Below are 144179 nucleotides of genomic sequence, written 5' to 3'. Positions count from 1 at the left end.
GTCAATTAATGTGCCAATAATGCTTACTCTGTTTTTCAACTGACATCTAAATCAGTAGAGGCTTTTATACTTCTGAACCAGTCTCTGGCTGCCATAATGAGGTGGAAGAAACTCAGTAAGTTAAGAGTGAAACCTGACCAAGCAAAGAGTATGTGGATGGGTTTGTTTAGCTTCTAAAATTGGGAAGAGTTGAATGGGTACTGCCATTTGTAAGGCAGTTTATATATAAATCACATTTACAAAGAACATTGGCAGGATGCTCATATCATGTTAACCCCAAAACAAGCAAATTACATTCTGGCTGTACAAACCCAGTCAATTATTTCTACTTCAAATTATGATTTGTTTATGCGAATCAGCAATCACTGTACATAAATGAAATACTCCAGACATTTATTTTAAACATAACAAAAGCTATCCTGACAATCAGGTGAGCAACAAATTATATGATCCACTTGAAATTATGGTTTTAATAATATTCTGTCATTCATACGATTATAGAATTACAACTTTACAGAGTAATTTCCCAAATTTGGACTTGCACACCACTGAGATGTTTTGGGATACATAACTTTTTTCTCTCAATCACTGTTATGCTGCAGTGGGTGTTCCTGGGAGGGATGAGCAAAGAATACCAGAATGCATATCAAGAATATACTATACATTTTTAGAAGATGTGAAGTTCATCCCAGCAGCCCAGCTAAAGGATGCAGACACCTATTGACAGCAACAGTATAGGAAGATGCTGAAGATGGAAGTTTAGTGTCAACAGCAAAGGCATAATCTCATCCTGAGTGGGATAAGACAGTGATAAATCACTCCTGTATTTTATTATGAAAAAAGACATAGATTGTCAAGATATAGTGACAAAGCTTTTCAGATCTAAATACTGATGTGACTATGCTGGAAAAGAAATTGAAGGAGAACATGGTAGTATGAACAGGAGAAAGCTCTACATAATGAAAGGTGAAACTATTTGACTACATATTGACATTGTACAAATTGAATTGAAATGGACTAGAATTGGAAACTTTCAGTAAAAAGATTACTGAAAAGCAAAGAAGAAATGACTTGTGTACAATGAATCAATGATATAATAATATCAATTTTGGAGGTGGACACTATAGTTGAAATATAAGGACTAGGAATCCAAGCTGAAATAGGAAAGTTACATTAATTTCTGCCAATTCAATGTTTTATTAATTACAAACGTCTTCAAACAACCAAAAGATTTCACAACACACACAGATAAGACACAGAAATCAAATTGGTTATAATATTGGTACAAGGAGGTAGAAATCAGAAATAATTTTGGAATCCTAAACCTTATTGATAAGGAACCAGAGGAACTGTGAAATGATACTAAGGAAGTTAGCAAGGATGAATACAAAAAGACACTGTCAAGGACTAAGAAATGGAAAAAAGCAAACTGGAAGAGATTATGGAAATTCCTAAGAACAAAAGCCAAAGTCATGACAGACAAAGATCTTGGGAAGATACTTAACAAAGAAAACAGAAAACTGTTAGAAGAGACAAGAAGCAATGTTTCAACAATTTCTGTAAAGATATTCAAAATAAAAAGAGATGAAAAAAACAAAGCATAGTTCCCAAAAGAGTTCCAAATTCAGAAGGTGATTCCAACCTTGAGCTGGAATGTTAAAAATTACACTGGACAGATAGTAATTGATGCAAAGAAGATCAAACAAAGAAAATCTATATAATAGATATTTCAATACTGAAAATATTTTAGAAGATATTTCCTACTTACAATTAATTCTAGTACGAAAAGAAGAAGATAAAGTTAGATAATTATCCCAGTCATCATCAAGTCACTATGTTAAAGGAATTGATGAAATACTGCTTCTACAAAAATTTGGCAAACAACAAAAGTATTAATAAAAGTTCTAACTAAGCTCTGTCAGCATCTATAGGAAACAATATATACCAAATAAAGAATTAACACAGTATGAAAACTATCATATTTATTTTACTTTACGTAATACCAAAATAACACTTCAGGATCATCTAAGGCAAATTAGAGCCCCACCTAGAAATGAGAAGCCACCAAATGTTCAAGATGGCTTTAGAAAAAGCTGAAGTATAAGAGACACTATTGTTGAAGTGCTTCACTGATTATAAAAAGATCTAATAAAGAAGAATATTTGTAGCTCAGGGTTGAAATGAGGGGTTTTTGGTGCTCTCTGAGCTTGCTTGTTTTCTTGCAGACATTTCATTACCCAAACTAGATAACATCATCAGTGCTAGTAAGGAGTGTGGTCTGCTGTCAGTTTATGTTCTAGTAGCTCTCCCTGTCAGTGTTGGGGGGAGAGGGTAGTCTTAGAGATCTTAAAAAGATCTTCAGATAAAGATCCTAAAAAGATCTTCAATAAAGATTTTAAAAAGATCTTCAGATAAAGATCTTAAAAAGATCTTCCGTTATGTCAGCTATGTTAGGATATTAGGATATTTTTATCAAAATGGAAATCTCAGAACATCTCATTGTCCCCATGAGAATCCTATATACAGGATAAGACTCCACAATCTGAATGGAATATAATGAGACAGATTGTCTGCAGGCTAGCAAAAGAGCAAGACAAGGTTACATATTGATTTATTCAACGTACTGTATATTCTGAGCATGCATTAAGAGAATCTGGAGGGGAAGAAGATGCATGTGCTTTAAAATGGGAGGAACAAACATAAAATCTATATTACAATCATGACACTCTCCAGTAATGAGAGCTTGCATATAAAGAATATAAAAAAGTGTTAGTTTAATTTTCTTTGTATGAAAAAAAATCCAACTAATGATAGAAGATAAAGCAAGAGAATAGTCCATGAAGTTATTGAAGTGGTGGATATTTTCTACCTCATAGTATTGACTATCAAATGGTCTTGGTCATTCACTGGGGCATCATTCCATTATAAAACTGTGAATAATGAAATTTCAATACTGAGAACCTGAGGCTATGGGAATTGGGGCATGATGTAGATTATGGCGTGTACAGTCATCTCCTTCCTCCCATAGCAGTCATGTGCTCCATATATTTTCTCCTCCTTTTTACTCTGACAATCAGTTTGGCTGTGAGGCTCCTTGTGACTTTCCCCACTTTTGCTTAGGGTTCACAAAGGCTTATCCGCCCCACTTATTTCTCTCAGAACCTCTGTGGAGGGATTACTCAATCCTGCCTTTGGACACTAATGCTGCTTGTAGCTCACTTGTGATTGATCAATTTTATTTCCTGTGGACATGCAAACTTACAGACAATGAGGACCACTTGCGTTTGGCACTGGTCTTTCTTTAAAATGCTGTTTCCATGCAGTGCAATGATGAAATTAACCCAGGCCATTTTTCTACATAATACAGGAATGTGTTAAAAAGGGCCTTTATTCCATTGGCATCCTATCCTTTCTCAAAAGAGCACTTTTATCCCAAGAGTTCTATTTCTAATCTTTAAAAGATGAATTAACCTGATAAAAAAGAGTTGATGTAATGATGTAGCTTTTTATATGATTGAATGTTTATGCATGGGGGTATGGCTAATGGCATCCTGTTTAATAATGCAGCAGCTACATTGCTGAGGGGACAGTGCTTGATTTGAAAACAGAATATGGTGCACTCTAAATTCTCTTCCCTAAGGAAGGCTGACTAACTGATAAGTGCCAAGAGCTAGCATGGGGACTGATTCTGTCAAATCAAGCTCAAAGGGAAAGCACAATGTAGAACCTTCTCAAACTTTCATGAGTTAATGCAAACAGACACAACTGACATTAGACAGTACATCAGCTCTGGAATGTGTAAAAGTTCACTGTCTTATTACAAGGTGGTCTTTAGATGACAGGATAAGGAAATCAGTGCAAATTTGTAAATGTAACAAGTTGGAAAAGCATGCTAAAAATGACACTCTTTTGGGATATGGATAAAACCTATAGGGATATAAGTGCCATTTGGAACAAAGTTATTGAAAGGACATGTATTGCTTGGGCAAAAACCAGACATTTTTGTGTTAAAACTGACACACATTCACACTAAGGATTATATCTCTGATACAGTAAGATGAACTGTAAGGTTCCAATCTTTAGCTTTTGAAAGCCTTCAATTGCTCCAAATTGTCAACAATTCATTTATTGTGAAATTTTTTAATGGGAAGCAATAAGGATAAGTTAAATGATAAGATTACATGTATTTTAAGCAGATATTTTTCTTTTCTTTTTGAGTTCAATATTTTTTATTATTTTTAATCTTTTTTATATATCCTAATTTCTATCCAACCAAAGCTTACAACATCAGGAAACTAAATAAACATAATTAAAATAGATAATTTAATAATGAAATAGACATTCCCTTAATCAGTGCTTACTTATCACTTCCTCAACCTCAGCAGCTTCAGTTCCCAGAATTCTAGGTTCTCAGAGTTCCGAGAGTTGAAGTTAACATGTCTTAAAGTTGCTGAAGTTGATAATCTAGCTCTAGGCCATTTAGAGTTTTAAAAATTAAAACCAATCTTTGAGTTTTGCTCAGAAAACAATTAGCTACAGGTTTCAATACGGTTATCATATGGCCCAGAATCATGAACCTTGCTGCTACATTCTGCAGTGACACTTCTGCGTTGACACTTGCTGCTACATTCTGCACTGATACGCTTCAAAGGAAATCCTGTATAGGGTACATTGCAACAACCAGCTTAAAGAAAAACCCTAAGACGTGAATAACTGTTGGGAATTCCGGCCAGCTCATAACTGATTGCAGAATGAAAGCTTCTGACAAGCAAAGTCAATTGGGGAAGCTGGATTTGCTTAACAACTATATGATTCACTTAAAGACCATATGATTCACTTAATGACTATGGTGAAAATGGCCACAAAATTGGGTTTGGCCAAGTGTTGACTTGAATAATAACTGCATTGCTTCTCAGTCATGGTCATAAATTGAGAACTACCTGTAATCAGGAAGAACAGCTCATCCAAAATAAGTTCAACTACATTCCTAGGACTATACTGGTCACATAATCTGGATTACATTTAAGTGAATAAATCTCACACAACCCATTACTGAACTTGCCAGTTTTATAGCAAAGTGACCAAGTCTATAGTCTGAAGGATTTGCAGCTTGTTCAGCAGATGCATTAAAAATTGCTCACCACTGATTTATTGAGTAAGTCCTCAGGGCTTTGTCCTCATTCTTATATCCTAGAGGATGGAATAGAAAAGATTATTACCAGATTTGCAAATGATTCCAAGGAGAATGGTTAGTACTTTAGAAGATAAAATCACAATTATATCCATCCAAGAGATATTTGTAAGGCTCTGCTCTTGGGCAGGAGAAAAAACAAATCCTATGGACAGTATTGGAGAAAATTGGTTTGGCAGCAGAATGCCTGAGAACAATTTAGGAGTAGTTAGTTAGCAGATGATCATGAACAAGCAATGTGATAATGAAAAAAATAGCAGCATCTCTTGGATTGTACAGAAGAACTGAATCCAGGTCATGGGAGATAACCATGCTATTGTTTTTTGCACTGGTCATATTGTACTTGGGGTAATTTCATCTTGAAACTTGGGACATGGAGAAACTAGGTACAGGTAGTCCCCGACTTATAACAGTTCATTTAGTGACTATTCGAAATTACAACGGCACTGAAAAAAGTGACTTATGACCATTTTTCACACTTATGACCATTGTAGCATCCCCATGGTCACTTGATTCATATTTGTATGCTTGACAACTGGTTCATCTTTATGATGTTTGTGGTGTCATGTGATCATTTTTTGCAACTTTCTGATAAGCAAACTGAATGGGGAAGCCAGCTTCACTTAACAACCATGTTAATAATAGTAGTAATAACAATAACAATAATAAATGGAAGGGACCTTGGAGATCATCTCGTCTCAGGCAGGAAAACCGTATACCATTTCAGACAAGTGGCTATCCAGTCTCTTCTTAAAAACTTCCAGTATTGGAGCATTCACAGCTTCTGGAGGCAGGTTGTTCTACTGATTAGATTGTTCTAACTGTCAGAAAATTATTCCTTAGTTCTAGGTTGCTTCTCTCCTTGATTAGTTTCCATCCGTTGCTTCTTGTCCTGCCATCAGGCACTTTGGAGAATAGCTTGACTCCCTCTTCTTTGTGGCAACCCCTGAAATATTGGAACATCACCCCTCATCCTTTTCTTCATTAGACTAGACACACCCAATTCTAGCAACCGTTCCTTATATATGTTTTAGCCTCCAGTCCCCTGATCATCTTTGTTGCTCTTCTCTGTACTCTTTCTAGAGTCTCAACATCTTTTTTACCTCGTAGTGACCCAACTGGATGCAATATTCAAAGTGTGGCCTTACTAAGGCATTAAGTGGTATTAACACTTCAGGGCTAATCACTGCAGTAATTCACTTAACAAATGGGGCAATTAGTAAAATGGGGCAATTTCTCATTTAGCAACATAAATTCTGGACTCAGCTGTGGTCGTAAGTCAAGGATTACCTGTACAGAGAAGAGCTCCAGAATCAGGATGGGAAAGAATTAAATAAGTTGAGCATGTTCGAATTGCAGAACAGAAGATTAAGGAGAGATATTGTAGTGAAGTGTAGTTGGAAGGAACCACCAAGTTCCCTTCCAGCTCTCTTATTCTGTTATTCTGATCCACAGATATATAGAAGGCTCCAATATAAAAGAAACAGCAGATAGTTTCACTGGAAACTGAAGGGGAACAAGGTCTACTAGAATAAAACTAAAAGAAAGGATATGCAGGAGGAATGTCCTGAGTATAAAAACCATTAACTAGCCTGAACAGAGCTCTTATGGAGTCCCCCTCACAGCAGTTTGCAAATGGGGGCTAGATGGCTACTTATTTGGGATTTCTGCACTAAGCAGGGAGTTGGATTAGATATCCTATAAGATATTAATATTTACTCGATGATGGGTGATAAGAAGTTTCATCAGTGTACCAGAAGCACTTCAATTCAAAGCTCCAGCTTATCTCCCTACTACATAGAGCAGTGGTTCTCAACCTTTTTAATGCCGCGACCCCCAACCGGTCATAAGTCGAGGACTACTCAACCGGTCGTAAGTCAAGGACTACTCAACTGGTGCAGCACCGTTTGCAGAACGGGACTTTTGGCGGGCTCAGCAGGGCAGAGGCAGCCTGGACAATTCCTATTGGCTTTGGAAAGCCAATAGAATTAGACTCTATTCAAGAGAGTCTATTCTATTGGCTTTCAAAAGCCAATAGAATAAAAGGGAATAGCACAGCTAAGGAAAAGGGGAAAAAAATGGTAGACTGTGTTGTTTGGCGACCCCCATGAAATGGTCGTTCGACCCCAAATGGGGTCCCGACCCACAGGTTGAGAACCACTGACATAGAGGACGAGATGAAATCCTATAAGATATCAGGAGCAATGCAATGTTTCAAATGAAAATTTATATTTATTTATAGGACAATTGTTTTTCATTTCTGGGGCAACTAGATAAAATAAAGCAATATGATCATAAAAATAAAAGCATTATAAAGCAACACAAACAAGTAACATGTCTCCAACATGATCAAGTTAATCAATTTTCTAAAGCAATATAAACATATTACTTATTGGTGAAAAATAATGAAAAAGCAGGTTGAATTCTGAGTTTAAATCCCGCCTTAGCCATGAAAGCCAGCTACATGACTTTGGGCCAATCACTCTCTCTCAGCCCAATCTACCTCACAGGGTTGTTGTTGTGGAGAAAATAGAAGTTGTGTTGGATATGATACATATTTGTGTGTGTGTGTGTGTGTGTGTGTGTGTGTGTGTGTGTGTGTGTGTTATATAGAGAGCCATGGTAACCCAGTGGTTAGAATGTAGTATTGCAGGCTGACTGCTCACATATCAATTCAGACTTTCATCCTTCTGAAATCAGTAAAATGAGGACCCAGATTGTGGGGGACAATATGCTGACTCTGTAAACTGCTTAGAGAGGGCTGTAAAATACTATGAAGTAGTATATAATTCTAAGTGCTATTGCTATGTTCTCTGTCTTGAATTATTTGTAAAACTAATAAAGGCGGGATACAAATTAAATACATAAATAAAATCCAAAATCTAGGAGCAGTCTCTAAAAAGGCCTTCTAGTGTTCTCACCAGATGTACTTGTGCATCTGTTGAAAATCTTAATACCTGGATAGGCTTCTATGAGAAGATTAAGATTTTCAGAAAATGGTATTTTTGTTTAGCTAGGTGGGGTTTTTTACAGATTATAATCATCCGACCCAGTTTGTGTTCAGAAACAGATAGGTAGCCAATAGAATATCCATGAATCTTCTGCCTTTGTTGCAGTGCTTTGCTCTGTTTCTCAGAGATTTATTCACAGACCTTTACACAGAAGAAAGTAAATCCCCAACTCTAGATTGAAACCAATTTAATTTTCATTTAATAATTTGTGAACGCTATATTTTTTATAGGTCGAGGATAAAGTTTTCCACATGATTTGAGAGTACAGGTAATTTTAAATTCACTGTCTTCCAAATGGGTAAAACCATCTTTAAACAGATTCTATCCATCTGCTAGAAATGGGGCGAAAATGGAACTATTTAGGGAATGAATTTTTCAAAAGCCCCAGTTCAATCTACAGGCTGAATAACTTCAAGATATATGTAGAAATTCTTCAGGATTGGGATGATTATTTACCTTCTAAGTAAATATATAAATAAATGTCAACCCAAACAGATGTGCATTTGGCATCAAAGTCATATGAAATATACAAAGAATGGCATAATTTATGACTAACCAAACAAATTACATTTTGGCTTCACACAATATGGAAAGGCAGACTCACCTCCCTGGTACAATAAATTATCTACACTGATAGTTCAAGGAATTACAAATGTAATTTTGTAGAAACCACTATAAATAAATATTATTATTTGAATTCAAGATAAAGATACATATTCTGGATGATTTAAAGCATGAGCAGTAGCTTTTTTTTCTAAGAGGGCAGTTGCTCTCACCTGAGGCTGACCAGGACATGATAAAACAGAACACTGACATATATATAGAGAGAGTTTGATTCCATCTGCAAATAGAATTGTTGTACGATAAATAAGTTATTTAGCTACTAGCTAGTTACTTTAACTGAAATGAACTCTTTATCTGAAGTATTGTAGTTCTTGCTAAATTTCATATCTTCTTTTTTATTTATGAAATAGATAGCAAATTTAGCTTCTTGTTGTATAATTTCAGATTAAATTGTGTCATATTATTGATCAAAGTTTGTAATATGGTGTAAGGTTATTTTCTACTTTATTTTGCATCCTTTTCTTATAATTTCATTGAGTTTCTCAGATCAATGGTTCCCCTCAGCACAGAGCTGATATTGTGAATCATGTAAGCTCAGTGGATGATTTTGACATCAACCTTGCATTTAATCATATATAGCACAAATACTAAATATATCTACTCATACAGAATGAAAAGAATGGACCTAAGTTGGCTTAGCTGTAAACAGAGACTAATTCATTGTCTCTTTTGAAACTGATTGCTTTTAAGCAAATCATAACTAGGTGTTGATGTTATAAGAAGGTCAATGTTAACACAGAAGTTTAGAATAAATGTGACATTTAAGATGTTTCAGAATATACAGCTATCATTAAAAAGCTGCTACGTCGACAGAGAGATGCTAAAATGATGTACAACTTACTATTTTCTGTTACACATGAAAATGTGTGAGAACTCACAATTTAAAATAGGACCGCAAAATTGCTAACATGGCCTTGCTGTTTCTTCCCAAATGAAAAGTGGGTATCAAATGCGTGCACAATTACAACAAATGACTGCAGAAACAATATATATAAAAACAGTAGAATAAACACTTGAAATGAAATTGCAAACCATTCATTTGAAACAACATTCATTACACCATTAGTCAAGACACATAAGATCAAATACAGGTAACAAATAGCTATCAAAGATTATTTATACAGTTATGAAGTTCTAGGAGTTTTCACTCATTCTTCCTTTGGAAATATATTGCTTTCAAACAACAGCAAGATGTTGATGTTAAATCTGACATTTAAAGTAGGGATTGATTCAGAACGCACAGCTATCATTAAACAAGCTGCTGTAGTACCAGACAATTGCAGAAAAAATGGATATCAAAGGTTTTTAAATAGTTAGGAGGTTCTAGGAAACAATAAGGGTGATTTGGAAGCTGAGATTGACAAAAATTAGAAGTTCCTAAGTCCCTTATCTTATTTCATGTCTCTGTCAAGCCCTACACAAGGTCAGGGAGGGTGCTTGGCCTGTTAGCTCACCTGCCCAGCTAGACAGACCAGGACTTTTACTTAATGGTGCCTGACCTACCAGCCCGTCTGGTGGACACAATAGACCAGGACTTTGATGCCCATATGTAAAAGGTGACCCCTATTGCGGCAGGCTGGCTGAGTCATCTGGACTCTGGCCAGATTCCCTTGGAGGGGAAAAAATCCCCAAGCCCAATGGTGGAGCGGAGGTCTCCCCTTACACCATGGACTGCTCCTGGGAACTTAGTCACTCAAGCCCGCAACCAGTCTCGGACATGACCTGTGTTGCAGCTGTGCCCCAATAGTTCCAGTCCCCCGCGTAGGTGACCGAGGTGCCAGAATCAGGAGCTGCCTCTATGGCAACCCCCCTCTCTGGAGAATTTCTGTTTGGCGCTCTTGCTGATGCGCAAGCCACCCCTCCGGGTAACTCTCTGTTCGGAGCAATAGCTGAATCATGAGGATGCCCTTGCTCCTCCACTGGGGCATCAACAGCCACCTGCGGAAGCCCCCAGGCACAGGAAGACTGGTTCCCAGGATTTTGACCTGAAGTGTGACCTTGTTCCTGGGCCCCCTCCCCCCCCGGAGAGCAGAGCCAGGAGCGGAAACGTCAGGGGACAACCACCAGTGCAGTTGGTCAATATGATGCCGAAGGACGCGGCCATCTCCCAAGGTCACTTCGTATGATAACCGCTCCGAGATTTTGCAGACAACAGCTGTGACCCAGAGATGTCCTGGACCATAGTTCCTTGCCCAGACCGGATCGCCCACCTGCAGTCTCCTAGGTGCCCGCAGCTATGATACCTGTGAAGTCACTCGATCTGGGTGCAGTCTGTCCAACTTCATGATGAGGCAGCGACCCAGCGGAGTTCAGCTGGGCTCTTTCCAGTGGCAGTGCATGGTGCAGTGCGGTGTGCAAGAAGAAAATCTGCTAACCTGTGATGCCAGCTACTGTGTGCAATTCTTTTGAGTGCATCTTTGGTGGTGCACACCATCCATTCAGCTTACCCTCTGGTGGAAGTGTGGAAAGGAGCTGACATTGCGTGCCAGATCAAGTTGACCTGAAGGAAAACCTGGAACTCAAAAGAAGTAAATTGAGGACCGTTGTCAGAAAAGAGGACATCAGGGAGTCCATGGGTAGTGAAGTTTCCTCTCAACACCTGGATGGTCCTGGCAGTAGTAGTGGAGGAGACAGGTACAACCTCTAGCCACTTGGAATGGCTATCCACCAGGATAAGGAAGAATTGCCTCTGAAAGGGCCCAGCATAATCTAAATGTACCTTTGACCAGGGGTTTGTGTCTCCCACCTGTGTACAGGGGCCTGAGGCATTTCAGGCTGTGATTGTTGGCACACCTGGCACCCGTGCACCTGGGCCTCAATAGCTTTATCAAGCCCTGGCCACCAAAGATGGCTGCGTGCAAGCGTTTTCATGCATACAATGCCTGGATGTCCCTCATGCATAGAGGACAAGACTCTAGACCTCAGAGAGGCTGGGATAACTACTCTACTACCCTATAACAGGCACCCCTTAAATGTAGACAGTTCATGCCTTCTTTGCCAGAAGCTTTGAAACGCAGCCTTTGGACTTGTGTTAGGCCATCCTGACAAGACCCATGTCAGCACGCATGTGAGCGTGTGATCTGTGGCAGTTTCTGCAGCCATGTCCCTAGCATTGAGGGGAGATTCAGGCAACTCCTGAATGGAAAGAATATTAATAGCAGGAGCAGGATCTGCCTCTATTTGTTAGAGAGGTAATCTGCTGAGGCTGTCTACGTGACCCATCTCTTTTCCCGGTTTGTGTATGAGTGTGTAATCATATGCTGACAAGAAAATTGACCATTTCAGCATACGCGAGGAAATAATGTGTGGTGTCTGTCAACAGGTAGTTGTTGGTAGGCCCCCCTTTGAGGGAGACCAGAATATGGTTCATCACAGGCACTGGGTATGCGTGCTGTTGCAATGCTTTATTCAGTGTATACTTATAGTCTGCGCATATGCAGACTTCTCCATTAGCCTTTAAAGGCATCACCACAGGCTCTAAAATGCCCTGCTGGAGCAGCTTGTCCAACTCTGCATCTATCTTGCTTTTGAGTGTAAAAGGCACCCTTCTGGGCTTGATCCTGATGGGCGTAATAGTTGGGTCTAAACATAATGTAATGGGAGGCCCCTTGTAGGAACCAAAGTCTGAGTTAAACACATCAACAAACTCCTTGCAGACTTCTGCAAGGTCCAACATTTGCACACTGTGCAGCCCAGTCACTTGAATTCCAAGGGCCTCGAACCAATCGAGTCCAATAAGACTTGTGCATTCACCCCCAACTACCACCACATCTAGGAAACCCTCAAAAGCCTTACGCTGTACTTTGAGCATAGCCTCCCCTTTCACACTGACTTTGGAATTTTGGAAGTCAGTGAGGATTAAATTTGAGGGCCTGATTTTGACTTGAAGGCCACTACTGCTGCAAATCCTTCTGAAAGTGTCAAGTGAAATGATTGATAGAGCGGACCCTGTGTCCAACTCCATTGATAAGGGAACCCCTTGCAACTTCACGTCAATACGAAGTTTTTTCTTAAGGGACTTGTGTGTCCCTGTCCTCAGAATACTCCTGTGCAATGCACAGAAACCCACCCTGTGTTGGCTGGGGACCCTGGTACCTTTCTGAAGCAATTCTTCCCGAGGTTGGACCTTCTGGCGACCCAAACAGACGGAGGCAATGTGGCCTTGCCTTCCATGTGCTCTGCAGATAGTGGAGCGGAATCTGCAGTCAGCTCGCTTGTGGCATCCTCCACACCCGAGACACTGAAGAAATGCTGGGGCCTTGTCCAGATGCCCTTTCGGCCTTTTTTCTGCTGGCTGGTGAAGTCTGTCCACTTCCTCTTCAGGATTCTCTTCTAAATCTTTTTGAGTGTCCTTGTGATGACTCAAGGCCCCAAATGGAGGCAAAGCAATTAACTGGTCAGAATAATTGTCTTTGTAAGCACTGCCAACGTTCACCCAACAGCCCCCACATATGCTGGCACAAGTTCAATAAAACAGTCAATGGAGTTCAACAGTTCTTTAAAGTAAAACAGATAACAAACAAAGTATGATCTTTTCAACACCCAACTTGCCTGTAATCTGCAAACTGCAAAACTGAAGACAGCAAGGAAAACTCAGCAGGAAACAAACTTGATCCAAAAATACAAAGAGTCCAGGTACAAGAGCTCACATCACAAAAGTTCACGTTTGTTCCCGGCAAATGCCCCACTCCACAGCATCTCCTTAAATCCCTATTCCCCAGATGTGCCTTGTGAAGTGGGGCATGACACTCTCCTCCCGAGCAAGCGAGCCTGCCTCCATTGTTCCCTCCTCCTCTTTGCTCTCCTTGCTCTGGGATCTGGTGGGGAGGGGCCTTGCTCCTCGCCTGAGCTCTGCCTTCCCTATTCCAAACTTGAGGGGCCCTGGCCTGTTTCAGCCTGTTCCTCCCCATAGTCCTCCGAAGCCACATACACCCCCTCCTGGACCTCAACAGGGAACTCCATGTCGTTCTCAGAGTCAGGCTCAGATGGAGGCATGGCAGTCCTCTTGATGGATGGATGCGACTGTGGTAGTGCTTTTGGTGAATCGCAAGGCCTTCACAGTGCCGCCTGCTGCCTCTTCAGCTGCAACTGACATCTTGGCAAATATTTAGCAAATATTTTAGCAATTTTTTTTGTTGCAGCTCTCTGCTTCTAAGGCCATAGACAAAACGGTCTCATAAGTGTTCTTCCAGGTCCTTGAACTCGCAAGGCCTGGCTGCTTGTCTCAAGGCAGCAATGAAATCTGCAGCAGACTCACCAGGCTTCTGGTCTCTCTGTTCAAAAGTGTGCCTCCACGTGATTACAGATAGCTTTGGATGAAAATGTTCCTTTAACATATTTTTCAAGTCTGTATACATTACAGACTCAAGCGACGCAGGAGCTACTAAGTTTTCGGCTACGTCGAAAGTGTCCTGACTGCAGACACACAGCAAGGTCGCTGCCTTTAAGCTGTCTTCTCTAACCTGATTAACTCGCAGTTTTCCACCCGGACCACGTAAGAGTTCCAACGCTCTGGGTGAGACACGTTGAATTTGGTCAGCCAGCCGATCTTTGACATTGCTAGCTTCTCTCAGCCTCGCTGCAACTTCAGAGGGGAAGAGACCCATTTGCTAAGCTGACTTACAGCATTTGTGTACTGGCAGGTGAGTGCCGATCTGGCCGCCGACTTCCCAGCTTTCAGCTCTTTTTAGAGACTAGATTCTTTGGTTGTCTTCTTCATTGCAGCGATCCCACCTTCGTCGCCACTTTTATGTCTTTGGGTTCACGGCATTGAAGCAACACACACACACTCATGTTATAACCAAGTTCTTCTTTATTTGATCCATGTTACCACTCACTAACCAACAGGCTCACAGGCCTTTTAAAGTTTATACAAACTTTATTGTCATTGTATGTGTATACACAGTGTACACATACAACGAAATTTACTTGACACCCAAAGACCAGGTCCCACACACATAATCCCCAAACACACTCCCACCCACCACAATTCCCCACCCCAAAAACCAACCAAACATCCACACAACAGACCGAGTAATACTGTCCAACAGTTCACTGATAGTGGTCCTTTAGTTCATTGTTGAGTGTAATTATAGCTCTGGGATAAAAACTATTCAGAAAACGTGTGGCCCGAGTTTTAATCATTCTGTATCTTCTGCCCAAATAGCCTATCATAAATCTCCTTTGTTCGCGCCTTGCACCTGTGTGCAAGGCCAGCGCCAACCAGTCTGGTCCGGGGCAGCTTTTGGTTTGCCCGGGACCATTTGCAACATTTCTGGGTCTGCTGAGCTGCCTCATCAGGCCCAGGACACAACAGAGTCAATAAACATAGGAAAAGTGTATTGTAAGCTTAAATATATATTTACTTTGATGTTATGTGTACTCTCTCACTACCAAAAAGTAGGTTTAACTTAAAATATAAAGGAATTGCTGGTCTTTTTTGGAAACTTTTTGGTTATTTCAGGAAACACCCTTTTCTAGGGGCATCCTGGGGGGAGGGGGCATCAAAAAAAATAAGATGAAGGCTATGACTTTCTGACATATTTAAAAAAGGAGTAGCCTTTGGACTTTGATTGTGGGCACTTTCTTCATTCTGCTGAACCTCCCCTGCAGATAATTCCACCTTTTTAAAAGTTTGCTCTCCCTTCCTGCAATAGTTTCCTTCTGGAATGTTCTTCCATTACAATCATGACTAGTCTGCACATTCTTATTATTTTGGAAAGGATTGTGACATAATCATAAAACCCAACTAGTTTAATATAGTGGTCATATGGTTTTTAATCCAGTTTTGCTATGTTTATCCCTGAATTATAAACAGTCCTCCTGGAAAAAAGGAAGATTAAATGGAAGATCATAAATAAGGCCAAAAGCCTTGTCTGCAGTGGCATTTTTCCCTGTTTGCTAGGATTTACCAGTTTCAACTAAAACCAAACCTGGGCCTTTTTCCTCACAGCATGAATGCATATGCTTCTGGTTCTGCATGCCGACCAGAGGCCAGTGTTTTAAAGTGGGTAGTGTAGTGCATTACATTACATTAATGTTAATTAAAATAATAACTATGCATTAAAACGTTGCTGTATTTCCAAAACATTTTCACTGTTACGGTATATTTTAATATCACTGTGGCTATATTAGTCATTTCTCTGCATAATTTACACATCAACACAATTTATGAGATTGCAACAGGAATAAAGTGAGTAAGTAAATAAGGAATCTGTCTGTAAGAAAGCACAACAATTGATCCTCTATGTATATACATAGAAATTACTCTCATGCATGTTCACAAAAAGAGAAACTATCACTATCACCTATGATGCAGAAAGCTTTGGATGGCAAAGAGGTGGAACAGCAGTCTGAAGAAGTAGTATTGATGGATATTGGAAAGTCACAGGCGGAGTGGTTGCAACAAGCAGAGATTAAAGAGCAAAGAATGACTCGTGCAGCACATAGATGTAAGGAAAAGGAACAACAGAAGAAAGAAGTTAAAGTTCTTCAAGAAGTTGCTTCGGTGCCTGTGGGAGGAGCAAGACCCAAGAGCTCTGCCGCACATTCTTCAATGGCAGATCTTCAAGCAGTCTTCTCCAGGCTTCTGGTTAAGGGAGATGGTAAAGCTCCTGACATGGAATGCTAATGGCCTCAACTCCCCTCAAAAGAGAAAGAAAATCTTTCATTACTTAAAGCAACATAATAATGATATTATTTGCTTGCAGGAAACACATATTATATCTAAAGATCAAAAATATTTAGTTAATGCTCGTTTGGGATCTCATTTTGTATCTTCTGCTCCTGGGAAAAAAGGGGGAGTAGTTATTTATGTTAAGCAAAACTTATCAGCCTGTTTGGTAGAATCTGATCTTCAAGGGAGATATGTTTTGATTGAAGTGAGTTTGTATGGTAAGAAAGTACTTATAGTGGGTCTGTATGCACCAAATCAACAACAGGAACAATTTTACAGACTGTTACATCAAAAATTAACTTTGTTGGATTACAGATCTGTTATATTAATGGGAGACTGGAATGGTGCGTTAGACACACAAAGAGATAAAAAAGGATCCTCTATTTCTTTTAAACAGGCTAAATTACCTAAAGCTTTTTTTGATTTGAAAGAGGACTGGGAGCTGCGAGATTATTGGCGCGAACATAATTTGGAGGAGAGAGACTTCACTTTTTTTCGGATAGGCATCAATCTTTTTCAAGAATTGACTTTTTTTTATTACGACGGATTTATATTTTAGGGTAAAGAATGTTAAAATTTTTCCCAGGACATTGACGGACCACAGTCCAGTTTGGATGGAATTGGCTGATGAAAAAGAGGAGAGGAGATCATGGAGGATGAATGAAAATTTATTTAGACAAGAAAAGAACGTTCAAAAGTTAAAGGAGCAATTAAAGGATTATTTTGCTTTAAATATGTATAAGGGATCTTCAATGTCAATGGTCTGGAATGCTGGTAAAGCCTATATGCGTGGGGTTTTGATACAAATGAATAATGTTTATAGACAGAAGCAGATGCAGAAACGTAAGGAGTTGGAAAATGAAATTAAATTAAAAGAAAAAGCTTTGATTTTAAATCCTACAGATGAGAAGGTTAAGGAATCTATAAAATTGCTTAAATCACAATTCAATATGTTGATGGCTGATCAAACTGCAACTAATTTACTGTATATGAAACAAAATACATTTTGTAATGCTAATAAACCAGGGAGATGGTTGGCTTATCAATTGAGAAAGAAGCAGAGACAGAGAACTATAGATAAAATAAATTATAATGGTAAATTGGTGTATCAGAAGGAGTTGATTAAGAAATCCTTTTTAGATTATTATCAAAAATTATATATGAGTACTAAAGTACAGGTTTTAGATATAGATAATTATTTAAATGAAGCCAACTTTCCTAAATTAACAGAAGATCAGAAACAAGAAATTAATGGTTTGATTACTAGTGAGGAGATTGAGACAGTAATTAAAGAATTAAAATTAGGTAAAGCACCGGGTACGAATGGTTTGACATCTGTTTATTACAAAACATTGGTACAAGAGATGATTCAACCTTTAAGTGAGCTTTTTAATGATATATTACAGGGTTCAGAGATTCCCCCGTCATGGGGTAGAGCTTTTATATCTTTGATTCCAAAAGAAGATCAAGACCTCACTTTACCAAAGAATTATAGACCCATATCTCTTTTAAATGTAGATTATAAGATCTTTTCAAAAATTTTAGCTAACAGGCTTATGAGGGTTTTGCATCATGTAATACATATAGATCAAACGGGTTTTATAACTGGCAGGTACATGAAGAATAATGTCAGACAGATTATTAATTTATTAGAATATTTAGATAAAAACAATCAAGTTTCTGCAGGATTGATATTTTTAGATGCTGAAAAAGCTTTTGATCAGCTGAATTGGCAATTCATGTTAAGATTAATTGAGAAAATGAATTTTGGAGAAAAAATTTTACAAGCTTTTGGTGCTATCTATCAAAAGCAAACGGCACAATTTATAGTTAATGGGGGTTTGTCAGAGGTGTTTGCAATAGAGAAGGGGACTAGACAGGGTTGTCCATTGTCACCATTGCTGTTTGTTTTAACTTTGGAAATATTGTTGATTAAAATTCGAGAATCACAGCAAATAAAAGGAATAGAAGTTAATAAAAAAGAATATAAATTAAGGGCTTTTGCAGATGACTTGGTGGTTACCTTATCTCAACCTACTCATTCTGTAATAGAGTTATTACAATTAATACATCAGTATGGAAAGGTTTCGGGTTTTAAAATTAATAACAATAAGACTAAAATATTGCCTAAAAATATGACTAATTTGGACAAGCAGACTTTGGTTAAGTTGACAGATTTTGAGGTTGTTAATAAGGTAAAATATTTGGAGGTTATTTTATCTGTTTCTAATGCAAAATTGTATAAAAACAATTATGAAAGGCTGTGGGTCAATATACGAAGAGATTTGGAAAATTGGGAGAAGTTGCAATTATCTCTTTTGGGAAGAATTGCGGCAATCAAAATGAATGTTTTGCCAAAGTTTCTTTTTTTATTTCAAATGATACCTATCTTAAAGAATGAGGTTAACTTAAATGAATGGCAGAAAGGTATTAATAAATTTATCTGGGCAGGGAAAAAACCAAGAGTAAAACTTAAAATTATACAGGATATTCGTGAGAGAGGTGGACTCAAGGTACCGAATTTGAAATTGTATTATGATGCTGTGGCTTTAACATCAATAAGTGATTGGGTTAATTTAACAAATGTAGAAATACTCCTCTTGGAGGGCTGGGATTTACTTTTTGGATGGCATGCCTATTTAATTTTTAATAAAAAGGTTGATAGGGTCTTTAAATCTCATATTATAAGGATTTCCTTACTTCGAGTTTGGAGGAAATATTATAGAAGTGATTTTAAAATTCCGTTATGGGCTATACCGGGGCATGCGATAGAAGGGATAAGGAGAGGAGTCAAGATGGATAGTGTTTCTTATGCACAACTACTTAGATGGGATGGTAAAAATTGGCAATTAAAATCTTTGGAAGATTTAATACAAGAAAATATTACTTATTCATGGTTTCATTATCGACAAATAGTGGAGAGGTGGAAGATAGATCGTAATGTGGGCTTACTTAGAGAAGATGAGAATTTACTAAAACAAATAAAAGATCAAAGACGAACCCATATTAAGAGAATCTATGGGGTGTTAGTAGAATTGGATTCAGAAGCAGAATTAGTTAAAGAATGTATGGTCAAATGGGCACAAAATTTTGAAGAACCGGTTCTATTAGATACCTGGGAAATTATTTGGGTGAGGAATGTTAAATTTACACAAGCCCAAAATTTAAGGGAAAATTTTTATAAAATGTTTTATAGATGGCACCTTGATCCACAAAAAATGTCTCGTATGTATCCTGACTTACAGCCTAAATGTTGGAGATGTGGATGTTTGGATGCTACTTATTATCATATCTGGTGGTCATGTAAAAATATAAAAGCTTTTTGGATTAAGATATGGTGGAATATCCAAAGAATTTTTAGAAGAAGGGTAAAATTTACCCCACAATTGTTTTTGTTAGGTATTGTTTCTGATTGTGATACTAAAGAGATTACATTGATGTTAAATTTAATCACAGCGGCAAGGTTGTTAGTAGGGCAATGTTGGAAGAAGGAATCTTTGCCTACTTTGCAAGAGTGGTTTTTTAAAGTTTCTTATCTGGCAGAAATGGCAAAGATTTCGGCTTTCTTGAAAGACCATTCGCAAGAGAAGTATTTTTTGGTATGGAAAAAATGGATAGACTTTATACAATATAAGTTGGATATAAAAAAATATTATTTAGCTTTTCGATAACTTATATTTAAAACTTAAGATATTTCATAGACTTTATAGACTTTTTAGATTTTTTTTCTTCTTTTCTTTTTCTTTCTTTCTATTTTTTTGTAATTCCTTGTATTTTCGTCTTTTTATATATATATTATTGTTAACTATTTTACAATTTGTTTAATTAATGTACCTAGACTTGTTTATGGTTTATATCTGTTTTAAGACTTTTTGAAAATTTTTTAATTAAGCCTGTATTCAGCTCTGGTTGGGGGAGGGTAGGGGAGGGTTGGGGGGGTTCGGGGAAGGGATTTGTATTGTTTTGAAAAATCTAAAAATTTTCAATTAAAAAAAAAAAGAGAGAAACTGGGAATCTGGGCTTAACTTCCAGTTTGGCAAGTATAGCTACTGATATGCTGTTTGGAGGAGGTTACTCAATGTAAGCTGAGGAGAAATCTAATCTTGAGGGCTTTGTGTTGCTTTTTCATTCATTTTGTAGCAAGGACATTGACTAGAAAAGCTTTTATGATTAGTTGCAAGCACAAGGAAGTATGTACATGCTTACTTTACACTAAATCAAAGGTTAAGTTGTGTTTGCTTCTGGTTTGTGCCCTTTTCACTCTGTAACCTAGCTGTATTCTCCCTTTCTTTCCCCAGATATATAGACTAAGTGACTCTCTTTCCATGGAGGCTCTCTAGTAAGAATATTGACTTTCCTCAGATCCTCATTGGCTCTCCACAGCAGATATATGCCATTTACACTTGGAGGACAGGGCTAGTATGCTTGTTCTCCCTTCTCCATGAAGCGATCACTGCTGCTTAACTCTATTTCCTGCAATGGCAGTAGTGGCAACCACACAACCACACCAACCACTTAATTGGCTTGGTATCAACCTGAGGGTCCATTGACAGAACTATGTCTTCACGGTCTTCTGGAGAAGTATTAAGGTGGAAGCCACTCTCATCTCCAGAGAAATGGGATTCCAAAGGGATGGAGTCACCACAGAGAAGAGCCTTTTCTCTATTTTTCCGTAATAAATGGGACCAACAACATACTTGTCTTCTGCTCTGGTGGGTTGAGTAGATGTAACTGGGGAAAGGGTAGTCCTTCAAATAGTCTTGGCTCCATGGTTCAGTGTTCTGATGGAGGGGACAGTAATGTAATTAGGTATGTTTGCTGCTCAGTCTGCTGTGCTGTTTAGGACTTACTGTTGGGAAAATTAAAGGCCACAGAGGTCTTTCTTTTTTAGAGCTATTTAAAGAAGACCAGAAAAGCCAGAGCATACCTGCCAGAAGAGGATTGCTTTTTGTAAAGAAGAACATCTGGCCATCTCATACAAGTATGAAACTGTCTACTGAAAGCATTATCCAGGTATGTAGAAACAGTATTGTTTTTCTTTTGGACAAATCTATTTCTCACATATGAGGATGCATAGTGCTATGTGGAAGAGGAGAAGTAGGTATCTAAGGTTAACAACAGCTATTACTAATGTAGTTAGGAGATACTATTACAGTGTGTTTGTTTGTTTGTGTGTACACATACAGATAGATGCTTACACACACATACCTAGGAATTGTGAATTATGAGAAAGATTTCAGGCATATTTTGAATTGCTGTTGTTTGGACACAGAACTGCATGTCTGCAAATTCTGTTTTATTCCACAAATGATACAAACATGAAGAGCTTCAGGGTGGAAGGTTCTAAAGGACTGTGCAGCTCATCCATTTCTTTCTTCTTCAAGGATAGTTTTGGGGGCAATATAGAGTTAGTGGGAGGGTATTCCAAGGGGGGGGGGAACAATACAGCTTTCACTATTTACATCAAACCACAGTACAAAAAGACCTTGGCAACTTTTTTATTATGATATTTATCATGACATTGTCATCTAATCTTCAACCATGAAGAAGCCAGTCGGTTTTGGATTTCAAGAAGTATTTTCTCTCTTAAACTGAACCGAGCACTACCATTGACAAGCAAGCCAGAATAAGGGCCCTAGAGGGATCATCGGGGGGGGGGGACAGCACTTTGTTGGTTCAGGGTCAAGTGGTCAATCACTTTAACTTGGAGAAAAGGCTGAACATCTGGGTCTGCCAAGAAAGGGCAATGACACAGCTTATAAGAATCTTGTCTGGAAGCAGCTTGGCATGCTTATTATTATTTCAACAGAGCCATTATAGTGTCTTCAAAATCATCTCAGCCTTTTCTGTTTCCTGGGCCATGATATGTGCAGAAAGCAAACATTTCACTGCCTAAAGTATGGAGAAGTGTTTTTTTTTTTAAAAAAAAAAAAAAACATTCCTGTGGAACAAAGTAACCTTTGAGTGAATCATTTCTTTTATTCAAGCAAACTATATTCACGCAGAGTATAATATTGGGGGGGGGGGAAAGCACTCTTCCACACTAATTGTAAATTCATGTGATTTGCAAGTATAAAAAGCTGGTGTGCTCCCTGCAGGTGCTCTGAGCTGCTTGCCCCTTTGGCAAAGATGCCACTCACAGAATTGCAAGCTTGGTTGCAATTTGCCTCCTAGGTTTCCTCTCCGCTGGAGAGATGGTGGAAGGGGGGGGGGTAAGTGGAAGAGAATGGCCATTATGCTTGCAAATGAACCTTGAAACAAAAATAAAACAAGCTTTTGTAACCATTGCACTGGAAATTTCATATTATTTTGCAAGATGACTTAGTTGAAGACTTTGAATGGGAGAGAGTCTGAGGCCAGATGACACCATGAAAGACACAATACCCCAAAAGACAGCAACAATTGTCTAATAACTTTTGACTACAGAGTACTTGCAGCATTCTCATGCTCAGTGATCACATCACATTTCTGCTTTTATAAATAGATAATATTCTACCACAGATCTTGAGGCAATCATTTTCTAGATCAAATCTCATTGTGGGACCTTAGTGTTCTTAGAATTCTGAAAAGCATGAGATTATTTTAAATGAAAACATCAAAAATATTCAGCTGCATACAAATAAGTATGAACAGTTTACAGTCTTAGCCCAAGTTGTCTTGGATGGTCAGCCCAAATTAAATGGAGCCAAAGACAGACTTGAGAAAGGGAAACAAATTGTAAATTTACACGTTGTAAATTCATCAGTAAGGAAATGCATTCTTCTCCCCATTTTCAAATTAAAACAATAATCTAAAACCCTTCAACAGGCAACTTGATGCTTAAGTTGCGCGTAAAGCAAATTAAATCTTATCTTAGACCAGGAGTCCCCCAACCCTTGGGCTGGGCCCCACTAACTGGGCCATGCAAGCGGTGGGCAGCTCCATTTGTGTGAATGGTGGACACTTATGCGTACAGCTCCGTTTACACGAGTGGCAGGCATTTGCATGAGCAGCGGGCATTTAAACTTGCATGTGAAGCTCCATTTGTGCACATATGGAATTATATGCGCTTACTCAGGCACCTATTGCTTGTACAGAACCATTCCTTCTCCCCCCCCCCCCCGGTCCACCAAATCAGAAAGGTTAGGAACCACTGCCTTAGATTATCTAGCTTAGAATAAGAACAGGACTGCCCACAAATACAATTTTTAAAGCATGCTATTGTATTTGTGCCTCAGTTTTCAAAGCAGTTTAAATGTATAATCCATTAAAAAGTACAGTAGGGTTTATGTAGTTTATGGTTGTCTTTTCAACCCTGTTAGATAAACATGCATTCCAGGTTCCTCTGGATACAAAGAGTTGCTCAATTTTCATAAGACTGATCGTTGAACTGTTGATCACACAGAAAAAGCTCCTCCTATCCAAACAGCCTTCTGATCTAAATCAGAACAGAAAACTAGACTTTAGACTCTGTACAGTTGTACTTCCTTCTGTCAACGCTGCAAATATTGTATATTCTTGCTTTTGACAATATGCAGAACTGTTTGGTATTTTTAGAGTTAATTCAGAAGCCAAAAAAAGAGGAACGGAAGTGAATCTCTGCCCTCTGGGCTAATTGGAAGATGTGACTTGTGACTGCATGATAAGGGAAGGGTTTAGCAAGAAAAGTTAGATGCCAGCAAGAGGAATTCAGATTCTGGCAAAAAAACCTCCGTTGTTCCTGTGCCGACATTTTGTAACAATGCAAGACTTTTAGGAAAATAAATGCCTGGAAGTTCTTTGGAATGTTTCATTAGTCGGAACCATGACAGCAATATTGTATATTCTTGCATTTGACACCTTCCATGTATACATATGTGAACACAACCATGCAATTGAATTCCTGTCCCTTTTTTACATGGATTGCTTCAACTGCATGGTCACAGCCAAGTATACTTTTTGGCACCCTTCCTATATCCACTCCCATTGGATATAGAAGTGAGATCAGAATAGAGCAGCGGTTCTCAACCTATGGGTCGCGACCCCATTTGGGGTCGATCGACCATTTTACGGGGGTCACCAAACAATGCGATCCGCCATTTTCCCCCCTCAGGGGGCGCTGCCGCGCATGCGCACTGCGCATGGGGGCGCCGCCGCGCATGTGCGGCATGTTCGTGTGACGGGGTCGCCGTCCCACAAACGTTGAGAAACGCTGGAATAGAGAAAGAGTGAGAATATAATTTATCCTAACCCTTCTGTTAGAATCCTAATAATAAAAGCATGGACTGGATAACTCCACAGCAGCCAAATCTATAAGTAGGAGTCAGCTATGACACCTAAACTGTTACCTTCTATCTAAGGTTTGTTCATCCCTTTGTTCCTAGACATAAAGCAAACTGGAATTTAAAGAGAACCACAGTGTAAGATGGCACAAAAGCTGGATCTAAATATAAATGTGGAACATACAATACAGAATAACAAGGTTGGAAGGGACCTTGGAGATCTTGTAGTTCAACACCCTGCTCAAGCAGGAGACCATATATCATATACTGTATATTGGAATAGGAATTAGAATTAAGGCAAAAGATTCCTGGAACTGAAAAGAGTGAGCTAAAAGACAACTGTAGACTTCAAAATCCATGTTAATGTAATACTTAGGATTGAATTAGTGGGATTATAATAAATGCTACAGGCCTTTTTGTTCATGACATCAATCCTCTATGTTGAAACAAAGGAAATTCCAGTTATGGTAATAAGCCCCAGAGATTCCTCCTTCCACCACAGCTAATATTGAACTGGAGAAAAGCGCCCATTTCAAGGAGTTAAACAAATCATTAGGTAAATGCCAGGGAGTTGGCAAAAGCCTGATTTCTCCAAGCTTAGTGTACTTCGGATATATTGTCACTATACCTCCCACTATAGTCCAAATAGGACCAAATGAAACAAATTTGAATCACAGATACTGTTCAAATTTCTACCAAGATTTTATATGCTTAACTGTTCAAGAAAAATCTGTAAGAAAGTTCCTGAATTACCATTCTGTTTCCAACTTACAAGTTTTCTCTCAAGATTAGGTTCATTTTGTCTTTCAAGCAGGACACTAGAGTACTTTAATCTCCAAAATTTACTATGGATTTACAAGCCCAAGTAAACACACATGGGCAAGACTCAAAGGAAACAGTGTATATTGTTAATAAAATAAATAAATGTTTAAAATATTCAATGTTGTATCTACTAAATGTACCTGTTAAATGTCAAACCACAGCTTCAGCTAGCTCTAAGTAAGACCAACTTACTCTTGAATCTAACCACAAATATAATATAAAAACTACTTTTATGTACCTACTTGCTTCTTGTGCTTGCTAAATATTTGCTTAAAATATTTATTAATATTTAAACTGCTTAAATTCCTTCATAAACCAATAAAAGGAAACATCATTATGACAGTTCTAATTTTTTCAGTGATAAGGACTCAGGGAAATACAAGTATTTTAATTTTCTTTGACAAAAAACTGGAGGCATATGGTGATTTCTCCCATTAATTTTCAGGGTAAGATTTTTCCTTCTAAATATGGATTTACTTGTAAGTCCCTTCCACAAAGTTGGAAACAGGAGAAGTTAGTGCAGTTCATCTTTGAATTTCATTTTGACCCTCCAAAAGCCTGGGAATATTCAGAACAAAAATATTCTGAGCATTTATTTAAGCCATTAATGTAAACAAAATTATGATACAAAACACACATAGAGCAATTATAGAATTGAGATCCATCCAGTTGGAAGATATTTAATGAGAACATCCAGATCACTTTCCTAGTTTAAATAACACTTTATGGATTACTGCCTTGTCGTGGCGAAGGGGCTTGCGTAACTCAATGAAGCTATAAGCTATGCCGTGCAGGGCCACCCAAGATGGACAGGTTATAGAAGAGAGTTCTGACAAAATGTGATCCACTGGAGAAGGAAATGGCAAACCACTCCAGTATCTTTGCCATGAAAACCCCATGGACAGTACTAAAAGGCAAAAAGATATGACGCTGGAAGATGAGCCCCTCAGGTCGGAAGGTGTCCAATATGCTACTGGGGAAGAGCAGAGGGCTAGTACTAGTAGCACCAGAAAGAATGAAGCGACTGGGCCAAAGCCGAAAGGACGCTCAGCTGTGGATATATCTGGTGGTGAAAGGAAAGTCCGATGCTGTAAAGATTTTTTCTCCATAGGAACCTGGAATGTAAGATCCATGAATCAAGGCAAGCTAGACGTAGTCAAAAAAGAGATGACAAGACTGAACATCGACATCTTAGGAATCAGCGAACTAAAATGGACAGGAATGGGTGAATTTAACTCAGATGACCATCAGGTATACCACTGTGGGCAAGAATCCCTCAGAAGAAATGGAGTAGCCTTCATAGTCAATAAAAGAATAGGAAAAGCAATACTGGGATACAATCCCCAAAATGACAGAATGATCTCAATTCGAATCCAAGGCAAACCATTCAATATCACAGTAGTCCAAATCTATGCCCCAACCACTGGTGCTGAAGAGGATGAAATTGACCGGTTCTATGAAGCCCTACAGCACCTTATAGAATTAACACCAAAAAATGATGTCCTTATCATCATGGGGGATTGGAATGCTAAGGTAGGAAGCCAAAAGATAACCGGAATAACAGGCAAGTTTGGCCTTGGAGTACAAAATGAAGCAGGGCACAGGCTAATAGAATTTTGTCAAGAGAATACGATGGTCATAACAAACACTCTTTTCCAACAACCCAAGAGACGGCTCTACACATGGACATCACCAGACGGTCAACATAGAAATCAGATTGACTATGTGCTCTGCAGCCAAAGATGGAGAAGCTCTATACAGTCAGTAAAAACAAGACCAGGAGCTGACTGTGGCTCAGATCATGAGCTTCTCGTTGCAAAATTTAGGCTTAAATTGAAAAAAGTAGGGAAAAGCACTAGGCCACTCAGGTATGAACTAAATCATATTCCTGATGAATATACAGTAGAGGTGACAAATAGATTTAAGGAACTGGATCTGATAGACAGAGTGCCTGAAGAACTATGGATGGAAGTTCGCAACATTGTACAAGAGGTAGCAACTAAAACCATCCCAAAGAAAAAGAAATGCAAGAAAGCAAAATGGCTGTCTGAGGAAGCTTTGCAAATAGCTGAGGAAAGAAGGGAAGCGAAAGGCAAAGGAGAAAGAGAAAGATACACCCAATTGAATGCAGAATTCCAGAGAGTAGCTAGAAGAGATAAGAATGCCTTCTTAAATGAACAGTGCAAAGAAATAGAAGAAAACAACAGAATAGGGAGGACCAGAGATCTCTTCAAGAAAATTGGAGATATGAAGGGAACGTTTCATGCAAAGATGGGCATGATAAAGGACCAAAATGGCAGAGACCTAACAGAGGCAGAAGAGATTAAGAAGAGATGGCAAAACTACACAGAAGAACTATACAAGAATGAGCTTAACATCCCAGATAACCACAATGAGATGGTCACTGACCTCGAACCAGACATCCTAGAATGTGAAGTGAAATGGGCCTTAGAAAATCTGAGCAACAACAAAGCTAGTGGAGGTGACAGTATTCCAGCTGAGCTATTCAAAATCTTAAAAGACGATGCAGTAAAAGTGCTACACTCAATTTGCCAGCAAATTTGGAAAACTCAACAGTGGCCACAGGATTGGAAAAGGTCAGTTTACATTCCAATTCCAAAGAAAGGCAATGCCAAAGAATGTTCAAACTATCGCACCATTGCACTCATTTCACATGCTAGTAAAGTTATGCTTAAAATCCTACAAGCTAGACTCCAGCAGTATGTGGATCGAGAACTACCAGAAGTACAGGCAGGATTTCGAAGAGGCAGAGGAACTAGAGATCAAATTGCCAACATACGCTGGATCATGGAGAAAGCTAGGGAGTTCCAGAAAAACATCTACTTCTGCTTCATTGACTATGCAAAAGCCTTTGATTGTGTGGATCACAACAAATTGTGGCAAGTTCTTAAAGAGATGGGAGTACCAGACCATCTCATTTGTCTCTTGAGAAACCTATATGCGGGTCAAGAAGCAACAGTGAGAACTGGACACGGAACCACTAATTGGTTCAAAATTGGAAAAGGAGTCCGGCAAGGCTGTATACTGTCGCCCTGCCTATTTAATTTATATGCAGAGCACATCATGAGAAAGGCAGAGCTAGATGAATCAAAAGTTGGAATTAAGATTGCCGGGAGAAATATCAACAACCTAAGATATGCAGATGATACCACTCTAATGGCAGAAAGTGAAGAGGAACTAAAGAGCCTCTTGATGCGGGTGAAGAAGGAGAGTGCAAAAGTTGGCTTGAAACTCAACATTAAGAAAACCAAAATCATGGCATCCGGCCCTCTCAATTCCTGGCAAATAGATGGGGAAGAAATGGAGGTAGTGACAGATTTTATTTTTCTGGGCTCCAAGATCACCTCAGATGGGGACTGCAGCCAAGAAATTAAAAGACGCTTGCTCCTGGGGAGGAAAGCTATGGCAAATCTAGACAGCATTCTAAAAAGCAGAGACATCACCCTGCCAACAAAAGTGCGTATAGTCCAGGCCATGGTTTTCCCAGTTGCAATGTATGGCTGTGAAAGTTGGACCATAAGAAAGGCTGAGCGCCAAAGAATTGAGGCCTTTGAATTATGGTGCTGGAGAAGACTCCTGCGAGTCCCTTGGACTGCAAGGCGTTCAAACCGGTCAGTCCTAGAAGAGATCAACCCCGACTGCTCTTTAGAAGGCCAGATCCTGAAGTTGAAACTCAAATACTTTGGCCACCTAGTGAGAAGGAAGGACTCACTGGAGAAGGGCCTAATGCTGGGAAAGATTGAGGGCAATAGAAGAAGGGGACGACAGAGAATGAGATGGCTGGATGGAGTCACTGAAGCAGTAGGTGTGAACTTAAATGGACTCCAGAAGATGGTAGAAGACAGGAAGACCTGGAGGAACGTTGTCCATGGGGTCGCGATGGGTCGGACACGACTTCGCAATTAACAAAGGTTCCCTGCGATTACCTTGAACAAATAATCAGATGTTATCAGCTTTAGACAACATTCCCTACCTGATGATGGATATATTTAAAATTTTTAGTCAGGCAGCCTATTCATGTAGATAAACCTGGCTCACCACAGAGAGACAACATTTATTTTAAAAATAAATAACTTACTTGTGGAGGTGGGGGGATTAAATACTTGGTTTGTCTACAGAGCCAGTTCTTGGTTATCTAGTTGAGGATGATTATTATCCTGGTTAATGACAGTCTTCCTACTCCTAGCACTAGATAGGAAATTAGAATAGAATAGAGCTGGAAGGGATGTTGGAGGTCTTCTAGTTAATTAAATGCAGCAAAGCTGCAGGGAGCATGGAGACAAAGTTTGCATCAACAGCTAGAGTTTGCACTAAGCCAGAGGCGGCACTCGGAGCCCTCTCTGTGGGCACATGTGCCATTGCCCCAGCCTTGGCTCCGCTCACAACCCCCTCCTCACCAGCAGCCTCCCTGAAGGAGAGTCGCCCCTGAGCATGGCCCACATGGAACAGCGCAGCCAAGGACATGGCAGCCAGGCAGCGTAGACAAGACTCTGCCCTCATGCCCCAACGCACACAGTTGATGGTAATGCTGGGCTACCTGGGTGATCTGCGGTGGGCCCTGGAGTCGGTGAATGGCCCTGCGGGCAGGCAGGGTGGGGCCGGGATGGGGGGTGGGGCAGGGGCAGGGCAGGAGTGAAACAGGGGCAGGGCCAGTTTTTGGGCACTCAGTCTCTAAAAGGTTCACCATCACTGCACTAAGCCATGGTATGATGAACTTATATTTTTTTGTAACCAGCACAATTGACTGGATTCATACAATTTGCTATGTCATAAACTATATTTTACAAATCACTATAGGTGCTGGTTTATTTACTCAGACTTGCAGTGTTGGAAAAAAAATAATTAAAGTGACAGTCCTATACACAGACAGCTGAGCATAAATTGAAGGCAAAGAGACAAAGTGACTATTTGTTTGATTGCTATGAAAAATCTGACACTTTAGAACATATTTGTTATGGTATTCTTTATTGAATTGTTTGGCCACTTATGTAATGATTAAAACCAAACCAAAAGGCATTGTCAGATATCTGAAAACTATATCTTTTTGATTGAAAATTATTTATCCTTGATTACATTATAGTATGAGATACACCATTACTAGTTTATCTTCTCCATGATTTTCAGCTGCTGTTTTATTTAACTATACTGCCTACACTGCCTACAGCAATTCTGGGCAATGATTCCCCCAGTGGCATGCATGAGCTGCCCTGTTCTACTATAAAAATGCATTATGGCTGAATTCACCCTGACAGTTTGGAAAGATCTAAGTTCTTTGGAAACTCAGAAATGTGTTTTTTCTTTGTTTTAGCTGACAGGATGAGCTTCTGGCATTTTAAAATGCAAGTCATTAGCATCCACAAGGGTAATGTTAATCTGTCTGTGTTTCAATCTCAGGACATTTTCCATTTGCTTCTGCCACAACAATCTCTGCCATCTCAGTGCTTTCTGAGCCCCCTGAGAATTAAAGGAAGCTTTATGGTGCCAGCAGGAATCACAGAAGAATTCAGCTCAGACCAGTTGCTTGCTGATTCACTCATCCTAAAGACTGGCACTAAAGAATGATAATTCAGATCTACAAGAGAGAAAGATAGGTGGAGGGGGTGAGAGGAAAAGGTGAGTGATTAATAATGAATTATTATCTCATCATAAATGGAAGGACATGGAAGAACCTAGAGAAAATGCAGAGTTGTACTGAAATGAGTGTTGTTATACAGAAAAACACTCAGTCCTTCTGTACTCAAAGAGCAGAAATGTGATGAGAGGATAGCTTGGAGATTTTTTAGGAAGTGAATTTATTAGACATTTCAAGTGCTACAAACTAACTTGCTTGTGTCAGCAATGGCAGCAGGCCACCCATTAACAAAATTCCATATTTTTGCCCCCAATTTCTCTTTGGAAAGATGCTACAGTAGTCAATGGCAAAATATTGCTTAATGGCATATGGGGAGGGGATGATAAAAGTATCACTGCTATGTTAGCATTCATTCCCAAATTTTCTTACTGTATTTCCCCCAAATTAAGACCCGCTCTTATATATATATTTGGTGTCAATATACATATTGACACCAAAAGACGTATTAGGGCTTATCTTTGAGGAAACACAGTATCAGGGTGATCAGCCCGGCTGGGCGACCCACCCCCTGGCGGCACATGGAGGCGGCAAGTGAGAGGGGGCTGACAGTGTCTGGCAGGAGCTGCAACCTGCAGGCCCCTTGGCGCAGTGCAGGTAAGCCTGCATGCAGAGGCAGAGGCACAAGGGGAGGCAGGGATCCAGATGCGCTGCCCACTCCATCCCACCGTCTCTTGGCTTGCCCACGGCCACGCTGTGGCACATGATGTCGAGGCACTGCCCACTCCATCCCACCTCTCAGCCATGCATTGGGATTACCTGTTTCAGCACAGCCGCAGGCAGGTTGAGAGACGGTGGGATGGAGCGGGTAGCATGTCAGGATCACCTGCTCTCTCGTGCCTCTGCTTCTGCCTGCTGCTGGTGCCGTCACATGAGCCTCCCACAAGCCAGGTGGCCACACAGTGTATGCAGATCGCCTACCTCCCCCCGCCTCTGCCTCTGAGCTCGGACTTATTTATGCTGCACGGGCTGCAGCTCGCTCACCACTTCCTGTGCTGGCCATGCCCAATCCCCGGGCTTATTTTTGTGGTAGGGCTTATATTAGGCGCACCCTAAAAAAATCAGGCTAGGGATAATTTTCTAGGTGGGTCTTATTTACAAGGAAACACAGTAGTAATTTCAGCATAACATGTCAGAACAGAAGTTCTCAGTACAATATGCTCTTCACACATTGCACTATGTTACAGTTTATTTAACAAGTGTTTGTTGAATATACTAAATAGTCACACTTCACCTAAAGCAATACATTACGATTTATAAAACACGCCTGGATTCATATTGTTAGAAGTAAAGTCTTCATCCTGGTTCATCCAAGCCGGGAATAAATAAGCAAACATGGTGACTGCTTTGGGAAGAAGGTTACAGTTTATTGCAGAAAGATGGTCTTCAGGAAAGTGCAGAGGAGAGAAGAAGAGAGCAAAAGGGGGATTGAGCACATGGGCAGTAGGTTTTATACCCCCCCTAGCCTTTTGTTTGGAATAGTTTCCTGTTCCTGTGGCATGAACCTTGAGGCTGTTTCTGAGCGTTTGTCTAGGCCTTGATATCTGTGGTTTAATTCTATTATCATATCCTGCTTCCCAGGTGATGGGGCTGACTCTTAGAGTTTGGGTGGGGTATGCAGATCTTCTCTTTTGTCTTCTTGATTGCTCTGGCTTCAACTTTCTGATGGTTTTACATTTGCATTTGTATGGGCCTAGCTCTTGCTTGGGGCAGAGAGATAGATTTGGGGCCAGGTTTGGTTTTAAAAAGTCCTTTTGAGGAAAAATATATTTTTCTGCCCTTTTTTAATATTTCTTCTCTGGGCTAACTTTCATCAATATGAAACATTAAGTTTAAGTCAATTCATAACACTGTAGCTTTATACAATACATGAGATCAGCCAATTTGTAAAATACTTTTATACAAAGACATCTATTACAAGCTATAGAAAATGTCACATGTACTATGATGTTGTTATGAAAATGCCATAGATGTCATAATGTTGTCATGATATGCATGGCATTCCTTTTCTTTGTCCCACTCACAAATCCCCTTGAACAAGTCAGATAATGCTCTCCCCAAGCTAATTAAGGTTATCTCTCAAAAAAGCTTTTGTCCTACCATTGTGATGCCTTATATAATATTTACAGGAGTATGTAGTAAGGGTAAAGATTCTCTATAACATTGTTGCTTCTATTTTTTATTTTGTACACAAAAATTCAAAGAAGGCAGGACAGGTAAAATGTATTTTAAGAACTATTAATGGATGATGATCATCATCATCATGTGGCATTATTACAGTAGCCAGGAGGCCACAATGCTATTGCAGAGTTGTAATTTGGCTTGCCAAGGTACCAACCTGGGTTATAAGACATGTTCACACTTCCCAAGGTGCACCACAGGAGGGCAAGCTGGCTTTGCACCAGAGAGAAAGGTGAATGGGTCTTCTTACAGCATCACCCAAGGCCCCCTCCCTTTCCGGACCTGCCTTGAAAATGGACACTGCAAAAAGTAAGGTTCAGAGCCATCAGGAATCTTACTGCCTGCACAGAGCACCAGCTTGTCTTCCCACCAAAGTTGTACCTATCTATCTACTTGCATAGAACATGCTTTCAAACTATTAGGTGGACAGAAGCTGAGGCAGGTACCATGCAGTGCTTGGGCTCAAAGCATCAGAGCTGAGACCATCTTCAGCATCATTAAGTCACTGAGCCGCTGCGCCTCTATTTGTGGAGAAGAACCTTCAGTTAGGCTGTAAAATCTTCTTGCTTCTAGTAGTCATCCTGATTTTTCTCTTAGCCCAAGTTAATGGCTTCAAATAAGATATAGTTGCAGAGGATAAGATTAAAATATGGGATTTATTTTAACAAAGAAATGGACCGATATGAGATAGAGCTCTCAGAAATTCTGGAGAGTCTGCCCATTAGTGTAGTACAGTGTAGGGCTATCAAATCTGGATTGAAAACAAAAATTACATTAGAGGTTAACAAAGAAATACAAAAAATTATAAGTCTTTGTTTCCACTTAATGGCCAACTGGAGTATTGTAGCCCTAATTTGTAGGCAAAATGCTGTCCACAACGAAGTTCTAAATGGGCCTAATATCACATCACGCAGCAGCCTAACAATACATGTGCCACCTGTATTAGACTGCTAATACAGGTAGCAGTCTTAGGTACCAAATGATAACTCTAATGGAGTCCAGAACAGAGTGACAGAAACACAATGCCACATACGAAACAAGTATGGAAACAGTGAAGAAAAAGGAATAAGAGCTAAGGACTGAATCTTTCTTATGTTATGTAGTAGCTGATATAAATGTCTGTCTGTCTCACTACCTGTCTGTTGGGTATACTACTGTAATCATATAACAGAGTCCTGAAGGTTAATGTTCATTCTGCTTGGCCAGACTGCTGGATGCTTTAATGAAAAAAAAATCAGGTACCCCATTTCCCTCTCAAATCACATTCTGGGATTAAATATAACGTAATGTAAATTAATCAGAAAAGGTGAAAAGAAGGGAGGTTGCTATTTTGTCTTCCAAAGTAAACCTGATACAGGTAATCCTCAACTTACAACAGTTCATTTAGTGACCATTCAAAGTTACAACGGCATTGAAAAGTGCAACTTATGGCCATTTTTCAGTTACGACCTTTGCAGCATCCCCATAATCATGTGATCAAAACTGAGATGCTTGGCAGTTGGTTCATATTTATTCCCATTGCTGTGTCCTGAGCTCATGTGATCCCCTTTTGTGACCTTCTGACAAGCGAAGTCAATGGGGAAGCCAGATTCACTAACAACTGAGTTACTAACTAATCAACTGCAGTGATTCACTGAACTGTGGCAAGAAAGGTCGTAAAATGGGGCAAAACTCATTTAACAAATGTTTCACTTAGCAACAAAAATTTTGGGCTCAATTGTGGTTGTAAGTCAGGCATTACCTGTACTCAATTTCTTCTGTTCTGATATTTTGCAAGATAAGCTATTCAGAAGAGTTTTTGATTTTTTCTTAAATCACAAATTGTTTCATGTTCCATTAAACAGAAAGCACAAGGATGATGGGATAGTTTGCATGGACAAAATGAATGGTGATAAATATCTCCCCCAAATGATGATGAGGACCCGTTCTAGATATTTAAGTATTAATCTTCATGAAACAGTCTGGAATGTGTTGCTTATAATACGTAAGAAAGATTTTATCAGTGTCTATAGTGTTAACATGAAGTTATTTTGAAATTACTTATTTGAATGTATGCAATCCCATTATCCTTTTAATTGTATTAAAGACTGAAAGAGATCCCATGAAGTAGTATTAATATCTTTATTTGACAATCAGACTTGGATTCGGTATATGATCAGCTTTTCCCTGCCTATTGGTCTTCAGATAGTACTGAATTCCTACAATGAGTAACCAACATGATTGATAGTCTATGTTACTGTTACAGCAGATTTCAAGTCAGCTTTTTGTGCTGGTACAAGGCAGTTTTATATTCATACATTTGTGACAAAACTCAAAAATAGAAGGTTAAGAATCAATGCACATGAATTATCAAAGGAGGATTAAGTAGTTCACAAATACTAAAGTATCCACAAGCATTTTGAGGCACCATCCCCACAAAAGAGCTTTGGATTGTTGTGATTGGATTGTTGTGTGATTGGATTGTTCTCATAAACTATCGCCTAAAATGACTAAGTGAAGTGACTAAATTAGTGGACCAGCAAAATGCTGTGGATATACTGTAAATGCCGGCGTATAAGGCGACTTCCGTGAGCGCTGAAATCGGTGCCAAAGACGGGGGTCGTCTTATACGCCAAGTCGTCTTATATGCCGGAAATACTGGTAGTTTCCGGCGTATAAGACGACGTTCTAGGAATGCGGCCCGGCTATAAAGACGGGGGTCGTCTTATACGCTGGGTCGCCTTGTACACTGGCATTTACGGTAATTTACTTGGACTTCAGTAAGGCATTTGATACAACCCTGCTATTTGGGTTGTGCAGGGGGTTGGCCTAGATCTCCAAGGTTTCTTCTGTAACTCTGCATTCTGTAAAATGGAATTAATCAAGTAGACAATCAACCTAGATCTAAGGAGAAATTTCCTGATAGTTAGAACAATCAATGGAACAATTTGCCTTTAAAAGTTTTGAGTGGTCCAACACTGAAGGTTTTTAAGAAGAGACTGGACAACCATTTATCTGAAATGGTATAGGGCAGGAGTGTCAAAATCAATTTCACTGAGGGCCGCATCAGCATTGCAGTTGCCCTTGGGTGGCCGGGTGGGTGTGGCCAGAGTGGGTGCAGCCTACTGGGTGGGTGTGGATGGAGTCAGTGTGGCCTACTGGGTGGGCATGGTCAGTTCTACATCATTCGTGTCAAGGGGGCCTGTGGGAGCCTGTGCAGGAGTGGGAAAGATCTGAGGGTGTCTGGCAGAAGGGGGTGGGACCAGGGCAAGTGCCAAGGCATGGTCCACCGGGGCAAGTGCCAAGATGGCCACCACAAAATTGTACATTGGCTCCCGGCTGGCCTGGGCTAGGGCCAAAGCAGTGGGGCCGTTCCCTCACTGTTTCCAGGATGGCTTTGCAGGCCGCATCTGGCCCCCAGGCTTTGTGTTTGACATGTCTGCTATAGTGTGTCCAGGGGATTGGATTAGAAGAACTTCAAGGTCCCTTCCTACTCTGCTACTCTGCTATTCTGTTATATTGGAAGCTGGATTGTAGCATGATTAAAATCTTCTATCAAGCAGAATGCTTATGATGACAGTACCAGACATGCTATAATTATCTTTCTATGACATTTAAAAATGTCTGTGTGAGAAAGGTAATTATAAAGAACAATATATATTTGTATATTTGACATTAATTTCCCTCTTTATATGAAAAAATTGTATTTGCATCAAACTCAAAATTTTCTACAGCTCCCAAAATACAGAAGATACATGGCAAACATTTTATTTGCAATGTCCACTCCTCCTTTTATTGTAAAAAATCATTGTGAAGGCTTTTTCTTCAGAATCAGGATTAATTTGTCTGCACATAAACTAGACACAAGAATTTTTGTTCCTTTGGGATATACAATAGTGTCATTATGAAGCCAAAAGGCTTGAGTGTTCCTCTCTATCTTTGGTTGTAATAAATGTGGGTGGCAGCTGTTTTTTTCTTTTTTTTAAGGGTATCACTGTAAGACAATTTCTTCTTTAGTTCCTCAACTAAGCCTATGTGTTACTGAACCAATTATCTGTAGTTATATTACAGCCTGTGGATGTTTTATGTAATGTTGTAGGGTTTTTTCTTCCTACAGCAGACATGTCAAACACAAGGCCCGGGGGCTGAATTCAGCCCGCGAAGTGATTTCATGTGGCCCACGAAGCCATCCTGGAAACAGTGAGGGAACGGCCCCCGCTGCCTTGGCCCTAGCCCAGGCAGGCGGGGAGCCAATGTACAATTTTGTGGTGGTCATCTATGCTGAAATGCATTCAATCTTATCTCCACAAGGCCATCTGGAAACAGTGAGGAACCAGCCCCTGCTGCAATCAGCCCTGCCCCCTGGGTGCATGCTGGGGAAGTGTCACCCTTTGTGAGGAATGAAGAAATGCACCATCACCTGGAAGTGGCCAGCAAATGACCCTCACCTACTTCACATATCCGACTTGATGGGTCCCACTCCTTTCTGCCAGAGACCCTCAGATCTGTCCCACTCCTGCCCAGGCCCCCATAGGCACCCTTGATGCAAATGATGTAGAGCTGGCCACGGCCACCCAGTAGGCCACACTCATTCCATCCATGCCCACCCAGTAGACCGCACCCAACCTGGCCACCCCCCCACCCCCACCCCCGAGGGCAACCGCAATGCTGATGCGGCCCTCAATGAAATTGAGTTTGATACCCCTGTCCTACAGAATAGTTCTTTTGGTAGTTGAGTATACATTTAGTGAATATTTCAAATTCAGAAGCAACTTGATCTTCCTTATTTCTGATTATGTTAAACTGCATACAACCCATTAGAAATTTAATCTTTTAATACTCATCACAAGACTGAATTTCTTTATTCCATCTCTATTTGTTCTCCAAAGAATTTACCAACTGATATATTTAACAACAATCTCAAGAATATCAACACTAGACAAACATTTCCAATAATATACAGCTAGTTTTTGCCAAACATGAATCACTTATAACCATTGGCAAATATCTTAAAAGGTTGTGAGCTGTTCTTTTTATTTTTTTGAACATGGATTACTTTATTAGTTCATAATTTTGTCTTTCCTAGAAAATAATTAGCATTTTCTATTATTTCCTCCTCTTCCTTAGTTTCATGATCCTTTTTCAGTGTCCCCATCACATTCTACTAAATGATCTTCAGAATCAGTATCAATTTCATCTGTGAAAATAGGAGGCAGGAATATTAAGTATGTTTGCCACCTATGCAAAATATTTCTTTGTTAAATTTGTTTGATTTTTATGTCACCTTTATTATTTAATCTCTGATGGGTAGTTAAGAAATATAAAATATAATAAATACACATGGGAAGCAGGTGGTCAAGCTCCACCACTAGTTGGCAAACTAAGGCCAGTCCTCACAGATTGCTTGTGCCCACCCAAGCAGGTTTTAGTGCACCAGTTTGTACCACCAATACATTGTACATTAAGATTATTTTGTAGATTTGGAGCTGATGCATCTGTTTATTCCGAACTAAAGTATGGCCAGATACTAAATGAAAACTTCTCAATGCAATGTATTTTTTTCAAGCGAGAGCGCCAACAGCGGTATAGTTAAAATAGAACAGAGCTAGAAGGAACTTTGGAGGTCTTCTAGTCTAACCCCCTGCTCAGGTAGGAAACCCCCATATCATTTCAAACAACTTCCAGCGTTGCAGCATTCACAACTTTTGGAGGCAGGTTGTTCCACTGATTGTTCTAACCGTCAGGAAATTTCTTCTTAGTTCTAGGTTGGTTCTTTCCTTGATTAGTTTCCACCCGTTGCTTCTTGTCCTGCCTTCAGGCGCTTTGCAAAATAGCTTGACTCCCTCTCCTTTGTGGCAGCCCCTGAGATATTGGAACACTGCTATCATGTCCCCCCTCGTCCTTCTCTTCATTAAACTAGACATACCCAATTCCAGCAACCGTTCCTTATATGTTTTAGCCTCCCTGATCATCTTTTAGAATAGAAATCTTAGAATCGTTGTTTGCCGGAATCCTCATTTGAACACACCCCGAAAGCATTGGGACAGATAAAGCGAGATTCATTATACTGTCGATTAAGCTTCCTCTTAAGTGGGGAGGCTCACTGCGGTTCGTATTTAAATCGAAGCGCGGTTGTATTCTTTAATCCAAACAGGCGCGCCTCGCCTTCCAACAACTGCCAAGAAACTGTGTAAACCAAAGAGCTCCCTGGTTATTTTCTTCCCGCGCTCTAGGCAATTTTTTTTAATCAGAGCGCGTGTGATTACAGCGCATGCGCAAGTAGGGAGGGTCACGTGACTTCCCCTGCAAGAAGCGAAAGTAAGAGAAAGGCCGACAAATGGCTTTCCCGGAGTTAAAGGGCTCTTGAGTCATAGCTGAATCTTGAAAACCTCTTTGAATTGGTCCGTCGCTGGACTGCGCGGTTTTTATTTTTAACACAAGTCTTGCTGTGGCTTTTGAAAACGTAACTCTACCAGGGGCAATAATAAATAATTTGCAGACTAAAACTTCGGGCTCCATTCTGAATGGCCCAAGCCGCTCTTCACGCTTGCCCTTGAGTTACGTAAATCCGTTTTGGACTGTTCCATTTTTTAAAAGGGATCTATTGGAACTGTTGGGGTTTAAAAGAAAACGCGAATATGTTTTTAAAATAATCCTAACTCCTCAGGATAAATCACACAATTTCTCCAGAATCTGGGTTTCTTGTAGTGTGTTCCTCCGTTCGAGCATACCGGATCTTGCCAAAGCGCTTCCCAAGACGCTCCCCCCCGTCTTTCTCAGTGAATGCAACCTCCTACCGGTCACATGTTCCCCCTCGGCCGCTGCGTTCTTTTGCTGCACCAGCGTGCGTGAGAAGCCATGGCGGGGTTGCTCAGGTCAGCGGTGTGGCTTCGTTCACGCCTGTTGCTCTGGCGAGGGGGATGCGCCATTCCGGGGCCCCTCCCGTCGCCGATGTCCTCGGCCACCTTCCGCAGCTTTAATAGCAACCCCAGCAGAGCGTGAGTATCCCCGAGGAAAGCACGCCGCTTCTCAGGCTGGGAGTGGAGACACTTGGGAGGGTGGTGTTGTACCTCTTTGTTCCTTTCTAACGATCGTCCGAGTTTTTGCAGCCCAGATTGTTTTAGGTCTGCAACACGCTTTTGCAGGCTTCTTCGGCCGTGGCGGATTATGGGGCTTGTAATCCAGCCCAATTGATGGCGGGATGGTAGGTTGGAACAGGCCATGCCGATCTGGCCCGGGTCAGAATTATTAGCTGGAGGACCAGACCGAAGGCCCAACAAGTCCGGTGTCCTCTTTTTATTAGTTCCGCATTACTGTAGTTACAGAATAAAATACGCAGCAAAGAGTTGGTTTTCAGAGGCAAATTGTCTCTGGGTCTGAAAAGAGTATTTGGCTATTCTTTTACCTTTAACCAACCTCTGCCTAACCTAGTAATCGTTGCTACGGATTGAGTCAGTGATTTTCCACCATTAAATATGTGGTGTTCTGAAAAAAAAAACCCCCTCCTTTTATCTGGCTTGAATATTCCACCGTTCAAGCATAGCCAGCATCCTTGGATTCTAATACTATGGAAAGGAAGATGCATTTTTATTATCTACTCCTTGTTTAAGTGAACCATGCTTTACTGAATTAATCCAACTACCTCTTTATGCATTACTGTAAACTAGTGTTTCTCCACCCCAGCAACAATTTGAATTAAACACAACACATCTAAAGTTGTTGAGGGTGAGAAATATTGCTCCAAACAATAAATCAACTAGTTAGATTGACACAATTAGTCATTTTAGTTTAGTGTGTGGAGGGAATCTGGCTGGAGAGTTTTCCTTTATCTGTGCTTTCCATATCTTGCTTAAATTTATAACTATGACATTTTATCCTTTGCTTTCCCCCCCTAAAGTTAAATTTCTAAATATTGCAGCAATTACAAGGTTGCTCTGTTCAGCACATTGTTCTGCCTGCCATTTTCTAGAGCAGTGGTTCTCAACCTTTTTGATGCCGTGACCCCCAACTGGTCGTAAGTCGAGGACTACTCAACTGGTGCAGCACCGTTTGCAGAATGGGACTTTTGGCGGGCTCAGCAGGGCAGAGACAGCCTGGACAATTCCTATTGGCTTTTGAAAGCCAATAGAATTAGACTCTGTTCAAGAGAGTCTATTGTATTGACTTTCAAAAGCCAATAGAATAAAATGGAATAGCACAGCTAAGGAAAAGGGGGAAAAATGGCAGACTGTGTTGTTTGGCGACCCCTGTGAAATGGTTGTTCGACCCCAAATGGGGTCCCAACCCACAGGTTGAGAACCACTGTCCTAGAGCTAACTTTTCAATATCCTTACAGAGACCAGAACTGTATACAGGTAGTCCTTGTTTACTGATGATAATTGGGACTGGGTACTCTGCTCTGTTGGTAAGTGACGTGATCATAAGACAACATCATGCTTTGACTTACAATGGGAGTTTCAGCAGTCCCAGTTGCTGTTGTTAGGTGAAACCTGTTCAGTATCAGTGTCCCAGAGTCATGTGACTACCATTGACAATCATCTGCTGGCTTCCCCATTGACTTTGCTGGCCAAAAGCTGGCAGTGAAGATTGCAATAGCGATTGCATGGCCATGGGAAGCTACAACACCATAATTGTGAGCTGATTACTGAGTGTCCAAATTGCAGAACTGCAGGGATGTGATGGCCACATCTATAAGGACCTTTCATTCAGCTGAAAAAACTTATGTTAAATAAGGACTACCTGTACACTAGTTAAAAACATTTCAAAACAAGATTTAAGTCATTTAGTCACTAAGGCACAGATGTAAAACTTGATCGTGTCATGTGATGTATTGTGACGTATCGTGATGTTTTTTGCCTTTGGAGCCGGGGTGGGTGTGGCCTGCGTGTGACACATTCAGCCCGCGGGCTGCCATTTTGACTCCCCTGCACTAAGGCTTTGAGTGCTGCCATTACGTTACACTGGTAGTATTTTTTTATTATCAAGATGGCGTGTTTTGTAGGGGTATTTAACCATGCAGTCCTGTGTCTATAATTCAGTGGTAGAAAACTGAATCATGTAATTATTGACTGATGCCTATGAAGGTATAATCCAGCATCATTTGGAAAATCACTAATCCAGCTTGGAATGACCTCGCCACATTTATCACCTGATTTCAACATTAATGTAATTCCAGTTGCTTAAATATGGCTGTTCTTCCTAGCCTTTTGTTAATATTATGTTCCTGTTAGCCTGGCTATGTTTACTATACATTGTGCTTTATGGCACCAGATCCTTTTTGACATATAGAGCAAATTCTCCCCAGTACACCTTTCCATAGAGGTCAGAAACAACTTCATTGATTATATACCACTCCATTAGATTTCTTCAAGGTCTGTATTTTTTTCTGATACTAGGTACTCTACTGTTTTGTCTTGGAGGGGTCTGGCATTTGCATATAAGGACCTATGAACCGTCTTATTACACCTGGAGTTTATTTGGCAAGCACCTTTGCCTTTGTGACCTTATGACTTGATTAACTACATTTATTTCCTATTCTTCCACTGCCCCCCTAGGAATGGTTATTAAGATGTATATAAAAATTCTCTAGGAATTTTTTCCCCCCTGAACTTTCATTTTGTTGGCTTTTCTCAAGAATTAGAATAAAAGTTGTTTACAATTATTTTCAATATTATTTGCCATCATTCTAGTGTCCTCTTCGCTTAGGCATTGTATATTCTTTTTGTACAGATCTGTTTTGTCCTGAAAGGTACTGTTTTGTCCTGAAAGGTAAATTATTCTTTCGGGTATCATCACCTCATCCAAGGACTGAGACTGCTCTCATATCCAATTAGTTCTGCGCTTGGAACAGGTAAAGCCGCTGTGGCCATCCAAGCAGGAATGTTGCCATGTGGTTGACATACCTCTTATGCATCAACTTGAATGCCGTGGTTTCCTCACCATGCTGCCAGATAGACATAGCTCCTTAACTTGGAAGTCCACTTATCTGTAAATTATCAAAGGTATTAACTGATCCACATAACAAACTTGTTCTAGCACAGTGGTTCTCAACCTTTTTAATGCCGCGACCCCCAACCGGTCGTAAGTCGAAGACTACTCAACTGGTCGTAAGTCGAGGACTACTCAACTGGTGCAGCACCGTTTGCAGAATGGGACTTTTGGCAGGCTCAGCAGGGCAGAGACAGCCTGGACAATTCCTATTGGCTTTTGAAAGCCAATAGAATTAGACTCTATTCAAGAGAGTCTATTCTATTGGCTTTCAAAAGCCAATAGAATAAAAGGGAGTAGCACAGCTAAGGAAAAGGGGGAAAAAATGGCGGACTGCGTTATTTGGCGACCCCGTGAAATGGTCATCGACCCCAAATGGGGTCCCGACCCACAGGTTGAGAACCACTGTTCTAGCACAAGTATGGATTATTGGCACTTCTTGAGCATAGTTATGCATCTCTGGAAACCTGTCCTCTATTGTTTACCTTTTTATTTGTTTAAATACAATTCTAGGCTGAAGTTCATAAACAAAGACCTAGAACTGGATTTTGCAGAATGAAATTAGGGCTAATGCTTGATGTTCTACCATACTGTAAACTTTATGAATTATAAAGTAGACTGTGGACAAGAGTTTGCTCTCTTGTTTTCTTTAAAATGCTTTGATTTAAACCACTTTTAATTTAAATTTAGAATAAATTATGCTGTTGTCCCTGGGGACCCATTTTGACATTAAGAATTGCAACATTTTGCAGGGTTTCTTCTCCTGGAGTACATGCCTATCATATATTTTTAAAGGAATTATTCTCCTAGGAATCAGTATGGGAATGACATTTTTCTTTCCTTTACATGGGTGTTTAACATTCATTCTGCTTCACTGCAGTTTATAAAGAAATATAGATGCTTCCTAGGCAGGATTCTCTTGTGCTCAGAAAAAAAGTTGCTTTGGTACAGCTATCTAGTGATGCTTAAAAGTTTGTGAACTCTCTTGAGTTTTCAAAATTTCTGTGTAAATATAACCTAAAATGTGATCTGTTCTTCACATAGATCCTAAAACTAGATAAGGAGAATCCAATTTAAAAAATAAGTCAAAAACAAACATATGGTGGTTGTTCATTTATTTATTAAGGTAATAAATGAAGGCTTAACACAGTGAATAAACCTAGCTTTTATGATTTGTGGCCTAATGCAATGGATACCTCAGTTCTTTCTTACTTTAGTAGGCTATCGTTAATCAAGCCATTGTTTAGTACATTGTATAAACCTATTCATAGGCTGGGTTCTCACACTGCACTAAAGCTCTATTGTGGTTTGTTTAGTTTTGGCTTAGTATGATTGTGTGGACCTGAAACATTTATTTGGTAAAGCAGAGTCCATGGTTGAAAATGCTTTATGAATCCAGCTAATTATACATTATTAAATAAATAATAGCACCATATGTAAATAATAGCACCATAGGCAAAAAAAATTAACACCCAGGTGGAAAGACTATAGAAAGCCTAAAGCACGGGTCGGCAACCCGCAGCTCCGGAGCCTGCTCCGCCATTTGCAGAGAGAGAGACAGACAGAGAGACAGAGAGGCACTTGCACTTCCCTTCTTTCTCTCTCTCTCATGCGACTTGCCCCCTCGCAGGGCTCCTCATTGGCCCTGCGCCTAGGTGCCCCGCCCCCTGAGAGAAGGTTGGCCAGGAAACTCCTTTCTCAGGCTGGCTCAGTCCGAGGTGCACATGGCTGGGGAGCTGCGCAGGGAAGTCCTGGGATACCCCCAGGGAGCGGCCCACCGAAGCCTCTGCTAGCATGGGAGGCTCCAGCGTCGCTGGTGGACAGAGCTGACCGGTTGGCGGGCCGTTGCAGTGGTTCCGACCCAAAGATGCCGGCAGTGCAGAAGGTGGCCAGCTCGGTGGCCTGGGGACGGCCCAGGAAACAATGCCGTCGCTGGCCACTGCCCCAGCTGGGACTCCATGCAGCCCAGGCTCGCCCTCTGCCCATGGGATGTTAGCCACAGCGCCGCTGGGGGGGAGCTAGTGCCATGACAGGCCGTCCCATGGTGGCAGTGGCAAGCACTGCTCCGGGGTGCCCAGGCGGCGTAGCAGAGGAGGGCGCAGGTCGGTGGCGGCAGGCAGGACACGCAGCGTGTTGGATAAAAGGCTCTCCAGGCTCTTGTTGGCCTGCTGGCGGTGCAGCCCCACCTGGGTGGCAATGACGCGCTGCCACTCTTGTGGCTCTTCAGCCGTGAGAGCACGCCGTGGTTGCAGCAGCACGTGCAATTGGGCGTCCGCTGCAAGGATGCCCAGGCCGGCTGAGCCAATGGGCCGCCCATGTACAGGTACAGGTACGGGAAGCCGTTCATGGCGCCCTCTCACCACAGCCGCTAGATCCACCTCACTCGCGCCAGGGCCATGTTTGGCCAAACGTGGCGGCGCTGAACTCGTCTTTGGCTGATGGCTCCCTCGCCCACCTTCCCCACCTCTCAGGCTGGTCTGCGGTGCCCTGTGCGCCTTTCAACACCTTCTGGTGCCTCCTGCCCCCCTCCGGCGCCGGCCGCCCACTCCCCCCCCGGCTCGAGAGCGGAGGCCCTGACCGTCTTTTACGCTGGCAAGCCCAGCATTCACACGACGATGTGGGGTGCGGCTGGTGAGAGAGATGCACCTTCCCGGCCCGGCGCAAACGCCTGCAGTCCAGGTGGGCCTCGAGGTCGGGAGGGGGAGAGGCCGGCTGGACGCTCTTGCGGGGTCTCACCTGGCTCTGGTACCGCCTGCGCTATGCCAGCTGTCCCCAGTGCTGCCCAGATGAGCACCCGCAGGGTCCAGATCAGGCCGGGCAGAGGGACTCAGACAGGGCAGGGGGGAAAGCGCAGAGGAGCTGCCCCCAAGTGCTAGGGCGGAGGAGGGGACCCTAGTCATTCGCCAAAGTCCCAGTATGTCTTGCTGGGCATGGACCTGATAGGTTTGTTCACCAGGGTCCTGGCTGGAAGAGAGGAGGACCCGGGCCGTGCTCTCTCTCTCTCTCTCTCTCTCTTTCTCTCTCTCAGTGTGATTGCAAGCTTGCTGCCTGCCCAGGGAGGGGAGAGCTTAATGGGCGCGGGGGGGGGGGGCGCTCAGCCACCATTCTGGCTGCTGCGCCTGGGCTCCAGGGCTGCTGCCCTCTTCGTGGCAGCAGCATCGTCTTCCATGCTGGTCCCATAGCAAGCTAGGCACGCCCCCGCACGCTCACGGGAAGGGTGGGGAAGGGTGGGCAGTGCTGGTATTGGGGTGGGGGGAGGGAGTGTGGGAGGAAGAAGGGATCCGTGGGGGTGTGGAGTGTGGGAGGAAGAGTCGGAATCCAAGATGCTCAAATCTGGGTGGACTCCTAGCAAACATGCGCCGAAGAAGTGAGGGGAGAAGGAAGAGAGGAAGAGAAACTGCGGGTGGGGGGAAGCACCATGTTTCTTCTTCTTCTGGTGCAAACTCTGCTAAAGCCAGAATGGGGGAGGGATGAGGAGGAGGAAGAGTTGCGATTGACAAACTGTGCCAGCCAGTCTCTATGGGGGAGGGGGCGCAGGATGGAGAGGAGGGCAGCTTGCCTTGGAGAGGGAGAGGGGAGAGAGAGAGAGACAGACCCTTTTGACATCTAAAATGAAGATAACACTGCATATATCCTTTTTTACCTTTATTACATGTGTGTGTGTCTGTGTGTGTGTGTGTAAAAAAGGATATATGCAGTGTTATCTTCATTTTAGATATCAAAAGGGTTTTGTGGCTCCCAGCGTTTTGTTTTCGATGGGAAACGGGTCCAAGTGGCTCTTTGAGTGTTTTGGGGTGCCTATCCCTGGCCTAAAGGAAGCATTAAAGCTGACCATGGAAGATCCAAATGCGGAATAGTGTTTCAATTACTTGAATAAATATAATTTAAATTCATACACTGAGCAAGGGGATGAATGAATAATCTCTTTCAGCATTATTCTGTACAGCACATAATGAAGATAATTTACCTTTTAGTTGATGATACGGTGTTTATTAACAAGAGACCAAGCTATTATTGATACTGATAAAGTATCTGATTTTGGCTTCTGGGACTGGCATGCCAGAAAAATACAAAGTTTTTGATGAAAATATGCGTTTCTATAAGTGTGTTTATTTTTATTTGTATACCACCTTGGTTATTTTTACAAATAATGCAAGGTGGCAAACACTGGAAGTTTTTAAGAAGAGACTGGACAGCCATTTGTCTGAAATGGTGTAGGGTTTCCTGCCTGAGCAGGGGGTTGGACTAGATGACCTCCAAGGTCCCTTCCAACTTTACTACTACTATTATTATTATTATTACTATTATTATTATTATTATTATTATATCCAACACATCTTCCTCCTTGTATTTTCCCCACAACAGCAACCCTGCGAGGTAGGTTGGTCTGAGAGAGAATGACTAGCCCAAAATTACCCAGCTGGCTTTCAAGGCTAAGGCAGCACTTGAATTCATGCTCTCCCACTTTCTAAGTGGGACCACTTTCTAAGTGGGCCTTAACCACTGGACCAGTTCTTTACCAGCCAATTCTGTCATTATTACTCAACACATTTATGTTAAATTGGACACTATAGAGCAGTGGTTCTCAATCTTTTGAATGCTGCGACCCCCCCCCACCGGTCGTAAGTCGAGGACTACTCAACCGGTCGTAAGTTGAGGACTACTCAACTGTGCAGCACCGTTTGCAGAATGGACTTTTGGCGGGCTCAGCAGGGCAGAGACAGCCTGGACAATTCCTATTGGCTTTTGAAAGCGAATAGAATTAGACTGTATTCAAGAGAGTCTATTCTATTGGCTTTCAAAAGCCAATAGAATAAAAGGAAGTAGCACAGCTAAGGAAAAGGGGGAAAAAATGGCGGACTGCGTTGTTTGGCGACCCCTGTGAAATGGTCGTTTGACCCCAAATGGGGTCCCGACCCACAGGTTGAGAACCACTGCTATAGAGCTATTCAGCCAATGGTTCCACCATAAGTGTTGAGGCGCTAGACCTGTATTTTTTACGATATTTCCCAAAATTTTCAATTACAGATAATCCTTGACTTACAATCAAAATTGGTATTGGAATTTCCATTGTAAATCGTTGCAGATCTAAGTTGAATTGGATCCAATTTTTTTTTTATAAATACATTTTTATTGAAATTTTTTTAAAATTTTACAAAAACAAAACAACCCTTCCCCAAATCTCCCCAACCCTCCCATTCCCTCCCCCGACCTTCCCAGAGCTGAATATAGGCTTAATTAAAATTTCTTCAAAAAATCTTTAAAAAGATATAAACCATGAATAAATCTAAATACATTAATTAAACAAATTATAAAATAATTAACAATAATATATATATAGAAAAACATAAATACCAAAAGAAAAATGCTTAAAAGGAAAAAAAATAAAGAAGAAGAAAAAAGAAAAAGATAAAAGAAAGTATAATAAAAGTAAAATTGGATCCAATTTTATGACAGTGTTTATTGCAGTCGTTAAGTAAATCACATAATTGTTAAGCAAATCAAGCTTCCCCAATGGGATTTTTGCCAGAAATCAACACAAATGGTTGATGGTTAAATTGTGATCATGTAACTGCAGGACACTGCAACCAGTTGTAAATGTAAATCAGTTGCTAAACATCCAAATTACAATCAAGTGACAACGGGGGTCACTTTTTCCATGGCCATCGTAATTTTGAACCTTTGTTAAATGAATGGTCATAAGTCAAGGACTATATATAGGGACTTCCTTTTTCCCAAAGCATGATTACAAACCTATAGTATTGCAAAGGAGAACTATAGTCAAATCATTTTAGATAATAATTTCTATAATTGCAAAACTAGGATCACCTGAATCTTGAATTATGCCTTAAAAGCTTAATTATGCCTTAACAGCAAATGTTTTTAATAGGACAACAGACATTTTTTGCAAGATTAAAGAGCTTTTCAGTTATTTTCAGTTATTACAGATACATTTTTTGTTTTGCACAAGTATTACCATTGTTTGATATGAATAATTTATTATTGACATTCTTTATGAATAATTTCTGATTTCTACCTCAAATCCAATATTCTCCTATTTTTATTTATACTGCATATACATAGGTCTTGCTCACAGAACAAGCCATATTATATTTATGCATACTTTTTAATAAATTGTAGTTGGCTGGATTTGTACAACACACTAAGCCATAAAACAGGCTGGACTCCTCATACAGTACACAAAGCCAAAAAGTAAACCAACATATTACAGCTTAATGTGTTATGTCAGGGGTATCAAACTCAATTTCCTTTAGGGTCGCATCAGCATTGCGGTTGCCCTCGGGGGGGCGGGTAGGTGCGGTCTACTGGGTGGGTATGGATGGAGTGGGTGTGGCTTACTGGGTGGGCATGGGCAGCTCTATATCATTCACATCAAGAGTGCCTGTGGGGGCCTGGGCAGGAGTGGGACAGATCTGAGGGTCTCTGGCAGAAAGGGGTGGGACCAGGCCAGAGCCCATCAAGCCGGATATGTGAAGTAAGCGAGGGCCATTTGCTGGCCACTTCCAGGTGATGGTGCATTTTTTCATTCCTCATGAAGGGTGACACCTCCCCAGCATGCACCCAGGGGGTGGGGCCGTTGCGGCAGGAGCTGGTTCCTCGCTGTTTTCAGACAGCCTTGTGGAGCTAAGACTGAATGCATTTCAGCATAGATGGCCACCACAAGGCAGCGGGGGCCGTTCCCTCACTGTTTCCAGGATGGCTTCGCGGGCCACATGAAACCACTTTGCGGGTCGCATCCAGCCCCCAGCCTTGTGTTTGACATGTCTGTGTTATATGAACCCAGCCTTAATATTCTTGAATTGAGAAGAAATGCTACCAGGAAGGTGATGAATAGAATAGAGCTGGAAGGCACCTTGGAGGCCTTCTAGTCCAGCCCCCTGCTCAAGCAGGAGAACCTGTACCATCTCAGACAAGTGACTGTCTGCCTCTTTTTAAAAATCTCCAGTGACGGAGCACCCATGATTTTGGGGGGCAAGCTATTCCACTGGTTAATTGTCCTCACTGTCTGGAAGTTTCTCCTTAATTCCAGGTTGCTTCTCTCTTTGATCAATCTCCAACCATTGTTTCTTGTCCTGCCCTCTGGTGCTTTGGTGAATAACATGACCCCCCTCTTCTTTGTGGCAGCCCCTCAAATACTGGAACACTGCTGTCATGTCTCCCCTATTTCTTCTGTTCTTTAGACTAGCCAAACCCAAGTCCTGCAGCCGTTCTTCGTATGTTTAGTCTCCAGGCCTTTGATCATCTTAGTTGCTCTTCTCTGCATTTTTTCCAAACTCTCAACATTTTTTTTGTGATAAGGTAACCAAAATTGGCTGCAGTATTCCAGGTGTGGTCTTACTAGGGTTTTATAAAGTGGTACTAATACCTTGTGTGATCTTGATTCTATGCCTCTGTTTATACAACCAGGAGTATATCAGTTTTTTTGGCTGCTGCTGCACACTGCTGGATCATGGTTAAGTGATTGTCCATTAGGACTCCAAGGTCCCTCTCACAGTTATTGTTTTTAAGCCAGTTCTTGCCCAATCTGTACTTGTACCTTTGATTTTTCCTGCCTAAATGTAAAACTTTGCTTTTCTCCACATTGACACTCATTTTGTTGGATAGGGCCCATTGTTCAAGTTTATCAAGATCTTTTGGGATCCTTAGTTGGTTTTCTGGAGTGATGGCTACTCCTGTCAGTTTAGTGTCATCTGCAAATTTGATGAGTTCCCCTTCAATTCCCTCATCTAAGTCAAGTTAGGTTCAAGGAGTAACAAATCCCCTTGCAAGAGGGGATGATGTCATTAGACATGAAAAAGGCAGTGGTATAGTATTAGCCCCCATCCCACCCTAAAGAAGCCATTCCTCAAGTTGTTTTGTATAACTCTTGGACTATCTCTTACTTTCCAACTCCAGAGAGCTTATCCTGGTCCTTTCAGTTCAAATTCAATCATGGATATAGACAGGAAATGGCAGTGGTCACTCTTTTGTGTTTGGGATAGTGGGAGGTTGACTCTCTTAGTCTTGTGGAATCTCAACTATTTTTGATACCTTCTTGATCATGATATCCTTCTAAAATAGCTGTAAAAGTTGGAAACAGAGAGTATTGTGTGGCAATGGTTCTCCTCCATCATGAGTGGTTGGTTCCTATCACGGGGGCAATGTTTGGGTATGAATCAAGACACATATAGAATCCCATCCTCTACCAATCTGAACCTTCCTAAATCCAAGTGATCTGTGTTATGTGAATCTAGTGGGGCTACTACTTTTGGTTAAGAAAAAATGGAATTTATTGCAAAGATTTGTTGGTTTTAAATTCTGGTTAGGGATGAAAGGTGGAAGGATATGATAGCACATACTGGCATGGCACCCTTGATTATATTAATATGTGAAACAGCCTTAATCTGTGCATAATGTGGAAATATTGCTGTAGTGATAATGCCCATTGATTTGATAACTAGCACTGGTGTTAACTTTGGGTTCTTTTATTTTGTTAAAATTTTAGATATAAAATTAAGTAGCTATTTTTACTTAACAGGAAAGTAATGTGGTGCCTCATAGACTTTGTTTTGATTTGCAGATTCCTAATATACCCAACAAGGCTCTTTACAGTTGCAGTCCAAGAAAACAGAGATGTTCAAGAGCAGTTTCCTATTCAACAAAAGCAGACACAGTTTTTTGACTGGGCATTTAACAAAATGGACAATTCTATCAGAAGAAATGGGTGCATTACTAAATCCCTGTTAGAACACATATTTCATGATGCCTGCAAAACAGGTAAAGAGTTGTGTTCTTCATGTTAATTCTTATTGAACATTACCAGTGCAAATGTTGTATTAATATATTAATTATTGATATTGTTTTTTAACAAATGTAACATTTTTATTTCTTTTGGAGTCTTGTTTTAGAGGGCCTACAACAGGCGTGTCAAACTCATGATGTCACGTGATGTATCGCGACTTTTTCCCCATTGCCGGCAATGGGGTGGGTGCAGTTTCGGCGTGATGTATCCAGCCTGTGGGCCGGCAGTTTGACATGCCTGGCCTACAATAAGAATTTTAATTCTATGTATGTGAGCAGTAGATGTGATGCATAAAAATGTTGCAAGTGCGATGTCATAGAAGTTAGAAGCCCCTTCTACATATCTCCTCTGCCCAAGAGGCTAAAGCAATGATGGTGAACCTTTTAGAGACTGAGTGCGCAAACTGCAACCCAAAACCCACTTATGCATCGTCGAGTGCCGGGTGGGTGTGGCCCATTGGGTGAGCGTGGCTGTAGTGGTAATGGCAGACTGGATAGGATTAAAAAGTTCAATCAATCAATTCCAACTTTGCAAGATCTTTTTTTTCCCGTGAGCAGTTGAAATTGACTGACTGAACCTTTTTTTTTTTTTTTTTTTTTGTACACGGCGGCGGTGGCCTAAAGCGAAAAGGTTTATAAAACCCAGCTGAAGGGCTAGGACTGAGGCGCTAAGTGCCACTTCTGGCATGCATGCCTTAGGTTCGCCACCACTGGGCTAAAGTATCAAACCAAGGAAAAACCATTGTTGTTTTAGTTATCTAGATATCTTTAATAGAAAATTCAGTTTACCCTTCTTCCCTTCAACCTGCAAATCCATATAGTGGTTCTTTATAGCTATAAACTATTTTGAATTTCAGTATCCATACTATATATTTAAGTATTTAAAATCTTATTTAAAATTGAATAGTTTGTAGATGTCATTTCCCCTAAGATTTGGCAAAATGGGCTTTCTTCTGGTCTTGTATGTTTTTACTTTGTAGTGGATTTCTTTTTTTCTCCAGAATTGTAATTTTTATTCCATACTTTTCCTAATATTCTGTGTTCAGTGTTTTCTTTTTCTTCATGGAGCCATTTTGTAAATTGACTTGCTCCATTTTGTGATGGCTTCCACAAAAGTTGCTCATGATTCCAAATGGGCCAGCAGGATTCCAGACAATTTGGAGAAGTCCAATGAGGGTCTATAATAATAGCTAGATGCATAATGCAACATACATAATAATTAAACAAGTAGTCTTCAAGCTATGACCAGTCATTTACCGTTCAAAGTTATAACTGACCCATAAAAGGAGCCTTAAGTCCTTGATTTGAAATGTTGACGATTGGTTCTCCATTGGTTAACTTAACAATTGCTGCAAAAACCATCACAAAAATAGGGTTGGTCATGTGACTGACCTATTTTACCACTGTCACAACATATGATTATAAGGGGCAGGCTCCATTATAGTTGTGTGCCAAAGACTAACTGTTCATGTATATCTTTAATTCAGTGTATCTCTAGCCAGATATGCATGGGCATACTAAACCTTCCTGTCTTTAAGACTTTCCTCTTCTGTAAAGTTTTATTTGTTTTTCATTACTAATTGATACAAAGAAAGACTAGAATGTTTAAACTGTTCAAAACGTCTTATTTATGGAAAGTGGAAAGTTGTTGCATTTCCAAATTATTTTGTTCTAATTTAGGATTTCCAAATGGTAACCAGGCCTTGCTGCTGTTAAGAAGCTGTGGCTCATTGTTGCCTGAGCTACTTCCACATGAAAGAACAGCCCTTGCTCATACCATGTGGACGAAGTTGAAAGATGCTGGTATGTTCTTTAAGTAAAATAAACCGTACAGGATAGCATGTATTTTTCAAAAAAATAAATGGTTTAATAATATTCTATGTATTGACCATTCTTTAATACTGGTTGCTATGACATTTTTCAGGTTGGTTTCCATATTTTGAGAGCTACGCTGACATCTAGGGGATGATAGTAAAAGCAAACTATCTTCAGTTAAATTAGTTTTAGGTTTACTGCTTTTGAGACTTAAGTTTATTGATCTTGTGTTTTGCTTGTCAGGCTATTAGATGAAATTTTGTGCCGTTTTCCACTCGGGTTTCTTAATTGACCTAGCTGGTAGTATTTCTTAAAGTTTTTGGATAACAGCTTATGGTGTTCAGCATCAGTTTGGATACTTTAGACTTAGCTCCAAACTGCAATTTGGTGCTACAAAAGAAAAATATGAATGTTCACTTTTTTTCTTCCCCTTCTCCCCTGCCTAAATGACTTAGATTTCTTATGTTACTTCTGTGCCAACCATAAGTCATTGTTAGTCCAAACTAAAAAAATAATAATTGAAAGAAATCAAATGTCAGGAACTATTGTACAGTAGGCCATGTACTAAAGTGTATAACTTACCCTTCCTCTACTTAATGGAGAAATTTTAGATTGGATCTGCAACCAACGATAATCAGTTCCCATCATTTGTAATCAGTAGTATCCAGAGCTATCTATCTATCTATCTATCTATCTATCTATCTATCTATCTATCTATCTATCTATCTATATATATATATTTGTGTAGTAGTGGCAACCTTTAATCAACAACGGTCTTACTCTTCCTGTACAGGTTGTCATTGGATAGGAAAACAGTACCAAAAATGACCAATTTTAAGTTGAGGTTTGGGTGAGCAACCAGGACTGCCAAAATCTGATGTGTGTTAATTTTTAGTCAATTTTCTGTATATTACTGTTGTGTCAAACAATCGTATGAATATTTTATTGTACTGAATTTTATTTTTCTTTACAATTTCTTACTTAGGTGTTGTATTTGACGTAAGCCATTATAACGCTTTGCTAAAAGTTTACCTCCAGAATGAACATGATTTCTCTCCAGATGAATTCCTAACAAAAATGGAAGAGATGGATGTCCAGCCCAATCGAGTAGGTATTTCATAAAGGCATTATTTACTGTACTATTTGATAAATAACAGTTCTCATATTTAATTCTGTTTTACAGGTTACATATCAGCGACTGATTGCTGCCTATTGCAACAAGGGAGATATTGATGGATCCAGGTAACAACATAAACAAATAGCTTGAGATAAATCTTGTGGGACAATCTGTGTTTATATTGAGTATAGTATAACTTCTGTATAACTTACTCCAAATCTTTTCAAATATTTTCCTGATTAGGCCATAGTCTTAATGTATGAGTGGAAAGCCAGCAATCCACCTGTGGCTCTCAAAGAATTTCAATTAAAATATCTCCTTGAGATTAAAAAAAATGATTCTCAGGCAGAATGGTAGATAGACCTGTATTCCTTTTTGCTAATCAAATTTTAGAATATTATTCCATAGCTCTTTTAACAAAATAAATGTAGATGTCATTCCTCTGTCTGTCTATTAACTATCTGTCTATATACATTTTTCCTATTTTCAAGAGAAAATATTTCTGATTTTGTTTTCATTTGCAGCAAAATTCTTAATATTATGAAAAGCAAAGATCTTCCAATAACAGAGTTGATTTTCAGCGCCCTTGTCACTGGTCATGCAAAAGCTGGGTAATTTATGTTTTTTATTCTCCTTAAACCATTGTCTAAGCTTAATCTTAATTAGGCAATTATATTTTTAAATAGCTTGAATAATTACAATAAAGTATGCTTCATAATGAACTTCCTTACCTTATTCAGAGATCTCTGCCTATTCTGATATGAATGAGGATTTCTTGAATAAAAGCAGTTCTGCTCATTAAAATGAAGCAATATCTTTGTGTGAGTGCCTGCTAGGATTTGTGAGTTTGCTTGATTAATGTTCCAAGAAACATCCTAAGGGTCTACACACATATGAAATTACATTAAATGCTTATTTAATTTGCTAGATAGGTTTTAAAAACTCCAAACCACAGACGAGAAGCAGCATGAGTAGATAATTGACATCTTGTATATTTTTTCCCTCATGCTGCCTATAGTGGGCTGTTGGAAAGGATTTTTCTGACATAATCGTGTTTTTTCAGAGAGATATTGAATATTTATTACTGGATCAGTCCAAATCTCAAATTGCTGAAAATATCCACATCTCATATACTGTGATACTTTTTTTGCTGCAACTCTCAATCTTTTTTTTTTTAGTAATTTGCTCTCATCTTTTAACATAGTTCCTGAGCACCTTATATAAAAGAAAAATAGAATTTTAAAACTTGATGCTTTTCTTCTACAGCTGTTCTTTAATTTTGCACTCATTTTCTTTTACACAGCCATTTAATTAAATGTTAATAAATGTTGGATTCTGGATTTCTGGTTTCATGGGCTAAGGACAAATGTCAGTCATGAAATACATGTAATTTTGACACTATATATACTTAAAATAAGTGAAATACATATGTATGGTATTTTTCTCCATAATGTTTCAGAGATATGGACAATGCAATCAACATCCTTTCTGTCATGAAAGACACTAAAATTGAACCTGGTTCGGAGACTTATTTGGCACTATTGAATGCATATGCTGAAAAAGGTGACATAAACCGAATTGAAGAGGTAATGCCCTTTGTTTGTAAAGCTACAACTTTTAGAATTGCACAGGGAATACTGTATGAATACACACATAAAAATAAATACAACAATCCCATGTAAAGCCCAGTTTCCATATCCTGTCTATTTAGGATTACCAGAGTCACCTAAAGCTAATTCTGTATATCTTTTTCATCCAAGAAGTATCTGCAGTTGATACTCTTTCATATATAGACAAATAAATATAATGGCAATGCTGCAATTAGAGGTAGGTCTAGGATAAGAATGTTCCTAATTAAAATTAATTGTCTATAAAAGTATCCCCTTTTTAAAGGAATCATTGATTATGCATGCCTAAACTATTTCCTTTCACATGTACAAAAGTAGTAGGGAGTTGTGGGGCTGACAGAAAGAAATGGTATAATGACACAGAAAGAAAAGAAAGACAACTTACAAAAAGCTCAATAGGAGCTGTGCTAGCTCAGCATGTATACATAGATGAAGACTTACTCTATTTTAGTCTTTTGCGGTTATTATGAAGTCCCATTGTTTTCCAGTCCATTTGTATTGGCAAATATCTACAGTTAGATATGAAGTCCCATTGTTTTCCAGTCCATGTGTATTGGCAAATGTCTACAGTTAGATAGAAGCCATCAAACTTAGAACACTTCATTAATCTTATAGCTGTTGTTAATGATAGCCACAATAATTTTATTAGTAAGCAAAGCAATAACTGTGTTAAGCTCTGTCATGGGTTTGAATTCTGCAGTGACAATTTTATGATAAGCTGTCTAGTATTATTGTTTTAAGGCTTGCTTACATAATTAGCCAATGCAGTATATCAGTATTAAATCAGTATTTGGTATTTGTAGGCATGTTATTAATCTGAGAGTTTTGTTATAGATACTGCTCTCTTTGGAAAACTGTGTGTTCTTTTATTTGACAGACACATAACAAGATACCTGTATTGTTGAGCGTACTGGGGAAGTTAGTAGCTATTGAAGATGGCTGAATTGAGTTAAATGTTCATGATTAAATGTTCATGAAATTGCATACTTTAATAGCCAGATCATAAGCCAGTAAAATAGTCTTTTGCTTCATATTAAGCCTACTTTCTTCCATTGTTTTAATTAGGGCTACATTTCTCAAAAGTCTATAATTGACAGCTAGATTCATTTTTGTCTTACCCACAAAATTAAATAAAAGAACAGCAATTGTGATATTTATAACAACACTAACAGATGACATTTTTCTGATATAGGAACTGAAAAATATTGAAAAGACTGAAATTTATCTTTCTGAAAGAGATTCTATGGATATCATTTTTACTCTTGCTAAGGCCGGATATCCTCAGTATGTACAAAATCTTCTGGAGAAGATAAAGTTTAGTAAAGAAAGCATACCAGGTATATTTTCCTGCAAGTATTTTGGGATATAGATTGTTATTTTATTCTGTTAATGACAAGTTGTGGGGAATATAAGGTAAATGAAATGTATTAATGTGTCCTTTTTATACAGCAGCCATAGAATCAGAATTGTAGGTAGAGTATATTTCTTGAATATATGCTTAAATGCACATCAAAATACTCTTTTACTGAGGTTATCATAAAATGCATGTTTATAAACTCTTGTCAAAATCTTACAACTTACATCTTTCCCTCTTGTTTTTATTCCAACATGTAGATGTAAAGAATCTTTGCCTGAGATTAATAACATTTAACTTAGAAGATACAGCTTTTCAAGTTCTGCAGTCAGTTTTTGTGGCATTAGGGCTCACCTATGAAAAACACAATAACCAGTGCAACTTTTTCTTACAACACTGTATAAACATGGAAATGGTATGTGAAGGCTTAAAAGTGCATTTCTGCTTATGTTCTAACAAAATATCTCAAGCTATTTTATTCTATCGTGGGTTGATTTTAAAAGAACTGTTCAAATTAATAAGTTGGGTTCTATTGATGTTTAGGGTCAGGAGCAAACAAGAATTAACTTTCTCAGTCCCTCCTTCCCCTGCCAGTCACTGGACCCTTTTAAAAATCTTTGGGGCTTTTCTAAGTGGAATGGGTTGTGCTATGCAGAACTGACCAATATCCAATCCTCTTCCATAAATTCATATTTGTAAGTGAGTCTCTCAGGGATTTATGTAGTGTGGAATTGGCAGAAAGCTTCCCATATGTCTTGCTATTTCTGTTGGCAGATTTTTAGATCTAGCTTATTTAATTTCTTAAACATTATATTCTGATCTGTTAGGGTTTCCTGATGCACTTCTTATCTTCCTCTCCCCAACTAAGTGCGTAGATTATCAATAAAATAAGTTCTTCCCATATTCCTACTTAGAGGATCACATTCTCTTGTCTCTTTATTTTTGTCTGTATTCTGGACTGAAATCCAAGGAATTCTTCCCCTTCGCATAGTTCTTAAGTGTAACATGGGTTTCTCAGTCAAAGTTTTAAAAAAACTGTTTTTCAAGATTTTATGTTTTATTGTCAATGTGATTTTGAATGATTTGTTGAAAAGCGGTGAGCTTAAAATTTCCTAAATCTTTTATTTCTTGCAGCCCTTGGTTAAGATGAAATATTTCTGCAATGAGCTAAAAGCAAGCAACTTACACCCTTCACCTCTATTATCGAGTTTATTCTTTGCATTGGAAGCAAAGAAAACTGGTATTTCTTTTTCTTGTTTAACATTGTTGAACATTTGTATATGTTGTTATACTCATTAACTTTTCTCTTTCTGGATCTTTTAAGATTTAGCTATTGATATAATGAAGATAATAAAAGAAGAAGGTTTGTGTCTCAAACCTCACTATTTTTGGCCATTGCTGGCTCAGCACCAGGAAAAGAAAAACACTGAAGGTTAGTACTTCTAATCAGATTTTGGTTATCATTAATACTAACACATAATCCCTATAGCAAGAAATATATTTGCACATGAGAACAACTCAGCAACATGCACAACTCTATCAAAACATTATTGTCTTTTTATGTAGTGGTGTACTGTATATCATAACAATTGCCTTGAAAGGTTATTATTGCATTCTTACTTTATTTTGTCACTGTTAATGTCACATTTGGAACTTTTCAAAGAGCAATTATTTTAGTTTGGTTGTAGCCAAGGTTCAATTTGTCACAGTAGCCTTGGCTGTCTTAATTCTCTGAACTTGAAAGACACAATACTGAAATCTAGGGAAGATGTTAAAACCATGTTACTTTGTGCACATTCTTCCTCTAAATATAAAAGAAACAAATCTTTTAGATTAGGTTTTCATGTTTCTTTGCAGTGATAAGTTAAATGTGAACTTAGTTACAATAATAAAAGCATAAAATCTCCATTGTTGAATGAACTATCATGATCTGACAGCATATTGATTGAAGGACTAAAATGTTCAGTTTTTGGATTCTTAAGTAGGCTTAAGCATTTAACATACACTTTCCCCTGTTACAGATGGCGGTGTCTATGAGATATGAGTAAGAATTGAACAAATATTAAATTTTAAAAGACAATATCTAATTCTTTGGTTTGCATTATTGGTTATTCAGAAAGAATGGACTGATAAAAAGATGCTTTTAAGAGAAGTACTTTCCCCTTGGGAAAATTAAAAACTGTCTTTTTCATCTTATTTCACAGTATAATGTGTTTTAGAATGAGATGCAGAGTTGTTAGTGTGACATGGATGACAAACAAAATGCAGAAACAACAAAAAAGAGCTTTTAGCAGGCAGTTCATATTGCAATTTTATTTTAAAATATACAGTCATATTCCAACTTAGGCTAAATGCTGAAACAAGTATTCCCTAATTGTTTCTGGCAATAAAAGTGCCAGCCTTTTTTAGAAAAGTCTTTATAAAACAACAGTCTCGTGTTAACTCTTTACATTCCTGAAAATGCTTAAGAGTTCTGGGGAGAATATCCTAATACAACATTTGAATTAAAAATTGTTGGCAGTATTTTGCCTCTCCTCCAACTATCCCCAAACTATATATACCACAACAAGCTCAAATTTAGCTAAGTGTAGATTTCATGATTCTTGCCAAAAAGAGAAATGAGAAGATGAATAGGCAAGCAGTTGTGAAGTTTGGAATTTTCATTGTAGAAATCCTTCAGCCTCAGATGCAGCCACTTAGTATTGTTAATAAAAATGGCATCACTTAATTTTTTATCATAAATATTGTATAGATTAAAATGTAGAAAAACTTTATATATATTGTTAAAAATTGTGGGGTGTTTCTTCAGATAGTGACTCCATGACTCTTTTAACAATGTAATTCTAAATGTTGCATTTAGAATTCAATTTACTGTGTCAGTCTTTCTTGAAAAAAGGTGTGCTATATTTTTCTCTTGTGGTGTAAGCTTGAACTGAGGAATTATATGAACTCTTAATCCCTGCAGTTTTCTTTCTTCCATTCAATTGGGTTTGTGCCTAAGGCGGTAATAGAACTCACAGTTGCCTGATTTCTAGCCTGATGTTTTAACCACTTTTATACACTAAACTGGCTTTCACTTTAAAATGTACTTGATGTAATTATATTAATTATAAGAATATAAAACTTATATTAATTAGAACATTTAAAGAAAAAAAACAGAAGAAAGGAAAGAGGAATAGTTGTAGAAAGAAGAGGAATATCACTGCATATTAAAATGATCTATTTATGCTCAGAAATTGAAATTAATGAACTTGGCAGAACTTAGTGAATTTCTTGGTAAAATTATTGATGAAACCAGGTAGTGCTGTTACTTATTGTAGAGGTGCTGTGGAAGAGCCTTCCCCCCCAAAATGTAGATCTTCTAAAAAGACATAAATTGATAGTGATGAGATAATTAATTACCCCAGCATCTTTAGAACATAGACTTTGCCAATCATGGTTCTTCCTGGAAATGCCTGGTTCTTAGTGATTGTATCTATGCAGTTTTCTCAGCAGTGTAATAGAAATGGTTTGTCATTGCCTTCCAGAATTTTTTAAAAGTTTACTACTTACTTTGACCCGTGGAGTTTTTGAGATCAGCCAAGGTTGGCTAAAGGCTCTCATCTTCAGCATGCTATCAGAAATAAAATCCTTTTCCAACTATTTAAACTTTAATTGCCTTCTACTTTCATTGTGTGTAGAAAAATTGACATCCTAGGATCAGATAACCTGTGTTAGAAGAGAATCAAGCAGAATACAGTAAAACAAAAGGCCAATGTAATTTCTGATTTCTATATAATTTTGCCAACATAAAATAAAAAAACCCCTGAAATAATCTAAACTTATAAAGCACTGTAATCTTTATTTCATACACTGAACTGAGCCATTAACAAGCTATTGTTTAACACCCGTGTTTGTTTTCTTTAGGTGTAATTGATGTCCTCAAAACTATGGATGAATTAGAGGTAAAGCCAAGTATTGACACATATTTATTATATGCTTTTACAAATTTGGATAACCTTGATCCTGTTCGCCAGATGATTCAGGTAAGTTAATCATTTGTGTTAACACTTTAGTACTTAATAACACTCACTGAAATTTCTGGGGTTTTATAGGATTGAGCTGTAAGACTTTGATTCATGATTAGGAAATATCAAGTAGTAGGATGATATATATTTGATATATCAGATAATGTAATTTTGTTAATTTTAAGATAAAAATCCATAGAATCAGATGATGCATACTGTTGTGCCTAGAACTATTGCTTTAAAGAGAGCTGTTCTGGGCCAGTCAAGTTACCAATGATGGAATTACCACCAAATGAATGATTAGGGGACTGAGGACACTCAGCTGTGAATTATCTGAGGCACATGTGAATATTAGGACATACATTGTTTTTGATAAAATACTATTAATTTTATATAGGTATGATACAAAAAGATGTATCAGGACAGTGAAGGATGGGAAACATCCTCAAAGTAAACATTGGCAGAGATAATGGTGGTATTACAAAGAAAAGAAGACAGGCTGCTCTTGGCTTCTTTTCTTTCTGGAACAAAAATAATCCAGGTTACAGTGGTAATGGTTCCTGCATTCCAGAAGAGCATTTCTTCAGTGCTAGATCAGTTACTAGTAAAGTATCCTTTATCTAGAATTTATTTTTGGATAAAAATCTTGACTTAACATGTATCATGGAGAACTGACTTGAAACCCAGGTTGCTCTATAGCAGAGGTCCTCAAACTTGGCAACTTTAAGACTTGTGGACTTCAACTCCCAGAATTCCTCAGCCAGCTTTGCTGACTGAGCAATTCTGGGAGTTGAAATCCACAAGTCTTAAAGTTGCCAAGGTTGAGGACCCCTGCTGTACAGTACAGCATGTTAGACTTGGAGGACACAGTAGAATTGCTTTGATCTATGGGAACTTTGTATTACTGACCAGACGCATTGGGCCAACAGTCTGCCAGCTCTGAATATCTGATGATGCATTTTGGTTGTAAGAACAGGAAAATAGTGTTAATGGTTTATCTGCCCCATTGTATAAAGTTCTCTCCCTAAACTCACTTTCTTCCTAAACTTTTTTCCTAAGATTTTTCAGTGTTCCCGTTGAAATTACACACTCTGGAGAGGTTCAGGTTTCATGTCCTTCATATGGTTACTAGCCTGTCCCAGCTGGTGTCTTGCTCCAAACATACGACAGAATGCCCACTGGGGTTGTCTTTTTTTTTCTTGAAATTAGTGGTCCAAAGAAAAGCTTTGTATAATTGTTCTCATATATATAGGTCACCCCTTTAGCAATTTTAAACGAGGGGATAGTGAAAGTCTCTGAAGAGATGGAGAACTAAGGTGATCTGAAAAGATATTGGTTCAGTGTTTTCCTGAATCTGTCCATGATACTATTGAAGGGCTGTCTGGTTTGTAGAATACAGAGATGAAACCAACAGTTGACACTATTTAGATATGCATGAATCTGATATTAGAACTGGGAACGAAACAGTTACCTTTGATAATAAAATATTTAATCACACTTAATGGCTTGGTGAGACACCAGATAACACTTCATAATCACATATAACTTGAACTTAATAGGAAAGCAAATTATTTAAATTTCTAGCTAAATTCCTTGCAAAGTGAGTTCTTTCTACCATAAAATGATAGCCTATAAAAAAGTATATATTTTAATCTAGGACATCATTCTTACTTACTTCCAAAAAAAGCTAATCTTAGGTAGATCTCCTTTTCTACCAAATCTAATATTGCACACATTGAAATATAAAGTTAATTTTATAAAGAACTTTGGTTCTTTTGTACAGCAATCAAAACATTTCCCACCATTGTTAATATGAAAAGCTACAGTTTGCACTGTGTTTACAATTCTAACAAATTGAAACAGATACTGTCTTTTAAAATGATTGCTTTGCAGGTCTACTGTGCACATTCTATGTGTTTAATCTTTAAATTACAATTCTAGAATTTTGCTTTGCATAAATAGTTTTCTTGAGAATTTTAATAATATCTGTAAGATAAACCATTGCACATCCTGAATTACAGAAGACAGCTTTGGTCAAGATTGGAAGGCTATTGGCCAAACCCACACCAGATCTGAAATATGAATAGAGAGCTTGATTATGATGATATACTGGGTACTACCATATTACCATCTTTCCATAGGAAAAAGGCTGTCCTTTGGAAACTAGTAGATTCTTAGCAGCAGAAATCAGGCATGAAGCTTCCCATGGAAGACTGGATAAAGTTTATCAGTTATGTAAGTGCTTTTGTTTTATATATTATCTGAGTGATCTGTTTGGAAAAGTGGTATGAGGTAATTTTAAGAATGGTAAATGTTGGTAATTTATTCAAAAATACTTGTTATTTAAGATTATTTGAAGCTGTATTTTAATATCTGTTTATGATTCAAAGCAAGTATAATATGCAAATTAGCCTTTTGTTTCATTCTAAAACGTCCATTATCCCATTGATAGAAGAAAGAGATGATATATTACCTACTCTTCTTATTCTTCTTAAAAATATTGCAGAAAATGTGTGAATACTGTGAGTAGTTTTTATAGATATACTTTAACGGTCCATTTGAATCTACTGTGCTATAAAATTAATATAAGCTTTAACAGTGTTCTTCAAAACTATACTTAAATGAAAAGAGTTATATTTAATTTGACTGGAAAATCTGAATTTATACAACAGATTCCTTCCTTTATTTAGGAATAAAGTTTGTTTAAACTTAGTCATGACTGCGACTGATTAGGATACAGGGAGAAAGACAGGGTCAATATGTCTTTATAGTGAAATATAAAGCAATGGCTCCATCAGGTATAAGTATATAACGTTAAATATTTTGTTTTCCTATATAGCATATTGGTTTTAAAATAACAGTTGTTGAATCAGTGCTGTTTAGAGAAATACAAGTCAATGCATCATACTGAATAATTTAATTTAACTTGCAGTGTCTTCCTCAAACATCTGGACAATGGAGAGGAATCATATCAGGAACAGTTTAATGGTTGGATTTAGAAGGTAAGACTTACGAAATCTTATGTTTTGAATCTCTTTGGTCCCAAATTCCAGCTTTGTTTTTCTGTTACTTAAGGCAATTTAAAAAAAAATTAGTTATTTGTAGCTAATAATATCCCACTGTCCTGATAGGATCTTTGTAGCTAGGCTTCAGTGTTGCTGAAGTTTAATATCCTGTTCTGTGAGTGGGAATGTGAAGGTTTTCATTTGGGCCTATGTACAGTAAATTGAAAACAGTTTATTTATTTCGTCTTTCATTCTTTTAGATTTATATTCCAGTTTTCCTAGGAAATCCTGGCACCTTCCAAATATTCCCCTACAATAAGCGTCTTTGTATGGGAGGCTGAGCTAAATTATCAAATCCCAAATTTCATAATGAGCTTCTATATCTGAAACTGCTCTGATAATATCACACTGACTATCAAGTTTAATCATAATATTTATATAAAATATTCACAAGTATATACATATTATGCTTTACAGATACTATCACAATAATTCTAGTCACAATTATTGTAGGTTAATCAGTAATATGTCAGTACTCTAGAGCACACAGTATAAGCTTTACATAATGCCATCCCATAAATTTATGCCTAAACTCAGATTTGAACTTAAAACTTTCTAATCTTAGTTAATTTTATTAGAGATTGGACTACACGAATGTCAGATAATATATACATATAAGAATTTTTGTTGAACTTTTTTAGTTTTTCTGTTTTCTCTTTTAAATACTAAAAATCCTGTATTGCTATTAACTCTTCACTGAATGATGCATAAGATAGAAATGTTCCATGTAAATAAATGCATTTTATCAGTAGTTATAATTTTTCTGTTGACCTATATGTTACTTGGTGCTGTCTGCATCTTTTCATTTCTCCTTTGTTCATACTGCCTTGGTTGCATAAAGTTTTACTCTTAGTAAACAAAATTATTTTTATCATGTTTATACCCTGGCACAATTTTATACAGAGTCTTGATGGCTCACAACATAAAACTGTAATGAAAAGAAATCAGACAAGAATGGTGGTAATTCAGATTTGTGGCAAAACAACAGGGAAAATTATTGTTCAAGTGACAAAAATGGAGAGTATGTTTGGTTTATAGGAGGGGTGTTACAGTTTTGTTATATAGTACTTTTTGAGCCTGACTGTAAACTATGTAGACATAATAGATCAGCGGTTCTCAACCTATGGGTCGCGACCCCATTTGGGGTCGATTGCCCATTTTTCGGGGGTCGCCAAAGGCGGCGATCCGCCATTTTTCGCAGTGCCGTGCACGTGCACCGCGCATGGGGGCGGCACCGTGCACATGCGCCGCGCATGGGGGGCGCCGCGCATGCGCGTTGCGCATGGGGGGCGCCGTGCATGCGCCGCGCGTGGGGTCGTGCATGCGCATCGCGCATGGGGCGCTGCCGCGCATGCACGCCGCGCGTGGGGGCCCCACCCCCATGCGCGCAGCCCGGCGCATGCGCAGAACGTTTGTGTGACAGGGGTCGCCGTCACACAAACGTTGAGAAGCACTGTAATAGAAAAAAGGGAAGGAAATCAGAATTAGGCTATAGGGAGACAAACAATCAGCACTAAAGTGGAGAGAGCAAGCAAAATAAGAAATGAATGGCAATTGCATGAAAATTGTGGGGAGATGAAAAAAAGTAAAATTATCTTATTTGAAAGAGAGATACAGTGACAGACAAGGAAAACAGTGACAGGTACAGGTGAGAGAAAACAGGTTATATTACCATATGTGTGTATCACTAAAGGGGTAAATCCTCCTAGCTCCTGGCAAGGTGTTTCAAAATCTGAATCACTTTGAAGTAAAAGTGATTAGGATTGTATTGTCATTTATCTAGGGAGAAAGACAAAGTAATAAAAAATAATTAGGGTAGAGGAAAGGTAGAAGTTTGGGAAGGGCCGTGTTTCACGTCTCCCTAAGCAGGACAATTTGGTACAGATTATTTCTGTAATAGAAAATAGGTGCAATCTATAGTGCCATATATTATTGAATGCAATTTTGACATTTTAAATACTCCTCCCCCCTCTCTTTGTGTATGTGTAAAATAAACTATTAAGCTCTTTACTGAAAGTACATTCTTTGTTCTCATTTTTTGAATAGTGTTACTATGGAAAGTTGACAAGTTATCTGAAAATATCTGTGAACTATTTTGATGTCATTGAATTGATAGGTTAGGATAGGGGTAGGCAACCCAAAACACTCAAAGAGCCACTTGGACTCATTTCCCACAGAAAAAAAAATACTGGGAGCTGCAAAACTTTTTTGATATCTGAAGCGTAAAATTGGAAATAGTCCCATTCATCATCTTCAGGCTGGTATTTTCGGCTTCGTGCTTCTTTGCTCCTAGAAGCACAAAGCTGAAAACACCAGCCTGAAGATGACGAATGGGAGTTCGTCAAAATGTCGCCAAGACACTTCCAATTTTACGCGGGAGAAAACCCGAATAACCAAAGATCTACATACAAACACCCGCAAAAACCTCAGAAAACATGTGTCTGTGTGTATATGTTTGGTGTATATATATAAAATAAAGGTAAAAAAGGATATATGCAGTGTTATCTTCATTTTAGATATAAAAAGGGTATCTCTCTCTTTCCTCTCTCTTTCTTCTCCCTCTTTCCTCTCTTTTTTTCCTCTCTTTTTTCTTTCCTCTCCCTCTCTCTTTCTCCCTCTTTCCTCTTTTTCTCTTTCCTCTCCTCCTCTCTTTCTTTCCCTTTCTCTCTCTCTCCCTCTTTCCTCTTTCCCTTTTCCCTTCCTCTCCCTCCCTTTCTTTCCTCTGCCACTCTTTTTCTTTCTCTCTCTCTTTCCTCTCCCTTTCTCTCTTTCCTTTTTCTCTTTCTTCTCTTCCTCTCTCTTTCCTCTTTCTCTTTCCTCTCTCTTTCTCTTTCCTCTCTCTTTCTCTTTCCTCTCTCTTTCTCTTCTCTTTCTCTTTCCTCTTTCCTCTCTCTCTTTCCTCAATGTTTTTTCTCTTTCCTCCCCCCCTTTATTTCTCTTTCCTATCTCTCTCTTTCCTCAATCTTTTTTCTCTTTCCTCTTTTTCTCTCTTTTCTCTCACCCTCTCTTTCTCTTTTCTCTCCCTTTCTCTTTCCCTCTTTCCTCTCTTTTTCTCTTTCCTCTCCCCCCTCTTTCTCTTTCCTCTCCCTTGTTCTCTCCCTTTCTCTTTCCTCTTTCTCTCTCTCTTCTTCTCTCTCTCTTCTCTTTCTCTTTCTCAATTTTCTCTTTTCTTTTCTCTCTTTCCTCTTTCTCTCTTTCCTCTTAACTTTTTCTCTCTCCCTCTCCTCTCTCTTTCTCTGTCTTTCTCTCTTTCCTCTCTTTCTCTTTCTCTTTCTCAATTTTCTCTTTTCTTTTCTCTCTTTCCTCTTTCTCTCTTTCCTCTTAACTTTTTCTCTCTCCCTCTCCTCTCTCTTTCTCTGTCTTTCTCTCTTTCCTCTCTTTCTCTTTCCTCTTTCTCGGGCGGGGAGGGGGAGGAGGATGGGAGGCAGCAGCTCCGGTGGCGGCGGCGGCAGCCACTGCTGCATCATTGGGGTTCCCCAGCCCGGCTGCCGCCCTGCCGCATCCTCAGCTGAATGGGCAAGGAGGGGGGAGCAGGACGTGAGGCAGCGGCTCCGGCTGCAGCGGCACGGCAGCATCGTCGGGGTTCCTCGCCGCCACCCCGGCCCAGCCGCCACCCCTGCCATGTCCTCAGCCAAATGGGCGTGGAGGGGGAGCAGGACAGGAGGCAGTGGCGGCGGCACAGCAGCATCGTTGGGGTTCCTCGCTGCTGCCAAGGCCCGGCCACCGCCCCCGCCGCGTCCTCAGCCGAATGGGCGGGGAAGTGGGAGCAGGACATGAGGCAGTGGCGGCGGCGGCACAGCAGCATTGTCAGGGTTCCTCGCTGCCGCCCCCACTGGGACTCTGCACTGCCCAGCCTCGCCCTCTGCCCATCGATGGAGCTGCAGTGGAGGCAGCACCTGCCTGGGGGTAGCAGGAGGAAGGAGAGGAGGAGGGCGAGGAAGCAGCCGCCCCAGCCAGGACTCCATGCTGCCCGGCCTCGTCCTCCATCCATCGATGGAGCCGCAGTGGGGGCTGGTGCCACGCGGCCCACCAGCCCCTCCACCAGCCTGGCTGCTCCCCCCCCCAGGTACCCCTCTTGCTCCGGCACTTGCCCGAGCCGCCCGGGTGGCACCAGAAGGAAGGAGAGGAGGATGGCGAGGAAACCACTGCGCTGCCTGGCCTCTCCCTCTGCCCATCCGATGGAGCCGTGGTGGGGGGCTGGTGCCATACGGCCCCTGCCAGCCTGGCTGCTCACCCCCCCCAGGCACCCCTCTTGGCCCAGAGCCCACCCGAGCCATCTTGGGAGCAGTAGAGGAAGAAGGGGAGGAGGAAGAGGAGGGCAAGGAAGCCGCCGCCAGCACTGGGCCCCAGGAGGCAGCTCTCCTACCTTTGCTGCATCTCCTTCCTTCCCGGCAGCCTGGACTCCAGTGCCTTCCCGGCCAGCGGGTCCAATGGTCGGGCTGGCTGGGGATTGCAGGGGCTGGTCTCCCTTGGGCCGTGGCTTGCGGGAGGGCTGGCCCACTCAGCAGAGCCTCCAGCGGGCCGCTCCCAGCAGGGATCCCAGGGCTTCCCCAGATGGCTCCAAGGCCACGAGGCCCTGGGCGCGCTTCTCCCAGGGGGTGGGGCATCCGGGCGCACGGCCAATCAGGAGCCCTGCAGGAGGTAAGTCCGCCTGAGAGAGAGAGAGAAGGGAAGCGAAAGTGTCTCTCTGTCTCTCTCTACAAATGGTAGAGGAGGCTCTGGAGCCGCAGGTGATGGCTCAAAGAGCCGCAGGTTGCCGACGCGTGGGTTAGGATACGTTCCTTGCCAGTTCAGAATAGAAATTACTCTGGAAAAATAATCCAGAGATAGAAGACAAATATATTTTCCCTGTGGATATAGAAGACAAATATATTTTCTCTGTGGATATAGAAGACAAATATATTTTCTCTGTGGATCAGTGGCTTGTTTATTTAAGCTAGTTTACTAGAGATGCTGAAAGTGTAGGCTGCCTGTGTCATAGAACACAGAAGCCATGCTATGAACAATTTTCCATAAGATTCTCATACATAAGATTCTCCTTGAGTTACAACCTTTCGTTTAATGATGATCGGGAATTATGGCCTCATTATAGGGTGCTTTATAGCCTGTGAAGCCCTTCTGGTTGTTGCAAAACATTGCACCGCTACCTCCTTGGTCACGCGATTGCAGTCTAAGTACTTGGCAGCCTATTTGCACTTATGACTGGTTGCCAAATGCCCCACAATCATGTAATCGCCATTTGCATTCTTCTCTGCCAGCTTCCCCAGGAAGCCAGCATGGAAGTTTGCAAACTGCCACGGCTGCCAAAAGGACTCCCTCTTGTCTCCGGAGTCTGGTTGAAAGAATGATTTGCTGAGGAGAGCTAAACTCTTTTAAAATTCTGAAGTTGTCAGCTCTGTTCCTGCTCCCTGCTGAGGGAGTTCTCTTCTGTGCACAGAGGGGAGCTGTAATCCTTCAGCAGGATTCAGACAGGTTCCTGCATCTTACCAAAAGAGTTCCCATCAATGCATGGAATGGAGCTGCAATCCTTTCGCAGGCAGCTCTTTCAACCAACCATCAGAAATGAGAGGGAGCTAAAAATAAATAGAAAATGGAGAGGTAGCATTATGTGATAAGATGCGCAGAGTGCTTCAAGTGGATGAGGGAAGCCCTGGGAGGATTGGCACAGACCATGCACTAGTGACTCTGCTTGGATTTCAGTAGGGAGGATTTTCAGCTCCTGAGTGGAGTGATCTGGCATAGGTCGCGTGTGAATGTCTCTCCACTCAAGAGGCTAAAAATCCTGCTTGGATTTTGGCAAGGTGTATTTTCAGCTCCTCAGTGGGCCCTCCCACAGTTTTTCCTGTTTCTCTCAGGCCGGAATGGGACAACTCGCTACAGCCAATTCGCCCCAGGACAACTTACCATGTTGAATTCAACAATTCAATTTAATTATTTAAAATAATTAAAACATAGTTTTCATTTTTGTCACATTTCATTTTCTCCCTCCTTTGGACAAAATTTGATTCTATTCCACCATTTCTTTGATATTAGTGTAACTCTTGTCTTGCAGCAAGTTGGCCATGGCAAGTTGGCAGTGGCGAGTTGGCCTCAGTGAGTTGTGCTAGACCACCCTGAGACACCCTGCACTCCTTTCATGGGAGTCTGTCTGCTTAATGACCCATGGGATCACTTAAGAACCATAAACAACAATGCTGTGATAGTGCTCATTAAGAGAAGGATTAATGTGGCAACTATCTGGATTGGTCCCTGCAGTTTTCTGGGCAAGGTTTCAGATGTGGTTCAGTCTCTAGGGCTGAGATAAAGTGATTTGCACAAAGCTGGCATTGTGGCTAAGGCATTACAATTTCTAGGGTAAAGCAGATAAATTTGTTGTAAACATTTAGAAAGCATATCTGAGAAAGAGGAGTATAGAAATATTTTACATTATATATTCTAATTCAGCAGTCATCAAATATGATAGTTCTGTTGAAAGAAATAAAATATTTTAATCATGGATTAAAATAAGCAATGTCTTTTTGTGGCATTGCTCAATATCCAGCAGACATTCCTGGTTACAACAGTATGCCTATTTACTTGTATAAGAGCCAGGACCATATTATCATGGACTTAGATCACAGAGGAGACAACATGTGTTCAATCGTACATGAAATGTTTTTGTTTCCAGAGATAAGTTTTATTATTTTCATGATATTGTAGGATGAGGCTTGCTCACATGATGAAGGCTCCCCGTTATATAACTTTGAATAGAATTAGTATCTTTACTGATTTTAAAAAGCAATCATTGTTCTACAAGAAAATTCCATACAGTATATTTTTGGTGATACAAAAATAAAGTCAATTTCATGATGGAAAAAAATGTATTAAATACAGGCAATGTATGGTACAAACAAGAGATTACACATATTGCATGTATTTTGAAATGCAATAAGATTATAGATTCAGATATCACAAAAACATCAGCAGTAGTTGTCTATAAATATAGTAAAATCATTTTCTAAAGAAAGATTTATGCTAAAATATATACGTCAATTATTGCTTAACTTTCTTCACTTAAGCAAATCTGAACCCATGTTGTAACCTGTTCAGTTGTATTGAGCTTTTGAAAGCAATAATACATATATATATATTTGGACTTCTAATTTATTATCTTCTGCTGCCCTCTGCAGGTGTGCTGATGTTGATCTTTGGAACAAGGTAAGTAAAGATAGCTAAGCTGCAATGGGGAGTTATTTGGGTGCGCAGTATTGGAACAATACAATAAATAGAAATGTCTATTTCAGATGTAAGTCTAACTTTTACTATATCTATATGAAGCATTTTAAATTGTTATGACTTATCTAAAGTTAAATATTTTTAATTCCTTTTGATCTCAGTGGGGAAAATTAAGCATGTAATTAATACTTTTTCCTTGTCTGTATTTGATCTTTCAAATGCCTTATACCATTTATAATCTGTTGCTCACATTGTGGAAGATAGAGTTGTGACTGAATTCATATTAATGTAGAAATAGTATTTATTAAGCACTAGTTTTATTGTTCATGATCGGGGATAAAGATTTCTTGTAGGGGCAGCAATTTTTTTCTTTATAAGAGACATCCCAAGTGCCAGTTGGAAATACTTGATGGTATAAAAACCTAGTAAGTTTTGGAAAATTTCTTTAGCAATGATTCTACAAAACAAAACCATATAAAGAGTGTTATCCATGTAAAAATGCCTATACCATTAATATTTTTCCAAAGACCAAAACCACTATTAAAGTTAAAGCAACTAGTAATAACTATTGTAGCAGCTTCCCCTTGAAAAAAATTAGGTGTAAACATAGCTGACCTTTTTTTTTAAAAAAAAATAACATTCTGTAGCTTCATTTTTAATAACTAGGAAATAAAAATGTTAAAACTATTTTTGAAAGGCCTTTTCAATACAGATAGTTCTTGGTTAATGTCAGCAAGTGTGGCTGGAAATTCCATCACTAAACAACATAAAGCACGATGCCATGTAATCTTACCAATTAGTGATGGAAATTCTGGCACTTCCAGTTGCCATCGTCAAGTGAAATGTGCCTCTTCATTAAACACAATATCACATGGATGCCATTTGTGACCTGCTAGTTTCCCCATTGACTTTTATAGTAGGAAGATTTTTTTAAAAAACATGGATTTAATGAGTTGTGTCTTCTCCTTCCTAAAAATGGACATAGTTTGCTTTTTCAAATGGTTATCCTTGCTGTAACTCTTAACCTGACATGTTTGCTTTAATATTTTAGTAACAAATTAAGGATAATAAAATATTCATTACAAAATATATTTCTTTTACTGTAGATTCAAACAACATATTGTATTTTTAGTATTACCTAAACTCATTGAGGCGCTTACTTGAATAAAACTTTTGATTTTATTATGCAGCCTTCTTGATAAAGAAATTTTTCAAACTTCGTTGTTTCTCTGCAATAAAATGATACTTCCAGTGCTCTCTCCCTTTTTATTTTTTCCCAGATCAGTGGTTTCCAAATCACTGAAATATTGGGGAAAAAATATACAAAGGAACTCAGGTCTCTGCCCATTATTTTACCCACCTTTTAAACCTGAAAGGATTTGAACCAAATTTGCGATGATGGGATAAATTGGCAAAAGAGATAGCATATCTGAAATTGGACTGGGACTTTGGAGAAAAATATTTTATGAAAAAAATATCCGTGGTGCATCCCAGTAAGAAAGGAAGTTGGGCAGGTGCTTAAAATGTTGGCAGCTACTCCATTCTAAGCTCCCTCCATTCTCCCTCTGTGAGGCCTTGAGCTTTTCAGTTCATTTCTATAAACATGGAAAGATAAACATGAGGGGGGAAATGATATCTCACACACACTTCACTAAACAGAAGAAAATGCATATGTTTTGTATGGCCAGTCTTGGTGAAAGGGTGGCTAGAAGGAATTGTAGAAGCTGTGCTTTCCCTGAGTTAGTTTGGCTTATAGTGCCTACCTTTTTTTTTTTTTTTTTGTCTATTGTAAGAAATGTGACGCCTTCTAACAAACAGAAATTTGGCCAGTCATAATGCTCTCCCATTCTTTTTATACTGGAAGGTGCCCCTAAGGGACTAGGGGAAATTGTTACTTGGAAACGTTTAAAAGGCTCTGTATACAAAAAGGACTAGGTGTTTTTTTGCCAGTATGGCTGTCTGTCAGTGTAATTGTTCTTGTTAATTATGTATAAAGAGATGAGTAGTGAGAAGAAAGCATTCCCATTTATTAGATTTATGTAGAAAAGTTATGAAGTAATTCCAATATTTTAATAACTGGAGATAAACGGCATATAAGGCAAGCAGTCAGTAAAGGCAAGTAAAATATCTTGAAATCTTTTGGTCAGAGTTGCCAGAAAATGTGCATTAAAATGGATGTTAATGGAAGTGGAAAATCTTGTTCCCTTGATAGTAATTGTGGAGAAGGGTAATCAAGTTTAAGAAAAATCTTTCAAGTTAAATAGCTGATTAAATAGCCACTACCTAGATACTTTGGTTACTATCAGCCATCAGGTTTTAAAGAATAGTTCTTTTATTTCACTCCCTCCAATTCTATTTAGCTGTTACATCAAGTACACCTGGTACTATGCTGTTGCTCAATACTTAACTGGAATAGAGTCGGTTATGCACAGTGCAACTTCCTGTTAAAATTAATTCGTAAATAACAACAGCAAATTATATAGATCCTGAATTTTAAACCTCTAAACAATAGAGTCTGATTGCTTCAAGAATTTTTTTTTCTTTATAATCACTTGTGATGATAAAATGCATGAACTAAATCATGGAGATCATATTTCTGAACTTCAGTATATCTTTGTTGTGCAGTGTTTAAAAAAATACTAAAAGCTTTTGTTTTAAAAAAATAAATTGCTATGATGTGGCACAGAATAATGCTAGTAGAGAGCTGCTTTGTTATTTGTAGAATTCAATTTCAGTTACTATTTGCTCTTGCTTGCTTTTCTTGGCTGCAATGTACGATTATTCTGTCTTACCAGATAACAGAACTGTTGTATATGGAGGAACCGAAGGCTGAACAAGAAACTGGTAGAGTTTCAATTTCTATGATTGTAACTTATCCACAAATCCGTTCTTCTGAGTAATGATAGGTTTGAGGGATTACAACTGTAAACATTGATTATTTCTTTTTGAAAGTGAAATTTGAAAACATGTTGGGTAAAAAGTTTACCCAGATGATCACAGTATATTTTGTGGAATCCATGAGATTTTATTAGTGTTTTTCCTTTTTAATGAAAAATGTACTTGAGATGCTTATATAGTAAGTAAAATGAACAGATTACAGGGATAATGTAATCAAGCATTTACAGATGGGGGTAAGATTCTTTTTTAGAAGGGCATTAATACAAATATTTTTAAGAAGCTATTAATTTAATAGCTTTTTGTAATGTTTTAATAATCAAAGTTACATTGTGACAAAAATATTTTCAGTAATAAAATTCAGTACACATCACTATGTAGTTTATTGAAATCTCATTTATTCTTCCTTGATGCTTCAGTCAAAATTAATACTGTTAACCTATATAGTATCGTTTGTTAAACTTAAATTTCATCGGCTAATAAGGAGCTCCCCACAGGATTATTGGAGCTGGTGATTAAATATCATTTAATATTCTTTATTGTCTTTCATTCACTAACTTCAGTAAAACACTGGAAATAATAAGAAATACATGGGGCTGTGCCTATAAAGCTTTAAAAAGCTCCATTTCTTTTTGAGTAAATGACAAAATATTTATGGCAACTATTTTGGGATGGTGGGCAGGAAAGTGGGGGAGGGGCCCTGGGCAGTGCTGCTTTTGTCACACAGCCATGGAAAAATAGACCGAAGAAAGATTTTGTTCTGAAAAGCTGTCATTCGGTTTGAAAATAATTAATATTCCTTTCACTCACCAGTTAGATATGTGCTCCCAAACCACATAATCTCTACGCCTCAGTGATCATTGTTGCCATTTCAGAGCCTCTCATCAGGGTGACATCTCACACCAAAATGATTTCTTATAAATTAATCTTGATAACATGACAGTGTCAGTAATTTTAGTGGAATGCTTTCTCTTGTCTTCCCCTCACCCTCCACCCCCACCTCGCAGAAAATATTGGCCGTTTTCTTTATTCCTTGATTGACAACATGACTGACTCAGAGGTACAGGACAAGGAGGAGCAGTTGAGACAATACTTCCATCAGCTGCAGAAGATGGTACTACTTTATTTTTTTGCTACATAATGCCCGTCCTTCCTGACATGTATCTATTAGATTTGAAATTGTAGCTTTTAAGTACAGCCAGACCACTTCTCAATGGCATGCAAGTGTTGGAGATTTAAATTATGTCTGAAATTTGTGTAACAGATTTTTTTTTTCAGTTGGGTTGTATTTTTAAAACTCACATGACTTTCTCCACCTCTTCCTACAGAATATAACGATTCTTCCTGCCTACTACAAAGGTATTCGCAAACTGCTGACTGAATTCAACGTTCCCAGTTTAATTAAGGTCTGTAATAGCAAATGTTATTTTATATATAATTATATAAAACATACATATATACAAACATATTCATTCCAAATGTATAGTTACCTTAAAAATTAATATGCCTGATGTATAAAATTAGTTTTATTTAATCCTTTTCTGAAATGTGGAAGCCTATTTTAGACAGAGAATGCTAAAGTTTTAGGAGACAAATAAGACAGAGCAACTCTTAAATGTTGATAGCAATCTTAATAGCAAAACAAAACCACACATTTATTGAGTTTTTAATTTATCATAAGCATATTGATGCTTATATTCAAATACGTATCAAGCCATTAATTATATTTTATGGTATAATTTTATTGACTACTGATGAGCAATTATTAAGTGTATGTACACAATTTAAATATGTTAGCATTAAATAATTTTCCTACGTAACCAGAATACATGGATTTCAATTTTAATTGTACAAAAAAAAGGACTTTCAATCCTAGCAATAGTAAAAATATGCATTAGTTGAGGACTTTCTACCTGGTATTTCTGACTTTTCCATAAATTGATTTGAAACCTTAAATGCTTGGTTGCTATGAGTTAGTTTTTTCTTAAGGATAGAGCTATTTACAGTTAAGAATTTCAGGCCATGTTTATACCATGCTGATGCAGAAGATGAAGGAATATACAAATTAGTCTGTCCTCACTTGCATTGGAATTGCACAGAGAACAAAGAAGAATGGGAGATCTGCTCCCAGTGGGAGATGCCTATTTAAGACCAGTATGAATCCTAGAGCAGTACATGACTGATACAACTCAACGTCATTTCTCACAACTGAGATAACAGAAAAACATTTTTCAAAAGTGTAACATTAGGTTTTCCTTTGTACTTTGCACATAACCCCTGCAAATATAAAAGTATTCCAGTATAAATGTCAATAACACACATTGTCACTGGGATTTGTTTTATTGTAAAACATCATTTGAATATCTTTCTATCCTTTTACCTTAGTCCTTGATTAATTCACATCATTTGGAGGAGAAACTTCAACAACTTAAAGCTGAAAACAAATCTATTGGAGATGTTCTAAAGAACTTTATAGTTGCTCTGTGTTCAGAAAAGGTAATTTTCAGCAGATTTGTTTATTAACAAAGTGTGATAAGTAAATTAAATACTTCTAACTACGTATAGCACCATCAGTATAAATGACACTTTACAGAGTAACCCAAGTAAAATACAAATCCTAGCCACAGGAGACCTCATATAGGTAGGTGGGGAGAGACTTAGGGAGAGATTATAAAAATAATTAGAGCTCAAAATGAACAAATACATTTACATGTGTTTGTTTCTTGTCAAACTACAAATTCATGTAGGTGATTAAGGAAAACTAATGTCTTCTGGATTTCAGTTTTGCTCCTTGCAAATCTAAAGTATTAAAAAATTAGGGAAAAAACTCTCAGTACTGATTTTTAGTTACCTTGTGAATGACATGTTTTGAGATTGTGGAAGTCTGTTAATGGTAATCTGCAAAATGAATGATAGTAACAGCTGTGAAAGGTTTATCATACATGCCAAGTGTCCTTTCAAGCCACGGCTCTGGTCTCTTACAACTAGATTGTCAAGCAACTGATACATGTGTAATAATTTGCAAGTCAAATATTAAAAGGTGGTTAATGTGGGGACTGAAATTCCATTATTTTCTTGAAGAAAAGCTTTCTGAGATGCAGAGGCTCTTGTCTTCATTAGCAGGCATCCATCCAACTGTAATTCATATTTTTGTATAGAACTTCAGAAATCAGTGAAAGCATATATTGCAATACAGGGTGAAAGTTTATAATGGACATATTTAAACTATTTACTAATTTATAAAAGATTCATATGCACACAAATGTAAAGCATATGAATTGCTAAGAAGCAGTGCAAAGTGTAAGTATATATAAATAAATGTAATTTCCTAGTAGAATATAAAATGTCATGTTGATTTTCTTTTTCTAGTTCATATCTTTTACTTAATGTTCCTTCTAGAATATGCAGAAAGCTCTTGAAGTAAAAGCCAAATATGAATTCGACATGAATTCTGTGGGCTATGGAGCCTTAATACGCCTATGCTGTCAAAATGATAATGTAGAGGAAGCAATGAACTTGAAAGAAGAATTGTAAGTACACTGGCACTGAAAGATGTCACAGAGATTTATGCTGATATACAGACCTTATTGAATTAAGTAGGTTGAGTATTATCACTCCCATACATTTTTAAATAGCTTATCCCACACAAAATATTTTCTGCTGAAATTCAAAATTGATTGTGTAAGCTGTCATGATTACACAATCGTTTTGTGCCAGCACTTTTGTTAGTGATTTGTGCTCATATTACTCTGTATTGTATTTTACTCTATTTCTGATGAAGTCTTAGAATCCATCTTGGTATCTAGATTTAGATTCTAGATTAGTCATACATCTACAGTACAGATTACTGCAATTCTTGTAAGTGGTATTTTAATCATTTCAAACAGCAGCAACTTGACTGTGAATCAAATCCCAGCTAAACTTGTAATAACTGAATTGTCAAGGAGCAAAGTGCTTTTCAGCACTTCATTTTCTCTTTTTAGTTTTTTTTTTTAAATGTATTCTTGAGATATTTGTTTTAAATTAAAACAAATAGGTATAATAAACTAAAATGGTTTAAGATTTTCCCTTGGTTCTTTTGGCATTAAAAGATTGTGGTTCAGTGGTGTGACTGATTTGGAATTGGGTTTACCGTAAAATCTGTATGCCTGAAGAATATTCCTTTGTTAGTGGAATATTATAATAAGATAAATAAAATTCATTAGAGGAAGTCCTTGGCTTATGTCCAGTTCATTCAGTGACTGTTCAGACTTAATAGTGGTGGTGAAAAAAAAATGATATACGAGTGATCTTGAAGTTCCAGCCATTGTAGCTCATAATGTGATCACTATCTGGGTGGGTGCTTGACTTGAAAGTATGACATTGCAAGAAGCCATGGTCATGTGATCACAATTTGTAAGCTTCCCTACCAGTCTCCCACAAACAAAGAAAATGGGGAAGCCAGCAGGGAAGATTGCAAGTCACTACAATAAATCTGTGATGACCCAGGGCATGGCACAGAGGCAATGCAGTCAGCTGGCAATTCAAACTGCCCTTTAATTGTTCCAAATTTTCCCCAAATGCTCCCACGTTTCTGGCAAGCCCCAGAACAAAGTAAGACACACACCTTCAGCAGCCTCTGACTGCAAGTAGTTTCACATACAGTTAGAATAGAAGAGTAATTTACTCAAGGCCACGTAGATAACAAGGAATGAAACGTACATCCAAAATCTAATGAGTCTGTGGAAATACAAGCTTGCCTGAGCAGTTTCAGAAGAGAAGCCAAAATTCAATCCAAGTTCTTTGAACACCAAATCAAGTTTGTCAGCCAGTCCAATGATCAGAGTTTCAGGGTTTCCAAGCAGAAATCACAACATAGAACAAGAGATCAGAGAGTTGTGCAACAGCACACAAAAACTCCCAAGAAATCAGCATTTGTTCCTGACAAATGCCCCTCCCCACAGCATCTCCTTAAGTCTCAGTCTCCAAGTGTGCTTTGTGGAGAGGAGTGAGGCTGCATTGTTTCCTCCTCCTCTCTATTCTCCGTGCTCTAGGATCAGGAGGGGGTGGCCCTTGTTCATCACCTGAGGTCTGTCTCATGTTCATCCGGTCCCAATCCTGAAATGCCCTGGCCTGCCTCAACGTGCTCTTCCCCACATCCCTCTGAAGCCACAGACACCCTGACCTCCATAGGCTCCAGTTCCAGCTCATTTTCCTCAGCAGATTCAGGCTCCAACAGAGGCTTGACAAAATCTTTCCGGGCTTTCCTGTGCTCATTCGGTCTTATGTTTTGCAGTCTTCCTGTGCTCTCATGGTGCTGAAACACCCCACTTTCTCCAACTAGCATGTAGCCTGCACCAGGGCCCCAACAGCACCCATCCACTCGTTACTTGGGACTCACACATCTTCCTGCTTAATGTCCCATACCTCTTGAGACTACAACAACACCTTGGACTGTTGGGATGGTCATCACTAAGCAATGCAATCACATGACACCATGTTTTACAACCACATCACTCAGCAGTAGCAATCCCAATCCCTACACATAAGTGTCATTAAATTCAGCTAGCATAAGCTTAGTTGTACTTGGGTCCTAGTGTAATTATAAATATAATGGACATTTGATATCAGTGGGATCTTAATTCATGTTAACTTTGATATAGCCCATTAATAGTGTTGCTTGATAATGTACCTCAACTTGCCTTCTCTTTTTGTACATATTTTATATAAATTTTAAATATACAGTATTTTCTTTCTTTAAAAAAGAGATTAAAAGCAAAGGCACTGCCCTTTTAGTCTTTTCAATACTTGGTTTCTTTTTACATTCATCTCTCAAGCTCTCCATTAATGCACCTGGATTTAATTTGATTTCTTCAAACAAATATGCTTCTGTCAGTATCTTAATGTTTCAGTAATAATATTATCATTTTATCCAGTTACTGGGACTATTTCATCCCATGTACTATTTCTAGGTGAACATGTATCAGCTTGTACATTGAGATTATTCCAATATGACATAAGAATTTATTTATTTTTTATATACTTTAGTTGCCGTAAAGATTCATCTGATATTCTTGAATTAAGCACTTACCTAGAATTGATTAAGATTTTGGTGAAACATGAAAGACTGGATGGTAAGCATGCTTTCTTTCAATGTATATTACTGTTATATAATACATATATCTTGCCACCAGAATAAAAATATTAATGGTATATCATGTCCTACAAAGTGCTTGAACATTTTACATCTAAATTTGCATGTGAATTCAACCAGAGATACTTGGACAATGTAGACCATTAGTTTTAATGGACTGGCAAGCTTGTCATTTACATTTACACAGCTCAGTGCTTTTTGCATTTCTGCCGCTAGTTTTTATTAGCACTGCTGTTAGGATTGAGTTTGAAGATCATGACTTATGGCACAAATTGTGTATATGCCTCGACTAATGGCCTTGTTTTTCCTTAAGAAGGTGTGAAGCCTGAGTATAAAGCCTGTAAACATAACCTCTTTGAAAAATGTCTAAGTGCTCTTGGAGAAAAATGATTTTTTAAAAAGAAATACATTATAGGATTAGATCTTAAAATTGTGTGTTACAAAACTTGTAATCTGTAAGTTATTGGCATAGTTAATTAGAAGAAAATACTCTGACAGCGACTATTGAATTCAAATATGAGATTCTGTTAGACAATTTATATTAAATTTCTTTATTTGAAAGAGAAAAGTGTGTGTGTGTGTGTGTGTGTAATGTAATATTGTGTATGTATGTTTTAGAGTGGTTATTTTCATAAAAGGAGTTGATATTTAGATCAGATACCTATATAATTAAAAGGTGCTATTATGTCAAGCTTTCAAAAGCCCATACCATTCTGCAGGAAATATTTCAACAGATGCTTTTATGTAAAGTAGTCAAAACATTTTGCTTGTGCAGTAATTAAGAACATTACAAAAATGCTCTTATTCCATATATGAAAATGTTTGTTTCTGCCTTTCTAATGAAGATTAATGAACCTAATGTTTTAACATGCAGTCTCTTAGAAAGCTTTCATTGGCTCTCCTTGGCTAATTAGTATCGACACAGCAAACAGGCCCTATCGGTATCAGACCATTAGTCTGGTTCTATATACAGTGTAAACACATCTTTATTATTTGGCCTCGTGACAAGCCATCTGCCGAAGAAACAATGGTGTGATTTAGCAGATGTTAGCACCAAACGATAAAAGCATCCATTTAGCAGGATCTTGTTGCTATAGGGCAGACTCTACAGGGTTATGTGGTGCAGAGTGGGCTCACAGTTCCCATCTGTAATTTGTAGTCAAAGTTGCAGCAAAATGATAAAACCATGCCTTGTGGATTCATAATTGTAGTCTCGTTTAGAAATGCAAGTAGTAATTAACTTGAAATTGGCATTATACACCAGAATTTACATCCCTGCTGGTTTTTGAAAGGCTGTTTTAATAGCAGTTTGTTTTTTTCTGTATATAAAATTACCTAACGGGGTTTTTTTTTTTTTTGCTGTGGTTTATTGTAGATGCTATTAACATTTTCAAGGAGATGAAAGAGAAGAATGTCTGTATTAAAAATTTAGCTGTCACACAGTGTTTTCATATCCTTAATAACGTAGCCTTCAAAGGTGAAGTTGAAAAGGTGAATCAGCTGCATGAGGCTATGGTAGACCTGTTGTTACCAGAGTCTTCTGTAAAATTGTGTTCGCCCCTCGTTACTGTTCACTTGAAGAGGTAAGTTGCTTGACACCGGTAGTTAACTAAAGAAGCAAAAAAACTTACTTTCGTGTTTACATTTTACACAACAATCTTTACATGCTTTCTTTATACTGCAGTTCTACAAGCCTATATTTAGAGAACCTCATTAAACCCAATAATTAACTGCAGTTGCTGCTGTTATTGTTGTTGTGTCATCATGACCATCATATCTTTTATGTTTACAGTATTGCTTCCATTTTCTGAACCTAATAATATCAAAGAAGCAAAAGATGTTTCAGATTGCTGCATTCTCTAAGAATTATCAGTGTTCCCAAAACTGCCACAAGCTAATAAAATTGGGTTTGAGTCTAGCTTACTTCCTCATGACTAACATAGATATATCTATTTAGTTTCCTTAGCGTCCTTGGTTTTCTATTGCCTTCTTCAAAGCTGTTTTTTTTTTTCAGCTTCCCAGAGTAGTCTTTAGCATGTGGCACAACTGGCCAACTTATATTCCTATTTCAGGTAAACAGTGTTTCCTGGATCTGTAAATAGCATTAGGCTAATGGTAAGACTGTGGGGCACTTTAGAAAGTGAAGTAAAATTTCCTTCTGAATCATTGCACAAGGTGTTGAGACCTGACAGCTTTTTTGAGGATAGAGTGCCAGCACTCCAAATGCTTCCCCTTATCAACTAATCAAGCACAAAATGCATTTTAATTACCACGTTCTCCTATCTTCATTTACCAAACAGGTATGCAGAAATCCTTTAAAATTACTATTTGGGACAATTATTGGAAACTGCTCTTATCTGGACATTCCCTCTATTCCTTCTAAGAGCAGATTTACAGTTCTCGGTACCAATAGCTTTCAACAGACACCTTCTTGCGAGATCATAGATATCAGTTCATCAGTTTAAACAATGGAGTCTATTCCATAAATTCTGCAAAGTTACATTGACATAATGGGGCATTTAGTGAATTTTTTTTTCTCTTTCAAGAGCAGTGCATAAGAATTTCATTTTAATATGTGCCATTGTGTATATAGGAAAATGACAATAAAGGTTATTCAATTCAATTCAATATCTTACTGAGGAGGATCAAAAAGAAAAGAAAAATACCATATGACCAAGCCTTTTCTAAGCCCAAAATACATGTGACACTGACTGTTTGGGACCTAATCGTAGAGTAGCATGCCAAGTCAAGAAATTACAAGAGGATACAGCTTGGAAAGTCTATCCTAGACAGATTTTTTTTTTTTTTGTCACACATGCAGTCACATCAGTCTCTTGCATGTTCTAGAGCATAATGATTGCTTTCTATTAGCTTCCTCTCCAGTCTCAAAGACTGACATCAACATTTGTGCAATGTTAGGATGGTTGGTAAATAGTTACAAAGCAGCTCTGGTGGAATATTCCATTTTTAATTATCACCAACAAACATTTACTGTTTTAAGAGGTTGGTATGAGCAGCAATGTCTGTGCACAACCCTATTGTGGGAGACAATATGGAAGTCTGAGAATTATACTTTGAATTCATTTCAATCTAAAACTTCATCTTGCTCCCAAATGCTAAGGTGGAGGATGCTTCCTCTTCACTGAGCATGTCCAGAAACCTCAGTAAAAAGAACCAACAATGCAGAATGTAGATTGAAAAATATAGGATATAGTAGCTTCCTTAATTCTAATTCTGTGTTTCCCAAATTGTTGAAGATATGTGTGTTAAACCATCTTCAATATTTTCTTAATTCCCATTTTTATATATCGCCATTATACTAGAAAGCGTGTTGGTCAAGCTGCAATAGTTATTCATTCATTCAATTTATACTGCTATCCATCATCTCACGTGTGTCTCTGGGCAGCTAGCATACTTAAAAACAAATTAAATAATTAAAACCATAAAATGTAATCCACGGGAGAATGCAGTCCATACGTTACGAACAGATATCTTTCAAATACAAGGTACAGTGAGGGAAACATTTTTTTGATCCCCTGCTGATTTTGTATGTTTACCCAGTGACAAAGAAATGGTCAGTCTATAATTTTAATGGTAGGTTTATTTTAACAGTGAGAGACAGAATAACAACAAAAAAAATCCAGAAAAATGCATTTCAAAAAAGTTATAAATTTATTTGCATTTTATGAGTGAAATAAGTATTTGATCCCCTATCAGCAAGATTTCTGGCTTCCGAGTGTCTTTTATACAGGTAACAAGTTGAGATTAGGAGCATTCTTTAAAGGGGGTGCTCCTAATATTAGCTTGTTACCTGTATAAAAGACACCTGTCCACAGAAGCAATCAATCAATCAGATTCCAAACTCTCCACCATGGCCAAGACCAAAGAGCTGTCCAAGGATGTCAGGGACAAGATTGTAGACCTACAGAAGGCTGGAATGGGCTACAAGACTAGGTTGGTGAGAAAGTGATAACAGTTGATGAGATTATTCGCAAATGAAAGAAACACAAAATAACTGTCAATCTCCCTTGGTCTGGGGCTCCGTGCAAGATCTCACTTTGTGGAGTTTCAATGATCAAGAGAACGGTGAGCAATCAGCCCAGAACTACACGGGAGGATCTTGTCAATGATCTCAAGGCAGCTGGGATCATAGTCACCAAGAAAGCAATTGGTAACACACTACGCTATGAAGGACTGAAATCCTGCACTGCCCGCAAGATCTCCCTGCTCAAGAAAGCACATGCACAGGTCCTTCTGAAGTTTGCCAATGGACATCTGAAGGATTCAGAGGAGAACTGGGTGAAAGTGTTGTGGTCAGATGAGACCAAAATCGAGTTCTTTGGCATCAACTCAACTTGCCGTGTTTGGAGGAGGAGGAATGCTGCTTATAACCCCAAGAACACCATGAGGTGTTCTTGGGGTTATAAGACATGGAGGTGAAACATTATGCTTTTTCTGCTGGGGACAGGACAACTTCACTGCATCAAAGGGACAATGGACAGGGCCATGTACCGTCAAATCTTGGGTGAGAACCTCCTTCCCTCAGCAAGGGCATTGAAAATGGGCCATGGATGGGTGTTCCAGCATGGCAATGTCCCAAAATACACAGCCAAGGCAACAAAGGAGTGGCTCAAGAAGAAGCACATTAAGGTCCTGGAGTGACCTAGCCAGTCTCCATAATCTCATAGAAAATCTGTGGAGGGAGCTGAAGATTTGAGCTGCCAAATCTCAGCCTTGAAACTTTAATGACTTGAAGAGGATCTGCAAAGAGGAGTGGGACAACATCCCTCCTGAGATGTGTGCAAACCTGGTGGCCAACTACAAGAAAAGTCTGACCTCTGTGATTGCCAACAAGGGTTTTGCCAACAAGTACTAAGTCACGTTTTGTGAAGGGGTCAAATACTTATTTCACTCATTAAAATGCAAAACTTGTTTGAAATGCGTTTTTCTGGATTTTTTTTTTTATCTCACTGTTAATAAACCTACCATCAGTGGGCAAACATAAAAAATCAGCACAGGATCAAATACTTTTTTCCCTCACTGTATTTGTAAACAATTTCTGTTTTCCATTCCTGGTTACTAAAGCGTCCCTCTTTTTCTTGTCTCACTGGTCAAGGGTATTTTATGACATGTTGAATGTATTTGTTTCTCTCCTCATGTCAACTTTGAGTTTGTTGTTGGTTTAATAATGTTATTAATAATGCCTTTCCTCAGAGCTCAGGGCATCCTACCTGGGTTCCCTTTTCATTTTCTCCCCTCAACAGCAACCCTGTGAAATAGTTGGGGCTGAGAGACTTAAAGATATTGAATTATTTTAAGCTGGGAGCTCCATTCTGCAAAACTCTGGTTTTAATTGTCATACCGTCAGGAATATTAGGATGGTTTAGAACCCTAAACAGTTTTGGATGCTCCAGACATAGGAAACGGTAGGATTAAGAACAAGCCCCTTATTGCCATTTCAGATTGACTGTAATATTTAAAGGCTTAGCTAAATTTATATGTAACTGTCCTGAATATTTTGTTTATGTACAGATTGGAAAGAGAATGTGAGATGACAACTCTTTATTAGTACTAGTTTTTACATGCATAACCTTTTCCCAAGCTTTTGAATGTGAGAGCTGTGTTTTCACAATGTGTACTGACGAATCGATAGAGAGTTGAGATGGCTTGCACTTCTCCAAATGGAGCTTTTGCACAGTGGGAGGTTGGGATAATGCAATGAAAAAGAATGTCATATTTAAGTACTCTCCGGTTATCTTAAATTTTTATATTTAAAAGTTAATTATTTTTTTATATTAGTAACAAAGCACAAGTAGAAATTATGACCATATGTTTTGTCTAAAGAATTTTATCTTCCTGTGTTTCATTGTGATAAGATCAGATCTACCATATTCTAATATGCAGTTGGAAAGTATGCCACAAGGGGACATAGATGCCAGACCATTATTCATTTTTATAGTAAAGTTTAACATTCTATGAACTTGAATAAGTTATTATGGGGTAAAATCTGTGGGGTTTTTTTTAAATTGGTTGCTGTTGCTTCCTTCCTAGGGTTAAGTGAGAGTGATTGGTCCAAAGTCATCCAGCTAGCTTCATGCTGAAAATGTATTAGAACTCCCAATTTCTAGTCTGTGCCTTAAGCACTACACCAAATTGGTTCTCATTCCTGTTCTTGGTGTAAAATCCAGAGACAGAGGTTCTATCAAGGGGAACATATCCACTGACATCCCCCTCCAATTTTTCCAATATATCTGCCTCTCTGAATATATGGCAAGATCTTTTTATTAGTTGTACATGTCATGTAGGTATCTGCATTCAGTTTTGTCAAGATGCCAGATAAATGGGGCAGCTTCTCAATGGCTCACACTACTCTGTGGTAGTGTGTATAATTGTCAGCCTTACCAGCTAGACCAGATACGAAATATGACCAGATAAGCTAATTCTACTTATCATAAAGCTATATTAACAGAATCTTGAAAGTTTGGTAGTACAGTTTTTCTGCCATCTCCTTTACAGCCTGAAAAACTAGTGACAATCCTTTACAAACCTCTTGCCCTGCCCATTTTGCTGTGCTGTTTCTTACCTGATTGTTTCTTAGGCAGCATTGCACACACCCCACTCCCCAATGTCTCCAAAGATCTTTTCCATATACCATTGCAATAATTTGGCTTACCACAGAGGCATGGCGAAACTTTTAAAATGTGTAAGTGAAAGTGTGTTATTCAAGCTTATTAGATCACGTTCTGATCAGATTTTTTAAAAAGTCCTACTTTCTATTCCTATATTTTCTGGAGTAAGGTTGATGATATCCAGACAGGTTTGTAGCAGTCCTGGGAAATCTCCCCTTTAGCAAAAGAATGTGTGTTTGGGGGGGGGGGTTGGATCCAGAAATAATATTTGTATTCAACCAGGACATCTGACACTCTCAGCATTATTTTGCTATTTAAATATATGTCTAAACTGCCATTTTCCAATGAGTTCTTAAATGGCAAATAAAAAGTGTAATTTTTATATAAAATATTGAAGAGTTATCCCCATATAGTGAACTGAGAGGAAGTACAACTGCAAATATATGAAACACTTTACAATGGTTGAACAGATAATCAGATGTTCAAACACAGGTGTCTTCAAACTTGGCAACTTTAAGACTTGTGGACTTCAACTCCCAGAATTCCTCAGCCAGCCCCTGTCAAAACACATTAGATTTCTTTGAGAAGAGATAACATAAGGAAAGACTTCTCTGATATGTTCATGGCCAGTTTCATCCTGCTGAAGATACTGTGGTGAGGGCTTCCCTTGAAAATATTAGTGCACGGCTATTTCATGTACTGCAGCATGGCTTACCTCAATTTTGGAAAAGGCTATAAGTTTGTAAGATCTTGAGGAAATTTCATTTATTTTTTCCCTTAATATTTCTTAAGCTTTTGGTCTTTTTAATTTTTTAAAGAATCTTTTAAAAATGATAAATAACATTTTTATTTTATTTGGGAATACTTGACATTGTGAAATTTCTTGCTACTCTCACCCTCTTTGACTGGCTATATATATAGCATTTTTTCTGAGCTCTTAATAAAGAATTTTTATGAAAGCTAATAAGGCAACAAGGTTTCTTGACATGATGGTGCTACTTAGGGAACATACAAGTCGTCTTCAACTTACGACCATTCATTCAGTGTCTGAAGTCATACGGGTGCTGAATGAAGGGGCCTACAACTTAAAGTGCCCAAAGTTACTTCCTTTGCAGTGCCCCACAGTAACGTGATCAGAATTTGGGCACTTGACTGCCCGTTCACACTTATAACCACAGAGGCACTATAACTCCCTGATAATATCTCTCTGTGTTCTTTTGGCCTTCTGCCATTGTGTGCTCTGCCACTGGAGAGGATCTAATTCTCCTTGGCTGCTTTATACTCCTCCCCCTCCCCATTTTTTATTTTTCAGCATAAATCCAGCCCTGTCCAGGAACTCTTTGCAAACAGTTGTGGTTTTTTTAATAAATGTTTTATTAATTTTCTATTTTTCACATACAAGTGCTCAATAGACAATGTGATGACTGAGTCCATTAGTACTTCTGTGGTACATATAAGCTTCTTCCAACTAAGTCCACTGTTACACCCGCCAGTACATCCTCTCTTCTTCTGGTAATAATCATTTTGCCGCATTAAGCGGATACAATTCTTATTATTGTTAGTAAACATACAACTGCATATCAACATTTGTTACATTTTTCTAATAATATCAATATCAGTTTAAAATATCTTTTCTAGCCAAAGCATATCTTAATTGCATTTGCACTCAATTTCCACTTATTTAATCCATATCCTATTTTCGCTTTTTTCAATTTTAATTTCCCATCCATGTTTTAAGTATCTCAATCATTTATAATTTTGAAACAAGTTGTATTTGGGCAACCAAAAGCACACTTATTCAAAGTTCTTAATATATTCTTATTTCTCTTTTCATACTAAGATATAATATTCTGATTACAAATCCTAACTATCTAGTTATAATAATACTATTTCTAACAATCTATTCCATATTCAAACCTCTAATTAATAATATGGCATCTTCTCTAATAGATCAAAGCTTCTGTTTCCTTCAATCTTACTCTAGCTTTCTTTCTTTGCCAACTAACTTTCCAAGTCAGTGCATTTGGATCATCAAATAATTCTTTCTCTACTTTTGTATATATTATTTGGAACAAGAGAAACAATTTGGTTAAAGTGTTTTTGGAAGAGCTAGCCCGTTGATATTCATTAAACTGCCTCCCTCCTCCTCCAGTCCCCCACAGTTCTGTTAACGACTTTATCTTCCATTCCATCAGCTCTCCTTCCTTGTCATCCAGTATGTTATGAAACCTTGGTTTATAAAATGTCTTCTCCATTTCCAGAATTATCGTTGTGTCTTCTGAGTTTTCATTTATCTGAGTCTGGTCATTGGTTTCTTCCTTTAGATAGTCAATGTTTGTATCAGCATTCTCTAGTTTTCTTTCTATTTTCTGGAGTTGCTGGTTCCTTCTTTGTAGTTGCTTTCTGAGTTTGTAGGTTTGATTTAGAAAAATGTTCTTTTATCTCCTTTGTGTTATTATTAACCTGCTCACAAGCTAAAGCAATTGATTTTTGTATTAATTTCAACATGGAGAGAATGTCTTTCTGTGTTTCATCAGTATTTTATAAGTAATCTTTATAGATTTATCCAACCAACTGTCCGTTCCTGAGTCTCCCCTAAGCAGATATAGGTAAAATTCAAATTTTTATGTCCACTAAGAAATATATCCTTTCTGTCCAGGGAGAAGAAAGAACCATTGAAGGTTCTTCAATCAAGATTTCTAATCCAAAGCGTTCCATAAGTTTCTTCTACACGAAAATAATTCCACAATACAGTTCTGAAAGTCAGTATTTATGTTCAAAATTCAGACAGGCCACATTTAGAATATTTATCATCTCTGCCACACAGATAAGCAATCCCCGAGCCTGTTTCTTTTCTTTTTTTTTTTTCAGCTAAAATTCTCAGTAGTAAAAGCTTCCAAGGCCAGCCAAAGTCTTATCTAATTCTGGGCTTCAAGCAAAGAGTTGTTTGGATGTATTGCAGCTCAGGGTCCGTCTTTAGTCTTTTTTTGTCCCCATAGTGTGAAGTCACATCCAGCCCAGCCGAAGAGCACAGCACAAAGGGGCGTTTTGGTGCACTGCACCAGAAGCCCCTTAGCCATAGTGCAGCGCAAGGCCCAACCCTGCCCCACCAGTTAGGCTCATCAGTAGTGGGAGCAAGAAGATGGCAGAGATGGGCTAGGGCACCAGAAAGCAGAACAACAGAGGATTCAGAGTACACGGTGATCAGTGAACTAGGGTGGCTGCTACTTTCTGGAGAATGGCAAGAAGCCTAGAGCCATAGGCAGGGTGCAAGGCCATCAAAAGGCCAGAGATGGGGGGGATAGGCAGGTAGGAGGAATTAGAGGCAGAGAAGGTTGGGAGGGACCATCCTGGAATGTTTAGGATCAGCTAACAAGTGGTAAAATTTGCTTAATGATAGCAAATGGGCTTGCTGGAATAGGGGTTGCTAAGTGATATAGTCACATGACATTTCACTTTACGACATTCCTTAGCAACCAAACGTTTTGTCCCAATTGTGGTTGTAACGGAAAAGTACATGTAAAGCCAATCTGAAAGTAAAATTCTATTTACCGGATCAATCATGGGAATGATCCCAATCAGCCAGTGATATTGTGAATAAGATGTCATTGTGATGCTAAATAGCCAGTAAGATTTGGCTGCATGACAGTAACACTGAACGCAAATGAAACCATTCGAGAGAGGAAGCAGTATAAATACATCAATGAACTGCTCCATAGACATTGACAAAACAGTATGGGTATATGTGTTTCAGTAGAGAAAATAGTCTTGAAATGACATTACTAATTTCAGTTCAGCTGTTCTTATGGATCATTTCCTTTGGTATAGTTAAACATAAGAAATATATCTCTCTGTGGAAATATAATCCTTAAGCTATAGGAAAAGTTTGATCTGGAAATCTGTTACCTGATGCTATAGCACAGTGGTGGCAAACCTATGGCACGCGTGCCAGAGGCGGCACTCAGAGCCCTCTCTGTGGGCACGCGCACTGTCACCCCAGCCCCACCTCCCCTTGTGGCCCCCTCCTCACCAGCAGCCCCCCTGGAGGAGAGTCACCCTGGGGTGCGGCCCGCGTGGAGCAGTGCAACCAAGGACAAGTCTCCACCCTTGCGTCCTGTCATGTGCAGTTGATGCTGCGGGGTGTGGGTGGAGGGCGTAGACGCCATAGCACTGCTGAGCTGCCTAGGCGATCTGCAGTGGGCCGTGGAGGCGGTGAGTGGCCCTGCGGGTGGGCAGGGTGGGGGGGAGAGGCGGAGCAGGTGGGACGGGGAGGGGCTGGTTTTTAGGCACTCGGTCTCTAAAAGGTTCACCCTCACTGCTATAGTATTTAATTACACTACAGCTGCCTCTCAGTCATAGTTAAATTCTTTTGACCACTCTGATAAGTAATCAAATCGTTTATGTTATGGTGCTTGAACAATGCTTGTAGCAGGGTTTTTTTTGGAACAGATTTGAACTGAGAGTAAGGAATTTATTAATAATCCTAGCCTAAACTATCTAGTCTTATTTTTAAGATAATTTCTCCATCCCTCCACACTACCGATTTTCCTAATGCTATGGAGAAATTATACATATACCGCCCTTATCAGCTTATATTATATTTATTTCAAATGTCTACATTATTTATGGATTGTTTTCTTCTCACCAACACAATTAAAAAAAAGTGAAGGAAAGGTTTGTCTCTTACTCCATTATTGCAATTAGGAATTTTACATCCTTAGTGCCAAAGGACAAAAGTGGTTCATTTGCCCTAGGGGAACAGAACAGTGATAAGATGATTTTTCGTCAAGGATCATTGGGTCGTAATTAAGTTACATTCATTGCTATTACTTTTTGAAGGCTGATTGGTAAATGACAGGCTTCATGCATTTAGTACGGACAGTGTTCACAGGAGGTTTTTTTTCTCCCTCTGTCAGAAAATCCTGTTGAGCCTGATAATGTAAATGTGGCATTTTATTCTGAACAAAAGGGTAGGGAAATGAGCTATCTTGTCTAATCATTCAGTTGTTTAACACTGACTTCCAGTTTAGACTCAATTGGCTGGAAAGCACTTGACATGTGAAGTTAGTGCTGTTCGGAATTCATGTTTGAGTAAATTTTAAAGTAAGTGACAGCTAAATTGTACCTAGGGAAATTACAAAGCCTTCAACACAGTTAATTTTTTGGGGAGGATTAGTTGTAATTGCAACATGAGTCTCCTTGAAGATTCCTCCTTAAAGCTGATGAACAAGGGGGAGGGGGACGTTTAGCTCTTTTAAGGGCTCTGTTCTCTTAACAGAATAATTTTTTAAGCTGATTGTATCTTCTTGAATTGATTTCCTTCCATGCTAACTTTTGCTTTAGATTTGCAGAGGGGTTTGTTTTTATCATTCTGTTTTTTCCCCCAAAGTCTTCCCCCCCCCCTTTCCCCTTCATTTTTCTCTAGTGATTTCTGGTTTGGGAGCATTCCAATTAGTAAAACCTTAGGTAAATTGCCACTTCACTAATAAGCTATGCAGAACATTAAAACATTTCATTCCAATTAAAATCAATATTTAGCTTCTTATTTTACTTTTTTGATCAAGCAGTCTCCTTGGTTTGTACATCCTGTACATCCATGTTTTTATATCCTGACTAGAAACTGAATTTGAGAAAATGACAAATTTTTTAGTATTAATATTTGTAATAAATTAAAAGTAGAAGAGGTAAAAAAGAATTATGCATGTAGCTGTAATTCACAAATAAATGGTTTCTAATTCGTACAGATAATTTTTAATGTTGCGATTTTTGAAAATGTTTACAGTTAATGAAATGAATTAATTTCATAATTAGATTATTTCCTGTTAAGATTCAGACAGATGAGTTCCAAAATAACATTTGCTTAATCACAAATTAATTCAGTTTTCAATTAAATGTATGAATGAAAAATTAATTCATAATCAAGTAGAGCATATCTAGACTGCATGTTTATCTAGGCAGAAGCCTTATTGCATATTGTAGAATAGATCTCTCAAAACAGTTATGACAATGTACTGCTGGGACTGAAATATATAAACTGGAAGATATGCAAGAAACAATGAAACAGCTTTGTTTAAATAAATGTAGCACTGTATCTCTGAATAGCAAAATGTTCTGACTTTTGTATAAACAATATTAAGAACAATTGTAAAATTATGCTCATGTAACAAAATGTTCAAGTAGGTTGATCTATATTAAAATTTCACCATTGGAAAATATAATTATTTATGGCACTAGGAAGAGCCATGCTAGATCAGATCTAACAATTGTCTAATCTGACATTCTCTTTTCAGAAAGGTCAGCCACATATAAATGGAGATCCCATACCTAAGAAGAATAATAGAAGTTCAGTAGCATCCTTCCAGTTAAGTTCTCTAGCAGTTGCACCTAGTAATGGTTCAAGAAATAAAATTTAGCGAAGATTATAGAAAAATATAAACTAATAATGAATGACCTATTGCAACAAGGGCTAAAATAGGGAAAGTGCCTGGACCAGGATTGAACTGTGGGGTCCTTGGTGCTCTCTGAGCCTGGTTTTTTTTTTTGCAGACATTTCATTATTCATTGCTCTCTCAGAGAATAAACCCCACTCCCTTGTAGCACTGATGAAATTACCTAGTTGGGTAATGAAATGTCTCAAGAAAACAGTCAAGTTGGGAGAGCACCAAGGATTCTAAAGATTAAATAAAAAAAATTTCCAAGATAGAAAGGGATAGGGGTAGGGAACCTTGGCTCTTTTATGACTTGTGGACTTCAACTCCCAGAATTCCTGAGTCAGCATAGCTGGTTGAGGAATTCTGGGTATTGAAATCCACAAGTCATTAAAAGGCCAAGGTTCCCTACCCCTGGACTGGGAGGACTAGGACTGCCTGATTTGAGATTGTATTTTGTAACCTGCAGCTTGGTTTGGTTGAATCAGTGGATGCTACTAAGAAATAAGAGAATCTTAGATCTAGAAGAGCATGACCTGAAGTTTGGATGACATAGCTCTCTATGGTACATTAAAGTTAAAGTAACTTTTAAAAATCACTATATTAAAAGTGCCAAATTGAGCATGTGGAATAGATGTAAACCCAAATTGTACCTAATTTAGCACAAGAAGAGTTTTATAGAAAAGAAATAGCAGGCTAAAAGAAATGGTTAACATATAGAGAGCTATTACATGAGTCTGGAGAATATAAAGTGAAATCAAGAGAACTTGATTGCAGGGGGATTTAGTTTTCAGTAGTTTTCATATGCAGAATTAAAAGGAAGATTTAAAATAGATAACAGGATATTTGGAATTAAACAGCACAAGACAGAATTTGAAATTCAACTATGTAAAATTATGAACATATAATTACTAAAATGTATAGACTGGTGAAATTTGAAATGGAAAAAGAAGTGAAAGAGTGTATGATAAAATAGGTTTAAGAACTTTGCACATAATATATTGCTTGAACAGTGGGAAAATATGTGGCTGAAAGGACTGAAATTTACACTATGCTATTATTTAAAAGAGATCTTTTATTAGATGATGTACCAGAAAAATAGTCTAGAATGTATAAAGGTACTTCAAATTTATATGTGGAAAACATGAAGGGTCATTTTATTGTGCCAGTGGACTTGCAAAAAAAAAAAAAAAAATCTAGAAACTTTTGCGTTCAAATATACAAAGAGTTTTAAAGATAAATATTCAATTGAAACCATAACTTTATTTGTTTGGACTAATGGATGGACAATTAGAAAAGAGTTATGGAACTTTATTTTTATATATAATTGTTGCAAAATTATTATATGCACAAAAATGGAAAGGCTGTGAAATACAATAGAGGAATAGAAGGTAAAGATGATAATTACGAGGGCAATTCTGAAATTAACCTCTGTTTGGTTATCAATGACAGACACTCGCAGATACAGAACTTTTATTATACACATTAGAAAACTACAACATTGCATTACTTTTCAATATAATCGCCATTCAAATTGAAGCACTTATCATAACGTCTTACAAAGTTTGAAATTCCTTAGTAGTAGTCACTTGGCACCAAATCTAGGCTATAGGGAGGGTGATCAAAAACATCCCAATGGAACTGCTTCAAAAGTTCTTGGGTGCATCTAGCAGTGTGTGGGCGAGCATTATAGTGAATCAAAACCACACCGGAAGTGGTGCCATAGAAAATCCCGCCAAATGTGAAAATGCCAAAGGAGTCCTGCTAGTGAAGTTCATGGAGCGTGGTTCGACCATCAGTTCAGAAGTCTACTGTGAAATGTGTACGAAGACTCAGACGAGCCATCCATAACAAGGGTTGGAGCATGCTGACTTCCGCTATGATGTTGGTCAATTTAAATGGTGATTATATCGAAAAGCAATGTAATATTGTAGTTTTCTAATGTGTATAATAAAAGTTCTGTATCTGCAAGTGTCACTGATAACCAAACGGAGGTTTATTTCCGAATTGGCCTTGTAGCAGATGTGGCAAAATTGACTTGCATAATTAGAAAAGGACAATAACTACATTTATCATTGATTAATAATGAACTTGTGATTATGTGCTTGATCTTTAGAAAGAGTAGACTATGGAAAGAAGGAAATTATGTAACTTTGGAAAAACATCAAAATATAAATATATTTATAACCATTTTTAAGAAGATCAGAAACCCCTTTTCTATTTCTTTGCATTCTTTTCACTTATCATTTTTTATTTCTCTTTTTCTGTGAAAATTTGTATTTTTTCTCTTAAAATTTTCTTTTATATATTATATATAAAAAGCTCAAAAGGGTAGTTGATTTGGCATGTCTGTTTTTGAAAGGTGTTCTTTAGTAAGGCAGTTGCATAATAGTAGAGCATGACTTTGATTGAGGCTGGATTCTTATAGTTCCATTTAATTTTTGTAGTGGTTTATTAAAAATCTTGGCTTGGGCTCAGAGTGACTCAGTGAACATAACTCATTGTGAATAACTGCTGCTGTTATTTTTTTAAAAGAGCCAAATTACCAGTTTTCTCACACTGAGAAGTTTCTGATGTTGCATCAGGTTCTGAAAGGGTATTTTTACTGCAACTCTTGCTTGGAGAAATCTGGACAGTGGTGGGTAAGAAAGTTTCTTAGCATGCATAGCATTTTAATCCCAGAACTTACTGCTTTAGGTGTGATTAATTTTGTAAGTGTGGTTGGAGAACTCTCATTTGGCAATCTTGAAATTGAATATTAAGATGTTGTTCTAGTACTCTCCAGATGTTAGGTCAAGATGACAGTTTAGAAATGTAACCTTTATAGGTGCGTACATTTCCTTTACTCCTAAGTATAACTTTTAACCCTTTTACCTTATTTTACAAACACAGGCTCGTTATCTTCAGAACTATATATTTGAATCCTGTGTACACTAGTAATGTATCTCATTGGTTGGCATTCCTATTATTCGTTTATTAATAACTTTGATATAAACAACAAATTTAATATTGTGGGAAAGCAGCTGAGATGAATACTATTGGTCTTTCCAGAGTCACTTGTCAGAAGCTGAAATAAATAGAAAAAACTTGAGCATATAAATTTGTACCCTAAAGAAAATCATGGGGAAGAGTTTGCAAGCTGTTTCTATGTATGTTAACTGAACTTTTATTCAGAGCAGAAGAAAACATTGATTATATTAAGCTTTATATCCATATGTGGTAGCTACCATAGCATTTCTTTTGTATGACAGTAATCTAGTTTGTATCATCCTCTTGCAGTTTTGAAATTAACCTGTAATTTAGTCTTCACCCCAAATGACAATAATTCAAATGACTCTGTCGGGTGCCGGAAGATGTTCTGTAAACAGGCCTCAGTAAAAGGGGATAAAGTAAAGATCCAACAAGCCAGGTTATTTACAATTTCATCTGGTCTGGAGTAAAATCATTATGTTGCCTACATAATTAATAATTAAATTTGCATCAATCTTTACAAACTTTTACCAACCTTTTAAAAACAATAATTCACGGGAAGTGCTTAAATGAATAGTTTTCTTTCAAAAACTTTGCTTCTGAAGTTATGTAACAGTCTTGTTTCATAAATACGATGTGCTGAATTTTCAATCCAATTCAACATTTTCTGTATAATTATCTTCTACAACAATTAGCTGTAATTAAGGTGTTTTGTGTTTTCTTCCTGCTAAAATCTTTTTCTGGATTTCCTTTAAGGAATGACTTATTAACAGCCGTGGAAGTGTTATTTGACTGTTATAGGAAGTACGGTGGGCTGCCTAAACTTCATGACATCTTATGTGGATTAATAGAGAAGGGAGACACTGAAACAGTGAAGAAAGGTTAGTCACTTCTATTAAGCATTTCTGTTTTCTCCTGTTGTTTCAGGGTGCAACTTTTTTTACCAAATAAACTGTTGGGAATGTTTGTTCAAATAAGGATGTTCAAATAATATTCTATAATAATAGGACACATTGTATTTTTAAACATGTTCTCATAGCTGCTCTAATATCTACATTTTACATAGCTTTTTATTGTAAAAATAATTGATATAGATAATTTTATTGGTTGGTGACCATTTAGTCATGACTTAAATTTGTGCTTTTCTAGCGTTCATTGTGCTTTATTTCACAAATATAAGAGATTTGTAAATGGTATTGAATAAAAAATTACAAGTGACCATATAACTTACTGTGCTCTTTAATGTTCCTTGTTATTGGTTAGCCTAATGAGTTATTTAAACAAATGTTACAGTTTTCGACTTTTTCACCGAAGAGAAAAAACAGATGGGAATGATGTTTGATCTCTTCTTTGCTTTTCTTGCAACTGGCAAATACAAAGAAGCCAAGAAGATCATTGAGGTGAGAGTATATCTAAAGTACCCTAATCTCTTACAGCTATTTAGAATGTTAATTGGAATATATTTAAACTTTTTAGCCACTAATTAGTTGTGTTATAATTAATACTAAGTAGAGCTCAAATCTAATCACATACCAGCGGTAGGAAGCCAAGGGAGACCTTGGGCAGCTTTTTAAAATATGTATAATTATGTTTAAAAATGAAATAATCTCCTATATATTCAAATTGTGTTTTTTTTACTTTGTCAAATTTCCTATTAAATATCCACGTAATATTTGCATATAAATCTTACATTGTGAAACAAATTAAACCAGCATTCCTGGGTGTAAAGTTGCTAATCCTCTTTTCTAACACATTCTTTGTTCTTTAAAGCACTGGAATTTAATTTGCTGCAGACTATACTTAGATTTATTTGTAATGCTTGTCTCAGAATTAATCAGCCAAATAGCAGTGTCTGCTATAGCTTGATCTTTCATTTAGTACCTCTTTTTCTCCTACTATAATAAGCAGCTTATAGAGAGTGGAAGGTATGAGGGAGTGAGTTTGCGGTTCCTGTCTCCACTTGGAAAAAGTAGGTATAGGCAGGCAGAAATGTTTCCCACTTCCTTCATGTATTCACTCACAACTTTATCCAGAAGCTTCCAAGCCAATATTGTAGATCCCTTTGATAATTGAGCCAACCCCTGGTATTTTCAAGCACATGCAAACGTCCAGAGATAGCCTCAGCCTACCCCACCAGGGCCCTCAGCTTACAAAAGCAAATAGTAAGTGTGAGAAAAGGGGTATAGGAAGAAATGTGATAAATAAAGGCAATTGTTCAATATTGGCAACTTTAAAACTTATGGACTTCTGAGGAATGTTAAATTTACACAAGCCCAAAATTTAAGTGAAAATTTTTATAAAATGTTTTATAGATGGCACCTTGATCCACAAAAAATGTCTCGTATGTATCCTGACTTGTAGCCTAAATGTTGGAGATGTGGATGTTTGGATGCTACTTATTATCATATCTGGTGGTCATGTAAAAATATAAAAGCTTTTTGGATTAAGATATGGTGGAATATTCAAAGAATTTTCAGAAGAAGGGTAAAATTTACCCCACAATTGTTTTTGTTAGGTATTGTTTCTGATTGTGATAGTAAAGAGACTATATTGATGTTAAATTTAATCACAGCGGCAAGGTTGTTAGTAGGGCAATGTTGGAAGAAGGAATCTTTGCCTACTTTGCAAGAGTGGTTTCTTAAAGTTTATCTGGCGGAAATGGCAAAGATTTCGGCTTTTTTGAAAGATCAATTGCAAGAGAGGTATTTTTTGGTATGGAAAAAATGGATAGATTTCATACAATATAAGTTGGATATAAAAAAATACTACTTAGTTTTTGAATAACTTATATTTAAAATTTAAGATATTTTATAGATATTTCTTTTTAATTTTCTTTTTATTTTATTTTTTATTTGATTTCTTTTTCTGTTTCTTTTTTCCTTCTGGTATTTTTTTTATATATATATATTGTTGTTAACTATTTTATAATTTGTTTAATTAATGTATTTAGATTTGCTTATGGTTTATATGTGTCTTAAGATTTTTTTAAAATTTTTTTAAATTAAGCCTGTATTCAGCTCTGGGAAGGTCGGGGGAGGGTAGGGGAGGGTTGGGAGGGTTCGGGGAAGGGAATTGTTTTGTAAAACTTAAAAATTTTCAATAAAAAAAAAACTTATGGACTTCAACTCCCAGAATTCCCTAGCCAGCATGGCCTAGTCCTAAGTTGCCAAGGTTGGATACCCCTGAGCCAAGGCACACACACAGAGGTGACATCTGGATAGTGGCTGTTGTGATAGGCAGGCAAGAGGACTATCATTCGACTGCTAAAACTATAAACTGTAGTGAACAGCATATCCCTGTTCTGCTTAGAGCTTTGCTTGCAACCTCTGTAGCAATCAAAGAGGGAGCAATCACACTGAAATAGCACCTCATCCTAATTAGCACAAGAACTTTTGAAAAACAAAACAAAGGTTTTATGCTACTTTATAGACTTTTGAGATTTTCATTTGAATTGAGTATTAAAAGACTGAGAATAAAAGAATCTTAAGTATTAGACATGTTTAGGTGGCGACAACCCTTTGTAAGTCCTAGAAGGATGGAGGTGACCCAGAGCAATATCCTATTGGGGAAAGTGTATATTGGGAACACTTTCGTAATGCTATTATGCTATGTTATGTCCAGTCCTTGGAAATCAAACAACCCTCACAATAGGTGGCATGATCTATGTAGGACTAGTATATTTATCTAGTTTTGATTGAAATTTTGCTGATTGAAATGGGCTAAGTCAGTTGCATTTCTCCTTGCTCCTAACCAGTGGTGGGATTCAGCCAGTTCGCATCACTTCGGCAGAACCTGTAGCTAATTTTTTGTTGCCCAGGCCCAGAATGGACTTCCTGAAGCAGCATCCACACAGAGAACCAGTTGTTTACATATTTGAATCCCACCACTGCCCCCAACTCAATATTCATTTACTATTTACACATTAGTGAGAAGAAAGGTGAGACAATGATCTTTGGAAAATGTTAAATTTAGCTTTGTTTCAAACGGGGAAAAGCCTCCAAGGAATATTTTTAATTATAATGTGGTTTGTAAATAATTGTGCAGAAAGAACACATGAATTTATCTAATGTTAATTTTACTCAGCTACACTATCTGATTGACAAGTTTAGTTTTAAATTGTCAAAAAAGTTACAAATTAAAGGATGGATGAAAAATTAATCATCTTTTAAGATAGGTAAGGTATTTCCCTCCTCTCAATTTATGATAGGGACAAAATGAAAGAATATTTTTTCTGGGTTTAGAAATTTCCCCAAAATTTACTTCTCTAATCTTGATGGTTATATATTATCTTGATTAACAGTTGCTAAGAAGCAGCTATGAAAACATATACTTGCCCTCATATCCTATTTTACTTGGAAGCTTTTTGAATGAATCTGGCTGACCTCAGTGTCATACTGAGTATTAGAACTGAGAGACCTACTGCTTCTTAGAGAAGACCATTTCCTCCTCCTGTTTGATAAATGCTTGTTGGTATCATTAACACTTGGGTGCCCTGTTCTTCATATGTCTAAATCTGATATATTTGTTTTGTGGCCTATATAAGAAGTGCATGCCCTTAGTGCAGGGGTGTCAAACTGGGGCCGGACGTGTCATCAGGAAACCATGCCCACCCGATTGCAGGCAATGGCGGAAAAGCTACGATAGTTGCACGACGTCATGTGACGTCGCAAGTTTGACATGTCTGCCTTAGTGTGTTTATGCTTTCCCCCCTTTCATTTTAATAAATACTGTAGTATTTATTTATTTTAATTTTATTCAGCCTTCTGTTTATAATTCATTTACTTTACACACACACATACACAGAGAGAGTGAGAATCTTCCAAGTTTAGCTTATTTATGCTAAGTAGAATGCATTCAGGTAGTCATCACTTAATAACTATTTGTGCAGTGACTTAACTTATGAAAGTCCTGAACCAGGAAACTTGTAATCAGTCCTTATAGCTGTGATCATCAGAGTGTGCTGCAGTCATGTGATCATGATTTGGGCTCTTGGCTATCAGCTCATAATTATGAGGGTTGCAGCATCCTGCACTTACACTTGCAATCTATACTGTGACTTCTGATAAGCAGTGTCAATGGGAAAACTGACAGAAGGTTGCAAATGATTTAATAGTTTTGATCTACATTAGAAATATTAATTTAACTGGAACTTTTAAGTCTCCTGAAGCAGCACATGAGCCAGAGAACTGTGCTAAAGAAGGGTGACATCATCACTGAGAATCCACCTACCACAAAGAATATTTGAAGAATTGGAAGAGTGAGACTAGAAAGACCAAGTTTTAGAGTCAGAGATTTGAGACCAGGCCAACTTGATAGAGAATGCCAGATTTAACTATTTACTTTACTCTCAGCAGCAAGCTAGAAGGATGTGGAGTCTTAAGTACATATACGTTAAACTGATATTATTGAGTATATTCATGTGCCGTAGAGAACATTTAAGTTACATAACAATTTTTCTCAAAACTCATGGCATTATTTATAAGAGCATATCAAAGTATTTATTCATTCATATTTTTCATCTCATTCTCTTATATGTTTTGGGGAATTCTTAAGGATTTGATCAAAAAATGTAAAAGATTTCTTGAGATTTATTTCTTGCTGTTTTATTATGTTATACTGTGCTTATTTTCACTTTCAGTACTATTCCTTTGCAAGATTATTTATTGTCGGATAACCCAATTCTGGTTTACTTTTTACTGATAACTAGGAGTGATGTAAGGAAGCCTGGGCTCCAAATTTAAAGTGCATTGGAGAGGAAACTTTTTCCCATACTGTAACTTACCTTTTTTTAAAAAAAATATTGTTTTTAAAGTTGTAAGCTCTAAATACACTCTAAGCAAGCAAATAGTGTTATTTCATTTGTAAAATAAAGAAGTTCAAAAGAAATTTCACTCCTCAGATTATTGATGTGGATGGATAAATATATGCAGATGGCAGCATGGTTGGAACCAGTGCCTGTACAGGGCTAGATTTCAGCATGATAATTGACTTCATGTGTATAGAAGAGGGAGAAATAGAAATATGTTTTTGATATATCCGCATATACAGGTAGTCCTTGACTTACGACCACAACTGAGCCCAAAATTTCTGTTGTTAAACAAGACATTTGTTAAGTGAGTTTTGCCCCATTTTGCAACCTTTCTTGCTATAGTTGTTAACTGAATCACTGCAGTTGCTAAGTTAGTAACAAGATTGTTAAGTGAATCTGGCTTCCCCATTGACTTCGCTTGTCAGAATAAGTGATCACATTACCTCATGACATTGCCAATGTCATAAATGTGAACCAGTTGTCAAGAATTCAAATTTTGATCACATGACTGTGGGAATAGTGCAATTATAAATGTGAAACATGATCATAAGTCACTTTTTTTAGTGCCGTTGTAACTTTGAACAGTCACTAAACAAATTGTTGAAAGTCAAGGAGTACCTGTATATTAAACCATGAAGACATTAAAATATGTACTTAAAGTCTGGATAAGGGATTGGTAATCATTTATTAATAATGGGAAATACTTCTGTATTTTGATCCTTGCAAGGCTGAACAGCAGAGAATGAATTATCTGGTTCATGCAGTTGGTGACCTAAAATAACAGAGTTTTATGTAAACTTATTTATATAGTTTAAACAAGCCCATTTTATCAGATACGTAGAATGTTACCACTCTCTCCAAAAAAATAACTAAACCTTTATATCTTTTGACCGCCTTCCCCTGGAAGAGTCCTCAGAATCATATAGTGTGCCAACATGTTTTTATGACAGGTTTGTCAGAAGGTACTTTGGCTGGCACATAGTTTTCAGCTTGCTTGGGAAAAGAAGATTTCGGTTCCATTCCCCTCAAGTTATAGTGTGTCATTACTTTTTTGTTAAATGGGCAGGCATATAAATACAATGAATAAATAAATAAAATAATGAAATGTCAGTGAACATGTTGCTCTTTCAATAAAATAAATAGAATGCTTACTTTCTCTTTTTGTCAATTTCTCTTACATACATTAAGTATATAACAGCAATAAAACAGATGCTCCCTTAATAATTATATAACATCTATAGGTAGATTGGGAGAGATTAACACAGTACCAGAGAAGAAAATGACATAATATAGAAAAACATACTTTTGACCCATTAGAAAGTAAATGTCTAAAAAATTGCAACAAATAATTAAAAATTAAAATTAGAGGTGAGACGGGAAAGCTATAAAATTATATTTCGCTTTATAATTTCTGTTGGGGTGATTAACAACTTTAAAAAGACAAAATTTATTAAAATGCAATACATAGTTATCTACAATTTATAATAAAGTATAGGTCAATGTCATAATTGGAATGTTAAATTTATTTTTGAAAGTGTAGTAGGTTAGAGATAAACTGCCAATACAGACTACTGTGGCAGTCCAAGAGATTTAGTTAATCTGACCTAGATGCTTTTTTAATAATTTAGAATACGGTATATGTGAAAACACTTCTCTATTTCAAAATGAAATGCAGTAACATCCATAGTATAATTCATTGGTCCTTGGCAGTGATTGGTGCAGAGTAATTTCTTAAGAGAAAAGGATTTGCTATATAGATAATTGGCATTTGGAGCATAAGTAATATTGAAAGTTGGAGACAGAATGTTTCAAGGAATAAGTGCTTGAAAATATACTATTTATATGTATCTTCTACCTTGATATGTCAGTTTAAAGCACAAGTATCAATACCATAAATTTTATTCTAAAAATAAAATTTGTTTTTGTTATTTTAGAATAAGTAAGGATTTTTTATTATAATGCCCAGTGGGGGGTTCAATTGGCCTTTCAAGAAACCAAATTACAAATTTCATATTAATCATTTGTTTTGAGGAAGTTATCCTTAGAAAACAAGTACTTACTGATTTTGAAATCTTCTTTTACAGACACCCGGCTTAAGAGCAAAACCAGAAAGATTGGAATGGTTTGCAAACAGATGTATTGCAAATAATAATGTATGTATATTATTAATTTTGGTTTGTGTATATTATTGATTCAGTAGAATTTCATCATATTACTATCAAATCATTCAAATTCAAGAACAAATAGATTACTTTCTGCAGGGATCACTGAATCCAGTTTCCAGATGGCAGTATTGTAATTGCTGTTATTAGTTATTCTTGATTTCTTATCCTTTAGATCAGTGCTTCTCAATCTTGGCAACCTTAAAATGTGTGGACCTCAAGCTGTGGAGAATTCTGGGAGTTGAAGTCCATATGTCTTAAAGTTGCCAGGATTGAGAGACATTGTTATAGATATAGATGATGTTTAAGGCACTATTATTTTCCCCTCATTCTTCTTACCCTTTACATGAATTGTGACTATTTCCTGGTCAAAAAATAGCTATTTCAGAATAATGAAATTGGAGAGGGAAATTTAGACCAGCGTGTCTAATTTCCTGCTGAGTGCAAGAATCCTATAGAAAGGCATTTGGGTTTGTCTTGAAAATATCTAGAGAAAGGGAGTTTCCCTATGGCAGTGGTTCTCAACCTTTTTAATGCCGTGACCCCCAACCGGTTGAGGACTACTCAACCGGTCGTAAGTCGAGGACTACTCAACTGGTGCAGCACCGTTTGCAGAATGGGACTTTTGGCGGGCTCAGCAGGGCAGAGACAGCCTGGACAAGTCCTATTGGCTTTTGAAAGCCAATAGAATTAGACTCTATTCAAGAGAGTCTATTCTATTGGCTTTTGAAAGCCAATAGAATTAGACTCTATTCAAGAGAGTCTATTCTATTGGCTTTCAAAAGCCAATAGAATAAAATGGAGTAGCACAGCTAAGGAAAAAGGGAAAAAAATGGCAGACTGCGTTGTTTGGCGACCCCCCTGAAATGGTCATTCGACCCCAAATGGGGTCCCGACCCACAGGTTGAGAACCACTGCCCTATGGAATTGCTGTTAATATTAGAAATGTTTTTCTGATAGCATCTCCCTTGCTGTAACTTAAACTAAGGATTTTTTTGTACAGGTACTCCTCGATTATGAATGTAATGGAGTATGGAGCCTGAGTATTTGTTGGAATAAAATGAATGTGAAAACTCCCTATATATCAGTATTTCTCAACCTTGACAATTTTAAGGCATATGGACTTCAACTCCCAGAATTCCACAGCCAATATTGCTGGCTGTGGAATTCTGGGAGTTGAAGTCCACATGCCTTAAAATTGTCAAGGTTGAGAAACACTGCTATATATCCACTGAATTGTCATGCAGTCCAGCTCACATTTACCTAGTTTATAAATCATGGTGTCATTGAGTACTCATCAAATACTTGCAGGATTCTCTATATCTTGAACTTTCTTCCAAAATTATTAAATTATTATTATTACATCCTTAGGCAGCATCATTTGTTCCAATATGATTAATAAGGATAACATTATCAGTGAACATTATAAGACACTGTTATTTTTCTGTCATATCCCTGATTCTTGCTTCTAGCAGTCAGCACACTTCGAGACCCAGTGAGTCCTGTCGGTATATGCTTATTTCAGTTCCTTGCAGTAGTTAATCACCAACTGCCATGACTTTCCTCTTTGTCTTCGGGTTGCATCCATTGTGCCATTTAAGGTTCTGCCATCTTGTTCTTTTATGCATTGTTTTTTTCTTCTTTTGAACACTCAGAACATTATTCACCTGTAAGATTTGAAAACCTATTTATGAATTCCAGTAGTGCTTAATACCCCTTTATGGATTACTGCCTTGTCGTGGCAAAGGGGCTCGCGTAACTCAATGAAGCTATAAGCTATGCCGTGCAGGGCCACCCAAGACAGACAGGTCATAGCAGAGAGTTCTGACAAAATGTGATCCACTGGAGAAGGAAATGGCAAACCACTCCAGTATCTTTGCCATGAAAACCCCATGAACAGAACTAAAAGGCAAAAAGATATGACGCTGGAAGATGAGCCCCTCAGGTCGGAAGGTGTCCAATATGCTACTGGGGAAGAGCAGAGGGCTAGTACTAGTAGCGCCAGAAAGAATGAAGCGACTGGGCCAAAGCCAAAAGGACGCTCAGCTGTGGATATATCTGTGGTGAAAGGAAAGTCCGATGCTGTAAAGATTTTTTCTCCATAGGAACCTGGAATGTAAGATCCATGAATCAAGGCAAGCTAGACGTAGTCAAAAAAGAGATGACAAGACTGAACATCGACATCTTAGGAATCAGCGAACTAAAATGGACAGGAATGGGTGAATTTAACTCAGATGACCATCAGGTATACTACTGTGGGCAAGAATCCCTCAGAAGAAATGGAGTAGCCTTCATAGTCAATAAACGAATAGGAAAAGCAATACTGGGATACAATCCCCAAAATGACAGAATGATCTCAATTCGAATCCAAGGCAAACCATTCAATATCACAGTAGTCCAAATCTATGCCCCAACCACTGGTGCTGAAGAGGATGAAATGGACCGGTTCTATGAAGCCCTACAGCACCTTATAGAATTAACACCAAAAAATGATGTCCTTATCATGGGGGATTGGAATGCTAAGGTAGGAAGCCAAAAGATAACCGGAATAACAGACAAGTTTGGCCTTGGAGTACAAAATGAAGCAGGGCACAGGCTGATAGAATTTTGTCAAGAGAATACGATGGTTATAACAAACACTCTTTTCCAACAACCCAAGAGACGGCTCTACACATGGACATCACCAGACGGTCAATATAGAAATCAGATTGACTATGTGCTCTGCAGCCAAAGATGGAGAAGCTCTATACAGTCAGTAAAAACAAGACCAGGAGCTGACTGTGGCTCAGATCATGAGCTTCTCGTTGCAAAATTTAGGCTTAAATTGAAAAAAGTAGGGAAAAGCACTAGGCCACTCAGGTATGAACTAAATCATATTCCTGATGAATATACAGTAGAGGTGACAAATAGATTTAAGGAATTAGATCTGATAGACAGAGTGCCTGAAGAACTATGGATGGAAGTTCGCAACATTGTACAAGAGGTAGCAACTAAAACCATCCCAAAGAAAAAGAAATGCAAGAAAGCAAAATGGCTGTCTGAGGAAGCTTTGCAAATAGCTGAGGAAAGAAGGGAAGCGAAAGGCAAAGGAGAAAGAGAAAGATACACCCAATTGAATGCAGAATTCCAGAGAGTAGCTAGAAGAGATAAGAATGCCTTCTTAAATGAACAGTGCAAAGAAATAGAAGAAAACAACAGAATAGGGAGGACCAGAGATCTCTTCAAGAAAATTGGAGATATGAAGGGAACGTTTCATGCAAAGATGGGCATGATAAAGGACCAAAATGGCAGGGACCTAACAGAGGCAGAAGAGATTAAGAAGAGATGGCAAAACTACACAGAAGAACTATACAAGAATGAGCTTAACATCCCAGATAACCACAATGAGATGGTCACTGACCTCGAACCAGACATCCTAGAATGTGAAGTGAAATGGGCCTTAGAAAATCTGAGCAACAACAAAGCTAGTGGAGGTGACAGTATTCCAGCTGAGCTATTCAAAATCTTAAAAGACGATGCAGTAAAAGTGCTACACTCAATTTGCCAGCAAATTTGGAAAACTCAACAGTGGCCACAGGATTGGAAAAGGTCAGTTTACATTCCAATTCCAAAGAAAGGCAATGCCAAAGAATGTTCAAACTATCGCACCATTGCACTCATTTCACATGCTAGTAAAGTTATGCTTAAAATCCTACAAGCTAGACTCCAGCAGTATGTGGATCGAGAACTACCAGAAGTACAGGCAGGATTTCGAAGAGGCAGAGGAACTAGAGATCAAATTGCCAACATACGCTGGATCATGGAGAAAGCTAGGGAGTTCCAGAAAAACATCTACTTCTGCTTCATTGACTATGCAAAAGCCTTTGATTGTGTGGATCACAACAAATTGTGGCAAGTTCTTAAAGAGATGGGAGTACCAGACCATCTCATTTGTCTCTTGAGAAACCTATATGCGGGTCAAGAAGCAACAGTGAGAACTGGACACGGAACCACTGATTGGTTCAAAATTGGAAAAGGAGTCCGGCAAGGCTGTATACTGTCGCCCTGCCTATTTAACTTATATGCAGAGTACATCATGAGAAAGGCAGGGCTAGATGAATCAAAAGTTGGAATTAAGATTGCCGGGAGAAATATCAACAACCTAAGATATGCAGATGATACCACTCTAATGGCAGAAAGTGAAGAGGAACTAAAGAGCCTCTTGATGCGGGTGAAGAAGGAGAGTGCAAAAGTTGGCTTGAAACTCAACATTAAGAAAACCAAAATCATGGCATCCGGCCCTCTCAATTCTTGGCAAATAGATGGGGAAGAAATGGCGGTAGTGACAGATTTTATTTTTCTGGGCTCCAAGATCACCTCAGATGGGGACTGCAGCCAAGAAATTAAAAGACGCTTGCTCCTGGGGAGGAAAGCTATGGCAAATCTAGACAGCATACTAAAAAGCAGAGACATCACCCTGCCAACAAAAGTGCGTATAGTCCAGGCCATGGTTTTCCCAGTTGCAATGTATGGCTGTGAAAGTTGGACCATAAGAAAGGCTGAGCGCCAAAGAATTGAGGCCTTTGAACTATGGTGCTGGAGAAGACTCCTGCGAGTCCCTTGGACTGCAAGGCGTTCAAACCGGTCAGTCCTAGAAGAGATCAACCCCGACTGCTCTTTAGAAGGCCAGATCCTGAAGTTGAAACTCAAATACTTTGGCCACCTAATGAGAAGGAAGGACTCACTGGAGAAGAGCCTAATGCTGGGAACGATTGAGGGCAATAGAAGAATGGGACGACAGAGAATGAGATGGCTGGATGGCGTCATTGAAGCAGTAGGTGTGAACTTAAATGGACTCCAGAAGATGGTAGAGGACAGGAAGACCTGGAGGAACGTTGTCCATGGGGTCGCGATGGGTCGGACACGACTTCGCAATTAACAACAACAACAAAGTGCTTAATATCTTCTGGATTTTTTCCCAATAATTGTTACTCTCTTCTACTGCACATCTTCCAGTTAGACTTGTGTTATTGATAGAGAATTACGTCATAGTTAGTTTTTGTTACAAGAGCTTCTTTTCTGTGAACTCAAAAATTTGCATTCTTGTTAGCCAAAGCTCCTTTTTTTCCCTTCAATATTTCTCAAATATTCATCTGGTTATTTTCAGGCAGGGAGATAAACATGCTACAGCATTGCAAGTCACAATTATAGATTTGCTCTAATCATTTTCATTTGTTTGATTTTTTTCGATTTTTTTTCCTCTTCTATTCTATCGTGTTCGATTCTCAGAGACTATATGGACAAGTCCCTACAGTTTTCTTGGCAAGATTTTCCAGAAGTGGTTTGCATTTTCTCGTTCTGATAGTTGAAAAAAAGTGACTAGTGTAAGATCATCCAGCAGGCTTTGTGCCTAAAGTGGGACTAGAACTCACTGTCTCCCAATTTCTAGCATGATGCCTGGACCATTACATCAAACTGGCTTTTTTTGTTTTGTTTTTTAGGGAACCATTGATAATAGAACTTGTATTCTTTTTGCTGCCCTGTTAGGCTTTCACTTTAACAAAGTACAAATTCTTGCCTTAGAGAAAATGTTCTGAGACTATCACTTAAACTCCCCAGAAAAACTGTTACCTCATTCGTAGAACCTCGAATCTGGAAATTGGCTGGAATAACCTTAGAATAAATCCTCTTGCAATTGTTACTCATTTTTTCAGGAAGCAGTGATTCACTAATACTTGCTGAGTAATTAGAAGCCCTTGCTATCAAGAGATTATCTTTCATCCTTCAAAACCCAATGAACAATCCTTCAGAACATAAGAGCTGCTCTGATCACTCTCTCTTTCCATTTTTGCAAAATCTTGCTAGTTCATAGGTTAATGACCTATTACTACCCCTGCTACAAAACCCTAGGCAAAGAGGAGCATGCTATCTCCCTTTATTCCTTTGGAGAGTTTACATGATTAGGTTTTCAGGTTGCTTCTTCCTTCAAATTCTTTGCCCCTGGTTGATTCTTCTCTTTTGTGATAGGTTACAGGAATAGCCACAAGTGATGCCTCTTATATCTTTCATAAAAGCCCAATGATGTACTTTTTTCTTGCTAGTAATGTCTGATACTTCACAATGTGTAGAAGTGAGGGAAAAATGGTCACTACAGGTTGTGTGAACTGTATTGGTTTAAGAACTCAAATAAACATTATGCTATACCTATTTTTAAAAAGTGCTATCTGCCTTGGTTGATAAACCAAGATAAACCTACATATGTGTTTAGACATTGGAGCAGTTGCTGGCATGTTAGACCAAAAGGCAAATGAAAGTGATTTCATTCTAAAAGATAATATTTGAGGGGCAAATATATGAATAGTCTTAATGCAAATATATGAAAATTGCTGTATTATATATATTTATGTAATAAGATGTTCAGAAGCTATGTAAGCCTTTTGAAATATCTGCATGTTTTGAATATTTTATAGTTCTTTTTGTTTGCATGTATTCTAAAAATTCATAGATTATGAAAATTATTACTAAATCATTGGCCCATATTTTGAAAGTATGTGATTCATTCAGTGTTATTTTCTGTTAATCAGTTCTTCACATTGTCTATATAGACCATATGGGAAGTTGTATAACTGTCCAATGCAAACCGAAAAAATATGAATATTATAATATATGTGTTCTATTTTGATTTTATAGGGCGAGAGCTTGGAAGCCATGGTAAAACTGACTCAAAACCTATTTGATTGTGATAGAGATAAGATGTATTATTCTCTGTTATTATTATACCGTAAGTAAAGTGACCAGTTTTATTTTATTCTAACAAGTGTTTCGTAGCCTAGACTTATCTATCATAAGAATATAATTGCTAAGCATACCCCCCAAAGCTAATGCAACTGTGTAAGTAGCATGAGAAAATAGATATGTATCCTTATAATCAATTAATTAAAAATAAAATGTAGAAATCACCAAGGCAATTATAAGCATAGAACTTCCATATACCAGACCAGTCTAAATAATACCATCCAGTATTGCCTGTTCTAAAAGGTTGCAAATCTCAGAAACCAGTTCTTAACTGGAAAACACTAAAGTTCAACTTGAGGCCTTCAGCATGGAAAACATATGAGATAGGCCTCTTCTTTGTATTGCTCAGATAAAAAGAGGCTTCTGTGTCTAGTTTAGCTTCATCACAAGGACAAGGACAAAAACAGATATGGAGGTAGACAACACTAATATACTTTTGGTTATCTTCCCTCCTTATACATGGTTTTTAAGAGATTCAGAAAATTTAAGAAAGCTGGGATCTGAACTACTTTCTTCCAGATATTATCTAAATGGGCTGGTGACAACCATGGTTGTGGATTCTGGTTAGCCACAAGCATAAAGGTCTGCATTTATACTTGTTTACATTTGTAACCATTTTCCTCCAACTAAGGGCCTTCATTGGGCCTTCAGTTTCCTCCTCCTCCTCCTCCCCTTGCAGATTCTGTTGGCTATCTGGTTTAAAGATCTTGGCATAATACTACTTTTCCTTCTTTCTGACCAATGCGCATATATTCTATTTTTAAAAAGACACCACAAGAAAAATTAGGTGGCATTTTTGCATTCAGCTCAGCAGCTTGTCCATGGGTGAAATATTCAGTGTGTTTGGGCTGCATTCCAATTTATCAGTTGGTTTCTTTCTTTCAGTTCTAAAGTATTAACTTGAATAGGGAAACATTCTACAGTTGGCTTACTTTGGTTGAATGATAATTGAAGGTTTTTGTAAACCGCCTATTTTCTTCTGCATAGGTGGTATTTATCTCTTGAGGAGTTTCTTTAAAGAAAGTTGCCATTTCCCATCATTCTGTAGTACTAAACCATGTTTCAGAAATTCAAGAAGTGTCTCTGTAATTTCTCCCTTTACTTTGAACTGTCTTGTTTTGCTGTCTGCTAAAAAAAAATGTTCCTCTTTGCTATATGCATAATTGCTTTCAATAGAAGATAACCAAATACACTTGCATTCTCCCAAGGAATAACTCAAAGCTTTTCATAATCTTACCATTACGTAGGCAACTTGTTAAGCTTTAGAGGAAAATGCTATAAAATTGAGAGCCTCATAGCACAGGGTGACTGCACATTCAACTCAGGGAGATTTAAATTTGGCAGGCATGTTAAGTAGCTGAAATTATTATTTTGAAAAAAATCAGAAGTTCATATGTATTTGATGTACTGTCAAATAGCTTTACAGCTTTTATACATATGCTTTTAAGAATGTGTATGTTACTATTCAAAGTTGGAGCAGTATAGCCTCACATTGGAAATTCTGTTAAAACTAGGAGTAATTACAAAGGTAAAACCAAGAGCAAATCATTTTTTTAGAAGTTCTGCTGAACCTTTTTAGATTAGCTATAGTTTAGCCGAAACAAAACCATGAACATTTTGGCTGTTTGGACAAAACAAATTCCAGAAGATTTGACAGGACATGTAAGGCAAGGCTGGGACATATAACCCCTGTCCCCTCCACATTAGAAGTGTGGCATATCCACCGCCCCCCCCCCATACACACACTTCTTTCTTTGTTTTCCCTTGGCTGCTTCTGCCACCTTGATGTGTGCCACCTACCTCCCTGCATCCTCTTCCAATCTTCATGAAACAGTCAATGTTCAGGCTTTATCTGCAACAAAACAACCACATTTCATTCAGTGTCTGGACCAAAACATCTGAAACATATTCAAGCATGGATCATTCAAAATCAGCTGTTCCATGCATGGGCAGATTTGTGCATCCCCAGTCAGAAAATTTTGAGCAGGCTGTGTTTTGGATCACCAAATTGACTGGGGAACTTGAAAATTGACTAGAGCCCATGGTGTTCGGTAATTGGCTCCCAGCTTGGCATTAAAAATGGCTCAGAAAAGATTTATATTTTATTTTTAAAAAACAATTTTCCAAACAAATTGTGGAATGGTGAGAGGTGGAAAAAGTTTGAACCTTTGGAGGTCTGCTGTTGTACTGATCCAGATTGATACCTTTACGCATTATTTTAATGTCAGATGGGAAAAGCTTCTAATAGAACTTAATAAATGCTAAAAGCTTTTCTTTCATTGCCCAGTCTCTCCTGTTTACAAAGATCAGTTATCCTTGAAAATTCCTCACACAAAATGGAAGGAAGCATTATGCAAAGGACTTTCTGCTTTTTTTGCTGCAGCAGATTAACCCAGTTCTTCCTCCATAGGTCTGCTTTAGATGGTTTACTATTGGCTTACTATTTAGAAGAAGAAAATAAGCAAAAAAGGAGTCCAAATTTCAATTTAAATAAAGAAACATAGCATTGGGCTTCAAAGCTTAATTTTTTATCAATAAGACATTGTTCTCGCCTTCCCAATAGGACTCTCCTCCCTTATACTGACAATATGCCTGTGAGGGAGAAATATAAGAAAATAAATTTTATGAAAAATTTCTCCAGTCAGCAAAAATAAAAAGCACAACCAATTCCTCTATTCAAATGAAAAGAACAGCTTTGTTTCTTAGAAGATAAAACAATGTGTTTCTTAGTGCTTTATATTTGGTAATTAATTATAATCCTTTGTCATAGAAATGAAAGAAAATAGACCCAAGAACATTGTCTTCTGCAAACTGTATTTAAGATTTATGCTCGTATTTTAAGACGGGTATTTTATATACTTAGTGTTGTATGAATAAAAAAAAGTAAACAAAACAACCACATTTCTTTTGTGATCCTAGAAGAGGAGCACCTCCCTTTGCAGGAGTGAGTACAAAAGAAGTACAACAAATTTATCAATTATGGCACTTTGTCAAACTTTGCTTAAGTACTTACACAACATCAACAACAGCTATTTTGTTTCCTCTCATAGAAGGATCTTTTGGATCCAGCCAAGAGCTTAAATTAATTTAACAAAATAGCATCTCCAAATAAGAAAACCAGAAAATAAAATTAATGAAATTTCACTTAATACAACATGATCTGACTTATTGTTATGAACAGTGAAATTTCCAAAGTGAATATAAATACTTTTGATACAAGTTTTTGAAATAAAATCTTTTCTTGATAAACAGTGGTGTTCCCATGATTGTTTCATAAAATGTGAATCAGTAAGGGGAAAAAAACACTTTTAATTTTAGCTTACTAGTTTTAGTGGATTTTTTTGGTAAAATATTTGAACTTGAAATCTTTGGGTTTTTTTCACAATATGTTAAAATGTACTTATCAACAGTATATATGTGTAATTGTTTTCTCTTTTCTTTTTAAAATGTTTCCTTTTCAGAAAAAAATAATGATTTAGGAAAGGCTGAAGCTGTTTGGACTAAAATGCAGGAAGAAAACATTGTTCCCCGTTCAAGAACTTTGCATTTGCTAGGACATATTTTTAAAGTTAATAATCAGAAAATTCCATTTACTGCACCTCAGGTAAATTAGATTCAGTGCTTTTATGATGAAATAGCTACATTAGAATAACTCTTTTTAATTAGATAATAAGTGGATATTATCTATTTAGAAAAATAAAGACACGTATTTGTTTCTTTTAAAGAATTGGTATGAAAGCGATGATGATTCTACATCAATTGGCTTGTCATCATTTCCTCAGCAAACAAATCAAGTTAATGAAAAAATATACCAATTTTGCAGAAATGGTAAACACCAAGGTAAATCAATTTTCGCTTCTTAAACCCTTGTTGAAGATATGATTAACTTTTTCTGTATAGTCACATATGATGTTCTATGAACAAACAAACTGAAATCTCTAGTGCCAGAATATTTACATATATATGTTAACTAAAACTACTGTACTAATTTTTATGACTTTATTACTATTCTAACTTTGTTACTGTTTTAGTTGTAAAATCTAACAAGATACCAGTATCTTGTTATATTGGAATGATAGTATATTAAGATGGGGAAAATGCCACTCCCAAACAAGAGAACAGCAGGATAGAAATACTCTAGAGTAGTGATCGTGAGGCTTTAGCTTCTCTTGCTATATCTGTCTTTTCTGGAGCCTGTTTCCTGTAGACAAAACAATTAATTCATTGTCTCTAAGGAATTTGGAAGGGACATGAGTTAACTGGCCATGATGGATCCCTTCTGGGCAGATAGTCTAGAATTTTCAGCTAGATGAGTGTCACCTACTATGGCCACCGGAGGGCAGTTATGGCTGAAGAACTGGTACAAACATTCTATCTGCTTTGGTGTTCATATTGGGCCCATTCAAGGATGGAAAACTGTTTGGAGAAGCCCTAGAGATTTAAGAAAAGAAAAGCCATATCCCTGTCCAACAAAAGTTATGAAAGGAAGCTTAGGAGGACTTCAAGTTACTTCTGTCATTCCTTTAGTTCTTACAGTTCTAGTTCCTACTATTCATGCTGGGGGAATAGAGACTTCTGAACAAGCTGCAGCAGTTCCAGCAAGAATGAACATTGTTTTACCCCATCCAGCAAAGAGGAGGTGCCTTAGCCTTAGTTACCTGAATTTGAAAGACTGACTCATGAAACTTGCCAGTCTTTAGGATCGTATGACAACCTATGTAGATTTGGTATCATGGGCAAGAATCCATTCCTTCTGTCTCCAATGGATATTCTTCCCTTTCCAGGTGGATGAAATCTTGTATGAAACTAGAGTATGCACTAGGAGTTATTTATTGAATTGCCACATAATCATGATCTCCTTTATTAAATATTACCAACTTAACCCATCCATCTTAGCCAAAGAAACATTCAGTAAGAGGGTGCTGGAAAAAATAGTTCCTATATGGTTAAGCTCCTTTAATAAAAGTTAATCTCTCCCAAACAGTTTTAAGTTTGTTCCATTATCAAATGTTTTAATTCTGTTGTAGGAAAGCAGTGTGTTAGTCTTATCATGAAAGATTATTTTCTTCACTGAACATCCAGCTACCCTTCAGCTACCTTCCATGAATATCAAGAGGGAAAGAAATGTCCCAGGGCCTGTCTATACCTGCAGCCAATTTAACATAGTTTAGTCACATATATTTATTCCTAATCTCTAAAGTGTTCCATCTTTGGAAGGAGGAATGCGTGGAGTGAAATTGGCATATTAGCCCCATTGCCTCTTACTCAGTATAATTGAGTAGGCTTTTTTAAATACTAGAGTAATTATTTTGTTGCTGATGAGATATTAAGTAAAACACTCCAGGAAACATGCCAGTTACCCTGCAACAGTTATTCCTTAATTTGTTGGCTTCATGTTTTTTTGTTAATCTCGACTCCTGATGATCAAATAATACCATTTTCTTAAGTAAAGCTATCAAGACTTATCTTGTAGTACTGTCCTACAACTGTATATCGTGTGTGGGGGGGTGTATTTCATTTCATTGAATGCAGTAACCTAGGATTAACACACAATTCATAACACTTTAGCTACAGTAATCTAGACACCAAAATCGTTGTAAACATAACAAAGAACAAAAAGTAATAAATATTGACCTAAAACTATTTCAAATCATTACACAAACTTGTTTCAATGCAAAATATTGAACACTGCAGTATTCATCGAATTTCATGATACCTATTTTACCTTTAAGAATAATATAATATAGGATGTGCATCTATTTAGCTGGTACATGTAGTGTAAGTTCTGTCTCACCTATTCTTCATTCAGTTTTCTGGATATATTTTCAAATATAAGCAGAATTCCACTAGATATTCAAAGCTTATATGGGCACTTTTATGTGTAATTCTGTATTCTAATGATTAAAATGACTTTCTAAAGTAAACTATTGAACAGTGGGGGGGGGTTCAGATATGTAACGTTTATTTTTAGAGCAAATTAATGTTTTTGTTGGGACATTCACACCTGCTTAATCTTGTTCAGAAAAGTAAATGATTGAAAAGTATACTTCCCTTTTCCTCCTTAGCTTCCTCTTCTTGTAATGTCTTTTGACTGTCAGTTATTGTGAATGTGTGAAATAAAACCATTAATCAGTCAGATAAATGCTGTTGTGGTATATTTATAAATGGTATGTTTCTGTGTAAACCTTGTAAGCAAATAATTTCATGTCTGAAAAGTAGAAAGACTGCTAATATTTCCTAAAGATTTATGGGATAAATATTAACCATTCTGACTATCACAAGAATCAGGAATTATCTTAAAATTGAATGTAGAGTATTTTTAAATGAGTAGCATTGCAGTGATTTGATAGTGATTTTGAAAAGGGCTGTTTTGTGACTGGCTAAGGCATAACTTGTTCTTCATTTGTGGCAGTAATTCCTCTCCCCCCCCTATTAGTATGAAGACAAATATAAGTTGCTAAAAATTAAATAGAAATGAGATTTTTATTGGACATTAAAACAACTCTTAAATGTAGCTTTGAACTCAGAAAGAAGAGCAGAGAAACGGGTTTGTTTCATGTGCTGTTAAAAAGAAGAGATGAACATTTTACTGTGCCACTTCAATAAACGCTGACACATTTATTGTTTTTTAAATTCTTTTGCAGAGGCATACAGGCTTTTTCTAATGGCAAAGGATGTTGTACTTAATGTCAGTTGTTACAGCAATCTTATCAAAGCATTGCTCAGCCATGATTCTCTTTCAGAAGCAATGGAAGTTAAAAAAGTGTAAGTCTTTTTATGTATGCATCTGTCTTTATCAGTTATGGGTCATTTTTCATGTACATTATTTCATACTTTGCCTGTTGTTTAAGGACAATGTAATGTACTAGACTTTCCATCATTGAATCAAAAAAGTTGACATTCTCAAGTCATCTTGGTTAATAGTCCATCATGACTGAGTCACACATTTGGTACGCTTAACAATTTAACAAATGTGCACATTATCAAAACACCAAACACTTCGTATATGTAGGTGGCCCTGGGGTCTCAAGACCAGACAACAAATATAGCAAATGTTCTCTTGACAGAATCATATGAATAGGAATAAATGTTGTTTAGTGCATCAGACAGCTTTGCTTCATGCATAAAATCCCCAGTGTGGAGTAGAGATCTGAATATGCAACTATGCCGCACATTTCTTCAATTGCTTGAACCTCTTAAAAGAACTTTCTTGAAATAAACTTATTAGTGTCTGGATTGATTTTATATCAATAGTGAGAAAGAGAGATTACATACAGAAGATTGTCTGTGTGGCCAGGATCTCCAACTGTAACCTGATCCACTGTACTGTAGAAATAGTGGTGGGTATCAGCTGTGAATATTAAAACTGTTAGAAAAATGAATTATCTTTAAACTTAGCTTACATTATAATCAAGAACAAGAGAGAAGTTTTAAATCAGAAGACTCTGTTGAAAGGTAGTTTATTAGACTCAAATTATTATAACAAAAACAACAATAATAGAATTAAATAGCTACTAGAAAATAACCTGAGATATTTGTATGCTCAAAAAATAGAGATTTATCTTAAGTAATTAATATACAGAAACACAAGATTGCCAACAGGTTGGTTAACTTTTTCAAAAAAAATAGCCTGCTAGAAAGAAAAATGAACATGAACAGAAAACAGTTAAAGCAAGATTTAAATTGTGAGCTAATTAAAATTATACTGAAATTGTTTAAAATAAAATGATAGAGCTAAAGTAAAATTTAACTTCAGTATTTAACCCTAAAATCTTACCTGTATTTGGCTATGCTTGGACATACTGCAAACTAGGAATAAAATGGTTCCTAGTAAACAAACACAAAATTCATATGCTTTAGCTTTACAGTCCTTTCCAGTTGTCCTTTCCAAATGTATGGGAAAAAATTAGAATCTTTCTCTTGTACTTTAGCTAATTCTGCTTTAGCATAATTTATCACTGTGTCTCAGATCTGACAAAGCTGTTTAATTTTTGTTATTATTATATTTTATTTATTTATTCATTTTATATCCTACCTTTATTATTTGTATAAATAATTCAGGTTGGTGAACATACCTAATATTCTCTCCTCTTCTTATTATTTTAACATGCAAGTAAAAACAAAAACAGCATGGGTTATGAAAAATAGCCTGTTTCAAGAAAACAAAATAAAAACCATCCATGGTCTTCACTTCACTGATATGAGAGAGAGAGAGAGAGAGAGAGAGAGAGAGAGAGAGAGAGAGAGAGAGAGAGAGAGAGAGAGAGAGAGAATATAGATGTATATATCTAATGTTCAGCTAAATCATACTTTACCATTGCATCCAAAAGTATAGATACTAATCCAGAAAATAAAGAACAGAGAAATACAGAGATTCATTCAAATGGCAGCCTTGTGTAACAGGAGAGGGTCTAATATAAAACCTGCTCACCTTGCTACATTTTACATTAATTTTGATTCATAGGATATACATACATTAGATGTCAAAACAAAGAATTTTCAGGATTGCTTGGTAAATTGCAAGCATAAATCATTAGGACTGCTTTTCATTACATTGGCAAAGGTTAACACTTTTGGGAAAAATTTAAGCAGACCAATATATCAGAACACAATACATTTTACATAGTCTATTACCAGCAGACACAAAATACTAAAATAAAAAAAATGTGGTAATCCAAGTGAAATACAATAAGATTGTATATTGGGAAAGGAGAATTCCAAGATCAGGTTATTTTGAAAGGGGAGTTCTGCCTAGCTTACAGTAAGGAAGAAATAATAAGTTATTACTTTCTTTTTCTTACCTGTAAGGTAGATATTTTTTTTTAAAAAAAAAAAATCAATTTCTGATAGATAAATTGGAAATACTGAATGTTAATGCCTTTATAGAAAAATGTTTTATTATTATTTTGGTCAGCCTAAAGATCTTGATGAAATTTAACTATAGTTCTAAAATAGAAATGTAATAATTTTGAAATAAGGGATTAAGTCCGTAATAACATAACACTTATTTAATTGCACTAAAGATTGGAAGATTGGGGAAAGTAAATCCTTTCTTATATGTCATTTACGGTTCTGTGCATGAGTTTTTGACTTACAGGTTTTGACAGATGGGGTAAAAGAAAAAAAAAAAAAAGAGCAATGAGGGCTTAGGCAGAGATTAAGCAGAAAATCCTTAGGGCCCAGAGGCTGAAAGTGACTGAGAGGAAGGTCATATTATGAATTTAGCGGAGGATTTTCTTGAGATTGGGGAGAATAATTTAGCAATGATTCTATTTACTTCCTAATCCGCTCAGTTCATAAATTCAGAAAGGTGGGCTCTTCTGTTTTTTCTCACAAGATGATCCCTCTGGTTTATCTGACTGTTGATACAACAAATGTCAGCCTTGTATTTACTTCTCTCTGGGGGAATTTTAAGAGTAAAGTCTATATTTAATTATGTGGGGACCATTTAAAGCCATGGACATGAAAATAGAAAAAGGTTTTCTGATCAGCATGTTCAAAGTATTTTTTTTTCAAAAGGACTTAAATATTAGTAAAGCTAATTTCTTCTTGCAGTTTCTGGTAAGTGAAGTTGTTCATTTTTGTTTTATTTTTGCCTTTTAAAATACTGAATTAATGAATGATGCAGTTTAGTTTTAGGACAGCAGAGTAATGCATAATTTTTTTTAATCCTGCATATGTCTAGATGACAAAAATTTGAAAATTAAATCAACCAAATTATACAGAGCTGGTTCATAATATCCCTTTGATTTGTATTTAAAATATACCGTGCTGAAAATAAATGTTTCATTTTTTTATTGCAGGAAGAATGGTTTTACATTTTATAATTATGGTGACTGTTTTAAAAAGAAGAACAAAGTATCCCGCTTAGGATACAGCAGAACAATAGTGGGCATGCAGTTATTTTCGTCATGTAATATGTCAGCATTCAAGAATCTGAACCGATTGTTTAAAAAAATCTTGTACTTTGTTTCTTTTGTTGCTCATTTCCAACTTTGTCATCTGTCAGAATGCACAAAAAAATTATCCTTCTATAACCATTGACAGGATAACACAAAAGCTGTCTCCAGGTCGATATTTTGCAGCAATATTTTTAACATACGAACAGTAGTTTTTATAATTTCACCTTGGTGCTCAACCATTTATTATCGTATCAGAAGCATGTCAGTAATTCCTTTCTAAATGTCTGCTTCTTTTAGCGCTGAGAACCACATCAAGGGCTTCGTGCTGAACGATGCTGCCAGCAGCCTCCTCATCTTAACGCAAGTTAGGCGGGATTATTTGAAAGGTATGTCACAATGCTTGACCTTTACGTCACATTAATGCCTCTGCAGATTTTTCTTGTAACGCCCTTCGAATACTTGGATAAAGGAGTCCATTTAGCAAATTACCTGCTTATCAAGCGCCTTTTGTGGTAGCTGAGAGACGTAAATTACTGTACATGCATTTATAATACAGCTTGAATATGAATGTACTTGTCATTTGACCACTTAGTCCAGTTTCCATTCCATTTAACACAAGATGGGTTTTCTTAAGATGAATCACAGCTCTTCAGACATGCAAAATTTGTGTTCCAGAACGAGAAAAAGTACAGGCTTTCAAATGCGTTAAAATTCACAGCACAATTCATTTTGCTTTGGAAATTAACATACCTTAGAGCATCTGAAACAATTCCCAGCAGTTTCTTCCTGCACATTGTGTTGGTAACACCAGATATCAAGTGAGTTAAATTGAGTGTTAAATATGCGTGGCTGTGCATTAAATGTTTATAATACTGATTTTTTAAAAATTTAATTGATTACTTTTAATAGTTCTCAATGCCAGCAGAAATAAAACATACATTGTCCTTTTGTACTCTTTGTAAACTTACTTTGCATGGTAACAGCAGTATTGGCTAAACAGTTTAAATGCTTGTGAATGCAGTAGTGAACAATTTTACTGTTATTCTATATTCATTTATTTGAGTCTAGTTTAGGTTCATCTTGAACATCTGCCTTCAGAATCTACTGGTTTTCACGTAGCGAGAAGGCCAGTCAGGCTTAGAATCACAAACTGAACTTGCACAAATTACATTTTTATACCATAGTTGCCACTGAAAATGTCTTTTGTGTTTTTCATCATATGCTTAAATGCATCTTTTCCATAGTTTATTTCATTTTTAATCCTAGTTTAGCAAATGGCCTTCTTTAAGGTAGGAGAACTATTGCTAAATCATTTAATTTCATGAATTCTCTGAAGAATATATCTTAGATTAAATATGTTGGGGTTGGGTAATTTATAGCCAATAACAATATACAATTATTGGCTTAATTAAAGAATCCTCTTTAAGCTGTATAAGTTCAGCTCTCTGATAAGAATTGCCTGTCCTTTAGCGGTCTATGATGTGGGAAGAAGTGAAGGTGTCTGAAACAGCATAGGAAGAAAGATTACTAGGAGATGGAAAAAATGTAGGAAGAACTGTGGGTGGCCTGTTCATATTTTGCTTTGGCCCTACTTATGTTCTGCTTAAGCTCCATGTGGTTCCCAAGTGATTATCCCCAGGGAATCCTTTCAACAGAAATAATTGCCCATCAATCAGCTGCCATGACCCCTATAATGCCAGACATGATATCCTGAATCTCAAAGTATTCAGAAGTCACTGAGAGAATAGCTTCTCCTCTCTATCTTTCCTTAAGACCAATATTTAAGCAAAATTCCTACAGCACAGCAAGATATCTTGCTGTTCTCCCATAATTTCTTTTTTTGGCTCCCTTTTGGACAGCAACTAAAGGATGCAGTAAAAGATTGCTGATAGATAAGCAGGGACTTCCTGCTTCAAGCTATTGGACGAACTTCTTTGCTTTTATTTGACCTCTGATTTCTACAGATGTGTCTGCTTCCCTTCACTTTTCCCTTTCTCTTGCTGGATATCCTTCTGGCTTGCTCTCAACAATACCTAATGAAACACTTGCAAATCTTGAGATCATTTTCTCAGTGCTGAGTGCATTAATCTCTGTTTCTCTGTGCTGTGCTTTATTTAGCCAATTTTTGATTATTTAGAGTAGATCAGGGAAGCTAGGATAAAAACTGAAGAACTGAAATTGGATGGATTCTATATTCTAAAAATACTTAATATGATGTACTGATATGATCTACCTAGAGCAAGGATGCTCCAGTAAAGGTAATTCGTGCCTTGATTGTTCCCAGTTGGCCTACTACAATGTATGACTCCACATTGTAGTAGCTACAATTGGCACAAAACTGGATGGATTATTTGTATCACGCAAAAAGAACACTAATTGTGCAGTCACTGCACTGGTTTCAAATTTGGCTTCTAGGCCCAAATTAAAGTGCCGGTTACTATCTCTAAAGCTCTTTATACTGCAGTAAAGAGAATATATCAGGCATCACCTTCCTAAAACTGAGTCTGACCACTCCATTCCTCCAAAGAGAGCCTGTTGCTGGTCTCCATCCTCAGAGGATTTACTGACATGGGTCCAGCAACAGCCCTCTCTGTAGCGGCCTCCATTTTATAGAGCATTCTCTTCTGGAGATATAGATGGCCTCTAATTTATAGACTTTTCAAAACCTAGCCAGAGTAATACTGTCCCAGCAGGTGCTTGGCCTTAAGATAATTTCATACAGTAGTGGTGCAATATGCTAGTTTTATATTGATTGTTTTTATTGCTTGCATGGGATTGTAATAAATTATAAACTAAGTTCAACAAAAGGCATGTGGGCCTTAGAAATATTCTGTACAATTTTGAGGGTGGTGAATTATGGGATATGTATGTATTTGTTGCACTTACTGAGTGCATCAGAATTTTTAACAGGAAAATAAATACATAGCAGTTTTGACTAAAATAGGGAGAATTATGACCTTGGTCAATAATACATACAAATCAGATGTCTAAATTATAGTCATTAATTTACATTAAGAAAACATTCACATTTTTATAGTGAAACTTATTTTTCTGGATCTCCATTTAGGGCGTTTAAGATGCAACAATTTTTTTAAAAGATTTCATCTCCAAATATTTATCTGAAGCAGTCTAAACAATTTTTACATCTTTTCTCTAATTATATAATTTATGCCTATACTGAAATGATATAGGCTAGCATAAAAATATCAGTTATATAATGATACATTACTTCAGTTAGATTTAATAGACAGTGATATAAATGGGAACTGCTCCTCCTTATTCCAACTCCAATGATCCATTAAATCAAACTTTTATTGGAAAAAATATTAGTCTTGAGATTCTGGACACACACACACACACACACACACACACACACACACACACACAATCAAGAGAGTAAAGGAATTGAAATGGAAATGGGCCGGTCACATAGCAAGAAGAACAGATGGCAGGTGGATCAAGGTAATCATAGAATGGATCCCACTTGATAAAAAGCATCCACAAAAGAGACATAAAACAAAATGGATTGACAACATCAACAAGAATTGTGGGCAAAAGAAAGCTCAGGACCATATTGGTTGGAAACATGCAGAAGAGGCCTTCATCTTGCAGTAGGAGACAATGGCTAATAATATATATATGTGTAGGTCTTTGGTTATTCGGGTTTTCTTCCGCGTCAAATTGGAAGTGTCTTGGCGACGTTTGGACGAAGTCTCATTCGTCATCTTCAGCCTGATGTTTTCGGCTTCGTGCTTCTAGGAGTGCTCTCTAGGAATGTTTTTGCTTTCCTGTTTAGATATCACACTAAATTTTCTCTATTATTGTAACATACTAATGCAGCTTTTGATTAGTTATAAATGTGTTCCATACTCCTTTTCCCAAAGAATTTTGGAAGGAATGTTGCAGAGTTTTAACTTTTTTTACAGTTACTGTTAGCTATAGTACCTATACCTGGGAATAAGCAAAAAAAAATTAGGATGTTTTATTATATAGTGGTGATTTTCATCATCAAAATTTGGTAGAATACATAATAAAGTGATGATATTGTTTTTCATGTTGCCATTTTCAATAGCTAATATCAAAAGTTGGACTGAAACTTATCATAGATGAGCACTATTGATTTGTGGGCCAACTGCATATTTAACCAGTGAACCCACCATTTTTTACTGTTGAACCCTACCAAGATGGTAGTGCAAGTTCTAAAGATATCTTCGTGGTAAAACTAAAAACAAAAAAATTATTTGTTAGACCATGAATCAGTTTTAACAAATCTAGAAAAATGGTGCTCGAGGAAGTAATGGTATTCATGATGGCCCACTGTGGCTGTTAACTAATTAAAGATAAAGAAGTAGTCTTGGAAATGTGGACCTCAAAATCTTACACGCAAGATATACATAATTTTTTTAGACTATGGTAGGTTGAACAAAAGAATTGGTAAGATTTTTCTTTCTCTCATTAATTAGATTTATGAGTATGCAATGTAATGTCAAGATCTACTGTTTTGAATAACATCTGTTTTTTAATCTATTCAATAGAAGCAATGTCTTCCCTCAATACACTTCTTAAAAATGGTCAGATACCCAGTCAGCTAGCAATTACTCGGCTTGTTCAGGCACTCGCTCAGAAGGGAGATGAAGAGAGTATAAAGGAAATTGAGAAATTAATAGGACCCCTGCATGAGACTGTTAAATTCCCAAGAATGCTTTTCATCAACAATACTGCATTGGCTCGTATCAAAAAGTAAGTAACTCGATAATAGGTACCACTTCTTTGTACTAGTAGGGAAACAGGTTTATGGCGATCTTGTTATCAATAACCTTTTCTTCATAATAGTTAAATATTTGAATTGGCTGACATTGAAGTTTCTTATCCTAGAAACAATGAATGTTGGAGTCTATTTAATGAAATGCAAAAACTGCAGATTATTATTGGATAAGTGAACTTGCAATACAATTGTGTCCAATTCTTGGAAGACTGCCTGGACAAATCCTTGCAGTTTTCTTGGCAAGTTTTTTAAGAAGTGATTTGCCATTACATCCTTCCTAGGGCTGAGTGAAAATGACTGGCCCAAGGCCACCCAACTGTCTTCATGCCTAAGGCAGGACTAGAACTCATGGTCTCCTAGGTTCTAGCCTGACGTCTTAACTACTACACTAAATTGACTCTCATGTCTAACATACATGTTTTTAAAATTCTGTCTACTTGAATGAAACATTGATGTAAGCTAACTCTTGTTAATACTGTAATTCAAGCATAGTGCACACCTGTTTGTAACAGTAAGTTTTACATGTGTGTGAAAATTGCTTTGCATTCCTGTGATAATGCAGAATAATAAAAGATTAGCCTAAAGATTATGAGTACCTTAAAATAAATAAGCACTTATTTAACTAATGGAATATTTAAAAATTCTTTTCAGATAATAGAAGATTTGGGAACATAGTTCCCAACATAGTACATTCCAATTATACTGTCTCTCTTCTCTTTATAGTATTAGTACATAAATATCAACTGTATGTTTTCTGAAGTATACTGGCTTCATTGAATGGTTTCATAGTATTTATTTAATATTGAGTGTTGGCTTATATCCATAAAATCTTCTTGTCTCTGCTTCTTTATGCACTGAAGACATTTAAAGTATACCAGTTAGCTGAATCCTGTCCTATTTATTTCACTCTTGTGCTAGCCTCTCAAATAAATTTGGTTGTTTTCTCACAGTCAGTACTTTGGTAGAGTATGTTATATTACAGATATGTATACCCCAGACATATTGATGATAGTCCTAATGAAGACAAAATATTTGAAAAAATAGATAAATTTGAGTAGAAAGATCAAAGAACCATTTTAACAGTTTCATTTCCATGTTCATGCTTTCTATTTCTGAACATGATTAGCATCATTCTAAGGAGAAATAAGCTTTACAAATTCTTAATAGTATCCAAAATCTTTCATTAAATCAGTTTAAAAAACTAGTCTTTTGGAAATGCTTGAAGACTCAAACTTTTCTTTTAAACATCAGTTTAACATCAGGAAAGGTCCAAAATACACATATAAGGTTGTATCAGGTAGAAGAACATGATAACAAACAATCAGTACAAACCTTTTGCCATTTTATAGCACAGTTATCTATTTGCTCTAGTCCATTTTTATCAACCAATTCAGATATTATGTCAGCTGTCTGTAGGGAGAAAATATTGCTGCATTTAGAATCAGGTATCTTTTTAAATTAGCAGTTAACTATGAACTTTCGCATGTCTTCCAGTATCTTAGGTATGATATTTGCCTAAGTATGTCCACATATTGCTGCAGACAGACTTTGAAGTGTACAACTCTTTAAAATCAAAGGAACAATAAGTTGTGTTTATTTCTTACGACTACAGTAGTTTCGTCATATGTCGCCATTTCTGTTACACTAGAAAGTAAAAATATGTGAACAAAACCGTTAAACCTATCCATGGGTAGGCATGGAAGGACTCGAAGTTGCAAATGATACATATTCATTTTGATGCAAATGATGAGGCCTATATACTTGTGTCAGATATTTTGACATGAGTTCTATCCTTTCTGCAATGATATGACACACACATCTTCATTTTGGCATCAGCCTGGTTGTTACAGACACTGATGAGCATACCATATTTAATATAGTTGTGTCTACATCCAAAAAGGTAACTATGGAAAATTCAAGAAAGTATTTAATAGTGTAAACATGCTGTTTTTTCCTGTATCTTTTGTTTTCTGGGATATTTTTAAATTTTAATTCCACTTATTCCAAACATAACTAACCTACATGTTGTTTTTTTCTGTTACCAAAAAGTAATGTTATTCAATGGTAGAAAAGCTTATAGTTCATTTCTGAAGGAAAAGGCATTAGTGCTGTTGTTATGCACTGGGCCACAAATGTGTTTCACTTTGTGTTATAACAGTATCTGCATGAGTGGAGTGATAGATACTTTTAACATTGCTATTCTGTGTAATATTAATGTAGTAATAGAATAAAACATTCATGCTCTTGCTTTATTGGCATATGAATTCTAATGTTAGCAACTTAGCTAATGCAGCTTTTTACTTTCACCAGCAATAACTGCGATGCTGCCACAGAATACATTGAGGAGAAATTCATTTCTAGACAACTGACTGAAGATGCAAACCTATCCTTTGTATTCAGAAAATTGTTAGAAGACAAAGAGGAAACTGCTTTGGAAAAATGTAAGTGTGGCAAAAAAGTCCACTGGTATCACCGTCTTACAAAAAACTTCAGAAAATCTGTAAATCTGGCTGCTTCTGTAAATCTTTTCTATTTGGTCAGTTCTTGAAGCAGGCAGTTGTTTTTAAGCCTTATATAGCTCATTTCATGCTAATTTCAAAAGTAGCATCACTTAAAATGGAATTTTACCTGCCACAAACAGCCTAGGTGAATGTATTTCAAACTTGGCAACTTTTAAGATGTGTGGACTTCTGGGCTAGGGAATTCTGGGGGTTGAAGTCTATGCATCCTAGAGTTGCCAAGTTTGAAAAACATTGACCTAGGTGATCACATTTACTAAATGTTGGGCTGCATGTTTCCTAGAGCAGGATCGGACAGCAAGAGGTGTTTTGACATTAGAGAAGCATCCCAAGTGATTTCTATGATAGCTGGGAAATAGAATTCTGAGATGAGATCTCCCCTGTAGTCTTTTCTCTCTGCCCAGAAGGAGGCAGTCTGAAATATATAATCCTATACTGTAGGATTGCGGTGCCAGTAGTTTTAATTCTTTATTGATGATAGGTGTTCATTTATACATTACTTTTGTTTTTGCCTCAGCCTTTCAACCTGAAGAGTACTCAAGGCAGCCAATAGACAAAAAGCAAACGGAACTATTTGAATATAAAGTTTTTTAATGCGCAGTTAAATTGATTATCAGTTCAGGTTAAAGGGTGAAATCACCACTTTTTAATTTGTAACATATTTTATTGTTTAAACATTTTATGTTGTAAATCAATTCATATGCTGTAAATTAAAAAACAGCAAAAATTGATAAACTGCTATTAAAAATATTAAAATTACAGACCTGTACCCCATTTTCTTTCCCAATTTCAATGATTTCTTTTATATTAATAAGCCTTATTTTATTTTCCCCATATTTATGCATATTTACTTATGCATTTGTTTTACAGTGAGTGCCATGGCTGAAAGATTGGCAAATCAGTTTGGAATTTATAAGCCTGTTACAAACCTTTTCCTTCAGTACATAGAGCAAGAAAAAGTGAGTGATGCTGAGCTTCTTCTACAGGTAAGAATATGCCAAAATCAAACATGAATCTAAAGGTATGTGTGTCTGTGTGTACATAATAAAACAAGATATACTATTATACACTGTATCCAGGTATTACACTACAATTGTTCAGTTTTTTTATTATTATTTTCTTATATTTTTGGAGGCAGATGGCATGATTCTAAAACTCTGAAACAAAGGAACAAGTGCTTTTTAGAGTAATGTAATCTCAGGTTTATCCTAAATATACTTTAGAAGTATGTCCTGGATGTAGCATATTCTGCTTCTTACAGACTTGTTATAAATGTTTAGGTTGTTTTTTTTTAAAGCTATTAATCTGTTAACTGACAAATGCAGTGAACCATATTCTCTCCCCTTTTAGAATTGGCAGTCTTCAGGGAATGGGATGACCATGTTTGCGCTACTTTAACAGGGCTAAATATAGAGCATGAGCAAAATGCAGAACAAACTGAGTGATAAGAGCTGGCACTGGGAATGTACACAAACAGGCTCCAGCAGGCTGACTTTCCCAGCAGGTGGCAGTCAGAGAACCACAATGATCCAGCAAATTGTGGGCTTCGTATAAGCTCCCTCTGTCAAACAGAAGCCTGCTTCCAGTATCTGATTAAAAAAACACTACTTTATATGCTTGTTCTTGCTTAGCTGCTAAATACTTTAAAAGGGAAATGGAAAGAAAAACACCCCCTCTCCTAATCAGAATGTTTTGCGGCATCTGGGGAGATTGGGTAATAGGACTGTGTGGTAAAAGAAGGGTTTTGTCTGTTTTTTATAAAATTAAAAGAACTTTAGTGCTTGGTCATCATCTGGTCATTGAAGAGTTTTGTTGGTTTTCAGTGGATCTCATTACCATTATGAATAGCTTATATAGAATGTTAAAATTTGTTTAATTTCTGCCCAAGGAAATGATTTGGATTTGTTCATGGAAAATCAGTGAGCAGATTTGGAGTGGTGTTCTTAAAACATTTCTTGTTTTTGAAGATGACTGGATAGTTAACTACATATACTTTATATCATTGATTTTAGAAGACACGTTTTTATGTGAGAAAATTAGGACTGGGTTTTTTGTTTCGGGTTTTTATAAATATACCTTTAAAATATTTTTAGTTTCATTTAAAATTAATATAAATATTTCCGTGTGTTATATTATCTTAGTGGTACTAAAGATTTGCCTAATGGCTCTCTCTATATATATATATAGATTTGCACAGAGTTACTGTAATAAAGTATCATTTGTCAGATTTACCAAAGCAGAAACTCTGGTTTACCTTTCTTGTCACGGGACCTCTTTACTGTGTTAAGATCAAGAGAAAGGAAGAACCAAGCAACTTGTCTTAGTCTTCCTCTCTCAGCATCCCAAATGCTGAGACTGAGGCATCATTTATTATTTTTTTTCTTTGTCCTCTTTTTGTTCTTCAGAAATATATTCAGGTTATGGTGGGCTACAAGGTGAATGCCATGGAAACTAGTTAATAAGCTGTGTTTATTCTTTGTCACCTTTGCTCTAACCCAATCCTTTAGTTCAGGAGTTCCCAACCCCAAGTCCGTGGACCAGTACCGGGCTATGGCATGTCAGCAACTGGTCCACACAAACAAGCAAAACCCCATCCCCAGGATGTAGGCAGCACACAAAACCATGCACCCTCCGGTCCACGGAAAAACCTCTCTCCACACAACCGGTCCCTGGTGCCCAAAAGGTTGGGGACCTTCATATTCTTAAAGGATGAAGTTGAATCCTTTGAAAACAGCAATAAATATTGTCCAAATTAGTCAAAAATGCATTAAGAGATAGTATCTTCTGTAACTAATTCTATATGGGAATTTTGAACAATATGTCTTTAGTTTCTCATCTCTTAGCACTGACAATTATAAAAGCTATGATAACTTTAAATATGCCTCTTTGTCATTAACTTTAGTTTCAAATTGCTTTGCCCCAAATTATTTGTAATCTTACATCTTTTAAAGGGTAGTGTGTTGTTTTTTGTTTTTGTTTTTAAAACAATTGCTTGTTAGAAGTGGCTAACTCTGCCATAAAGACTACATATGGCATTTTTTATCTCTCAATTGGTGCACCGATTATAATTCTATTGTGGTCCAGAATCATGTACACATACTATTAACAAATAAACTCAAGGATTTAGGACCATATTTTGTGACTATCTCTCAAGGAAGGTGACCCATTTATTTCAATACACAATGCACTATTTAACTAAGGCATGGAATTAGAATTAGAAATAGCATTTTGCTATTATATTGCATGATATTTATTTTAAGATGCCCTTCATGAAATAGTTTCATATCCCAGATTGTGAATGAATGGTACAGAAGAGGGATAGCATCCCATGAATTGAAGAGTACATACCACTTCTATCATTACAGCTAAATATTAGTAACAAAATACAGCAAAACTCAAAAACACATTTTCTGTGCTAGGTCTCTGACCATTACAGGTTTGGAGCCAAAAAAAGAAAAATAATGTTTTCCTGGTTTAATTTTTACCACAAAATTCTTTGAGTTCGCGCAACAGCCTATCAGGACAGCTCTGGTGCTAATAGTTCGTTGAATTAATGGGTCTTCACAGAAATCTGTAGCAGAAGGACAACCCAGTGATAATATGCACACCCCAACTCCATTTTGTATCTATTGAAGCCCACTCAAATTATGCTGATTAAATTCAACAGTAAATAAATATGTTTGTAGCTTTTTAAAAAGTTAAATGAACTATAAAAAGATTTGTGAATTGTCTTGTAGCACATCTGTTTTCTCTCTTACCCATACACAGACCCAGATCAGAATTAAAGGGTTCAGAAGGAAAGCTAAAGGGTTCTTCAACGCCATGTTGCCCTGCTTCCTCTGAGGTTTAAAACCTTTTTTTAAAAATCACCCCAGCTGCTAAAAGATTGCCCACCCCCAATCTATAGGACTTGCTTATATTTCTACTTCTAAACCAGTGGTTCTCAACCTTTCTAATGCTGCGACCCCATAATACAGTTCCCCATGTTGTGGTGACCCCAATCACTTATACATCACCGGGTACCAGGGGTGTGGCCAAAGAAAAGAAGGGAAAAAATGGCGGACAGCCTTGTTTGGCGACCCCCGTGAAATGGTCGTTCAACCCTAAATGGGGTCCCGACCCACAGGTTGAGAACCACTGTTCTAAACAAAGGGGAGTAGAAAGTTTTAACATTGACGGGGGTTGGGGATGGCGAAGTCAGTGTATATTTTTCAAGTTTTCAAGAAACAAGAGAGAAAATTTAAAAAGCAACGAATCAGACAATGTTTTAGTTTTATTGTCTGCTTTACTGTTTTTCTTTTCTCTCCCTCAACAGAATTTCTGAGATGGGACAGAGACTTGATTTTTTTCGGGTCTGTCAAAAAAACTTTGAGTTTAACTTTTGTCTCTTGAGCAGTGGCTGTCTGTTGCAGAGAAAGCCTTTTATAAAACAGAGAGATTGAAATCAGTCCTTTTGTATGTGTAAGTGTAGGTAATTATACTTTAAAGAGAACTTGCTTTGTACATTTTAATTTTTATAAAGAAACGAGCAGTTATCTCTCTGACACCTTATTAAATGTATAATTAACCTTATGATCCCTGCCTCACTTGTGAATGCTTGGCAGAATAATTGGAGAAGAATAGTCTTCCCCCCTTTCTTTCTTTTACAGTCCTAAATCTCTTTTCTGTGGATTATTACGCCATTTCTTCTTTTTCTTCTCCCTTTGCAACAAACATAATGTTTATAATGTCAAGAGTAACATTTGTCAGAAAAAGAAGAAAAAATAAGTCTTAGAATCCCATGTATGTTTCTTTCTCCAGGTTTTTAATAAGTAGTTGACCATTAAGGCCTTTAGTAATAATATATTATTGGCTATTGTGAACTTTTCTAATTGAAAGTTTTCACCTTAGGTGAAAATATTACAGTTACTTTGCTCATTTAATTTTCTTTCTTTTTGTCCCCCCCTTCTCTCTTTCAAGAGAAACAAAGCAATAAGTGAACAAAGGAATTATATCATAGCTTTTATTATACAGAAATCGAGGACCAAAGGACAGGTATATAAACTTTTTTTAAAAAATTGAATGTAATTAGCATAGTCTTTTTAGCATCTTTACTTAATGTCAGCATTTGCATTGTTGAACATTTTCACAGGGATGTTAAGATTTTACTTTCTCAAGCCAAGAAGAGAAAGGAAAAAGGGAGATATTCTAATTTAATATAAACAGTGAATATCTTACCTTCTTTTGACTCTAAAGTTAATAAACATGCATGATTTACAACTTCAGTCACTGTAGTTTAGGGATAAAGCACATAATCTGTATGCAGACTGCCCTAGATTAAATCCTTAGCAGATAGATTTTGGAAAAATCTGTGGGAAACCCTGGAGAACTGCTTATAATAAATTATAATAATGGTACAAGGTAGTTTCCTATATTTTTCCCCCTTGGTTTCTCTAATAAGCTGTCCAGATTGTGCTTTTTCTACTGAAAGCATTTCTGGATTCAAATAGCACTTTTGTTCTCCCTTAGCAGCCCTAAACCTTTATGAAAGACGTTTCACTAATATTCTGTGCTTGTAATTTTTCTAGAGCAAAAAGATCAAGACTTTATGGGACCTGATACCTGATTTCAAAGATCAAGAGCATCTGTCCCACTATCTCCTGAAAAGCTACTGTAAGATTTAGTGTTTGGTTTTTTATGTTTTGTGTACATATTTGCATTTTAATGTTATCTTTTGATGCAAATGCTATCAGCAGTTTGATAATTTTTTAAATGGCTATAACAAAATCATAAAGCTTAAAGTTGGAGGCACTTTGGGGAAACTTTCAGAAGGTGGATTCTCTTTAAGGCTGTTCCGGCTACTCCACTGGAAGGAAAGAAAGCACCATGAAGATGACAGATATCTATCACAAGTTGACATAGACATATTGAACTAGGTGTCCAATGGGCCATTGTAAATGGCAGAGGCTCACAAATCTGTGTCTTGCATCATGTATTTCTTTCCTGCCTATTTGCACATACCCGTTTCAAAGTTCCATATTTTGTATTTAAAAGATTTTAGCCATATTTTGACAGTGATCTTTTTTTTCACTGTAAAGCATTAGAATTCTCTGCTATCCCAGATATTCAGAAACTTTGGACATTATGATATTTTGGCATTTTTAAAAATGTAACACCTCCTCATGAAAAAGAAATGTGGATGGGAGTTATAGGGGTTGAAACCCACTGCATTTGGAGGTGAATCAGGGTTGCTTAAACTCCCCAGAGAGTGAGTTATACAAATCAGATCTCCGGCAAAGGCAGCAAACCAATAGATAGTCATTCTGTTTTTCATTGAGACTAATTCTCTACAATCCTATTCTTGATACATACGTATAGGTGGGCGGTGAGGTAGGAGAAGCTCTTTATACTGTTAGTCTTTCAAGAATAAAGAATTACTAAGAAAATGTCTCAGTTATGCGGTCCATTAAACATAATCTTATTATTCTTTCATACAATAGATACTTCCATTTTAAAGGAATGGGAAGTTAACAATTTCTATTATACCTTTATTAAACCATCACTTTCTGCAAATTCTGAAGCCTCCCACAGTTAGAAAGCGACTCTTCTACTTGCAGCTGTGAGTGGGGAGTTTCTGTCTGGCAAATGGAGGGATCCGAGGCATACACCTCCATGGAATATAAGCTTTTTAGTTAAGTAACTCCCTGTTGGAAAAGCAGATGCCACAAGTTAAATGAAAATCAAATCAGTTCAGCATAATTTCCCAAAACACTGTTTAGTGTTTCTGTCATTCATTACATGAAGAAGCAGAGAAACGACAGTAAATGTTTTTCTGCACAAGCTCTGTAGGAAAACATAGAAATTAGTAGTGCTTTGTTGGAGGTCAGAGTTGCAAAGACATTTCTGTAGAGCCTTTTTTAAAGGGCTCAGTTGCTTGAGGATGAAAGCTTCGGTGTAAAAGCAACCTCTGCTGTCAAAGCAGAAAGCCTTCTTTAGGAGTTTTATTATTTTTTAATAAATAATTAATTTAATTTAATAAAAAATAAATAATTGACCAGGGTTGTAAATGTCTTCATCTCTTAACAAACTTTGATCTTATCAGTATTTAAAAGAATACAGTAGCAACTCAATACCACTGATACTGTTCTGATTGACTTGTGTTTTATGTTCTTAAAAACAGACCTGTATAACAGGGGTGTCAGACTGGTGGGCCGGGTGTGTCATGCACAGGCCACGCCCACCCTGGCTCCACAAAGGCAAAAAAAGTCAATACCTACAAATTATTTGGGTTTTTCCTTTTTAGACTTGGAAAAGGATGTAGTTTCATGTAAAGCTCTGTATGAAGAAATGAAAGCAAAAAATATCGACATAAGTGAGTTGTCTTTGAAACGTTTGGCAGTCCTTCTGAAAGAATACGGACAACCTGTTCCTTTCACTGAACCTCCTGTGAGTGCTTACTGATTTCCAGGGGGAAAAATCTCTGTGCTTGAAATTTAATAAAACTTGTCATGTTTAATTTTGATCAGATTAAAGTTTCTCAGAGAACACTTATTGTTTTACTCTAGTGTGTGATTTCGTTAGGGGAAGAACAGAAACTTGGGGGATCTGTATTTTTAAGCCAAAGGTTCAAGCTCAGGTGTGGGTTTACCACACATTTGCAGAATATTTTACCTTTAAATGATTACTGCATGCTTTAGTGTAGAATAAGATCTAACGTCAACTGATTGCTACATGCAGTCCTCAGTTAACAACCATTCTTTCAGTTACAGAGTATTACTTACAAGCACTCCTCGAAATTCCCATTATTCCAGCACCTCTGCAGTCACATAATTGTGATTCAGGCACATCCAGAGTGCTGCCACCAGGGTCATGCCTGGAGTGGTTGCAGTATCCTGTGGTCATCAGTTGTGAACTCCCCTACTGGCTTCCCCAAAAGCAAAGCTGGCAAGTGGTTCCCATTCCTTCCACTTTTTGTTCTGAGGAGCCTGGCTATGGAATACACAATCCCAGTGACCCACAGCACACACTCTAGCCCACATGCCGTAGCACATGCCTGGCTATGCTCATGTTACAACCTAGCAGCCATCTGGGCACATCCTTCCACGCGTGGCACCCTGGCCTGGCAACACTTGCACCATGTGGCAGCTGTCACCAGGACACCTTCCTGTACCCGCAGGAGCTACTCCTGGCCTAGCTGCACTCATGCCGCCATGGCCACTGACTGCCCGCTGGCCTGCTTGTGAGCCGTCCGAGACTGCTAGCTTCCCAATTGACTTTGTTTTTGAAATTCAGCAGGAAGTTGCAAGGAGGTGTCCTCACCTAATGACAGCAATGGGGACTGCCAGGATTGCTATCACTAAACTGTGCGGTTGTGATGTCACACTTTATGACCACATCACTTCACAGTGGAAATTCTGGTCCCAATTTGTTAAGCAAGGACTGCTTATACTTTATAAATCTTTTTATGAGCTTTTGTATGACCTTTTTGCTATTAAACGAATCACTGTTGTTTTTAAGTGAATCATATAGTCATTAAGCAAATCCATTTTCCCCCATTGACTTCACTTGTCACAAGCCAGCTAGGAAGGTTGCAAATGGTGATCACATGACCTTTGGACCCTGCAGCCATCATAAGGTACATGCCAGTTGCCAAGAACCCAAATTTTGCTTACATGACCATGGGGTGCTGTGAAAATCATAAGTTCAAGAGCTGGTCCTAAGTCACTCTTTTCAGTGCCGTTGTGACTTTGAATATTGCTAACCAAATGGTTGTAATTTATTACAGAGTAGCAATACTTCCCCATTAAAAATATCCTTATATTTTTAATATCATTGACATTAGAATAGATATATCAAATATCCTGTTAAAGAGAAGGTCTGGGGATTTGATGCGGAAATTGCTTGGATATGTGTTAAAATGTGGCTTCTCACTTCACTTTCTTGCCTTCTTTTTGTTTCTTGCTTTTTTTTATACTATAGGAAAGCTTCGCATTCTACGCAGAGAAGTTAAGGGCTGAGAAGGAATCACATTCATCAGATGACGATTAACTTGTTTATATATTAGCTTCTGTTAGAAATACTGTGATTATTGTAAAAGGGTCTGTTTTAAATTCTGTGTTATTGCCAGAGAGAAAATAAAAGGTGAAAAATATGACTTTTTGTGTAATAACTGACTTCTATACCATTACAGATTTTACAATAGTTTTAGCCTGAAGATTGCTTTTGCTGCTAACAAAAATACATATAGAAGAATTATACGTGAACTGTAGATATCACTGTTTCTTCATGTTTTCTGGTCAGCATTCATTTTGCTACCTACCCTTAGCACATCTATTCCAGTAAAATTCGGGATTCATAGAATAAAGTTGTACATGTATGCATGATTTGTTTAAAACAAAAACAAAAAGAATGGTTGGATTATAACTAAGGGGAAATCAGCACAAAAAAATGAAGGTGGTAACCATGATGGGTGACAAACAGCTATAGTCAGCAAACAGAAAGAGTTGTAATTTTTCTAAAATCCTTCTGATCCCTAAAATTTCTAAATGTCTTTTGATTGAGTTTCCAGTATTTTCTCACATGAAAATGAGGTAAAATAAGGATACTTCTGTTGCCAGATTTAGCTACAGTAATAAGATTTCAGATTTCTGTTGCTCTTTCAGACTTCAGAATTTGCTCAGACTCCAAAACCATAAATAATCTTCATTCTCACCAGTATTGTATTGTATATATTTCCTTGAAAATGTTAGTTTCTTTTTAGAAACTCTCCAAACTTCATTAATGGTCATTGTACTAATGCAAAGCTCTGTAGTTAATTTTACTTTATGGATACAGCATAACAATTAGAAAATTGTGAGATGGGCAGTTATACAAATCAAATAAATAATCAGGAATAATTCACTTTAACCAATTGTCTGTCAAGGTTTGGACAAATTACTGCTTTAACTAAGAAATTTCTATAGATGTAGTACATTTTTCATTAGTGGTACCAGTGCCATAGATTTGCATTGTTAACTTTTTTATACTCACTGCATGGAGTATTTTTCTGTACTGTTTTGTTTCATTACGGTTTGTTATTAGGGGCACATTAATGGTGCATTGTCCTGAGCATGCTTAAAATGTTGAAGGTATTTATCAAATTGAGACTTGGGAACATTTTTAACCAATCTGCCCTTGAAGTGCAGCCAAGAACTTTCTTCATACATTTTGGAGACTATGTGAAAGCTCCCGATTGGTGGAGAGATGGAGCAATGCATTTGGTTCCTCTTTTGTTGTCCTCCATATTGTTCTTCCCCGGTAGTGTTGGAGGGGGAACTCAAAATCATCAACGTGCCAAATATAGCATTATAATGTAAGCCCCATCCTATTTCTATTTTCATCAATATTGCATGCCCATTTAAAAGAGACGGGGCTTGCAGTATAATTCCTCATTTATCAACTTCTTGGTTGTCATGCGCACGCAAGTGTTGGGGAAGACATGAGAGACAATATGACAGAAGCAAAATGCATAGCACACATACCACATGCTGTGGTCACTACTGTTCTTCCCACCTCAGTTTCAGGCCCAGATCAAAGAACAACCTGGATGGATCAAGCTAATCTATTCCAGCACTCTTGACAGTCTGATCATTGAGAAGATCCGGGAAAGTAACAAGCAGGGTCTTTTTTAAATAAGTAGAAAAGTCTAATTTCTTGACTTAACTGAAATGATATTCTGTAAATCTGAGCAACATGATCTATAGCAACCTTCTAGGGTTTCATTTCTGTTTTCCCTAAAATACTTCTGAAAGTGTACCTGTATAAACTTTCACACATAACCACGAAATACACAAACCTTCATTTTTGCAACATGCTACCCTTGGAAGTAGAATTGTATAGAAGATCCTGGCCAGGAATTTGTGAGGATAATGGAAGATCACCTGATTTTTTTTCCACTGGGACGTTGCTTTCTGAAACCATAGTTTGTTTATATAATTCACACTGCACAGGGTATACTTCACTATAAATGTTAGAGTTCATCCCTCATTCTCCATAGGGTGTTCGAATCTCATCAACCCTGATAATAGGAAAAAAATTCCTAGTATATTTCCTGCAAGTGCAACATCTGTTGTTTTTTTTTCAGATCAGCCAAATGTTGATCCATTGGTTGCAACAGGAATTGACTAACTAGGTTAGTCAACTAGCCTGGCATTGTGAGCTAAGAGTGACTGGCCCAAAGCCAGCTTTCGTGCCAAAGGTGGCACTAGAACTCAATCTCTTGTTTTCTAGCTCAAATTGGCTCTCCATACTGATAATAGAATGATGTGATTAAATTACTCCCTTTCTATGCTTAAATTTTCAGGAAAACAAGAAAGTGCTGTATAATAAAGCACAACAGGTTTTACTAATTAGCACTATAATTATTTTTCTGTAGTGCTTATATAAAGATAATGACACGTGGCTCCACATTTGAGTGTTTTGTTTTGCACGGAAGTTGATTTAAGTATTTAATGTTATTTTGTAATGAAAGGCATTTCTTCTTCTTTTTGGAACTATTCCAGAAAAAAATATTTTTCTGATTGAATCTTTTCAGCAATCCATCCAGTAAATCACAACTCTTACTCCTATAGGTTGTTTAGAAGATCTGTTCTATTCACAGAGGAGCAAAGTGTATTAGAGAAACCAAAGTATATTGAAGTATGAAAATAGAGAACTTGTGAACGTCTTAAGGCAAAAACATGAAGGGTCTGCTTACCACTTGGAACCGCTAAAAAATCAAGATGACAAATGTCTGTAAAAGAGTAAAATGCAGTTGTCCTCAATAATTTTTGGGTCATGTGTTTTGCTACCGCATAGAGCTGATATGTCAAGGGAACAAGAATGTCATTTAATAACAATCATAAAGTAAATGAGGTCATTTGGAAAATGTTGAAAAATCTATTTTATTCACAAACAGTTCATAAAGTTAGTTACATTGCATTATAATCATCCTTTCTCCATATTAATATGCTCAGTTCCATCCATCTATTTTTCCTAAGACTAGATTTCCTTGCGCTTTACATCATACATGGATTTTCCCCTGTGGCCCCCTCCCCAGTAATATTAGAATTAAAGTCCCAAAAATGCTTTTCAAAAGACAACTGGACTTTTTTGGTTTTTTTCCTTTGAAAATGTTTCACTTATCATCCAAGAAGCTTCTTCAGTTCTGACTGACTGGTGGGGAATGGAAGAATCCTGCAAAGAATATAAATCATTCCATTTCCCCACCAGTCAGTCGGACCTGAAGAAGCTTCTTGGATGAGAAGTGAAATGTTTTCCCAAAAAAAAAATCCAAGAAAGTCCAGTTGTTTTTTTGAAAAGCACCTTTGGGACAACCATGACTTGGATGATTGAGAATCTCCATAGACCAGGGGTAGGCAACCTTGGCTCTTTTATGACTCCTGGACTTCAACTCCCAGAATTCCTGAGCCAGCATGGCTCAGGAATTCTGGCAGTTGAAGTCCAGGAGTCATAAAAGAGCCAAGGTTGCCTACCCCTGCCATAGACACTAGAATTAAAGGTAAACTAGCATTATTCACTTAGCAACAGATTCAGGATTGCAAACAAAATACTATAAGAACCTCCCTTGGTTTTATTATATCACTTAGTATCTTTGAAATAGAATTGGTTACAAAAAAAAATTGTTTCTGAGCACAAAAGAACACTGGAAAAAAGCATTTTAAAAGTTCCTTACCAAATTGGTTTCCAGCTTGCTTAATTTTAATACATGTATTTATATCTGTTATAATAAATAACAAAATGAAATTCATTTGTGAAAAAAGTAAGGTTCTACATTTAGGCAAGAAAAACCAAATGTACAGGTATAGTATAGCGGATACCTTACTCAATAGTAGTAACTGTGAGAGGAACTTCGGAGTCCTAGTGGACAATCACTTAAATATGAGCCAGCAGTGTGCTGCAGCTGCCAAAAAGGCCAACACAGTGCTGGGCTGCATTAACAGAGGGATAGAATCAAGATCACGTGAAGTATTAATACCACTTTACAATGCCTTGATAAGGCCACACTTGGAATACTGCATCCAGTTTTGGTCACCACGATGTAAAAAAGATGTTGAGACTCTAAAAAGAGTACAGAGAAGAGCAACAAAGATGATTAGGGGACTGGAGGCTAAAGCATATAAGGAAAGTTTGATGGAATTGACTATGTCTAGTTTAATGAAGAGAAGGACGAGGGGGGACATGATAGCAGTAGTCCAATATCTCAGGGGCTGCCACAAAGAAGAGGGAGTCAAGCTATTTTCCAAGGCACCTGAAGGCAGGACAAGAAGCAACGGATGGAAACTAATCAAGGAGAGAAGCAACCTAGAACCAAGGAGAAACTTCCTGACAGTTAGAACAATTAACCAGTGGAACAACTCGCCTCCAGAAGCGGTGAATGCTGCAACACTGGAAGTTTTTAAGAAGAGACTGGACAGCCATTTGTCTGAAATGGTATAGGGTTTCCTGCCTGAGCAGGGGGTTGGACTAGATGACCTCCAAGTTCCCTTCCAACTTTATTATTATTATTATAAATATACGTCCTCACCAGCAAAAAGGATGAAAAGTACAAGTGATGGTAGCGTTCAGCAAATTTGTAAATGCACCAGAGATAAGTCATCCTAACTTTTTATTTGACTCCAAATATAAATACAAAAAACTATATCCAATTTTAGTTGGTTTTGAGATCTGCAGTCACACAGTATAATAGTTCTGTTTAGTAGGATACAAGATGTGACTGAATTATGTCCGGACATAATAACTAAAAAAATTCAATATTTTTTTATGTAATACATAAAAAATTTCATAAATTTCCAAATCAACTGTTTCTGTAAGGGCACATTTTTCAAGTAAGGTCAAAAAAGTCGAGAGGGCAACAGTGATCATGTAATTGTGACAACTACTTTGACTTTTCTATTTCCCCAATCCACCCCAGTTAATGCATAAATACTTTATTTTTCATACCAGCAGTCCAAACCATTCAAGGCTGAGAACTGAATCAACAATGTGGATTTGAAATGAACCAGTAGTCCTGTATGCAAATAAAGTATTTTATGTAAAAATAGATTTTTTAAAAAAATCACATATGGTTTACTGTGTGGAAAAGGGCCTATTAATGGGGTAATAGTGAATAATTTCTGACACATTGGCAAAGACCTTCCATATTCCCCCATTCTAGAATTATACTGATGAAAATTCAAAAGGAGGAAACGTAATTGTACTATACAACAGGATTTCAAATCAAGAAGATGGAATAAAGAATAAATTACAGACTGAACAGAAGCCCTTGTTGATTAATTTGGTTTCCAGTAGCCTTAATCGTGTTGATTAACCATTGGTTTGGTCCAAAAACAATACCAAAGATTTAACTGTCATTTATTTTAATTATGGGGGGGTGTCTTTTGTATGTGACCCAGAGTCACATAGTTTGAGTTGAATGTCATATCACTACATAAGTAAGATAATAAAATAAAATTCACTTGGCATTTAAAGATACAATTTTTGTTTCCTTTTCTCAATATAAACTTCAAGGGACTGCCATAGCTCCAGTAAACATTATCCAATGTCCAAGAATATTCTGTGTGTATGTGTGTGTGTGTGTGTGTTGTATTTGTATGAATAACTTTTCTAAGCCATGCTAATAACATTATGAATTTATCTAAATGGAGCAAGTGAAAACTACTTTGGAAAAGTATTGTACCATTAACTGCAGGAGGAGCAGAAAATTGTGGTAATTTATGGGTTTATTATTATTTATACACATGAATGTGTTCAGTGTCAAGCTTCTGGGATTGAATATATTATAAAGCAGCTATAATGTACTTTCTATTATGTG

The 144179-nt window shown here is 37.6% G+C and overlaps 1 protein-coding gene across 1 annotated transcript; it reads left to right on the top strand.

Moving 5' to 3' along the window:
* Window positions 1-40196: 40196 nt before the first annotated feature.
* Window positions 40197-138482, top strand: LRPPRC (leucine rich pentatricopeptide repeat containing). The gene is made up of 37 exons (XM_039357758.1): window positions 40197-40371; window positions 51942-52138; window positions 53843-53965; window positions 54963-55084; window positions 55161-55219; window positions 55619-55705; window positions 56554-56680; window positions 57915-58059; window positions 58337-58491; window positions 59211-59316; window positions 59401-59508; window positions 61983-62101; window positions 64225-64318; window positions 65016-65085; window positions 72318-72345; window positions 75159-75207; window positions 76266-76372; window positions 76587-76664; window positions 77644-77754; window positions 78658-78788; window positions 81286-81371; window positions 82767-82974; window positions 98175-98299; window positions 98712-98818; window positions 105312-105380; window positions 112059-112149; window positions 115625-115767; window positions 115889-116003; window positions 118808-118928; window positions 122363-122451; window positions 126601-126805; window positions 129141-129271; window positions 130220-130335; window positions 134309-134383; window positions 134917-135001; window positions 136632-136774; window positions 138308-138482. Exons 1-37 carry the CDS (start codon window positions 40232-40234, stop codon window positions 138374-138376), a joined length of 4134 nt encoding a protein of 1377 aa, XP_039213692.1. The 5' UTR covers window positions 40197-40231; the 3' UTR covers window positions 138377-138482.
* Window positions 138483-144179: the final 5697 nt, after the last annotated feature.

Source organism: Crotalus tigris, unplaced genomic scaffold (genome assembly GCF_016545835.1).
Source record: "Crotalus tigris isolate CLP2741 ecotype Arizona unplaced genomic scaffold, ASM1654583v1 scf7180000018941.1685476, whole genome shotgun sequence".
Taxonomy (NCBI): domain Eukaryota; kingdom Metazoa; phylum Chordata; class Lepidosauria; order Squamata; family Viperidae; genus Crotalus; species Crotalus tigris.
Note: the sequence above shows the minus strand (reverse complement) of the source record. Positions and strands in the feature narration are given on the sequence as shown.

Bases quoted from the DNA above. Each gene is read 5' to 3' on its own strand.
- LRPPRC (XM_039357758.1), top strand. From the start codon at position 40,232: ATGGCGGGGTTGCTCAGGTCAGCGGTGTGGCTTCGTTCACGCCTGTTG. The intron at 76,665-77,643 runs GTCTGTAATAGC...CTTTTACCTTAG, and splicing joins ACGTTCCCAGTTTAATTAAG to TCCTTGATTAATTCACATCA. The intron at 78,789-81,285 runs GTAAGTACACTG...TATATACTTTAG, and splicing joins ATGAACTTGAAAGAAGAATT to TTGCCGTAAAGATTCATCTG.